Source organism: Polyodon spathula, chromosome 20 (assembly GCF_017654505.1).
Source record: "Polyodon spathula isolate WHYD16114869_AA chromosome 20, ASM1765450v1, whole genome shotgun sequence".
NCBI lineage: Eukaryota > Metazoa > Chordata > Actinopteri > Acipenseriformes > Polyodontidae > Polyodon > Polyodon spathula.
Genome location: NC_054553.1, coordinates 30,387,321 through 30,492,817, shown reverse-complemented (window position 1 = coordinate 30,492,817; position 105,497 = coordinate 30,387,321). Strand labels below are relative to the sequence as shown.

The following is a 105,497-nucleotide window of genomic DNA, read 5'->3' as shown; positions in this document are numbered from 1 at the left end:
TTTTAGAAGAAGATTAAACCCTGCATGGCTCTGTCCAGTGCAAAGTGTATAAAGTGTTCATAACAAGATGTCTGTGTTGTACCTCTTCCAATGAATTCATAAGTCATGCTTTTGTTCAGTTGGGGTTCCCTGTTATGGGCTGTGATAACATGCACTATAAACACAATGCTATGTACAGTACCCAACCGGGTGTGCTGCTATGAAGGAAACAAATCATACAGCCACCTTTATTAAATATTGAGCTGCTTTGTGAAATACAGAAAATCTTTCATGTGTTACTAAAACTAAGAGGTATACATGCAAATCGCAACCTCTGTGGCACTGTCATTTCCCATGAATGCACAATTTGTCAGACAGTGAGGCTTTTGTTATCTGGTAAAGCAGTCTGTAGGATTATTCAGTTATGCTTGTATTGTATGTGCACACTAGTACTTTCATTATTTCTGTGGATTTCTACCTGTAAAGAATTGTGGATATTTTTCAAAGCAGCAATGCAGTAAGGCTGAGACCTATTGCAATTACAGCTGTACGAGATTGCATTACATTGTGCATTCCCTGTATTGTTGCAACGGACTCAATTACTGAAGTGCTGCCTCTCTTTACAATTCAACCACAAGGGCTTTGTGGATACATAGCGGTAAGATACTGCATTTTTATACATCATGAATGGAAAATGCTACACTTTAAATGTAATATTCTAATTACCATTAATGTGCACATTTGCAAACGGCAGTGAAAAAAAAAAGATGTTTATAATATGAGTTACTTACATTAGTCTTAAAAAAAAAAAAAAAAAAAAAAAAAAAAACTATACCGTACTTTCTAACGCTCTTCATTGAACGAATGTTACTAAACAGTGGAGCATAACAAATGCACTGCGTGTCTTATTAATAGACGTGATGGTGCACATTTTAAAACATGTTTTGTATTGTTTTTCTGTTATTTGAAAACGAATACTATTAGCGTTCTGTTTCCATTTGAATTTCGCGAGGATGTAATTGCATGGAAGCTTAGTTAAAGGCGCATTTCGGTTTTTCCCGAGTCTTACTCCTGCTGCCCGTCGCCCTCACAGCAGCGTGCAGCTTCCAGGAAGCGGAGTGCACGGCTTTCTTCCCACAATGCTCCGGAGAGGCTGACAAATGGATCCAAGATGGCGTAGAAAGTAATGCTAGGTAAGTGCAGAGTGCCCATTTTCCAGCTGTGTTTGTGCAGCGCTTCGCCACCGGGAAAGCTAGCGGGAACCCGCTCCGTTTGGGAAGCCCGGGGAAAATAAAACACAAGTAAGCACGCTGCGCAGTAGGGCGCCCGAGAGATCCCGCTGCAGCCGGTAACGTTGCAGATAAATGAAGTCCGTGTGAAGCGGAGGCCTGTCCCGGCGCTCGCCTGAGACTGGGATACTCGGGAGGCCCCTGCTTTTGGCTGAAGAGCGGTCGGGGCTGCAAACCCCAAGCGCTCAGTTTGCAAATAACACGCTAGTTTTAAACACCGGATAGCGGTGGTATGATATGTTTTGCATCGCTTATGAATGTACGCTTTGATCTGGATAAACTCCTCACAGTCGTAAATACTAGCGGGATTGGTTGGGTTTTTTTTTTTTTGTCGCTCCAAGAGTTAGTTTGCAAAAGAAATCGCATGCAGTTTAGATAAGTTATATATCTAGATATACAAGCACACGTATCTATAATTAACTGACTCTGATTCCAAAGATAGTCGCTGTTGATGATGGTGTTTTTACTCTGCAGATGTCCCTTTTAGGTACGCACGCATTCAGTTCTTTAATGGTGAAAATAAATAATTAAAGCATACATTGGCATCGAAACGGTTAACCTACAAAAAAAAAAAAAAAAGAAAAGTAAACGCATTTCGGATTGGGCCAGTACCTCTACAAAGCCATCGTTCCCGGTAATGCATTTTGCAATCATACGCATCAATTCTTTGTTAAAGTTGCAAAAGGATACACTACACATCACCTCCAAGTAGAGTAGCTTTGAGTGCTGTGGAACAATTAATAATACTGCTTCTGGTATAATCGTACTGTGTTTTAGTAGTGTTTGCAGTCAGTGCAACTTTGCCGCAATATGACTTTACGTAAATGATCCCTCTTGTGAAATTTATAATGTACTTTAAAAAAAAAAAAAGCAGTACAGCACTGACCACTGGGCCTTGTTTTTAAACAGTCCGCTGTTTACAAACCACATGTTGCAATGCAAAAACAACCCGCTCTGTGGGGGAGGGGTGCATTCTGTGGATGTTGAAAGATATTTTACTTTTATTGTGCAAATGATTTGGTTTTGTGAAGGTCAGGTTAGTGTGTAAACTACAAGCTTGATTAGCCACAGTGTGTATAGGTAACAAGCTGAGATATGTTTTATTAAACTTATAGTAGAACAAGGAATGGATCAAACTGCTGTACAGTGAGTTGTTTCCAACCCTACAGTGGCTTAAACTCTTAGATGCTAATTTTAATACTATGAAAATGATACCTTTCCTTGTGTTGGGTTTAAATTAAGAGAAATGAAGAAAGCTGTTGAAAGAGTTGGTATGGGTGTGACTTGACAAAAAAGTGAAAAGGCATTTTGGAAGAATGTAGTTGTAAAAAATATAAATAACAGTAATCACAATATTTAAAAAGGGTTTCCTGGTAAGTTTCTTCCTCGTTTAGCTTATTATGACCCTTTTTTTGAATTGATAATTGAACTAATAATTTTCAAAGGAAAGTATGCAGACATTTTTTAGCTGAGCAAAGGTAAATGTATCCGACACATTTACAACTACTTTCCGAATTCGATATGAATGTAATTCAGAAAAGTATACAGGGAATAGTGCTTTGTTGTGAAATGTAATTATGGTGGGTGGGAATTATTCAAATTCAAACAAATGCAATGTAATCAGATTTTGTTATGCTTATTAGGGTTGAATTGTAAAGATTTCATGGATGTGAATTTAAGATTAATTCTGCTGCAGCGTGAATATGGATTTGAGGGATTCTGGAATGGATGGTTACTTCAGAGAGTTCCACTTTTCATTCTTTCCTCACGTGGAGTGGGTTGTGACTAGTGCCTACTGTACCCTGGTGGGTATTTTTATTAGGTTATATTCTTCGTACTGTACAGTCGAGCTAAATGTCCTATTGGAACCAAAACAATAATTTTCCAGTGTTGCTTTATGAAGTTTGGCTGTGTGTTGGAAGACCAGGATAGTTACACTAGCATGGCCCTTTTTCATGCAGCAGTGCTTCCAGAGCACTTAAATCTCTCTAAGACACTACGAGACTGATCATTACTGCCGGGTTCGGAACAGAAATACGAGGTTGCACGCTAGTTGCTGCTTTGTTTTTTGGATGACCTTATTTTCTTAATATTATTTTATAGTATTTACCCACCTGGTCTGGAGCTGAATGTTAACTAGAGAGGAAGCAGTCCTGTACAGTACTTCAGCCATAATCTGTTTAGAATCATGATGATTGTAAATATTGAAATGGAAAGCCTACCATGTCTGCTATGGAAATATCCTTCAGGCTGTTCTAGCCCACATGAAGAGAATAATTCTGCTGGCACCAGTTCTGTATTAAGACCCAACAGATAAAAGTGTTCCATTATAAAGTATAGAATTGTTTCTTTTCTCCACCCTCACACCCCTCCTAAGAATTTCTGTCCCTAAGTCATGGCAGACAGGAGGCCAGAGAAGTCATGTGAACAAGCATGTGAATCGTTGCGAAGGCAGGAGTACGAGGCGGTGGTGAAGCACTGCACGGAGGCACTGCTGTCCCTCAGCCACTGCCCCCCCAGCCCCAGCGCAGTGTCCCAGCAGGGCAGTGACTTCGTCAGGAACAGGGTCCTGCTCTACAGAATCGCAGCGCTTTTGCAACTTGTAAGTCTGGACTTATTTTTGTGATGCTTAAAAAAAAAAAAAAAAAAAAAAAAAGAAAGCCTAATTTTTTTCATCAAGTATATTTTGAGTAATTTCAAAAGCAAACTATAAAAAGCTAAGTCGTTTCAACAAAATGCCTTTTTGCATGGGTTATACTGCTGGATATGTACTGGTACCTTATTGTCTATGCTTCTTATAGCTCTATATCAGCCTTGAAGAGTAAATTACTTTGTGTTTTATGTTTGCAGCCATTCCCAGTGGTCCAGCTTGCAGTTGCTCAAATTTATTAATAGTACTTTATCACAGTAGATAACCGAAGTGTCTGTAGAGCGGTCAGAAAGCGTACGCCATCTAGTGCACAGCTGCAGGTGATCAGCTTTCTGACAGTGCAAGCTAGACAGCACCAGCTCTAACCACTCTGCAAACCCTTTGCTGAAAACATAGTCAAGTAATTTGAGTGTATGTACATATTTTATTTAACAGAAAAATTATGAACAGGCAGATGAAGATTGTAAGCATGGTAAGTCGATCTTTTCACTACTTCTAGATTTGACTGTTGCCATGGAATGAATTAATTACACTTGCTGCTAATGAAATAAGTACATAGGTCTTGGCTGTTCTGCACCTCCATTTTCATTTGAACTCTCATGCAGTTTTATGAAAGGGACACCAGGTTTAGCAAATGCAGCAGCTCTGAAGCGCATGCTTCCTAAATTGAGAGCACTGAGCATCAAACAGTATATTCTGTAGTTTTCATTTTCATTATGCTGGTCTGAAGTTGCTTTTTATTTTGTTACTGTCAATAAGTATCTGTTATCTGTTACCTTTATCCAACATGAAATTGCATCCGCCTCTGATTTTGCTAAAGCTGGAGTTTGTGTCTAATGTCCGCTCTGTGATTACCTGCCTTCCCAGTGTTGGCAGTGGAGCTGGCTAGGGGGGAAGGCTTGTTCCCTGCAGTGCTTCGCTGCATGCTCATGGAAGGAAGTCTCCAAGAAATATCCAGTATTTTATCCAGGTCGCTTCTGGGGGAACCTTTGGTAAGTTTTATTTGTGTAATATATATATAATTTTACTAGTAATATTTTTGGTGTTTTCCAACAGCATTGTAAGCATGACTGTGTATTCCACCCCCCCCCCCCCACCCCCGGGGGGGGGTTCAATATATTTAGTCATATGAATATGTGAAACTGAAGTTCAGATTCCTGGAGAAGGTCCTTTTGGTAGCAGATGGGGTTTTGCTTATTTTTGGGAGGCTTTGGAGGCCAGTAGAGGAAATCAAGCAAGAAGATAAGGACCTCAGAAGAACAGGAACAGTGAAGCGATGAGGGATCCTGACAGGAGACAGTTAGAGAGGGCGGAACATTACAACACGAATCCCTCGTCTGACGCAACCATGCCGTGACTTCAAAACCACAGTGAAATACACTGATATACATAATTTACATGAGCTTTCCATTCTCTCAAAAAAGCGGATAAACAGTCACTTTACAGATTGCATAGCAGTTTCACCCATCCAGGTTTTACTACGTGCTCGATTAGCCCCAGTGTGTAAAAGTAATGAGCTCTTGTGTATCTTGTTTAACTCCTAATAAAACCAGGAATGGATCAAACTATTGTGCAATGGGAGTCTTATTTTCATCCTTGCTTTAAGTCTGTGTGCATTGCCTTCTGACATATATAGAATACCTGTACTGTATATTTAAATGACTTGATCAACATTAAATGTCTACAAATCTTATGACTACTGTGTTATAAACTTTTATTTACTTGATAGTATTTGTAAACGGGGGTAGTTTACAGAAAATTGTTTAATAGAAAATCTAAAACCCAAAACAAAGAAGACTTTATAATTCTTTAGTTGACAGCTAACCACGTAGACACCAATCGATTGCCATCGGCTTTAACAGCTATTAAAAAACATTGCTGGGGATTAACAAAAGAAACATTTTGCCGAATAATTTTTAAAGAGAATATGAAGTGTCAAATTCAGGAGGTTTAAGAGAACATGCATCTGTAATGGGCATTGATAATGAAATAAGACGATTGATTTTAGATCCCGTGATTGCATTGTTGATCGCAGCTTCCCATTGCATTTCTGTAGTTTTGTAATTGGAAGCATTTGGTTTACGCTGCTTCTTGGTATGCTGGAAAGTTTGTGAGGCAACAACAAATCGCATCTGTGGACATCGCAGGGAATTCTCTGAATGTTTTGTTTTTATGAAAGAATTACTGAAAGTCTGATATTTTTTTCTTTCGGGAATTCTGGTTTCAAATGATCTGACACATTTGTTTTTAGAGTCGTTGTGTTTGAACTTGTGCCATTGCTATTAACATGCAGCGCTTCCCCATTTCTGTTCTGTGAATAACATTTTGATGAACTTGTTTTTGTCAATCCTTTTTCCTTCCCGATACATATATAGAAATATTAAAAGAAATCGAAGTTCAGTGACTGCATTTTATATATATGTATATATATATATATATATATGTATCAAATATATACACACATATACATACCCCGGTTTGTACAAATACAGGTGTATTTTTACAGGCAGAGGAGCATGCATTTTAACAAAATTAAAAGCTGATTTAAATGTAATTCAATTGACACACTTTCAACCTGTTATTTAAATATATTGAATACAAAATATAATTTGTTGGCCTCCACGTTTTTTATTTTTTAAATGTATATCGTCATGTTTCTTTTTCTCGGTTGCTATGCAGTTAATAGCAGCGAGCAGCCTCTCTTAACAGATTGTAACTTCTTCTAGAGTAGAGGCTTGCACAGCCTGTCTTCCGGGGCTGCTTGTAAGCGTTCTGAGCGGAATGTGTTTGTGTCTTTTCAGAATGGGATGGTGACGAATGATCTGACCAGGCTCAGAATGCTGCTGTCTGAAATAGAAGTAAGTATATACAGGGTTAGTATGTTTGTTTGTACCAGCGTTACATTCAGTGCCATCTGTTACCCAGAGGGAGTAGATGTCCAGCTAAATCCCTTGCTGTGGGTCATTTAATACCACTTTATTTCTCTGGAAATTGGGGCAGGATGTCCATGAGAAATGAGGTGTAATCTGTTGTTGTCTTCAGCAGAGATCAGTTGAAAGCGGAGCAGGATGTAGGAAGTCCAGCATTTTACATGTAGGAGTCGTGTCCGTGCTGTGTCTTAGTGCTGGTGTTTGTTTGTGTTTATGACCCTGGATTCAGTAATGTTAATTAGCTTGTTTCATTATTAAAGCATGTTTTGTTCTTGCAGATGGCAACCAGCACAATGGGCTCGGGATATGTGGAGGATAATGAGGAAGGTATGTTGATCGCCAGATGTTTTCGTTCTCCTCTCCGAACAAATAAGCTGCTAAATGTCACGCTAACAGGTTTGTGAAACGTACCTCAGTGATTCCGTGGTATCTGTAACACAGTGTAGCTTCCTGTGAGACTTAGTATTGTCTTCATTTTAAAAGGCACAGCTGTACACTTGCCGACAGACCAATACCATTTAGTGACCAAAATAAATAAATAAAAAATAAAGGGCTCAATACAATGCAACACCGGGTAACTGGACTAATAGTGGGTGTAAGCAGTCTGGGTAATTGAGCCTCGTCCTAAAAGTAATTGATACGGATTATAAGGTGTGAAATCTATTAAACACTCAATAGTAGTCAATTGAGAAATACCCAGAGAAACTCAGATTCAATGACAGACGTTTGGTCTGGAAGTCTGAATGTCAAGTTTCTTTTACTATTTAAGATTTGATAACTACTGCAAGTGTGCTGCTTTGCGTGCTTTCAAAGCACAACACTGTGTGCAAAACTTGCATTATTATGCACTGCATTTATTTATTAATTTTTTCCTGAAAGATGTCCAGGAGGGCTGGCAGTTTCGCCCTCCTCCGCGGGGAGTCACCAGCAGCGAGGAGTACACAATCTGTAAAAGGTAATGAGGACGCAACGAAATCTAGATTTAGATAGTCTTGTCAGAACACACTTTTACTACTCTCTTGTTGTTTGACTTTGTGAAAGGTCCTTTATTCAGTATAGCATAGCACAAATGTACGGTTATATACAGTACTAACCAGACTTGAGTCATGAAATAGGAAGACACATTGTATGTGTTTGCTGTGCAAGAGCAGCATGGTTCACTGTTGCCCTGAGATGCATTTGGCCTTCATTTTATTTTTCTTTTGTTTTGTTTTCGTGTTGGTTGAGCGATTCAGACTGCACTTGCAGATGTGTGGTTTTGCTTTTCCTCTGTTGCATTGTTTTTCATGCACTTCACTGTTGCTGTCTGCCTTGGCCTCAGGTATTTGGAACAGGGCATTTGCAGATATGGGGCTCAGTGTACGTCTGCACATTCTCAGGAAGAGCTCACAGAATGGCAGAAGAGGTATGCCTCCCGCCTCATCAGCTTGAAACAGCAGCAAGAGAGCGCGCAGTCCGCTGGGAGCTACATGGAAGCCCTCATTGAGAAATGGATGAACTCCTTATCGCCAGAGAAAGTGGTATGCAAATTTAATTGAAAACTAAATGAAATGCATATAATTAATGAAGCTGCACCAATCTAGAGCCTTTAATTTCAAAAGCATTCTCTGGTAACGGCGGTAGCGATTAAAACAGTAAGACTGTACATTGATGAAAATGAGACTTCTATTGCATCGGAGTTTCAAACATGCCAAGTTTTACTAGGCACCTTGATTAGCCACAGTCTTATTTCTGTCCCTGCTCAAGATGATGGCCCAGGCAAATGAAAGTTATTCATAACTGTACCCTGCATAAGTTAGTGGTTGCATTTAAAAGGTGCAGTGCTATGATTAAATGTCATTACAGTCCAGTGGTAATAGGTTCCAAAGTAAAGATTTGTCGTCTAGAACCAGACTTTGTTTTTAGTGACTTAAGGTAGTAGGTGCTTTTCTGAATTCTTACTAGATGTGCATTTTTGACTGTCCCCCTTAAAGCTTAGTGATTATTTGGAAGGGGTGAGTGTGGAGCACAGTCCTGATCTCTTGGTCACAGTCACCACCAAGAAATCGTCCCAGTCCTGGACCTTCTCACTCTTCTGTAAGGTAGGAACATGCTTTTTAACATTCTCATGAACTTTTAATGGTGTTGCTGTACACAGCTACCTATGTGGTCTGTACTTTAATGGTGTCGCTGTACACAGCTACCCATGTGGTCTGTACTTTAATGTAAATTCAGATACAAGTACTAGATGCACATGTAGCTTTATTTTTCCAATATGGGTTGTCATACATTTTTAAAGGAGAGAACCTAGAAATTTAAATTTGCTAGACTGGTTTTCTATTGCAGGGTTCTGAAACTACTTGAGCTGCACATTAGTGTGTAACAGTTACATAGATAAACATGCTTCTCTACCAGGTCTAAAGTGATTCATTGATAAATAAAATCTATTGAAACATTCCCCCAAGCAGTGGTTTAAGTGTTTTGGAGGCTTATGTCATTCATAACTTCTAAGTACTCAAACATTTAAGGTAAAAACTTAAGTAGACTAGCGTTTTTGGCTTGTGCCTTCATCAGCACACTGAGATTAGAAGTTTATCTGCTTTCGTCTGAAGTTGACGATATGAGAACACTTCACTGTGGAATATAATTAATAAAGTGAGTATATAAATCTCCACTTGTGTTCTGTTTAAGCCTGCAAGAATGCTGTACAGAATGGCTCTCCTGTATGATGCCCACCGGCCCCACTTTTCCATCGGTGCTGTTTCTGCTGGAGACGGTGCTAACCAGATTGTGCAGGAAGTGCCAGACAACTGCCAGGAGTGGGTTGGAGGCAGCATCGCGCAGAATGGACTGGACCATTGTGTTTATGAAGTAGTCGTCCGGTTTAGCACAGAGATCTTCGGGACCTTCCGGCAAACTATAGTCTTTGACTTTGGCTTCGAGCCTGTGCTGATGCAGAGAGTTATGGTTGATGCTGCTTCAATAGAAGGTGAGATGGTTCATCAGAATGTACAATACCAGTGTTTATATAGCGCCCTGCCCTCATGCCATGCCATACCAGAGCGCTGTACCAAGTGAAAAATAAAACCAGCTATATAAAAGCACAGTAAAAGAAGTATGTTTTCAGTGTAGACTTAAAAGAATCCAGTGCTTCCGCCTGCCTAACGTCAAACGAAGAGCACGAGAGCAAAAAGCTGAGGCTCGTGCTGATTTTAAGATGATTTTTTTGGAACAACTTAAGAGTTCTGCATTTTCTGATCTCGAGCAAATAGGAATATAGAGGGCTAGCAATTCTTGGGGATGGGATGTCTCTAATCCAGGACGGATCTTATAAGTTCACCTTATTAATTATGAATACGTACATTGTCAGTCCCGCCTTCAAAATAAACGGAGCTGTGGAAAGTATAAATACAAGTTTGTATGTAATTTGTTTCCAAGCTGGCTTTTCAGTCGTACACATGATCCCCCCCCTCCCAGTGCCTGAAAGTGCTTAAGTGCAAATAGAAATGGGTGAAAGAGGAAGTGATGCAAAGCTAATGCAGATCTGCTGGTGCTCAGGGAGAGTGTTACAAATTCCCTCGCACTCCGTCTGGACAGACTGCAGTGATATTTTGGGAGGCAGGGGGGGTTATCTAACTGACAGCAGGATTAGTGACTAGAAAGGCTGTCAGACAGGTTAGATCTTATGCAGTTATGATCGGAAACAGCATGGGTTAAAAAAAGGGGGTCTTTCAGTTGCTTTTGTGACCACAGGGACACCATAAACACCTTGCCATTTCACTGTAAATTCAAAACATTTGCTTTTGTTCATTTGGTGACTGCTACCTAGTTGAACTTATGTTAACAAGAATTCAGGTGTGTATTGTGATCCTCAGCCAAAGCTGTGCACTAAAGCAACAAAGCAAATAGTTATATTGACATCCTTTTTTTTTTTTTTTTTTTTTGTATTTATTTTAGATCTTGAACATTTGATGCAAGCAAGGCAGCAGCTGCTCATCACTGCGAAACGCTGGGATTCTTCCTGCAAGACGATCGTGGAGTTTGAGCCGAATGAAACCGCTGACCTGGAGCGCAGCCTCCTGAGCCGATATCAGATCCCACTGTCTGCTGACCAGCTCTTCACCCAGTCTGTGCTGGACAAGAGCCTGACCAAGGAGAACTACCAAGCACGCCTGCACGACCTGCTGTACATCGAGGAGATCGCTCAGTACAAGGAAGTCAGCAAGTAAGCTGCTGTTCTGCGCGGCACACTGAACCAGGGCTGCCTAGCGGGAGCTTCGTGAGCCATGTCTAGCTCTCTGGGCTCCAAACTATGTCTCTTGATTTAGAGGTTAAAATATCCTCTTTTAATGTGTTTGAAAACACTGCCGGAACAGAGGTGGTCAGAGGTCCATAATATAGTTTTAGGGAATTAATTTAGACCCCTGTAATTGCTGGGAAAAATTTTGATCTGGGTGTTTTATATTACCGTTGTATTGTCTGTATGAGGTGATTACAGAGATCTGGGGTCAATGGTTATGTTGTAACATTTCCTTTGAATGAGCAGTTTCTTGGTTTGCCACTAGATGGCACATTTGGTTCTTCGTCTTTATCTGTGTGTGTTATGTTTCATGGATTGGCTTTTTAAAGATTTCAATAATGCGTGTCTTAATGGGGCGACAGAGTTGGGACGGCTTGAAATTTTACATTAGGAATATTTATTTTTGCAGTTACTCTACTAATTCAGCATTTGAGGCAGACTCAGACTTGTTATACAAGTCTGATTTAGTCATACCAAAAAAGAAACTTTAATGTTTAAATGTAGTGTCTATGTTTAAATATATAATAACTCTTGGATATCATGATTTTTATTATGATTCATTATTAATGTGGTGTTCAATATGTTTGCTTTAGTACAGTCCACTCCTTTTGGAGCTGTACCTGTTTTGAATCTGAACTGTCTGGCCCCTTTATAGTGCAGAAGGTGTGGTTGCTTTCTATTATGTGCTTCTCGATTCTTTATGAAAACACTAACCGATCTGTTTTTTTCCTGCAGGTTCAACATCAAGGTGAATTTGCAGCTTGTGGCAAGCTTCATGCTGACGGGTGTCTCTGGAGGAGCCAAGTACGCCCAGAATGGACAGCTGTTTGGTCGCTTCAAGCTCACTGAGACACTTTCTGAAGACACTTTGGCTGGCCGATTGGTGATGACCAAAGTCAACTCTGTTTTGTTACTGCCGCTCACTAAAGAAAAATTGGCACAGGCGCCAGGAACCAAAGAGAAGGTTTATGAAGCTGCGATTGAGGACAAAACGAAGGACTTCATCTTCCTCCGAGTGTGTAAGGACTGCTGTGAGGAGCTGAAGCTGCGGCCAGACCGGGAGCTGCAGGTAACGAGATGACTCTGAAGAGCTGTGCTCGGGGTCCTTGTCTTTGCAGTCTGTTTATTCAGCGCCTGTCATGCACGTCGGGTCCAACTTATTTTCACACGCGCTGTTTATTTTACACGCACCGTTTAAGTGTTTTTTTTCACAATACAACAGGTTTAAAAGGCACTGCATATCAACAGGAAACTCATCAATCATCTCCAAACTTTCACCAAAATCAATAATGCGATCCAGGCCATTATTTTATTATTGTAACATGTCAGAAAGCTCTGTAAATGCCTGTGATATTTTTTGAGTGTTGGATGTGGAAGCAGCTCTCTTCTTTGTTAATGTCCGTGGTGGTGCAGGGGCTATCAGTATTGCTCAGATCTGTCCTTTTTTTTTCCGGCTCCTATCTGTCTCACTTGGCCATTGAAAGGTTTTTTCTCGGCTTTTTCCAGAGAAAAAACGACTAGAGACCTGTGCTTGAGGTCGTTTTGATGATGTCCGACCGGAAAGGGAAAATTGTAATGTCGGACCAGGTCCGACATGGGACCGCAGAGAGTTAAAACACTCGCCTGTGTCTGTGTGGAGCGTTCAGTAGGCAGTACCTGCTTGGAACCACCTTGTCCAGGGATAGAAGTAAGACTCCCATTGCACAGAAGTTTGATCCATGCCAGGGTTTACTATGAGTTTAGTAAACGCACTTGAGCTTGTTGGCTATACCCTGTCGTTAATCAAGCTCGTAGTAAAACCTGGAATGGGTGAAACTGCTGTGCAATAGGAGCCTTATTTCCATCTCTTGTCTCATCATCTACTGAAGTGTATTTAGACAGCCCTTTTCATGGGATGAATACATGAAAAGGATGTGCTTAAAATAACGTAGCATCTTGTGGATCGTATCTGAGTAATTCATTTTTAAATTTACTTTTAATAACAATTTCAGAGTCATTTGAGGTTAATATGAAGCTTCCTTAATGTAGAAAAACTAAATAACAATAACGAATTGCTGATATAAAATATTAAAATTTGATGAACACAAAGCGCCAAAGGTAGAAAAAGATACAAAAGCTCTCATTTTTACACTTAATGGCCTTACAGTAATTGCTAGATAACTGCTGAAACGCAAATTAGAAGTTGGTGAGGGATTTCTAATTTCCTGCGTAAAATGCATCTTCTAAGTTGTTTCTGCCGGCAGTGCAAATTGAGCAGATATCTAAATAAAGCTGTTTTGTGTATATATATATATATATATATATATATATATATATATATATATATATATATATATATATATATATATATATATATATATGTACTGCAATATACAAGAGAAGGTAATAACTTGTGGCTTTCAGTATAGCATTTCAGCTTCTCATAAAAAGAGATTTGAGCTGAAGGAACCTTCCAGTTTCCTAAGTGTCCTTGTAGCTGTGTAGAAACTCAAGCACTGTGCACTCCATCACCAGCTGGATCTGCGCTGTAGTGTGTGATAAGCAAACGCAGACTTTACTGAATTTCGTATTTTAACAATCACATCGTGGCTAACGATGGAGGGGGGGGGACACCTTAAAGAACTGTGTTTTGAAGGCTGTGGTATTGATATTGAAGGTTGCAAGCTTGCAGAAGACTCGTGGATAAAAATGATTGAGTAAAATCTGAGCTCGGTGTGGTTACTCTGGCTCGGTCGCTGTTTCTTTGCACTTGAATGGCAGAAGTGACCTCTTCCAATTATCAAGCACTACAGCTGCTGTTCTGGACTCCTCGCGCCAGGCTCTGCTGTTCAGTAGAGGCAGCAGTGCGTTAGCTGCATGATGGGTTCTTTTATTAAGAGATTTTAATTGAATTGAGGATTTGGTTTTCCCAAGCCGTTCTATAACATTGAGGAACAGTCTGCACAGCACAGGAGCATGATGGCCTATAAAATGAAATTGCATGCTTGCAGGCAAATGGGATGACCCAAAATTCAAAGTATGTTTAAACAATAAATACAAGAGATCCCTTTATTTGAACTACACTTGTTTTTCTTTGTTTATGTTTTTTTTTTTTTTTTTGGTGATGACAAAGTACCTTTTTAATGATTTAAGTATTTTGCTTGGAGGCAAAATATTGAAGAACAAAACCCTCTGGTAAATAAATAATTAGCCCTCGCTTATTTATTTAAGCCATGTCCACAATAACCAGCTTTATTATTTTAGAGATCCTGTATGTAACTTTTTATGTAATCTCAAGGGTGTACATCATTTGTGTGTGTGTGTATTAAAAAAGAAATTCAGTAGTAACTGAAGTCAGATTAGACTTCTTTGCCAGAGTGTACAAGCTAAACGTGACTGAGAAGAGGCGCTGTGTTTAGCGTGCTTCCTCTGCTCTGTCCTGCAGGTGGAGCTTCAGTTCCAGCTGAACCGCGCTCCTCTCTGTGAAATGCATTATGCGCTGGACAGGATCAAGGACAACAGCATCATGTTTCCAAATGCAAGCTTGACGCCCACCATCCCCTGGAGCCCCAACAGGTATGGCAGACGCCGATTCAAAACCACGCTGTCTGCAGCATTTTGTATCCAAGGCTGGTTGCAGTGTCAGATTCTGCTCTGTGCCTGTGCTCCACAGTGCTTTTATTTCATGATCATTGCAAATATAGTCAAATAAATATTATGTATAATATGTTGAAGTTTATTCATTTATTTGTAAATGGGTGTTTTCTTCAGTTTTTTGTGTGCTCTTTCCCTAAAACGTGCCATTATCATGCCCCAGCAATCACAAGTATTCTTGGTTATGAAACATCCCTGAGTGAATGCATTCGATGGTAGGAGCTGTTAGCCATCGCCTTGAGGGGCACAGATGTTGCCTGTAGGTTATTTCAGTAGCAAGGGCAGTTTTGCACACTTGAGGGAGCTAATGTAACCTAAGGGACAATTTACCAGATTTTCTGAAAACAAAACCAAGTCTTTGCTCTGTTTACATTCTGGTAAATTTGCTTTATCACTTATGGTATGCAAAAGATTATCTCTGCATTTTTGCAGGAGTGTCTATCGCATGCTCTTGGCCACATTGTTGAAACTACCATTATGTGTGGTTGCTAACTTAAGTGTTTACATTTTTTGGAATATTGAAGCATTATGTGTTCTGTGCAAGTGTTATGTCAGGGAAAAGCATTTAAAAAGTGCATTAACAACTGAGCCACCCAACATCTTTCTTAACAAACCTAACGTTTGTTTCTGGTTTTTTTTTTTTATTAATGTGGTTTGGCTGGTGATGATTTGTAGCTGTAGTGAGGGTTGGGGTGGGTGGTGCATGGTGCACTGCAGGCAGATGCTTACTTTGTTTCTCCTCTCTGTTGAGCAGGCAGTGGGATGAGCAGCTGGACCCCCGGCTCAATGCGAAGCAGAAGGAGGCCATCCTGGCCATCACCACCCCCCTGAACTTCCAGCTGCCCCCTGTGCTCATCATCGGGCCCTACGGGACGGGGAAGACGTTCGCTCTGGCCCAGGCAGTCAAGCATATTCTCAAGCAGCAGGACTCCAAGTGAGCTGCCTGGCCAGCTACAGCTGTGGCCAAAAGATTTGCATCACCTAGAACTTTAGGATTGAGAGAAAAAAACAAAACAAAACAGATGAACATAATTTAGATAATTTATCGTGTAATCAAAGTGATATTGCAAAGTTTACCGGAAGCCATTATAGTAGTACAATATTTCATGTTGGATATGGAAATGTCACGTTTTTCAGTCTGTCAGTGTTTTATTTAAGTATATGGAAAATTACAAAGCGGTATGTTATTCAATGTGTGAACAACATTATTCAGCAGGTTTCTTTCAACTTTTTTTATGGAACAAAATTAGTTAATTATATAGGGCGATGCAAAACTTTTGGCCGTAGCTGCATTTCTCTCTCGCTCGCTCTTTTTTAAATTTTTTTTTTATGATGTGTTTTGCAAATTGTGACCATACCAATAAGACTGACCATGGTTGTGCAGGGATAGAAATAAGACTCCCGTTGCATGACGTTTGATCCGTTCCTGGTTTTACTATGAGTTTAATAAGAAACACCGGCGCTTGTTACATATACACTGTGGCTAATCAAGCTGGTAGTAAAACCTAGAATGAGTGACGCTGCTGTGCAGTAGAAGTATTATTTCCATCCATGTAGAGTACATGGCAGTGCAGTTCTTTCTTTCCATAAGGTTAGTTGTAGTATGCCAATCTCACCTGTTGTCACAGCTAACCTATTCGCACTACATGATATGTTACTGTGGCAATGATTAGGAGTTGCAACAAACCGGGTAGACCCAACTCAAAGTGCCCTTACTGCGAAGATCGCATGAATCAAAGATTCATTGTGCGTGCAGAGTAATGTTGCAATGTGTGGGAGGCAGAGTGTGCGGATGACAGAATGCAATATGTGATGCATTCATTTTTTATATGTGCTGTTTCTTGGGAGTGTGACTGATTGAGTGGCATTTAGTTTTAAAAAGAAACCCTGTAATGCATAGTTGATGTACAGTGTTTGTTTTTTTATTGTTTTTTTAAACACTTGCACTTGTGTAATCAGATTTGATATCGGTTTGTTTTTCTCCAGAGTTCTTATTTGCACCCATTCAAACAGTGCTGCTGACCTGTACATAAAGGATTACCTTCACCCACATGTAGAAGCTGGCAATCCACACGCCAGACCTCTCAGGTATGGAGGTTTGAATTTCTTTGTCTTCAAAATCATGTGCAGAACTGCAAGGCTTTAAAAAGTGTCCCTGCTTGTGAGCAGACGATCGCTGTGTTTCAGGTCAGTCGGTGTTCCCTTCCTGCTGAAGGGAAGTGTCAGTGGGAGTGGACCCAGTTAAGTGTCCAGGGTATTTATACCCCTGCTGTGATTGATCTGTTCATAGCTGACTGAACACTGCGATTCTGGATGCCCTTTATTTATAACATGAATTGGCTAAATATCATTTGCGCTGAGAATCTTCCTGTTCCAGGGGAGAACGGTGGCAGCAATCATTTTGCAGCGCTCATAAAGGACAATATTGTTAATTTTGAATGATGATAACTATTCGTTTTTCCCCCACTAGGGAAAATGGGGAGCAGATGCCCCTATATAGGTATTTCAAGCTGAAACACAAGAGGACAGATTTATGCCTCCTTTTAAAAGTCGTTAAAAAATTAAATCGCAAGATATAAACATATTTACTACTTCTACTTTCAGCTGCATATTGAGAACCGCTTGTGGTTACACGTTGCATATGTGTTCCTCCGCACCAGCCTTTGACATTGTCATCATCGCTATTATTAACGGGCCGATTCCTGAACCTCTAGCATCCAAAACATTCTTTTTTTCTTTCTTTTTGTTTTCTCTCTCTAGGGTATATTTCAGAAACCGATGGGTTAAGACAGTCCACCCCATAGTCCAGCAGTACTGTTTAATATCAAGCACGCAATACGCTTTCCAGATGCCACAGAAAGAAGACATAGTAAAGCACCGGGTGGTTGTCGTCACTTTGAGCACTCTTGGAGAGTCTGACACAGCTTGACTTGAGAACTCGGTACACCACTCATGTTTGTCACTCGGTCATCGGGCGGGGGGGGGGGGGGGGGCGGGGGGGGTGGGGGGGGGGTGGGGGGGGGGGGGGGGGGGGGGGGGGGGGTGGGGGGGGGGGGGGGGGGGGGGGGGGGGGGGGGGGGGGGGGGGGGGGGTGGGTCGGGGGGGGGGGGGGGGGGGGGGGGGGGGGGGGGGGGGGAGATGGAGGTCAGCAGCAGCCCAGAAGGATTACTTGGTTTCAGTGTCCTGCACTGACAAATAAATAAAAATGGAAATACAAATTGGTATGTTAGATTAGTATACCTGTTTTTAAACAGACTTCACTCTTGCAAGGCTGCAGACCTGTCTAATGGATATTGTATCCTGTGCAGTTATAACATCACTGTTCGTTGTTTGTTTTCCTGCAGCAAAATATATATTATGTTCTTTTAATGCAGAGGCACTGACCGCTGTAAAATGGTGCGGGCTCTCCAGAGTTTTGCATGTGCTGCATATCAGACTGTTATTCACAGAACTTGAAACGCCAGGCAGCTCCTCATGGAGCTGTGAAGACGCCCTGCAGAGTTCCTTTCGGGTGTCATGGCTCCCTTCGTTATTAGCACTCGCGGGGCGAGAAGTGTGAGTGCTGCGAGGCAGGAAGCTTGTTAACCTTGTGTCTGCGAGAGACCCATTCTTAAGAACGTTCCCTGGCTAGCTAATTTCCATGCAAGCCGTTAGTTACTTGATGTCATGCTCTGAGGGCAATGCAAATGGAGCGCTTGAAGTATTTCCAAACAAATCTCCTGTGAGCCATAAACTTTTAAAGTGCCATCTGTCTGTCTGCTTTTGAAATGAAGTGCAGTTTCAGCTTAAAGAGATTGGAAGTGACTAATCAGCTTGTAATTATTCTAGTAAATCATTTTTATTACTGTGTTATTAGTCTGATTTAAACATGTTACAGGGCGCACTGTTTTATTCCCTGTTGGGATTTATTCTGCAGAGGGACCAGCAGCTTCAATTTAAAGTATTTACGGTAATTGTATAACCACAGGTGTTGAGGGCTTCATTACAAGCTTTTGAAATAGCTAATTGATTGACGAAGACATTGCCTCAATTCCTTTGTAGCTGTGTAATTATTTAGCTTCACATTTCTTTATTTTATTGCTGATGTTTTATAATTCTCATTATCCCATGGAACAGAGTACTCAGGAAATCTGGTTTGCAGTCTGTCCTACATCATTTTTAATTCTTTGTCAAATTGCTGTCTTTTGGTTGAAAAAAAAGTATTTGCAATGGAGAAGGTTCTCCATGGGGAACATGTGAAGACTGGCAATTATTTGAATGTTCTTAGAAATGAGACATGTATCGACAGACTCGTATGTAAGCAATCGGATGCTTGTTGTGGATTTCTTTTTAATTCTGTAGTAATGTTTTTGTCACAAACTCATTTTGTAGCTTTTTATTAACCAGCATAATCCTTCTACGTCTCAGATTACACTGGCCCTGTGAAGATGGTTAAATTACCAGCCGCAGAGTGTCAAATGCATTCTTTAGTTTGCATTATTTTGTAAAACACATTTGCTGGTTTTCACCAGGGTGTATTTGGAGGGGTTTTGGGCTACTGAAATCCTTCATTTCCAAATTGTTATTGCCCTCGCATGAGTGTGTTCAGAAAAGCAATTAGTGCTGCATTTTTAAAATCGGTTTCCATTTCCCACTTGTGGCAAATATGTGTAGGTCTAATTTATTTCTTCATACAAGTTGGTGGCTGCTGCTGCTGCTTTAACTGTTAATGACTGCAGCTCCGCTCTGGAGCTAAACCAATGAGCAACAGATATCCCGGAGACTCTAAATCCAATTCCTCAGGCCTACAGATGCTCACTGTCGTTCCTCTGCCAAGTTCTTCTCCTTCCAGCACGGCAGAGTCTCTCCTGGGGCAGCAAGCCCTTAACACTGCAACTATAAAACATTTTGTAGACAAATTCCAGCTGCCAAAACAATATAGACCCATGCTTTTCAGTAGCACGGGAAGCAAACACACCTAGGGGAACAAAAACCGAACTAGAATATGATGAAACTCAATCCAGGATAATGTAGCAACATTAACAATCTTGCTGTGTTCTGTCCGGAGATTCCTTTGCTATTTGCTGTTTGCCATTTCCAAAGCTATATGAGATCTATATCTCTGCAAACTTCACCCTGTAGCTTTGCTCCCACCTTCAAAACTCCCACCTAACTTCTGTCTTCCTATTGCTGTGACTTTAATTTATCTCCAAAAAACATGAATAGTGTTGACACGTTTATATGATCTTTATTCCTTTCTGTTCTGAGGCCCGAACTCATTTGACTGATTCTTGGTAATTGCTCTCAGAACAGCCCTGGGGGGATGTCCGCTCATCTGGGTGCAGAAAGCTGTCCTGTAACCGGACAGCCTCAGGCATGCTTGGACAAGCGTCTTCCAGCTGCTACCAGGACCCAGTGGTCAGACTAGTTTGGAAACGGAGCATTAATGCTCTGCCTTGCCCTGTGCTAGGAATATTCCATTCGTGCCTCTGGAATACCCAGGCCTTGATTTTAAATTTACTGATGGAGTCGACTTGTTTGTGGAGTCATAGACCGCTGTAAAGTTCTTTTGGTCATGTGATTTCCCTGAAGACAATTAAGCAGTTAGCAGTTTTTTTTTGTTAATTGTTTATACTGTTATAAAAACACAAAGCATGGGAGCCTTCTCTTCTGAAAAGAAATATCAATTAATGAGTGGCTGCACATGATTTTTAATATTCTCTTCTTTCTCAGGTATCTTTACACACATTCTGTTAGATGAAGCTGCTCAAGCCATGGAGTGCGAGACCATCATGCCATTTGCGCTTGCCAGTAACAGCACGAGAATCGTGTTGGCAGGAGACCACATGCAGGTAAGCAAAATTAATCCATAAAACTAATTGCATTTTAAGTTAAATATCTACAGAGAGCATATTTTCAGTAAAAGTGTTTGACTTTCCATATACTGACAGTTTGGATTAAAACAGCACTGTGGGAGCATGCTTTGCAAAAACCCTTCTACAAATTCTCTCAGTTTTATAAGGAGTGGTCCTCCAGAGCAATTCAGTCATCTTAAGCTGGGACTGTCCTAGGTGCCCTACACCCTATTGAAAGTGTTAGTCGAGGTGTTTCTAATATTGTGTCTGGTCCTGTATATGCACCGCTGCCCAGAGAGGGGTGGTTAGCCTGGAGGCAGTGAGAATCCTGCCAGGCTAGGAATAGTGCCACCTAGTACCAGAGCTTCTGCTTCAGAGCAGATGGGAGTCAAAGGAACCCGGGCAGCGTTGCTTCTCTCTTACATTACAAAGCAGCATGAAAACAAGAGCGCACTGTGTTAATGACGCTGCCAGTCGAAAGGAGCTCAGACTGGATCATTAGTAATGCCAGTGTGAAGCATTAGGTTGCTTGATGTCATTATTCTAGTTGCTGCACCAGATTCTGTTAAAGAAAGAAAAACAAAAAAGTATTTGCAGCAGTATTCAGGTTTTGAAGGCTTGCTTATTTTTTTGTATTGCATTTATTGAGCCCCGTTTTAAGCTTCATTTGGTCTGTCATCACATTGTTAGATTACAGCAGAGGTAATAAAGTCCTCGCCGCTGAAGTCTTTTTTTTTTTAAAGCATCATTCAGTGGTGGTATTGCAAATCCTTTTATTAGCAGTGCATAGAGAATTGTGTAGTTTTGTTCATAACCCTTTTTTTCTTTGCTCTCCCCAGCTTAGTCCCTTTGTGTACAGTGAATTCGCCAGAGAGAGGAACCTTCATGTGTCGTTGCTGGACCGGCTGTATGAGCATTACCCTGCCGAATACCCCTGCAGAATACTGCTGTGTGAGAATTATCGCTCCCATGAAGCTATCATCAAGTAGGTGTGAACTTTTTCACGTCACACTTCTGTTCAACTTATGCGAGAAACCCTGGGGGGTGGTTTGGGTATACAGAAGCGAGCCCCTAAGCATCTACCCCACGAAATACAACTGGATCGCTCTTAGCAGTGTGCAATGCTTGAATTTCCAAACTGTGCCGTTTGCGCAAGCGAGCTGCGGCTGGTCATTTATCTCTTAAAATGAGCCACTGATTAAAATAAATCTTATTTTAGAGGATGCGTTTTTGCACGATTTGTAATTCACAGCTCTAGTTTAGTTATAATAAAAGTCCTTGTTTTTCAGTACATTAGCCGTGAGACTGGCAGAAGCTTGTAATACAAGCCGTGCCGTGGCTGTTCCATGCCACAGTAATCTGGTCCTACTGTCTTAAAGGAGAACTTGACTGAGGTTTCAACTAATCTCTACCTCGATAACCCAGTATCACTCACCCCACCCCACTCAACTCAAGTCTGTGCATATTGAAGTTTGTATTTATTCTGCAATCAGAGATGATTTGGTTTTGGTTATGTGTACCGTTTTGTAGCTGTGTGCTGCATCAAAGCTGGTATTGGTGTGCCACATTATCTGCCACCAGAGGGGGCTGTGTTTGTTGTCAGCAGCCCAGCATATTGTATCCAGGCTACTCAACTTGCATCATTAAGTATCAACACTGTTCTGCCAAAGAGGCATAGGCTTCTCCACTAGGAATCCACTATTAGCAAAATGTAGCCTTTTAAATATAGCATGATTTTAACTTGTGCCTTAATTTTAACAACCTGCTTCTTTCTGTAGTTCTGTTCCATCATATGTATTCTGTAGGCATGTGGCTGCAGGGGACATACTGCATATAAGCAATATAATGTATGGACATGTTTTTTTTTGGGAGTGGATAGTGGGGGGGGGGCTATATCATACCATACCTTCAGATTGCTTAGTTTTTTACTTTACAGATGCTTTTTTGAGTTTGTTCAACATTTCTCCAACCTCAAGAGATTGGTCACTGTGAGTTCTTATTGCTGGTGATTTGGAATGTTGTTTTATTGTCCGCTAGACAGGACACCGGCCCTCAGGTTATATGGAAGGTTGCTGGCTTAACCTCCACTTCTACTGTTGGTAGCAAAGATTTAATTATGGATAGTGACTAATTGATTGTTTGGTTTACACTGGTTTCTAAGACCGATAAATGACAGCCTTCTTGTGTGTTATACCGAATTAACAGGTATACAGCTGTAGATGTACTCTACTGTAGATTTGTATTAGTTTTATTTTAAATATTGTGTAAAAGATTTGTGTAAAATTTGGGGTGCTAATAGGTAAAATAAAACCATCCCTTGACCAGAAACCATCTAATAAATGGGCAATATTGTCAGTCATGCTGACAATCATTTACGTAACCAACAAGTTCAATTCATTCTGGGGTTTAAGGCTTGGGGCACTGTTCAAACAACTGTATGCAGGAGTCATTAATTTGTGGGCCATGGGAAGTAATTGGGACAGACAGTTCTCGGTCAGACACTTGAAATCTCCACTGCATTGTGTGTTCCTGTTGTAGTTACACGTCTGAACTGTTCTACGATGGGAAGCTGATGGCCAGTGGTAAACAGCCTGCACATAAAGACTTCTACCCGCTAACGTTCTTCACAGCAAGAGGAGAGGACGTGCAGGAGAAGAACAGCACTGCCTACTACAACAACGCAGAGGTAACGCGAACGCCCCTGTGAACAGGAGCTGCAGGGTGACGTCAAGCCAGAAACGCACACACACACAGGCTGTACTGGCAGGTGAAACTGAGACGCTGCGGCGCTCAGTGCGTTTAATTGAATGAAACAAATAAAACATTTAAACAAAAATCTTTTGAGGCCAAAATAAACAAACAAAACAGACAGTGGACGAACACTAAACAAGAATTGTGCGATGAGTAGCAATTGTTATTTCTTACTTTATTTTCTCCTCTCTCTACACCTGTTCTCCGCTCTTCGAATGCACAACGCAGAGCGAGTGCCTCTGTGTATACAGCCGTGTAGATTTAATTACTAATTAATCATTCACTTTAATCCCAGCACGTGAACTAATTTGTGCAGCCCCGTGCTAACATACTTTTATCTGCTTGTGAAGTGATTATGCAATCCATGTGCCTAAATACAGCTGTATATTTTAAATTCACTCATGCTACACAGATCCGTTTATATCCTGTGCACCAGTACCTATACACCAACATCAACAAACTCCACGCAACACACCACAAAATCCACACATGGGTGCGGCTCACTGCCACAGCCCCCCACACGCTGTGTGCTCCTCCTTTTCTACCGGATCCTTTTGTTTTGCCCGGATACGGTTACTGGAACTAGTTCCTGCTTTCAAAAACGTGGCAAAAATGAGTGACGCTGCAATGTACAGCTCTCCTAAAAAATATTATACAACAAAATATACAAACTTACTGACTAGCAAATAGTTTTATTAATCTATATAACTCATGAACCCCATAAAAATCCCTTATTAATTACTCTGTTTTTTTGGTTTTGTTTTGTTTTTTTTAAACTGTCATGGTAACCTGGATCTTGTCATGCCTCTGGCTGTAGATGAGTGCAGAAGTAGGATGTGGGAGACAAAGTTGTTTGAGCACGTGCATTGCTATGTGACAGCATGGTATTCAGTGACTGAAGTTATCTTGCATGCCGGGATTCAGTGTTAAAAGACCCAGTTAAATTGCATATGAGCTCGCTCCTGGCACACACGCTTCTGTGCCTGTTTGTGCGATTGTACAGAAGTGAACTTGTTGAAGGGGCATTGCTTGTTCAATGACCTTGTTTGGAAGGCAAAAATACCTGCTGCTAGAATCGTTTGGATTGGTGGAGGCCTCCCAGATAGATAGACAGACTCTTTAGTTGATGAAGCGTGAAATGGGAGCCGATTTTAAACTTGTAATCCAATGAATGGCCGTTGCTATAGCAGCGAGGCGATGCTGAGAAAACCATTGGGTTTTTCATCAGTGTATCTGTGTCACTGTTTCATAAAGGCAAGGGGAGGTCAGGAAAGGTCCCACAATATTATCAGAGCAGACACCATTACAGTCATTACTGACTGAAAGGTGAGTTATTACCAGCCCCAGGCAAGCTGGAGGTACAGGAACGACTTAATGATGACAAGACATCCCCGAGCAGTGCTGGCTGATAGTATTCATCTAACTTGCCATTTACAATACAGCTTTAGAAGTTTCCTTATTAAAAACGTATAATATGCATTTCAATAGTGTGTAAAAACAAATAGGTTTGTTGTTGTGTCGCCTAGGCTCAATGTTACAGGTAAAAATACCCAAGTTTACGATCTAGTCTTGTACTTGATTATCCAGTCCCTTGGAGAGGGTTCTGTATTGGCCAGTCAGCATTTAGTTACAGTGAACAGTCTGGACCAGATTAACTGGGATATGATGTATTGACTCAAGGTAGAACAGTGACTGAGAGTACATTTTTTTTAGTGAGTAGCGATGTTATGTTTAATTATGTGAAATTACTGCTGTCTGTTTCTGGTCATTGCCAGGACACTGTTGTTCCACTGCAGAACTGAGTGCCCCTCCAGTGAATTAAGTTCAGAAATTAGCTTTGGTTGCGTAAATGTTAATAAGGGTACAGTGGCTGCCGGAGAAAAATGGGCCTTGATGCAACTTGTCACAAAGTGGGAAACTAAAGAAAATCATTCTTTTTTTTTTTTATTGTAGGTTAATAGCTGCACTAATCTGATTATTTAAGGTGAGGTGAAGATTGATTTAATGTGGCATCTGCCAATCAGAGCACTGGCAGTGGCAGGCACATCTGTTCCGTTGCTGATGTTTTGTTTGTTTGTTTGTTTATTTATTTCATTAGATCTTTTAGGGGTACTTTATTCATCTGTTCATTTATTAACCTAAATAAATAAACAATTATATTCTTGGTTCAGTGGTATTGTTATAAAAATATGTTTTTATTTAATTTTATTTTTGTTTTTACATATAAATGAGCTCTTGAGCTGTAGTTTGTCAAGAACTTTAATTTAGTGTATTTGATACCAACATTTCTCATTTCTGTTTTAATAGCTATGACTTTTCAGTAAAGACGGAAGAGTGAATTTTTTTCTTGATAGCTTTTTCGGGATTGTTTCTTGTTTTAGGTTTGCAGTGGTGACTGTAGATGGTGTGAATGTAAAGTTTCTTTGGGTCTTCTGAATACCTGTTGTATCACTGTGCGCTGTCTCTTCCATGCTGCAGGTGTTCGAGATAGTGGAGAGAGTGGAGGAGCTGCGGAAGAAGTGGCCGGTAGCCTGGGGTAAACTGGATGAGGGGAGCATCGGTGTGGTCACTCCATACGCAGACCAGGTGTTCCGGATTCGGGCAGAACTGCGCAAGAAGAGAATGTCCGACGTCAGCGTTGAACGAGTGTTGAATGTTCAGGGTGGGTGGCTTTGAAAGTACCAATTTGAGTACCTAGAACTTTTTTAAAGCCCTAAAAATATGTATGTCCTTTTCCTTTAAAAAAAAAAAAACATTTCTAGACTAATAATTTCACAATTTTGTATCCATCAAAAACGTGTTTGTTGATCATCCCGAATGCATGTCAGCTGCTTTGTTCTATACGATTCCTTATGTGCTATCAGAGACTTTTGAGCTCTTGAAATCCTAGCGTCAGTATGTCACAGTTACAGCGCCAGCTCTTCACGTCTGTTAGCACTGTTGCCTTGATTGACACGGGTGGTTTAATATATCTTTTTTCAGGAAAGCAATTCCGAGTGCTGTTCCTCAGCACGGTGAGGACGAGGCACACCTGCAAACACAAGCAGACGGCAATAAAGAGGAAAGAGCAGATGGTCGAGGACTCCACGGAGGACCTGGACTATGGCTTCCTGTCCAACTACAAGCTGTTGAACACTGCGATCACAAGGTCCCAGTCCCTGGTGGCTGTGGTGGGAGATCCCATTGCCCTCTGCTCTGTTGGGAGATGCAGGTATGTTTTATAAATTAGCCCTTTCAGTCCTGAATTGGATTAGATTCTACATGTAGTCAAGTTCATTGTGTCTTGGCTGGTTTTTAGCCACTCCGAGGATCGGATGTGCACTGACCTGTTAGGTGCCCTGAGTGTAAAATGGAGCTGCATGTTCTTATCTTCTTGAAAGCATCATTTACATCATGCAGTGAATTCTCCTAGCTGTGTGAACTGTACTCCTGTTTCAGTCCCTGCTACACACAGTCCCCACCCCCTCTAATCTAACCTTATCTATGCTGTTTTGTAATTGATAAGTCTATACTCTGTAATTAAAAGTTTTAATGTGCAGCATTATCGGAATCTCTTTCCCACCCTCCCCTGTGTGAAATGTAGAGCAGAAACACAGGGAATCAATGGGAGACAGATTGGAAAAAGAGGATTCTCAGATAGCTAGGCATCCATGTGATGGTGGAGAGAAAGTGTTTTGTGACTGGGCACAAGTTTTCAGTGGACCCAACATGATCTGTTAATTGTCAGCTGGTCTGTCAAGCTATTTTAAATCCTCTCCAGGGTAGCGTGGTATTGATTTGAAAAACTGGATGCATCGTATATTGGTGAAAAACTTCTGGCCTGACAGAGCTTTTAAAGAACAATAGGTTCTAAGAAATTGTAAGTTAGTTGAAACTTTTATTATTTGTACAACACCTTAGATTCTGTCTTTGTTCTGAAAACATGCAACAGAAGTATTAAGGAAAAACAGTATATAACCACCCGTTCACCCAGTGAAAATAATTATCTTTGTGGTAAAGGTTGAAAGATGATGTGGTTAGCTTGTGAAAATAAAAATCCTTTCCTTGTTCCTGAGGTGTCTGTGTTTTTATTCCCAGTCTTTCACACTCTAGTAAAATTGCTTTTTGCAGGGAAAGACAGATAGCGAGGAGAAGGGAGGGAGGGAGAGAGAAAGAGAGAGACCGCTTTGGAGCATTCAGAAGAACGTGTGCCGTTTCCTCAACAGAGATCTGGCATAACGTCACCCCCACTGAAATATCATGCGTTCTTTCTTGAGGTCTTTTCAGGATCCAGTTGCTTTCAGGTGTCCCAAACCATTCTCTTTAGCTTTACTACCAAATATTATTTGGATTTTAAATAGTGTGCAATTTATTTGATGAAGTATAAAGTAAATGACGTCTATGAGAGGTTCAGCTGTTCTAATTGAAATGATCAGTGTGTTGACAGTAGCTAGTTTAACTGCACCCATGTTCTGTTGAAATGGCTGTTGAAGCTCCCTGCTTCTATCTGTCAGTGCTCAGTTAAGTATGAAACTGCTTCTGGTTTATTTTGTTTCTGGAAGCTGATCAGCTGATTTTATATTCTTGGTAAATCATTTTTTATTGGCTATTTTGAGCTACTAGGTTTATAGGCACTAGAAGAGGCTTGTGTTTTAATATGGGTCTTTATTTATTTTTAAACTTGATCCAGTAGGTTTGCAGTCACCTGATACTTGCTTCTCCATGGACTTGACTACATGGCGTTTGTGTTTTTTTTTTTTTTTTTTTTTTTTAAATAGTGCTTCAGCAGTTGGTGTCTGCCACCTGGCCATGACAGCATCATGGTAAAGTCCAGTCTGGGTTTAAATTAATTACAACTGCTGTCTGGAGATTTATTTGTTCCAGATGTTAATTTCGTAAAGCTTTGCTAACAGCCACTGTGTGTTTTGTGTTGACCGCAGGGTTGGTCGCCCCTGTGCTTTGCTGTGGCACACTGCAGTATGGTTCCCGTGTCTAGGTTGGAAGAGCAGCTACAAGCTCATTGATTTAGTTTCTGTATAGGCAGTGTTTGCAAGCACATCTCTGTCTAGTGCCTTCAAAACTATGTACTGTACTGCGTTGTTAAGAGTTCTCTCTCTTTCTGCCGAAGCTAAGGTGTGTTCATATGGTATATTTCCTTTGATAAGTCAGCTTTGTTACTGCATTACTGGTCCGGTGTTGTTTTTTGTGATCTTTTCTTTTTAGAATTTGCAAACGCTTTAGATAAACTGCCGCTTCTTCCTAGTAACTTTGCTGTAAGTCACATGTGATCTTGCAGTGAGTTTGGACAGTAACACCAGCCTTTCACCTACAGCGTGGTCTGTGTTTTTGAAATTGAAGTTTAAAAGACAAACAAGCAAGCAGTGATGCAGCTACTGTTAAAAAGTAAGAAAATAGAATAAAAACATTCTGAACATTTGAAATGCTCTGATGGGATTGTGATTGAGGGGAGTACATTTTCACGTGACCGTTTTTTTTATTAAAGAGCTGTTGGTTCAGATGAGTTTGTTTTTCTAAATGTGCTAATGTATTTATTTATTTCCAGACCTCCGCTACTAAGAGATCATTTAAATTCTCCTAATGCTTAAGAAATCTAGACAGCCCTGTGCACCTTTTGCAGTAGTTTCACATGCTGTATCATTAATGTATTTTACTCTTGACCTTTTTAAAAATGAATATATGAATCCACACACCAGTAAAGCCTCATTAAGTTGGCACAGCCAGCTTGCTTTCAAGTGGGGCTTTCTTTTGTTTTAAAGCACAGTGTTTGCCTACAGTTAACAGAAACTGAAATCGCTCCGGCTTGACCACTTTATGCTTTTCATAAAGAAGCTAACATGCAGGAGGTTGTAGTCATTATTTTAAGAAATGAATAACACAGGCTTACAAGTACAAAGCTGCTTTCTTATGAAGGTGCACAGTGTATGTGTGTATATTGCCTAGATTGGCGTGTTCACTGCTATTGGTAACGTCATAAAGCACAGCACCTAATGGAACACGTGTACCCTAAACAAATTGTGACTAGAGACTGTCTTGGCTTCAATTTTTGTTCTTTTTTTTTTTTGGGGTCATTTGCCATTTACTGTTAACTTCAACAGCGTGAAAAGCACCATGCTGGCAGGAGCTCGGCTTGCTTTGCAGGTTTGTTTGCTTTTTGCCTGTCTGTTTTTCTCAGTGCAGTGTGGCAGTACTGTGTACTTGGTTGAACCTGAGCAGTCCCTGCCCCTCATCCTCTCGCCATCATAACAGTGAAGCTGGACGTCTAAAATTAGTTCTGATTCTTCCCTCTTCACAGCTGAGCCAGCCATGTAATTGCTTGCTCTTTGCAAGACCTGTGACCTGCTCGGATAGACCTGAAAGAGGGTGGCCTCTTATCCGGTCTGTTTAAGGGTTTGTCTGTCTCTCTCTGCAGACAGCTAAAGGGAAGGGAAATAGAAGGCTGCTGTTGCTGTGAACCGTTTGCGTGATGGTGGCTTGTTTTGATATTTTGGTGCCAAGTTGTTGCTTGGACAGTGGATTTATGTGCATGTGTGCCATTAACATTGAGAAGCTTTAACATTGCTAGTTGCTTAACAAGGGAGGGGGGCACTATCCAGGTGTGCACACCATTAATAATAATAATTGATTGACTAATGACAAGGGGGGTTCTCTTTTGTGATCCTGCCAGTTGTCTCGTTGTCCTGCCTAATTGCCAAGATGTTTAGGTTTGAGTTGTCTTTCCTTGCAAGTTGTTGAGTTGATTTTGTGAATAGTTGATTATCACCATTTCTACTACCACATTTAATTGAGCCTGTTCAGAAAATAATTGGCTTAACTGTTGCTGCTTTATATAATCACCAGCCAAGCACAAAGTGTTCTGTAATTAACTGTTTCCTATACAAAAACAAACACCAAAAAATGTACAGCCCATTTCATCTTTAGACCGGGTTTTAATAAAACCATTTTATTACACTTTCAGGATAAAATAAACTATGTACTGATGTATAGAAGCCCACACATTTTTGCTACATATTGTATGAGAAATGTATTGAAAAGGGCAGGTCATTACATGCAGTATATTGGAGAAAGATCTGGAGAGCGTTGAAGCTCTCACTGTAAGTGGCTCGCCCCAGCCCCCGAGGGTGAGCTGTGCACTCACTTTACTGGCTCTCCTCTGGATTAACCGCTTGCTATGAAAATGTAATTTGTGTCGGAGCTGTCAGGAATCTCTCGCTGACCTCGTTCTGTTGTTCCTTTCAGGAAGTTCTGGGAGCAGTTCATTGAGATCTGTCATGAGAACAACAGCCTCCACGGCATCACATTTGAGCAGATCAAGGCTCAGCTGGAGGCGCTGGAGCTGAAGAAGACCTACGTCCTCAACCCCCTGGCTCCGGAGTTCATCCCCAGGGCTCTGAGGCAGCAGCACCACCCTGCAACCTCCAACAAGCAGCAGCAGTCTCCACCAAAGGTAACACGAGATTGCAACGAGACATGGTTTTATATATACACTGGTGGATATATACGGGGTTTCGTCCCATCAAGCATAGCCTGAGCAAGCCGATGCTAGTTCAACGATTACCAGTAGTTACTTAAGGTATAACCCAGCTGTCATCAAGGTGTTGCTGCACCAATATGCATCTATGTGCTCAAGGGGGTGGGGGGGTAATGTCATTGACTGAAAATTAATTAGTACAGTGATTAGCAAACATGCACCACCTGGAAATGCCCCTACAGTCACATCCTTCCTATAGCCAATGTTGTTTTTTTTTATTTGAATTCCGTTGATATTAACCTCGCCCTTTCGTAGCTCCCCTTACTGTTTGTATTGTGGGAGTGCTTGACAGCATGCAGGAAAGTATCGACATTCTTTGTTGGCAACAGGAACACCAAAGATCGCTTTGATTCCAAGGCAGTAATAATATTGTGGGTTGGTGGGTTAGCTTGCCGTTTCACACGTTTAAGTGATTTATTTCTTTTATCCTCAATACACAAAATGCTGCCGCAGCATTAAGAGTTTCAAGTGTCAGCACTTTGCACTGCCATAACTGTTACAGAATGTTCGATTTCTTTTGAGCGGTATTCAGTGTTTCTCTGTGCAGGGGTGCAGTGGTGTGTTGTTAACAAGCAGAGTTGTGAAAGTGTACCAGTGATTTTAGCGGGTGGCTGGCACCCAGAGATGTTTATCAGTGTGTCTGTCTGGCTCTGCAATGTGTTTAATTAGGTTTAACACCTAACTGCTTAATGTTTACAGGTTTGAGGTGCGCATGTGTTTTTTTTTTTTTTTTTGTAAAGGCCTCTGGTGTGTGTAGACGTACAGACAGGGTACATACAGACATCGATAAACAGGAGATGCATGCAGGGATTTTTTTTTCTCCTCCACAAGGAGAAAGTGCAGTTGACTCCACACTTCTAATAAACAAAGGCTGCAAAAGGAAACTCCATTTTCTGAGCTCCTCTGCATCCAGACAGGTTGAACATGCTGAATTTTTAATGGCTGTCTTGGCATAGATGCAGCACAGTAAACCAGTAATCCGGTCATGTCTCAATGTTTGAGCTTGGTCTATATGTTTAAGCTGCTACTATTGTACTATTTCAATTAACAGTGTCACACTTGACTTCTGTTTCAGCTGCTGCACTCGAGTCATTTACAAAAATGCATATTTCCTGGGCTTGGTGTCTTTGACAAGCTTTAAAAGGGTAGCTAGCTTTATTTCATTTGTTAATATTTGGCCGATAGCACTACAGTCAAACAGCTGGATCCCAGTGTTGCCATAATCATATTTAAAAAAAAAAAAAAGAAAAATTCACCTCTTGGAATCAAGCAGCAATATTGCTCTTCTGAATGATTCTTTAAACCATCCTGCGTTGATCCAGTTTTTTAATCCCTGAAGGACGCTGGTAGGACATCAGATGGCGAGCTCTAGCTCGACTTGACAGCCATTCTGAAAAGCAATTTTACTTGATTTTCACACGAGTGTCTCTTGGAAACACACGTGATTTGCTAATGCCACACCTCGTTAACCTGTGACAGGGAACAGTGCCACACTGAATTTCAGGATCTGCCATCGTTTCCTGTCTGCTCTTACATGCACAGGTTTTTGAGCAGTATGAAGACAGGATTGAATAGCAATTTATTGGTGCATTTTCCTTCAGCTCCCCCCTCCCCAGGGAACCCTTATTCCTGTCAACTGGGGTATAGCGGAGCTGTCTGTACCTACATGTACATGTGTGTTTACAGCACCTTACCCAAATGTAATTAGAGCATAATTTGATAAACAAGCTATCAATTCCAGATCTGCTTCTAATATCTGAAGTCGAATGTTATACAATATGCAGTTAGTAATACAATATGCTGGTAAGATGGTACTGTTGGTTAAGAAAAGAAAGGGGTGTGTGTATGTATGTAGAATTACAGTAATCTGCACCATTTCAGTAAAAAATAAAAAGGCTTTAAACTCAGTTCTCCCTAACTGTGCTGTGAACATATGTGTCTGCTTGTCTGTAGCACTGGTAAATGTGTTCCTTTTTAAATATCCTCCCCAGTGATTTTTTTTTTTTTAAATATATTTAGTGGAGCAAGTAAATGGGACAAATACCACGATATTAATTGCTTGGTGATCAACACAAGCATTTAACAAAGTCATTGCTTGTAGATGACTCCATAAAATGGCACACCAGCCTTTGTATGTTCCGTCAGGGACATTCCTTCCAAGCCTCAGTGTGTAGTTATCTTTACAAAGCATGGAGTTGCATCAGATGGGGTTAAGGTGAATGGCTTTGTTGTCTTTAGAGAAAGGCAAAGCGGCATGGGGAAACGTGACCTCCTTTGGTGTTCTTTCAGTTTTCTATTTTTTCTCGACCCCAAGTGCCACTGATGAAAGCTGGGTGCAGTGGCCCCGTTTCACAATAGCGATAAGGATCCTTGCTTGTGCTGCTGGCGAGGTGAAGAGTGTGTCTGGAACGCAGACAGTTTTGTTGGGTAGAAAGAAAAAGGTCATCTCGAAGTCTGAGCAGACTGGGGCCTTTTATTACAAGATTGGCAGCCTTGTGGAAGACTGAAAAGGGAAGGTTTCAGTTGGCTTTTTATAAAGTAATGTCTGGGGTAAAAATAGAAATCACGATCACATCCAGTGTTTACTTAAGACAGTCACGTCCTGATCATAATTAGATCTTGAACTGGCACGGCCTGTTCTGCAGATGTAGGCCTACGCATTTCATTGGTACGTCTTTGCAGAAGTGTGTCAAAGAGCTAGTCTTTCATGTTTTTAACTAATAATCAATTAGTGCAGAAAAAGGGATTTGGTATTTTACACTGAAGTGATTTACAATAGACTTCTTGTTTTGGACGATTTAGTATTTTTTGGATACCTGTGTGCTGTTTGTAGATTTTAGTAGCTCAGTAGATTTTAGGATTGGATTGCAGTTTTAAATGTTGCGCGGTCAAACCCTGTAATGGACATTTCATTGTGGATACCTGTTGTAGTTTTAGGCGGGCAGTTATAATGCTAAAGGTTCCTTCACAAGTGTCCTGTTCAGTGTTACTGTCTGTTGCTTACCTTACTGTTAAATATTAACTTCAATATGCTGGAACAGACAATTTTGTGGAAGCAGTTTTTGATTCTGTGTACTGCTGTTTGCAGTAGTTCAGCTGAGTTTTTGTCCGGTAACTTCCTTGAATTAACAACTTGTGTGTTTCCTGTGATGCGGAGTGCTGCTTTTAAAGATGCAGTTGAGGGAACTACAAGGACAGTGGTACTTTTAACACATTTCTTCTTCCTGTGCAGGGTAAAGGCCAGCACCAGAATCCGAGTGAAACATTTCCAGCGGAAGGATTTGGTAAGTTGTCCATCTGACATTCGTGCTTGTTGTGTGTGTGGTGTTTTTTATTTTTTATTTTTTGTACCACTGAGTTGTAATCTCTTATTTAATTAATATTTATTCTAGTTCAGCCCAATCCATCTGTTTTGATTGGAAACCCAATCCGAGCATTCACCCCTCCCCTCGGGACTCACCCTACCCTGGGAAAATCACCCAGCCCAGTCCAGAGGATAGACCCCCACACTGGGGCGAGCATCCTCTACGTGCCAGCTGTCTATGGAGGAAACATGGTCATGTCGATGCCTTTGTCTGTAAGTAATAGTTATTATTTATTATTTGTTTATTGTTGTTTTGTGTATGTGTGTGTACGCCTTGGTTAACTTTTACACATCAGATCAACACAGTAATTCCTAGATATACCCAAACAACCCATTTTCATTTTTTGGACGATGCTCTTCTGTCTAGATGCCATAGAAAATGTGCTTGCTGTACGGCGGTGGGGGCCAGTAGTGAAAATGTCATCGTTTTTTGTTTTGTTTTGTTTTTTAATTTACTGTCAGGGGCGCAATTGTATTGTTGCACATTCCTTAGCTTTCCCCCTGTCTGCTGTTGCAAACAGTAGATTAACTTCTGTTGCTTTAAGACACTGTCTGGTTTGTTTTTCAGGTTTTTTTCCGCTGCAGTTGTTTTATTTTGTTTGCCAGTTTGGTCTGCTCTGAGCCGAATGTGTCGGCTCTAAAAACACCAGTTGATATCTGATGGTACTTGTTTCTGTACTGATAAAGCCTATACTGTACAGCTTATCATGAATAGTTATTTTCCAGCATAAAGCTAAATGGGTGGATAGTGACTAGTGTATTTACGGAGTGCAGCAAACAAACAAAACCCAACTCAATTTAAAAATGCTTAGTTCATCACGTTGTCCAGAGGTTGACGGTATCTGATGTAATCACTCTGATTGCACAAAATCAAATTGCAGTGCCAATAAACCACGAGCATCTAGTTCATGCCTCTCAAGATAAGAGACCGGAGCTGTAATCTGCTTCCGGGCCTCGGCTGTACTGTTTTACTAGACTGCACGTTGTGCTCCTGCAGAGCAACAGTGTATGCATGCTTATCGGGTGGATCAAGGAGCTTATTCAATATGGGGGTTGGTGCAGGCTGTTGCCCTGCCTTTGGGAAGATGTCTGTAATCTGTTGTGATCGGGCAAACAAGGAAGGGAACAGACAGCAGATGTTTGATTTAAAATGTAAATGCGTGGCTCTAAGGAACTCAAATATCTGAAAAAAGAAGATGAAAGTATGACTCATATTTGTTATGTTAATTTTATAATACACTCAAAACAATAACATTTAATTTGATAATGGCTATAACCTCCTCTTATTTTTATTGATTTATTTCTTGACCTAAATCTCTTTCTCATGATGATGTTTCTAAATTGGGTTCCGATGAGTTGTTGAACACAACAACGCTTGATCAAAACTTTAGAAAATCAAAACTTTGTTTTTTAATAATAAATGTTTTTGTTTATTTCTTAGACTCCCTTACCCCTCTATATCAACAGTTACAGTATAATTAAGAGTAAGATACAAAATACAGTGACTTCAGTCCTAATAAGAGCAAATACATAAAAAATCTAGTTCTGATTTAAGACTGTTGTCGTTAGGTTGTCATTCTTTTACATGAGCAATACTCCTAATGACCCTGTAGATGAAACGAAACAAAAGGAAGACGTTCTGCAAAGTGGAGGGGGGTTGAAAGCTCAAGTTTTCACATGCATGGTTGATATTTCAGTGTCAAGAGAGAGACAATATTGTGAATCGCCCCATTTGCTCTAGTGTTCCTATGAATTTGTTCAATTAGGAATTAACCTGTGCCGTTTTATCAGCTTAGCACAGGCATGTTGTCAGCAGAGTGGTGCTGCTGTTTGTGAGTTTTATTAAAAAAAAAAAAAAAAAAAAATAAAAAAAATAAAAAAGATGAATTTACTGTTGAGTTTTAAAGTGAAGCCACCATTAAATGAAATGTCAGCAGCCATTTACGAGAGGTTCAACTGATGCTGTGTATTTCTAAAGTGGCAGTGACAGGACGGATTGGGATTTGTCGACTTTCGTCAGCGGGAAATGCTCTTTGATAAATGCAAGAACTGAACTACGAAAAACCCACATCGAATAAAAAATTCAGTAATCTCTCTGGCACCTAGTGAGAGGATTGCAATAAAAATGAAAACTAGAGTGACTGCAGACACATTAAATGAATGGCTTGCCTTGCACTGGGGAGTGCTTCTCGGGCAGGCAGGCGATGCATTTGAACGGGTCTGAGATGGTCGGAGACCCATCTGTTTTTTACTGGGCTCGTTTTTAAAGTCGGTGGCGTCAGAGGGCCCAGGGCCACCTGTTTGTTTAAATCTCTCTTGAAATACATTTAAGCAGTTCTCTTCTAGATGTGGTGCGGTTTGTCATTCAGAATAAACAGTCTTGGTGCACGACTGCCCATAGCACACAGTGAGCAGTGATTTTATGGAAACAAAAGCTATTGAAATATTACAAAAAATAAAGCTTCTGCAAAACTCCTTGCTGTGACCTGCTTGTTGCACATTTTCATATCTGCGTTTTTAATTTATTTTTTAACCTGTAGGTAAAATCCCTATTGCTTTCGCTGGAGATTCAAACCGATTTGTGGCCGAGATGTTTGAAGTTGAACGATAAGTAGTATCAAAGTGTTAATCTTGTTTTGATGCTTTGTTGCGTCGAAAGGTTTTGTTTTTTGCAATGAACCCCATTGCACTTGCATTTTTTTGGAAGAAACTCTGATCTGCTGGTGGTCAGCATTATGAAGAAAACCCATGTTGGGGTTAGTGTCCTTTTATACAGGGAATGTCTTAAGATGTTTCGGAACTGCAAACCTTCTGGTTAGTTCTGCCTTTTAAAAAAGAAAAAAAATACAGTGCTCACCCGTTATAACGTGCCCCGTGTAGAATTGGTTTTAACACGGTAGGGTTGTGGCTCCCACTTGCTCCATAATGCCATTAGAGCAGCCCTTTTATACTCGTTATAAGGTGAAACATAAATAAAGGATGAGCAGTGTGTGTAAATATATAAATAAATAAAACTATATCATTTTTTATTTTTTAGATAAACACTTCATGCAGTTTCTTTCTTTGGTTGAATGAGCTGCTAACCATGGTTGAGTTGCTAGAGCTATTGGCACTTGCTAAACTAAGGACAGTCTCTCATGCAGCATATGTCCCCGTATATTTACTGCAGATACCCTAGAGGCTCCCCTGTGAATCGCTGGACTCAGTCGGGTGACACTTGTGTTTGTTCCAGGTTCCCTGGCCGGGGTACCAGGGCAGGTTTGCAGTGGACCCTCGTCTCATGACTCACCAGGCTGCCATGGCGTACAACATGAACCTGCTGCAAGCCCACAGCCGTGGATCCCCCATCCCCTTCGGAGGGAGCCACCCCTCCCCGATCGGGATGAGCCAGCAGGAGAAGGAGCAGGAAGAGCAGAGCAGGAACGGTACGTGGAGTTGCGGAGCTGTGCTGTGCTGCCGGGTCGATGGGGCTCTCTGGGGAAGCTCGTACTGTAAAGCTGGCATTTTTACATTTAGCAATAAAGTAATGCATGGGTAACCCTTCCCAATCATCGAACAAACCTCTTGGTTTGTGCATGACGAGGGAAAGCATACTGCTGTAACAGTCTGTTTTTTTTTCCTCTATTTGATTTCTCAATTTAAAAAAATAAATAAAACAGTTCCTGTTGTCTTGTAGGATCATAATAAATTCAAACCCACGCCTAATCTGAACAGTATAATTTTCAGTTTAATTAGCTGTCCAGGATTTAAAAATAGACCCATGTACAGTGCCATGCTGGTGTCCGTTTATAAACACTTCATATTTTAAAGGCATGACAGCGGATAACAGTAGAAGGTTGAGATGATTATTTAGATTCTATTAAATGTCGTCTACCGCGAAGGCTACTGTGTGGTTTTATAATGCAATGTACACCTTGCAGTGTATAGTTCTATATGTCTTGGAGGATAACTACTAAATCTTTTTGATCTTATGCAGGTAAAATGGATGGAAAACCTGAGCAAAACAGGCTGCACACCCCAGACAGGAAAGCCCCTGATTCCAAAGAAAAACAGGTAGCACTTTTATTTATTCTATGAGGTGAACTGAACGCAGTAATACCAGCTATGTGAAGCTTGTCAGGGAAAAGAGATTAAGAGCTTTTTAACAACTTGTATCTCGGAAAGCGTTTGAGAAGTATGCTTCCCGTTTTCAGAGTTTGCAAGTAGTTTGCAGTGCAGCTTTGTTTGAGAAGTATGCTTCCCGTTTTCAGAGTTTGCAAGTAGTTTGCAGTGCAGCTTTGTTTGAGAAGTATGCTTCCCGTTTTCAGAGTTTGCAAGTAGTTTGCAGTGCAGCTTTGTTTGAGAAGTATGCTTCCCGTTTTCAGAGTTTTAAAGTAGTTTGCAGTGCAGCTTTTTGCACAGCAGTTAGTGTTTCTACAGTACAGTAGCACTACTTTTATTTGTTGTGATGTCAGATGCCGTAATTTTAGAAAGCCAATTTGGGTGTCCAAGCTCTTATTCCTTTTTGGGCTGTTAAACAATATTTATTTTTGTCCAGGTGGAACCTGAGGCTGGACATAGCAGAAGCCCTGACCCCCAAGCAAGCCTAAATTTACCAAATGCCAGACTCCACAGGAAAGAAAACCCAGCCCAGAGGCCGCTTAACTTCCACCTGGCTCCCCCCAACCCCCCTTTCCCCCCTCACACCTCCAGTCGGCAGTTCCCACACCAGTACCCTGTCCCCCGGCCCCCGTTCAGAGTCCACCAGCAGCAGCAGCAGGCCCCTCAGAATCACTTGCCCCTGCAACCTGGCCAGGTGCACCAGCTGCCCCAGCAGCATTCATCCCAGCTCTCTCCAGCCTTCCAGGCCGGTCACAAACCCCCCTTCTTCAACCCCCTCCCTCACCGGGGCTTGCACTCCCCGAACCTTGAGGCCATGGCTCCGGAGCAGCCCGCCATGGTGCCGGAGGAGATGAATAATGCGGTGAGGCCCGTTCCACAGCTCAGCGCACCACAGCCGCCGCCAGCTCAGCCCAGCCGGCTCAACAGCTTCATGGAAGAAAACTCTGAGGCGGCAGCCCTGGGAGAAGCGCTAGGTATGTAGATGAAAATGCAGGTGCCAGTCATTTTAAATAAACCCTTTACAAACTTGCTTTATCTACTCTGCTCTGTGTTAGGCAGTGGGGTGTAAAGTAATAGTGGCGCGTGCTTAAATTAATAAGGTCTTTGACAAATTAGCTTGTTATCCAACCAAACGAGAATGGCACTTTCCGTTGTTAGTATTTTTAATTATAATCTTAATCGTGGTTTTTTAATGGTGAAGTTTTCTTCAGTGGAAATTACTTGCACTAAGTTTTGTCTTAATTTCCTTGTTTGTTTCATTTTTTTGCCGTACATGCATGGCTTGTGCAGCCCATTAAGCAAGCTTTAATGAATCCTTGCTGCTGTTTCTTCACAGACATGCAGGGGGTCGGCACGCTGGAAGCTCTGAGTCAGCAGACGAGACTGCACCAGTGGAATGAACACAATCACTTTCTGCAGAGCAACATGGCCTTCCCTCTGCATCAGCAGCTGGCTCATCCCCTAGCCCAGCAGGCCCTGCGCTTCCCCCAGCAGCTCATCAGAGGCAACTGGAGGCTGGGCAACAATGCAGAGGAGGAGCCTGGGCCAGGATACCCCAGGTACATTGGTGACAGAGCGTCTCTACGCTTTCCAAATGCTCCTCTGATAGCTGCCTGAGGAAACTAATCCCACCTCCTCCCCTCCCTCTGATCAGTTAAAAACAGTAGGGGTTTATGAAAACAGGTCAACTGTACTTGGCTTTCAAACTGTCCATAAAAAGGTAAGGTTTATCTCAACAGTATATCTACGTTCAGCTGTTTTCAGATGTGGTTACCAAAATAAACAGGACACTCTGTGACCATTTAAATGCTGTGCTCCCGTTCCCTTTGTTTTAATGTGAATCCAGGATACATTTTGTCAAGTTCAGATGTAAAGATTCTGAATCGCAAAGTCTGATCACAGATTGGATTTTATTTATTTATTTATTTTTTATTGGTGCTTGTAGGTACCCCGGTCTGCTCAGAGAGGTTCCTCCTTCGGAGCAGGGTGAGCCACGGGACCTGCCGGAGATGCCCCCTCCCCAGTCTCGCTTGCTGCAGTACAGGCAGGTCCAGCAGGTCCAGCCCCGCAACCCTGGAACCCTCCCCTCCCCTTCGTCCAACTCAAATCACACCGGCCACTTCCCAGGCCCCTACGGAGACACCAACCGGGAGCTTGAGATGATCAACAGCCAAGCTTTTCAGCAGCACCAAGCCCAGGTGTTCAACCCTGCCTTCCCCGTGGCGGCCGGACACACCACCCCTCCTCCAGTGAAGTACCTGCTCCCTGAGGCTCAGTGGCCGCACCCTGGCCTGCAGCAGAACCACATGCTGGGGCAGGGCTTCCACTACGGCATGCAGCAGTTAGCCCACAGACAGGAGCAGGTCCACCTGATGCAGATGCACCATCACCACCAGCAGCAGCAGCAGCACCATCAGCATACTCAGCATCACCAACAGCAGGCCAGCAATCGGGAATCATTTCACCTGCTCTCACCCCGAACAGCTTCTTCACTTCACAACATAGAAGAGGTACAGCGTTCATACTGGAAATCTAAATGAGGCTGACTTCACTTGTAAGAAGTCCTTTTTGAAAGTTGTGTGGCATTTTATTTTATACACGTTCCAGGTGATGATTGTACTCGGCTGGGGGTAGAAGTGTGTTGGTGTAGCTTTTGGGCGGGCTTTTGTACCAGAGGCTTGGAGCTGCTTGGTTAATTGGAATATGATTTATTACATTTTTTTAAAGATGATTTTAAATTAAACTCCACCCAAACACATGTGTTGTCCAAACAGTATCCTGCTCAATTATTTGGGTATTGCAGAAAAGACAGATTAGACCGATGTGTTAAAACAAGGTTTGAAACTGCATACATTCTCAGTTTGAAGTGTGGTTCTCTCATGCAGTTTATGCTAAATTGTGTGCACAGTTGCTGAGTATTCAGGACCTGGATTAAGGCTGGATCTTCTATGAACTGGAAGCAATTTAATCAAATATTTGGAACAGAGCCATAACAATATAATTCAGCAATGTGGTGCTAAATTTACAGGCAACATAACACACCAGTCCTGTGCAGATCTGCCTCTGAATGGCGCGTTTTAGTTTCTTCTTAAATAGTTCAGTGTTCTTGTTCTGATATAACTGCACTGTTTTCTGGGGTAGTTGCGAGGCACAGAACAAGTTTGATCCTTCAATACTTTCATTTGGAGATGTATTCCAGCAGCATCTACAGTGGGACAAGACCTTTTTTTTTTTTTTTTTTTTTTTTTGAGGATCAGATGTGGTTACCTGGTGCTCTGAATTAGTTGAAGGTTTCTAAAGCGATTTTTTTCAAGGACCCAGCAAGACATTCTTTCACTAAAATGCACAAAGTCCTGATTGAATGGAATGCTTGCCTCTTTGCAGCTGTCCAGGGAGCGTGTTGCAATGTTGAACCTGTTTCCATGTTCACAGCGTAGGAGAAAACCGATAGCGAGGCATGTGGATTTTCAGCTTGCTCAGCACAGGCTAGGTTCATGTTCACCCATTATTACATGCATGCTATATTTACCAGTCACAAGAAGGGTCTTGAATGGCAGACCTTGCTGGCAGGCTTGATTTTCCCAATGAAGTAATGGACTGGAAGGAAGGCGTGTGTAAGAATACATTTAATGGCTGGTCTTTCTTGGGCTGTGGAGTTATCCAGAACTCTTCCCCGAAGCCCATATTCATATACATAGCTCGGTTCCCCTTTACATAAAACATTTTATACAAAAGTTTTCTCGGTTTTGTTAAATTCAGACTGGAATGTCCCTGGGTTAGATCTTTTTAAATATGTACTTGTTTTATTATGAAATGTCTATGCTATAACTACAGCCTGATTCTGCTCCAGCCTGCTGTTTTTAAATTATGACTAATGTAAATCACTCGGTTATACAGCTCTGTGCATGCCCTGCTGATGCTTGGTTTGCATTTCAGATCCATGGTGAGGAGAATAGGTGAACCATGCAGAACTTCCTGTCAGTATTCCAGTTTCTCAACAAGGTTCTCCCCAGGAATTCTGTACAGCCGGGCGGCAGAACATTATAGACGGGAGCACTTTGAACAGAAAAATAAACTTGCCTTACCTTTTAAATATATAATACTACAGAGAAATTGAATAATGTGTTGCTTATTTAGCACTGTACGATTTGACTGGGGAAAGATAACATAGGTTTACTTGAATTCGCATAAAACATTTTTTTTTTAAAAAGGTGACCTTTTTATTTGTTAACGCATGCCTATTTTTGTTTGCTGTTCCATTTACTTAAATGCCTTTTTTTTCCTTCCTCAGTATGAACCTAGAGGACCAGGCAGGCCACTGTACCAAAGAAGGATCTCTTCTAGTTCTGTGCAGGCGTTCCCTGAAGATTCAGGCGCTGCTCCAGGTGGCCTCGGTCAGTGTAAGGAGCTTCTGGACCATCATAGCCATCTCTCATACAACTACCCATCCCCAGAGCTGTGGGCCAGCGCCAACTCCTCTGTGCCATTTCAGAACATTCCATGCAATGGAGCCAGCAGAGTAGTTCCGCACAGGGACCTTTTAGGTAGGTTCTGGGACAGGACTGCTTGAAAAAAAAGCCGGTTCTGTACGCCACTGAGCAGCAGTGGTGTTGGGTGGGTGCACTGAGTTCATCATTATGAACGTGGTTTCATATGCAGTGATGTCTAAGTCTGTCAGACGGAGGTACCAGAATCTCTCAGGACTGTTGCTTTTATAACCCCCCTTTTATATCATGCCAAGTGCTTGTTTAAATATTAAAATATATAAAATACTAAAATAGTCTCATTTACAGTACTGTCCCAGAAGATGCAGGCATGTACCATACCTGTTTCACTCCAGTCTACATCCTTCTGCTCTTCCATACAGCCAGTCCAGAGCTAGCCTACACACACACACACACACACACACACACACACACACACACACACACACACACACACACACACACACACACACACAGACAGACAGACAGACAGACCTACATACAGCTGAGGCAGTCTAGCTCTGAGAATATATGGGGCGGGTGGAAATGTTCTGCTACCGAGAGTGACCTTCTTTTGTGTGTGTTTTTTGTTTAATTTCCAGCTTCAAAGGTAGTCCGTTCTGCAGAGGAGCACATGAAGGCTGAAGGTGTGCAGCAGCTGTCGAGTTCGTTCAATTACACCACGCTGCAGCACCTCGGCCAGTTCCCCCCGCTCATGCCCAGCAAGCAGCCAAGTCCTGAACCGTGCAGCAGCGCCAGCGGGCTGCAGAACCCTGGCATGGGCAAACCCCCCACCATGTCGTATGCTAGCGCCCTGCGGGCACCCCCCAAACCAAGACCCCTGCCCGAGCAGACGAAAAAGAGCAGTGATCCCCTGGCCCTGTTACAGGAGCTCAGCATAGGCAGCTCAACAGGTAGCAATGGATATTATTCTTATTTCAAATAAATACAAATAAATATAAAAAAAAGAAAAAAAATCAAAATGTTTTTTAAGAAATGCTTTTTTTTTTTTTTTAAATTTTTTTTTTTTGGAGCTCGATCATAAACGCGAAAGTAATTTTTCATTTTTACAACTTGTATTAGATGTCATTTCTATTTTATGGTCGGGACATATCTCTTTTAAAAAAAAAAAAAAAAAAAAAAAAAAAAAAAAAAGAAAAAAAGCGGTGAATCGACGGCCACTTAGCTGCCGGACAATCTCTCCCCTCTTAGAATCAACGAAAAAAACTAAGTTTTTTGATTTTTATATATATATCATAGATATATCTATATAATATATATATATAGTATATATATATATATATATATATATATATATATATATATATATAATATATATATATATATATATATATATATATATATATGTGTGTGTGTGTATATATATATATATATATATATATATATATATATATATATATATATATATATATATATATATATATATATATGTGTGTGTGTGTGTATATATATATATATATAATGTGTGTGTATATATAGATAGAGAGAGAGAGAGCGCGCCTTTTTAGTAATTCACGTGTCTTGTGATGGGTTTCGGGAGCAGTCAAGTGGTTAACTAAACACAAAAACACAAAGTTGTATAGAATTAGCTTTCCTCTAACCTGTATATATAAAAAAAAAAACGAAACAAAGAAATTACTGGGATGGAAATAGGTCTCCTATTTCATAGTGACTTCATCCATTCCTGGTTTTACTAGGAATTTAATAAGATGCCTGATCTTGTTACCTATACAGTGGGGCTAATCAAGCTATTAGTTAAAATTATGAATGGGTGAAACTGCTATGTAATAGGAGTCTTTATTTTCATCCCTGAATTGTATGCGACATACTTATTTTGCTGTACCATGTTGGCATTATCATTAGCATGTTGCTGAGTTTCTGTAACAGAGTGATCCAGTGTTTTAAAGTATGACCCTGAAAGAGAATTGCAGCATCATCCTCCAGCTGAGTTCATTTAGAGGTGTACAGAATGCAATAAACAACAAGAAAACACAAGCCAAATCTCACAGCCAGCTCTGCAGTATCCACATGCACCAACGTCTTCAGTGCAGCGGGGGAACATTTACTTTTACATTGAAAATGGTCAGTTAGTCAGTTAGTAACCAGCCTCAGAAGTCAAGAGTGATGAGTAGCAGAACATGTTTTAAGCTAGTTTGAGTTAACCCTTTGTTGCGTATCTTCCCAATGTATTGATTTTAATTCAAGTTTTGTTTGTTCTTTTTCTTATTGTAATAAACGATGTGAGTTTTAAAAATTTTGCTTATGTTGACTGACTTAAAAAAAAAAAAAAGTAATGTAAGTTTCAACTCCTAAGTGGAAGCTTTCCACACATCACAGAACAGTCTTATTGTATGTGTCTAAGGGGTACAATAGCAGTTCTAAAATGTGTCAAGTCAGACCAAAAACAACTTGTGTTTCTCTGAACCAGTCTACACTTCTATTATCGTGGTAGGCATGTTTTTGCTTTATTAAGTGTTGTTAAGCTTGGATCGTTAGCTTTCTTGGAATCGAGGGAGAATTGTCTAATCACGTAACACAAAGGAGACCCAGCAGTTGGAAGTCGCAAAGGGTGCTGGGAGGTGGTGTTATTAAAACTATTTCCCTGCACCCTTTGCAAGCAGGAAGTGGTGCCCCGGTCTCTCTCCCATGTGAATGTGATTGTCACTTTGCTCCTAGCAACTTAAAATCACAGCTGCATATAATTTACGAGTAATTGCTTGCTATGCAGTGCGGTTCGTTCTTAGCCTCCTGTTTGAGACTTTCATGGCAGATAGCCTTGCATTTCGAGCTCATGTCTATTAAAATTATTTCACAAAAAAAAAAAAAAAAGATGAATGAGCTTTGGCTGTCGGGTGGTATTAACCTTTAATCCACAGTGCAGATCAGAACAAGTTTGAACTTGAGATTTTAAGAGCCTGACTGGGGCTCGGATGTGAGCACACTGTTCCCTGAGATTTCACACTGTGTTGGTTTGTATTGTATTTATTTATTTTCAAGACTGGTGAAGTGGTTTAAAGGTTTTAATCATCGGAAAAAAGACAGACCCCAATTAGCGTTTGTTGTGAAACTGGCTTGTGTTTCCTGTGAAAGGACAAGACGCTTGGTGTTCTGTTGCAAACCCTTCTTACTGTACAGTTTGTCAAATCTCTCCAGCGCTGGAGGGACCCAATTAAAAGCGAGGTTCAGTTTTTTGTCCACTCTTAAGATGCTCGTCAGTATCACTGTGTATTGATGTGCTGTTTTAGAAGTTGGTGTCTCTTGGACTTATGAACCACGAGTATCGTTCCGTCATGTTTTAAGGTACAGTTATTTTAATTGTAAAATCCTGCATGAGAAAAGCACGGTAAGTTACACCAGGGTTCAGTTTCACAAAGTGCTGCTAGCGCTTGGCAGGCTGCTAGCTAACAAGCTATCTTATTAAAAAAAACAAAACAAGAAAACCCTGATCTGTTAAGATAGAACAACAAAGCTCAGTAGAAATTCACCCAGCAAGTCTATATGATTTTAATGTGTTATTTTTTTCATGGAAGCGAATGGGATTTAGCAGACTGCTCCTTGGAGCTGCTTTGTGAAACTAACCCCAGGTTTCTATCCGTTACCTATGAAACCACAGGCAAGTGACACTAACTTTTTACATGGACTTGATCTTTGCTGCTTTTTCTCTTCCCCCACCAAAAAAATGTTTTAGATGATTTCCTACATTTCAATATATGTGTAGGGGAATTTTTTTGTTATTCTTGTATCTTGTAAACCGCTTTGTGATGGTGGTCCACTATGAAAGACGCCATATAAAAATAGATTATTATTATTATTATTATTATTATTATTATTATTATTATTTTTTGTGTTACACTTATTTGCTCATAGGTTTGCACCATAACAGTATATTTGTAAATGTGCATTTTTGTAGGTGTTTCTGTATACCCAAGATTACAGTACATTACTTTTATAGTTATTGTTTTAACAAGAGAAAAGATGTCCTTTTAAATAATGTTTAAAAAAAAAAAAAAAAAAAAGTCTTTTGTGACACTGACGAGTCTTTTGGAAGAATCTGGTTCACCTTTTGAACAAACGCACCTTTTGTAAATGGTCCATGTGAACCCAAACTCGAATAGTGCAGAGGCTCTGTTGTAATGCGAATCAGTCATGTACAACATTAGAGGGGGGTGTGTATCCCATGTCTCCATTTCTGAGGTACATGTGATTTTACAGGTTTTTAAAGAAGAAAACATGGGGAGAAATAGGTTTTAGGTTAATTGGTGCTTGGTAGTTTTAATAACAGTGTACAGTTGTGTGAATTACAGATTTTTTTTCACCATGCATGTGTAAATGTTTGTAATCTGCATTCTACAATCTACATATACATTACATATTGGTCCCTTTATTTGATGATTGCGTTCAAATGTGATATTATACAACAGGGGTCTAAAATGACTAACTTTTGTTTTTAAAAAATAATGCAAAAAGAGTTCTGTATGTTTCAATAATAATTTAAATAAATAAATAATGGCTGGGCAAAAATGCTTTGTTGACTTGCGCTCACTCAAGCCCATTGTAGGGACTGTGTTCTGGGATTCATACAATGTCTCCTTTGGAAATGTACAGATGTGATTCTGCAGGCAAGATTTTTAAACCCACTTTCTTATTAGCTGTAGCTATATTATCTCTGCCCCCCACCCCCCGTTCTTCTGTTGAAGATATTTTGATTCCAAGACACCCCCTCCCCCATGTACCTTTTAACAACATAATTTTATCAGTTGCATACACAAGCCCAAAGAAAGAGAAAAGCAGGGAAATCAAATAAATCACTTGCATTGTTCACAAGATTTGACTCTACAATGCAGTTCCTTTGCTCATGTCGGTCGGTAATATAAACATTTCGTGTTGCTCGACAAATTATTAATGCACTAGGGAATATTGAAACAAAAACTGTTCAGCAACTGCCCTGTTCAATCCCAGTGAAGTGCATGAGAGCCTCTGGCACAGGTACAGAAAGACGCGCCACTATACAACTACTTTATTCTTTTAAACACACAACACTGTCTTTGAGCCACTGTCCAAACTCTTAACACTAACCTTATTTAAGAGCAGGGCTAGGGTTGATGTAAATCTTGAGCCCCGTATTTGAGTGGTCTCAGCTGCCACATCTCTACACCTATGCTGAGCCTGGTAATTCCTGGGGAAGAAGCCTCCTTGGTCTTGACCAACTAACCCTTTCAAGGGACAAATTGTGAATTTGGTGTGCTTAAAATACTGCATAACATTTACTGCTAGGTTTTAAAGTACTGCAGGGAGTGTGAATCCCATCAACTATTTTGCTAGGCTCCCCTTGGCTCAAGGAACTGATTTTTGCCCAGTACTACTTTTATAGTCAGATTGTGGTGTTTTTGTTTTGTTTATATTGGGTTGTTTTTTGGAAATTGTTTACATTCTGCGTATGTCCCCATTCTTCATAGTGGAGATATGTATAAAACACTATGTGCTTCTGTTGGTGGTAGTTGTTTTTTGACATTAAGCTGTGGATAGCAGACATGTTTGACAGTATCTGCTTTATTTTTCTCCCTTTTTTGGTTCACTATTAAAAGTGTTTTTATTGCAAAATTTTGTAGTTGTATTTTTGAAGATCCTGTTGTCTGTGTGAAGTGATGGATGTGATTCATTTCTGACAATTCTACTTGACCCAAACTGCTCGCTTCTCTCTTCTTTCTCTCTCTGTCTCTCAGCTGCTTTGAAAGTACATTCATGCATGTTTTACAGTACCTCCTGGCTTAAAGTACAGTTAATAAATCTCCATGGTTTTACTGTAAGAAACTTCACAGAGTGTTTCTACTAGGTCTGTTTCAATGCCTTAGTGTAGTGGAGGCCGTGGCATCACGCTCGGACTATCACTGCAAGCTCTTGCAGGGTGCATTGTTAGTCACTTGTCAGGGAGCTGATATTTAGCAGCAGTGCTGCTGTATTGTGTGATCCATCATGGTGCAGTTCCATCGCTTAGTATAGCACTGGGAAACCTAAACAAATGCATCTCTTGGGACATTGCTGTTAGAGGGGATGGGATTCTGAGCCCAGTAGGGGTCCCGTTATCAAGATGCATCAAAAAGCAAAAGTACTGTTTTGTTTAGTGTTTTTGTTTGAGGGCTATTCAAAATCCTGTTTTACTTGCATAACTGACACTACTGATCAACTGTTCTGAGCAGCTCCCCTTCATCCAACACTGCCAGTGAGTTGTGGAATTTATGGAACTACATAAAAGAAAAAAAACATTTTCAGTCTGTTTATAAGAACAGGACACCAGAAACGCAATTTCGTCTTTTGCAGTCCCCTAGGAAAGAGCGAATGCACAGCTTGAACGTTCTGGTCAAACACTGCTTGCACTTGAAGGTATTGCAGATGTGTCGACATTTTGAAATGGACAGTGAATGACTGCTAGTATTACAGTGTTCCATGAGCATGTGCGCTCTCATTTCGTGCAGGGAAGTTCTGCGTTTTCCACTGCAGCAGACGCATTGGAGTGCACTGTGGCAGCTCCCATTGCACTGCAATTGAGGGCAGTCCTTTAAGCATGACTGAAATCGCCTCTCCCTGCCTGGTCCAGTAATGCGTCAAAAGAAGGGCTGATGTGAGGCTGGTTCTGATCCATGGCAGCTGCGCAGAACATGTACGGACAGTGCTGTGAAGATACAACAGGAATGCCAAGTATGCTAAAATGTGTTTATTTTAATTAAAAAGGCTTTTTAAAGCACAGATATATATGTTACACATACAGTATCAACAGGTTTTAAGTATCGTTTAACACAAATAAATAGGCCAGTGTTCAGTATACATGCCAATCAATTGCAGAAATGCAGCTGACAAACCATGCAGAGTACATGCTGTATATCTCTCAGTATATACAGTAACTTCTGATTTATTAAGTTGTTCAGCAACACGTCATTGTGTCTCCAATTACTGCATATTTACATAGTAACATAAATACATGTACTTGCACAGTTGCAATGTTACGCGCAGTCAGAATTTAATGTGTAAATCTTTTTGCACAATATAACCCAACCTCCCACCAGCCTAAAGCCTAAGGCTTTCTAGATAAATTTTGTGTACTTGCCTGTATCGTGCAAAAAGACTTGCATGAAGTACGTTGTACCTAAGTACACGTGTATTTGCTATGTAACTGCTATGTAAATACACAGCAATTCGTCGTTTCAGGCATAGTGGTTCCCTGTTCTGGTTACAGCCACTGAGAACTGCAGTGTTGAACCACAGACTGCTTCCTTTGCTGATCAGTGCTTTTCAATCAAGGCACTGGAAACAGTAGAGAAGCTGTTGGAAACGGTTGTCCTCACATTCACTTGGTTTTACAAAGTCAAGTGCAGCTACTGTACAGAACGTGTGCTTATCGTTGCTCGTAATCATACACTGTGCTTAATTACCTTTCAATAGTGGAAGAAAGGGAAACCAGATGGACGTAACAACATGTTATTATCGTGGCTTTGTGTTACGAAGAATTTCCTTAAAAAAAAAAAAAAAAAAGTGTTACACATTGAAAGCCTAAATTCAATAGCGTGAAAATGACTCCACATTAAGTAATGCCTTTGACAAGAAAGCAAGCGTATGCCTGCTAGTGTCCTGTACAAAGAGAGAATGACAGTTTAAAAAGAGATGAATTTGTATCCAAGTCGTCTGCTAACATCTGCACCTGCGGACTCTTCGCTCTACAGGCCCTCACTGTCTAAGAAAGACCTTCAACCTGTAACCTGGACCACAGTATTCCCAAAATACATGAATAGATGATGATGATAATAAAAAATGATATCTCCTGCAATACTTTAAAAAAATCCAGGGACTTGGGTATTACCCAATTTTTGGGGGGATAATAAATGAGTATATGCATATAGCACATACATGATTGACAAGGTTTTTGATTGGTTTAGGCTTGTTAATAGGGTGGGGTTGAAGGCACCAGACTTGTACCCTCATGGTATGGATGGCATTTCACTTCCTGACTGAGTGGAGCACATGGCCCGATGCTGGTCTTTGTTGTGTGTGGTTTTTTTTCCCCCTCTAATGCTGTTATAACCTTTTACTGCACCCCCTCCTATGCAAAACAGAGTATTCTGGTTTCTGGCACTTCAAAGGGTCCTGTCGCCTCTTGACTGTTACTATATATATATATATATATATATATATATATATATATATATATATATATATATATATATATAAAAATTATTATGTATATGTATATATCTAGACAAAGGTGATCTGAATTATAATAGCAACAGATACATTCTTGACAAGCAACTTGATGTTTTTACATGAATTTACATGTTTTCGTTACGACTCGTGTTGAAGTTTTGCTTGCTGTATTTAATTTCTTTATTGTTAAAGCTGTATTAATATTATTGTTGTATTATTTTAGGAAGACGCCGTGTCTTGTTGCCTCTTTTTTAAAGACCGCTGGTTGCAGGTTGTCTCGTCCCGCACCACTGTCACTCCTGTGTCTCGGGCTCGGCGTCCATGCACGTCTCCCAGGGGTTCTGAGGCATCTGGGGCATGGAGATGAGCAGCAGGGCGATCCCGCTGAGGAAGAGCAGGATGAAGGCAGCGCAGGCACAGGCGAATGACCACGAGTAATAGTACTCGATCCAGACGGTCTCGTCGCTGTCGATCATCCTCTTCACAGACTGACGTATCACCTCCACCGAGATGATGATGCACAGACCTGGGGAGACAAGGGACAGGCAGACGTGAGCTGGAGCCTGGAGGGGTACCTTCCTGCTACAGGTGAAGCAGTGCCCCCCTACCCAAACCTGGGAGCAGAACAAACAGGAGACCCTAAAAAAAAATTTTAAATCTGCGTTCCCGCCTAGTGGGGCACGTTAATGGTTGTTTTCTTACTTTTAACAAAGCGGTGCCAACGTTGCACGAGAGCAAAAACTCAAACTGTTCTGAGATAGTGGGGTCTATTTTAATGATCTAAACAGTTGGCACCTGACACCTGCTACACCTGCTACTCCTGCCCCATTGTGGCGCTCTTGCCATCATCCTGGTATAGAAGTCAGTGATGTTAATGAACACCCAGGCTGTGGGGAACACCACCGGGATTAATACAGAGTTCAGTGGGAGTATTCAGACCTGCTTCTGTTCAGAGCATTCATTTAGATCCTACTGATGGTACTGAGCCAGAGCAGCAGCCACTGTTTTGTTCTGTGGTTTCCGTGGCTACCCTGTATCTCGGCCAATCGCTGCTGTTGCTGCTTCTCTGTGGTTTCCCTGATTTATTCATCCTGGCAGGAAGTGGTTGAGCTGACTGGGGGGGGGGGGGGGGGGAGGTCTGGGTTTCAAAAGCATGGCTTTGAAGTGATGTTCTCATCAGTTATAATGGTCGACTGTTCTCCCGTCACTGGAGGAATCTGAAGGAGCCATTGCTTTGTTCCGTGGAGGCGGATGTTGGCAGGTGAAAATGGGAAAAAAATGCTCCTTGAGGAGTTCTTTTGGGCCTTCCTTCACTGCGGTTAAGTGTTTATCAAAGGGAGCGCAGAGCTACAGGACTGATGAGCGCATGATGGATAGGAAGAGTGGCTTTTAATATGGGAGAGCGTGCCAATAATCCTAATTTATTTATCTCTCTCTCTCTCTCTTTCTCTCTCTCTCTCTCTATAGAGAGAGAGAGAGAGAGAGAGGCACCCGCTTAGCAGCGTGGTGTAATCAGAAGACATGCTGTCCTGCTCCGGTCGTTCTGCTGTTGAATTTCAACGGACGCCAAATGGATTCAAAAACCAACAAAGTCATTGACTCTTTTAACACATGTTGTATGAAGTTCGAAATCCTTGGAATGGGCTTGTTGTTAAAACCGGTGGTTACAGAAAAGGGCTTGTAACCAGGAGGTCCCCGGTTCAAATCCCGGCTCACTCACTGTGTGAGACCCTGAGCAAGCCACTTAACCTCCTTATGCTCCGTCTTTCAGGTGAGACGTTGTTGTAAGTGACTGTGCAGCTGATGCATAGCTCACACACCCTAGCCTCTGTAAGTCGCCTTGGATAAAGGAGTGCTAAATAAACAAATAATGATAGAGCATGTAGATACAGTGCTATTAAATGACAGCTGTGCTGTACCTGCAAAGGTGAAGAACATGCCGGCTGGCTTCAGGAGGTAGTCTAGGCTCTTCTTGAAGGACACCAGTGTGCAGATGGTTCCCAGAATCATGAAGCCCACGCTGATGATGGCGATGGCCGCGGCTGAGATGTTGTACTCTGAAACAGAAGGGAAGGAAAATGAAGCCAGCATTCAGATAGACCCGTAAGGCAAATGGACCCGCTTCGTCCTGCCGCGGAGATGTCGGTCAGGGGATTGTGCACCGTACTCATTAAGTGTGTTTCTCTTGCACCCCGTTTTCAAGTCAAACTAGTAACTGTCACTGTATACCTAGCAAAAGCCTATCCATGCCTTAACATCTTCTGGCACTGCTTCAGTCAGCGAGATCTGTCAGAACTGAGTGAAATGACTGACAGTGAAACTACACTGATCACTGAGATGATTGGCATATACATTTATTTCAGTCAAACTCTAATTTTTTGGGAATTCAGTGTTTATTGAGCTTTACCGATTTAATATCGAAAGCTAGCAAGTCTATTTATAACACATGTATAAATGCATTATTGGTTGTTTATGACAGTTCCTTAAACTGTGTTGCCTAATAATATATATCATTAGACCAGGACACACCTAAACAAAATTGTTTTGCCATTGTGGTTTTAAAAGGGATGCATTGCATACATCTAATAATAAAGTCAGTGCTTGTGTTATGTTTTTCATGGCTTCTGAAGATCTCTGCTTACTCTGGGGGACGGATTTGAATTCTTCACCATTACATAGCATTCTCATAGCGCTTTGAAATGTGTCTGTGTGCTACAAGTACTGTACCCCCAAAACCCAGGTGTCGAGTTCTGCATGGGTGACCTAAAACCTAACCACAGAGGGATGAAGTCGTGCAGTACCCTCGTAGAAGAGTCACTGCTTCTAAATCACACATTTTGAACGTTTTTGTTAGTGTCTTTAAGAGAAGCAGTAAGACAGCCGCGATGAAGCAAAGCAGGAGTGCTTTTTACCTTTTTGGGTTTTAACTTGAAACATTTTTGCATCTTCTCCTGAGGTGAAGTGCTTGAAATAGGAGCAGTTTTGTTCTGTGGGGAAGAAAAAGAAAAATGTTAATAATAAATACATGTTAATGGTATTGAATAGTAATGCACTGGTAAACTGATATCATTCTTAGTGGCAGCTTACACTTGTAGTACTGGTTTTTAAAAAATGGTCCTTATTTTAACTCTAACTGCAGATTTGTGCGCAGGTCTAGAAAAGATAACTCCACTTAACTGCCCACTGCTCTAGAAGTCTAAGAAATATAACTACTCTGAACTACCAGTAACTGCTGAAGGTCAGCTGCTTGTACTGGTTCAACGAAGTGCCCAGTAACATTGAATTTGGCCCCGTGGTCTGTGTAAAAAATGTAGTGATAAATGAAAAGAGACAGCAGCTTGGCATGTCATCTCCAGTTTCAAGATGTGCATCGCTGAGCTACGAAGAGCGGTGAGAGAGTATGTTTATAAAGAAGACGTGCGGTTCTGCTGACTGGCGTGACCCGGGTCCAGCTGGCCTGTCCGCTTTGTCCTCCTTCACTTTTGAGGAGCTGGAGGAAGTTCTTCACGCTACTTTTTTCTACTGCCCTTCTCTGGGTGAGACGCTATGGGGAGCCAGGCTGGTTTGAACTGCTGCTCAGGCTGCCACAGCCCACTAGATAAAGGGTCTGGGAGCTGGATCTCTGAGCCACTCACTCCAGTGTGACAGCTGGGAGGGCTAGTGCCTGTGCTCGGAGGATATTATAGTATCCTGCATGGATGGCAGGGCAGCAGACCCCAAGGAGAACCAGATCACTCCCTCTGGAAGGATATCTATGTATTGAGTGAGGTTCCTCTTGAAGGGTCATAGCGAGAAATGCATTTGGTGTTGAATCCCACCCAGTACTCGTAGTTTCGATGGCTTAAAACCAGAGAAGTCTGTTTGTTTCACATTATTCTTGATATCTTTATTTGTGGAACGGCCTTGCATATTCTTAAAATCCACAATCATTAAAACAGTATGCATTAGCATAATGAGCACAAAAATGAACTCTGCATATTCCAGTGATGTAAATGATTTCCAGGCATATGCAAAACATGTGGATCAAACCAATGACTGTGTCTAAGCGACCTAATCACTAATTACCATCCCACTCCGGGGGTAATCCGATAAGGACCAGAAGTACAATTAAGATGAAGTTTAGTCAAAGATAACAGCGGCTATCTCTCTCTCTCGCTCTCTCTCTCTGTAGTTCGCAAGTGTCCTCAACTTGACCCTTGTCTGTCCGCAAGTAAACTAGAGAGAGCATTGCTTCTGCATTCACAGACTGAGCCTCACTTCTGCATTCACAGAGTGGAACGGATCCCTGAACTCCAGTACAGCGTCGGATCCTGATAGATCAGTTCAGTGAGGATTAGTGCTCGGGGTGTGTGTTGGCTTGCAATGGAAACTCTTTAATTAACAAAGCAAGTATAAGGAGGCTAGCCTATCCACTTATTAGGAATTTAACACAGAGGGAGGATATTATACTTACTTAGATGTGTAAGAAATCCTTCTATAGAAACCCACTCTCTGTATGTAGTGCGCTGGGATACAGATTCAGTCACAAAGAGGATGTCCTGAACTGTGCTATGCTTCCTCAGCACACCTTTGCAGACTCATTGCCTCAGTCAAGCATCTCAGCCTAAAGATACTCCTTCACAATCCCAGGGAAGCAGGTTAGTGCCTGTCTGCAAGGTGATGGGATTGGCGTGGGACACAGTGAGCCGCTGTCCAGGAAACGCAATTGGAAAGATCTGCCTGGTTGGTCTGCTGGAGCAGCATCCCTTACAGTAGTTTCCCATGGTAACTGCATGCTTTTACTGTGCGTTTACCACACTTTGCTCTGCTTTACCATATCATGAACATTCACAAGAGAGACAATAAAACAGTTGAGATATCATCAGGGAGCCGTTATGTGATTCTCCTGAATCTGATGCTGCATGGGGAGTGTCTTTGTTAGCATTGAATGCCAGCCCTGCTCCCTTACGCACACTGTGACTGTGCTACACCACAACTGGATACGGGCTCTTGGTGCGTGCAGTTTCACACGTCTGCCTTAGCTTGTGATTGGGGCAGCGTTGGTCTGCTGCTGATGAGGGTTGGAGTTGCTGATGTAATCTGATATGGAGCACATTAAGGGCTGTTATTCTTGGCTTCATTGTTGTTCTTTTAAGCCGTGCAGAAGGGTGTCAGGTGGCAGCAGTGGGTTCCATTGTGGAGCGAGCGAAAGAGTAAAGGCATCTGGAGTCTGTCTTGCACGGACTGCAACTCGCTTTCACTCAGGGATGCCGTTTGTTTACACACACCTCTGTTGTGTTACTGGTCCTGTCATTTTTATACTACGCAAAAAAATGGAAACAAAATCACGCTTTGTTTAAATGCCACTTACTTTGTTTACATTTATCAATAGGTAGCCTAACTATATTTCCTACCCATTAAGAAAATAAATAGTAAACAGGTAATAAACAAAAAATGCCTACACATACAAAACATATGTTGCTATTCTTAGAATACAATTTGAGAATCTGCACCAGATGAATGCCCTTCTTGGTTCATTATGGAGGACACTTAGATTCCTGCTGTGGCCGATTATCCTGCTGTAATGCCTGCCTCGTTGGGTCTCATTTCCTAATTAAAAATCTGCTTTCAAATCTTGAGCAGATGCTGTCAGTCAAGCTAATTTGCAGACAGCTCACGATCAAAGCGAGGCTGTGCTGAATACAGGGCTGTGTAGTGTAGGTATGATTGATCAAAGCGAGGCTGTGCTGAATACAGGGCTGTGTACTGTAGGTATGATTGATCAAAGCGAGGCTGTGCTGAATACAGGGCTGTGTACTGTAGGTATGATTGATCAAAGCGAGGCTGTGCTGAATACAGGGCTGTGTACTGTAGGTATGATTGATCAAAGCGAGGCTGTGCTGAATACAGGGCTGTGTAGTGTAGGTATGATTGATCAAAGCGAGGCTGTGCTGAATACAGGGCTGTGTAGTGTAGGTATGATTGATCAAAGCGAGGCTGTGCTGAATACAGGGCTGTGTACTGTAGGTATGATTGATCAAAGCGAGGCTGTGCTGAATACAGGGCTGTGTACTGTAGGTACAATTCTGCGATAATTCAATTTAGGATCAGCTCTTACCTTGATTAGATTTATTTGGCTATTCCCTTAAAAAGGTGTGCCATAGTTAATGGAGGAGGCCAATAAAGGACAGGGAAGCATTGTAAAGTCCACAGAAGTATGGTGAAGCATGGCACAAAATTATAAACTGCATAGTATAAACATAGTAAAAGCATGGGAAAACTGCAACCGTACCATGAAAATCCACTGTGGTAAACTTAAGGGTTTAAATAAAACACTGCAGTATATCTGCAGTAAATCTGATCCAAAGGTGTATTGTTACTGCATTATAACTCCTGTTTAACTGTAGTACTGTAGACTGTATCTGGGACTGCTGTTTCCAAATGCAGAGAGCTTTTAGTAACATGCCCAGATACTCCATTTGCCAATACCTAGGATTATCCTGTCATGCCCCTGGATCACGTCCAGCAGTGTTTGCCAAGAGGAACTCCAGAGGCAGCCTTGGGCAGCAGAGTCCTCCTGTGCTCAGCTCTGCCCCCTGAGCCCTGCCCTGTCTGCCCTGACTCAATCACCAATTAGAAGGAGCCATCTCATCAATCTGAACCTGTGGGCATTATTCACTGGACAGAATGTCAATTACTGACCAAAAATTGCAACGTGCCTGTCACTTAACACAGGGTTGGCATGCAGGTTTGCAAGCATTGTATATTTAGCGAGCAAAGCAATCTAAAGGCACACTCTACATTAGACTGAGATTCTGAGCAAAGCGGCAGAGTCTAGCCAGGGAACTCTTTGGGGTTAGTTTCAATGATCCGTTTATTAACATGACTGCATGCAGTAAAGACAGCGTGAAGAGGTCTGTGATCAAGCAGACTCGCCAGTAGAAGGTAGGGTTTAGACCTGCCACTGTTTAGCTCATTAAAACCTTAATGATATCATTACAGGGTCCCCTTCCTACCATTCATCACATATGAGAACTGAACAATTCACAACACCAAGATTTAAAAAGATGGCTTGGTAATTTTAATGACTAGGAGCGTGCTGGGCACGTGGCACTAAAAATATTTCTAGATGTTAAACTAGTATAAGGAGGAGGAGGTGCAGAATATAGAGCCTTGTCACAAGCGGACAGCTTCAAAGAACCGTTTGCCATTTGGCTTCGTTTTTTGATCTTCTGATAGCTCCATTAATTACTGATCCCTAGCAGGGCGCTTCCACATGGAAAGAGATGCAGACGCGGAGGCTCTGACCCTCCTACAACCTGGAATGAAAATCTGCAGCTACCAGTGAACTACATTGAAAGCTCAATGAATATAGTACTGTCCTGATCAGATGGAAACAGGGCTGAGAGTTTGTGGTGCCCAGGGGAGAATCACACACAAGCATGGGAATGTAATCCTTTTTAACATTGCCCACCAAGCTGGCAGGTCCGCAGGCTTTCATCTCATTGAGCAGAGGGATGCCGGATTCAGTAATTGCAGGCAGGTGTCCAATTACTGCTCTATATTGAGATTTTACAAGGCTTACGGGAGTAAAGTGTTATTTTCATTTAAAGCAGATGAACCCCTCTCTCTCCCTCTCTCTCTGTCTCTAAGTGCATAGTACAGAGCTGAGCCATTAACCTTAAGAACCAAGCAAACCTCCAGTGAATCAAAACCAAAAGTGCACCTGCCACTCTGAAACGGCATTCCTCTCCACAGAGCCCCAGCCTGGTAGCCAGGATCAGAAATGTCTTGTTCCCTCTGGAGAGGGTATCCGGGCTATGGAAGGGCTGCTCACGTCACTCACAGGGAGCTGGGACTTTTGTTGTGCAAGATTGGCTCTCTATAGACCTCCTTCTGTATAGGGACAGCTGGTTATTCTCCCAAACCTACATTTATCCAGTCAGCCGTATGCTGCTTTTATTTGTTTTTAAATCTATGAAAAAGGGATTTTTCTGCAGATGGCTGAACTGAATCGTCCGTCGTCTTTTATGAGCTTCTTGTACTGCAGCTCCGTCTGCACACTTTAGAAACGACAAGCTAATTAAATTCTGATGCGAGCACACTTCGCAGGCTCTGTTCATAAGCAGTGATGTAATTAGTTTTTCGATGGATTGATATGTCGCAGCTCAGGGAGTGCAGTCAGTTGCCAGCAGTGTGCAACGTATTGTATTAAGAATGTCTATATATAGTAAACACAAGAGTTAGTGAGAGCATTAGACTAATAATTGTGATTTCTATTATATTTGGAATCTTGGTGATGTTGTAGGTTCCAGCCTGTTGCTTTCAATATAATTGCCAGGGCTTTCCTTCATCAGACCACCCCTCATTCTTTCAGAGATGTCGGGAAATGGGCTTTGAGGCTGCCTTTCTCTACGACTCTCCGGTGCAGTACAGGGCTCTCACAAGCATTACAAGACATGTCACTTCAAGATGAAGAACTAATCCCTTCCCAGGGCTATCGCTGTATGCTTGAAGAACTCTGGTAAGTGCACAGACAGACACTGGGAGGGGTTCTCGTGGCTCTTCCTCCTTGGGGGACGTGCTTACTGTTTTTCACACTAAACGGACAAAGACAGTGAAAATAAATCCTGTGAAGCATTGATCATTTCTAGAAGTTGTTTCTTGACAGGGTTCTTTCTTTCATCTGAACTCTGAACTCTGGTTATGATTGGCCAACAGATCAAGGGTTATAATTGGTCCACTGTTGACTGTTGTCACTGAGAATGAGGTATACTTGGCAGCACCAGCCATGTGCTATCACAGTTTACCTGTAGTGTTCTAGTTCTTCTTTTTGTTTGCTGTTTTACAGCCCAGCCTCACCATTCTCATAATAAAATCCCCCTTTTTAATTTGGGGGTCCCTTTCCAGCCCGGCACCAAGCCCATTTCTTTGCCTGTCGTTTTTGGAATTTGACTGCTTCCTGTTTGCCATCACACGTGTTCCTAGAAATTAATCTTTAGGTGCTGATTTTAGCTTCGCGGGTCAACAGCTGCCATTCATAAAATATTTTGCTCTTGACTTACAGCGTCCTAAAATAAGGCAGGATATTTTACTATTGAACCCAGTCATTAAAACTCCATCCACAGTAGCAGACATGTTTTAGGAGGAGGAAGCCTGTCCCTATAACAAAAAAATATATAAATACCAGCAAACAAATCAGCAAACTGGTCAATGTGACCTGCTTTCGGGAAAGTGCTCAAGCGGTCTAAAACTATGGACTATAGTAAGAGGACACCAAGAAATTTGAGATTTTAGTGGAAAATTGAAGCATTGATGTTGGTATCAGTACCATTTCATTTTCAGGTATAAAATTCCTGCAATTCCTTCCTAAAAATGAGCTCATATGGCTTGCGTGCTCTGCTCTCTGCATGATTCACAGTACAGCATTATTAATAGTTCATGTGTTGCGTGGAACGTGGGAACACAACTGCCGATTAAGTGGGGAATCCTCCCCCCCGCTTCCACTCAGCGGTGGGTGTGTAACGTGAGCTAACCATGCACTATACATTGCAACATGGCATTCACTACATGCACTGCACATTGTAACATGGCATTCACTACATGCACTGCACATTGTAACATGGCATTCACTACATGCACTGCATATTGCAACATGGCATTCACTACATGCACTGCATATTGCAACATGGCATTCACTACATGCACTGCACATTGCAACATGGCATTCACTACATGCACTGCATATTGCAACATGGCATTCGCTACATGCACTGCACATTGCAACATGGCATTCGCTACATGCACTGCATATTGCAACATGGCATTCGCTACATGCACTGCACATTGCAACATGGCATTCACTACATGCACTGCATATTGCAACATGGCATTCACTACATGCACTGCACATTGCAACATGGCATTCGCTACATGCACTGCACATTGTAACATGGCATTCGCTACATGCACTGCACATTGTAACATGGCATTCGCTACATGCACTGCACATTGTAACATGGCATTCGCTACATGCACTGCACATTGTAACATGGCATTCGCTGCATGCACTGTATGTATTTTCAACATCATTATTAATGCATTAAGCATAATGGCAAAAAGAAGATTTTCTCTGGTCTCTGATCATAGAATATCCACTAATTTTTTTTTGTTGTGTTTCCATATATAGTCTTTCGTACAGCACAGCGAAAACACTGTAAAGCATAGGTAAGCGAACCCAATAACCAACCAACTTACTAGAACAGAGCTGGGGTTTTAAATTGTTGGAACACTGAGCCCCATTCGCTCTCTTTGGAGTTGCATTGCAGTTCATGTGTTAAGATTGTTGTCCGTTTGCTATGCTTATTAGTTTTGTGTCTTTCATCCATCACTGGGAGAAGTAGTTCAATCCAATATGAACACTTTGAATTTAAGGAATGTCCTATGAGTTTCTTAGTGTATTAACACCATCACCACACCCCCTCCCTCCCCCTGGTCTCTCCACATGCAAGAGTTTAGGTACCCCATCCTTACCTCCAGGAAGGCTTATAGGTCCACAGCCCTTTCCTTTGGGGTCTGGCTCCTGAATGTAGATACTTTTTAAACAAAGTCTCCAGAGTCCAAAATGCGCCGCCTGGCAGGTGGTGTTGAGCTGCTCCACCCGGGGGCTCAGGACGGCCCAGTGATCGGTCACCACGGCAGCGAACATGGTGGAGATCCCCACCAGGATGAAGAATAATGTTATGCGCACCTTCGTCTTCTTGTCCTCCATTGCTCCTGAGTGTTTGGACGCTCTCTCGTGGTAGGCTTGGTGGTCTTTCTGAATCCCAGCTTCCAGGCAGCTACTGCTTCCCCACCCTGGCCTTGTGTGTATGAATGCGCCCTGTGAGCACTGCCCTAGTTTTCAGTCTGGAGGAATCCTGTTTTGGTCCACAGCTGTTGGTGCATGTCAGGAAAGTTGATGAGCAGACTGGCTGCACAGGGAGGGCGGGGTGCTGGTGCTATTAATGTCCATGGTGAGTCAAATCTATGGGATGGACACTTCTCAGATTTCAGCAGAGTGCTTTCTGCACTTGCTTCTCGAGACCAAGCACTTCAAGAAGGGGCAGTCTTCAGAAAACATAGTGTGGAGTTGCTCGTATATTTGCAGAAATATATGAGCAACCTTGATTTTGTTGCAGATTGCTAAGGAAGTTGCTAAAATCATTTTGCAAGTCCAATTCCTTTCTAACTGCATTGGGCATATTGCTAAAACCTTTTTTAAGAGCATGTCAATAATTGGCTGACAGAGACAGTAGTTCCATGTACAGGTTTGTTCTGTACAGGCTGGGGAAACTCATTACGTTCCCTGCCTTCTTGTGTGGAAAACTCTATTAGTTACTGTATTTCAGAAAACTCAATTTTTGTAAAGCTGAGTAGAAGTACCAGAAAGCCCCTTTAAGTTAAATACCCCCTTTACTGATTCCCAGTCATAGATTACTCCCCTAGTTAAATGTACTGCATGATCAGCACGCATTGAAAACATTTGCTTGTGATTCATTAATGGAAATGCTGCATTTAGAAAAGCTACTCAAACTCTCAAGTAGAGCCTAGCCCCACCCATGCTATGGAGTTCTGTTGGCAGGTGAAATCCTGGCCCTGCATTCCAGCCATGCCAGCCCCAAGCTCTTCATGAGCCATGCATACTGTATGCCCCATCCCCCCCAGCACTCAGAGTGCTGGCAGCATCTTGCAAGCTAGGAATGAGAACGCACCCAGACAGTGCACACTGAGACACACTGAGCCGCGCTGCCAGGTGCTCATGTATGTCTCTATGTGGGAGCGGTAGTCTGGCTATATTCTTTCAGCCTGTCCAGACTCTGATGACAGAGGGATGACAGAGTCAGTGGTGGCAGCTGCTTAAGAATTATATGGCAGCTAGTTTTAGTGACAGCGTTTTCTTAGAAAAATGTGAAAGGATTTCTTCAAAAATTCAATCATTGGAAGTTGTCTTTTTTTTTTTTCTTGTTTTAATACATGTTTTATTATTATTAAAATATGAGTGTCACTTGACAGGTTTATTGGTTTTAGGTGATCTTGTTGATATGAATATTTCTTTTTGATCCACTCTTAATGGTAGTGAAATGGAAAAAGACATTAAACAGGGGAAATTAGAGTCTGGTTTTCAAGTTAAAAGGACAATTGTGCACACTGAGGTTGGGTCTGTAAGGACGCCTTTGAACTGAGTATTTGATTTGAGTGTGTGTGATCTGACATGGAGTTTAGCCTGGCTTAAACTAATTAGGAGACAATGTTCAGAAAACATACAGCAATATTATAGCTGAATGGAAAGCTGTGACTGTGCTGAGATTCATGGAGCTCAGAGCTGAAGACACTTGGAGCTGAGCTCTGGTGATGACAAGCTTGTGGTCCAGTGTTTCTGCATATCTCCACAGCCTCATGTAAATGCTGCATGATCTTACAATACTGTACCACACAAGGTAGTTGCCTGTCTTTACCTCTGAATTCAAAGACAGAGACGAGTCAGACCGTATGGATTAGAAAACTGTAAAAATACTGATAAGATATTTAGGAATATAATGTAACTTAAACATAAACCGTGTGCGTGACGTGCTTCAGTGCCAGGCTTGGGTTACATCTCTTATAATGCACGCCTCTTGTGATCATTGCTTCTGTGTACTGTGAAACAAGGTGAACCTCTATTTTCTTTTGAAATTCATGGTTAGTTGCATATTTGCAGCTGAGGCACATCATTGTAATAGACCAGCACCCCTCCCCATGTGTGTGAGTATGCTTTGATCCTCTGTTAAAGAACTGAATGGTTAGAGATAAGTGCAGAATGGAGCCCGGACACTTTGCACCTGCAGGCCCTGGATTCCATTCATTCCACCGGTGAGGCTCCCGCGATTCAAATGAGAAGCGCTTTCTTTATGAGAGACTGCGTGTGTTGAGGCTCCCTCAGTTCAAATGAGAAGCGCTTTCTTTATGAGAGTCTGCATGTGTTGAGGCTCCCTCAATTCAAATGAGAAGCGCTTTCTTTATGAGAGTCTGCATGTGTTGAGGCTCCCTCGATTCAAATGAGAAGCGCTTTCTTTATGAGAGTCTGCGTGTGTTGAGGCTCCCTCAGTTCAAATGAGAAGCGCTTTCTTTATGAGAGTCTGCATGTGTTGAGGCTCCCTCAATTCAAATGAGAAGCGCTTTCTTTATGAGAGTCTGCATGTGTTGAGGCTCCCTCAATTCAAATGAGAAGCGCTTTCTTTATGAGAGTCTGCATGTGTTGAGGCTCCCTCAATTCAAATGAGAAGCGCTTTCTTTATGAGAGACTGCGTGTGTTGAGGCTCCCTCAGTTCAAATGAGAAGCGCTTTCTTTATGAGAGACTGCGTGTGTTGAGGCTCCCTCAATTCAAATGAGAAGCGCTTTCTTTATGAGAGACTGCGTGTGTTGAGGCTCCCTCAATTCAAATGAGAAGCGCTTTCTTTATGAGAGTCTGCATGTGTTGAGGCTCCCTCAATTCAAATGAGAAGCGCTTTCTTTATGAGAGTCTGCATGTGTTGAGGCTCCCTCAATTCAAATGAGAAGCGCTTTCTTTATGAGAGTCTGCATGTGTTGAGGCTCCCTCAATTCAAATGAGAAGCGCTTTCTTTATGAGAGTCTGCATGTGTTGAGGCTCCCTCAATTCAAATGAGAAGCGCTTTCTTTATGAGAGTCTGCATGTGTTGAGGCTCCCTCAGTTCAAATGAGAAGCGCTTTCTTTATGAGAGTCTGCATGTGTTGAGGCTCCCTCAGTTCAAATGAGAAGCGCTTTCTTTATGAGAGTCTGCATGTGTTGAGGCTCCCTCAATTCAAATGAGAAGCGCTTTCTTTATGAGAGACTGCATGTGTTGAGGCTCCCTCAAACCAAATGAGAAGCGCTTTCTTTGTAAGAAATTGTATGTGTGTTCCACTGTGACCGCTTGTATGATAGATTTAGGATGACTGGTACTTCAGGGAAGACTGTACAGTGTGCCCTGAGACCTGAATTAAATCTTCTTTCTCCATGCTAGGGCACTGCCGTGACTTCACCAGCAACGCATGAACGATTTCATTTAGCTCTACAATGACAAAGTAAAAAAAAAAAAAAAAAGAGTTAATTGCAATCCAGAATCTGTGGAGGTTTGGCACAAAGCTGGGGTTACACAGTTCATTTCATCAGTTATTAGTCAAATCAGCATGTCGTAAATTAACTGTCTCGTCATTTTCAATATTATAAGATTGCAGAACAACTGGAGCTTTACAGAAGTTTTAATATTTCAAGCTGGTGTTGATTTGATTGAACGATACCGTACAGATGGGCATTATTGTTGCTGTTTGAATACCTGTACACTTAAAAATAATGCTAAGGGTTTAGAGTTATTTTTGTGTGTTTGGTTATTTAGTCCGGGACAATTTGAAGCTCAGGGAAGATATGCCAGAGCAGCCAAGAGATGCGTTAAACTGATGCTTCTTGCACACTTCCGAAAAACCCAGAGACTCTTCATTCAGACTTGAGAGTACAAAACCACCATCTCCCTCTCTCTAAAGAGGTGCATTAAACTGCTGCTTCATGCACACCCCAAGAAACCCAGAGACTCTTCATTCAGACTTGAGAGTACAAAACCATTATCTTCACTCTCACTCAAGAGGTGTGAGTGTTTCTTTGATGATTCAGTTTACTCATGAAAAGACAGGGAATTGGCTTTTTACTTAACACTTGGAAACAATAAACATGAATAAATTACACTGTAAAAAGATACAGGTACAATATAATAAGAAATACAGAATACAGAATGGCACGACACAGCAACAGAAAGAACACCCCCGATTTCATTTATACGAAGGTGTGTGATGGTCTTCTCTACCAGCTGACCAGTACATCACAGTGTGCAATAAATTACAGTAACAATTACAAAATAAAAAGAAGAAACCGAAGATGTTAACTTTGAACTTGAAGAAGTTAAATGTTATTTTTCTAAGACAGCTGTAGGATTAAAGAGATCAGGTGTGTTACTTGTAATTGTACAAGCATTCTCTACACGTCCTGCGTGGCACATTGCTCCTGGAATAACACTTCATATACATCGGTTAGTATTTCTTTTTAAAGTTAACCCTACAGTAAAACAGAATTGATAAAAATAATAATACAAAATAAAAGTTGGGATTTCTAATTCATTTTCTCTCTTCAAATGCAACCCTCTCTGTTTTTGACTGAGCTTTGTCTTCTTCTTGTAAGTACAAGTCTCATAAGTACAGTCAATTAAAACCACTGCCCTGCAATCTGTTTCAGTTCTGTGAACGATTCCAGTATTTGCAATTCAATATCTTCTTTATCCCTCATAAGAGACTGGTTACTCACTCCCAAGATGTTTTGTAATTAAATAACGAAAAGCAAGCATGCTCAGTGATCGTGTATCGGTGCGTGACAACCCTGATGCTGTGTGCTAGTTCTTAAGATAGTTCTTAACTGCGGACAGTTCTGTTAACTACTGCACGTCTTTCATTCTACTTCGCAGCCTATTAGCCTCTGATCAAACTTCCAGCCCCGTCTACATGTGCTCCTTCACTCTCGGGAGTTCTGTGCTCTTTATTGTCCTTCTCTGATCTTTGCCTACCACCCTAACTCAGGAAAGACGTTGAATTCAGCACACAATTGAAATTAACCAAACATGCTAAACTTGTCTTAGACGGCTGATCTTCGAGTTGAATTTATGAGAGGTTTGTGTCACAAAAAATAAAATGGAAATGGTAATTTTAGGCAGCGGTCCTAAAAACATAAATGCGCAACCTCTGCCTACTACAGGTAGCTCTCACATCATGAGTCATGTTACACGTGGGAGGATGATGTCATGCTGAAATGTAGCGCTGCACTGGTGCCACACAGGACAAACAAGCCCGGCGAGGATGTGATGCAGCGATCAGTGAGGGGGGAAAAGGTTAGTACAGTATGTTCCAGCTACATCTTCATTAGCCCCAGCTTATACTGTGCAACTTGTATACCTTCAGACAGTGTAGCGTTTGAAAGAGACATCCTAAAACAAACAGTAGAGATACAATAAAAAGGGGTGGGGGGGGGGGGTGCGGCGAAGAAGGGAAAGAAAATCACTGCTGCTGCCAGTTCTGAGATATATTGCTACAAAGTCTTGCTTTTGAAATCTTAAGCTTTCTTTCACTATTAAAGTGCTATTAAAAATGGCAGTGACAATGATTTCCTGTACTTTTACATTTGAACACCAGCGCACAGGCTCCTGGTCCCTTGTGAACCTCCCTTGTGTTCATTTATCAAGATTCTTTAATAAGATTTGTTGGATGCAGAAGCTCTGATCAGGCAATCCTACACTACAGTATCCACACCACAAACCTGCGAGTCTCCCTGTCCATCTGTTACAGAACCACACAGAAAACCAGGCTTATAATACAATCTGCTCATACAGGCGTGGTCCGTCTGTTGCCCCCGTCCTTGTGGTCCGGCTGGAAGCAGTTGTGAACCTGCAGGAAGTCCTGCTCCGGGTTGCACAAGGCTGCTGTAGAAGCCTTCAGGGGGTCCCTGGGAAGGGTATACATGGAGATCTCAGTCCTGGGCATCGAGCGAAGCATCTTCATCCCCGCGGGAGAGACCTCTCTGGAGGGGGAGGGCTCTGTGGACCGGGAACTGGAGCGCGAGCGTCTCCGGCGGTATCTGTAGCTCGGCATGTGGGAGTAGGGCGAGGAGGAGGAGCAGGTGGTCCTGATGAACTCGCGGCGCGCCTGGAAGCGGACCTCCTTGTTCTTTTCGATGTAGATGTTCACGGCCAGCACCCCAATGGTTTTGGCCACAATGAAGGACAGAGCCCCGAAGTAGAAGGACCAGCCATAGTTGTACTGGTTTTTCTTGTCCTGGTCCTTCTTGTCGCTGGGGTCCCCCGCGTTGCTGGAGATGTAGACGATGATCCCGATGATATTGCTGAGGCCTGCGGGGAAGAGAAGCATAGGGTTAGGGGCCCATTTTAATGCTCTTAGCAGTGTGGCTGCTACTCCATACCGCCCATGTTCAATTTAGAAGCCCTAAGACTTCTTACTGAACTAATTTCACTGAGTATTTCTATTAGGTACAGTGCCCTCTTCACAGAATTTAACTAGTGAGTCATTTAAAGAATAAAATGTGGCTTGACATTCACGGAATTGTTGCACGCTTACAAACAGCAGGGAAACTTTTCTGGAATACCAAATGTTATTTGCAAGGCTTTGTTTAAACTTCACAAAACCTGAAAATTGCCCAAATCCAATCATACATCTGACAGCCAGCTTCAGAACGAATTATGATTGGATCTGGGCAGTTTTCATTTTTGCGAAGTTTATCTAGAGTGAATGAAAATCTTGACTGGCTTTTGATACCTCTCCTCTTTTGGTGGCTATTCCATACATTTCTTTTCGTTCCCCACAGAGACCACAGCTGTCTGTTCAGTTCTTTAGCAGGCAGAATGCCTTCGTCTTAACTCAGTCAGAGCTGGGTGCTACCACTCCAGATCTTGTAGGAATTTAAAGTATCTTCAGCCTGGAGCTGGATCAAGTGTTTCCCTCTTGGCTACGCTTATTCATCCTTATTGTTCATTGGCCCGACATTCTGGTTTATTTCATCGGCTCAAATTACTTTGAAGTCTGGAGCTATCTTAAGTTACCTAATTTTGCTCTGCAAAAATTATTTGATGTTAAAAAACTAAATCAGCGTACTGCAAAGGATCAGGAGGCTTTTTGTGTTTGCCATTCTGTGCAGTGGACGTCTTTCATGATAGTATTCTGAACCAAGGCAGGGATACGGTGCATGATGTTTGAACAGTTTTAGCTATATAGTAATAGAAATAGCATGGACACTGTCTGAGCTTTGTAGCTTTAGTTTTATTTATATTGAGCTTGAGTTCTATTGATTTCTCACTGATGTTGGTGACGATGAAAGACTACTAGCACATCGTGTTAGAGGGTTTCTGCCAGTTTCATATGTTCTGACAGATCAGTCCTAGTGACTACAAATTTTGTAGAGGCTACAGATCCATAAATATACTCTTGATTCTATTTTCAGTTTTACCGAACTAAAGAATTTATTTTCGACAGCGTTTTCTTTCGACCTTTGATTAACCATTTTTTAAAAGGAGGAAAAGCAATCCCTCTATTTTACCAAAACTTGAACCAATAATTCAAGGATTCACTCTGAAGCTGTTTGCTTCATATCTTGTAACACTGACATTGACTTTTCCAGTTAATAAAAGATTGGACTCACTCTTGGCATGGTCGTATCTGCCCCGTCTCTCACCTGTGTCCATGGTGTGTGTCCTTGGTTCTCTGACCACAAACCCAGATAAATAGGCTGGCTTCGATAACATTAGAAAGCCAGAAAGTCTGGACACCGTGGCGTGAGAATGAACTACCTGAGTATGACCATGGTTTGACACTGATACTGGTGAAGGGGTTCCTGGAACAAAGCTCAGAATGGAACCATGCTGATCTGCTGCATCCAGCTCGTCTCCTACCTGCTGCTACAAACAGAATCCCGGCACTGAGGATGATGTTGTTTTTACTGCTGTAGATTCTCCCGGCCCCCACACAGAGACCCCCCAGCAGCAACAGGATGGTACTGAGGATGGGGAAGATACTGGAGGCTCGCACTATACCTGCAAAACATAAACACTGCCCTTCACCTGCGGCTTTGTGACCACACAGATGCTTAAGAAAAGTCTTTTTTTTTAATGTTCCCAGTGTTTTAGAAGCTACTATGTCACCTCGTAGGCCATTCCATGCATTTGTAATTCTCTGCATTAATAAATGCTTTCAACCTTCCGATCTGAACGTACTTTCTCATCTTCCATATATGCCCTCTTGTTCTACTCTCTGTGCTAAAAGCTGTGTCTTGGGTTAAATTTACCATTTATGATTCAATAGCTACCCCCTTGTGTAACCTGCCCATTTTCATTTGCAAACAGTTAAACAATGAGAAAGAATGAAGTAAAGGATAAGAAAAGTACGTACGTAGAAGATACTCTGAGCTGTCTGTATCATAGTCATCGTCATCTGGAAAGTGGTTGATTCTGTAACAGCTCCCTTTGTTAATACCTGGAATAGAACAGTGTCGTGAAGAGGAGAAAGTGCAGCCCTCTCTCACCGAGCTCGTGTTTAAGGGTCTGGTCTCTCCAGTAATACATTGCCACAGCACTCAGCAGGGTTCAGTTCTTCCTGTCACATGTCCTCGAGATGCCATTCCATCTCAAAAAAACACCTTGCAAACAGACAAGAGTTGCCATGGCAACCCTAAACCAGCCCAGAGACAGCGGAATACAATTTCTGCGAGTTAACATATGGGCTAAGTTACTAAGGAAAGGTGCAGACATCAGAGACCCTAGTATGGAAGCAAGTGCAAAGCCAAAGGCAAATTCTCTGGGGGGTTAAAAGACAATTGCATTTGTTAGAGCCAGGTTAGGTTTTGAGTTAGTTCTGTTGGTTGTTATACTGCTTCAGAATAGGAATATTAATGGCATGTAATTCAGTTTAGAATGAAAGAGCATGAGAGGAGACAGAGGGTGCATCAGGGGAGCCTGGCTGGGGGTCCTGTCACTGTTTCTTTGGTGTTGCTTCGATCTGGCTTATATTAACTGGGCAATAATTAACCGTCTCAATGATTGCTATGAAGTAATGAGTATCTTTAACATGACCCTAACCCTAATTAACCAGATTCCAGCGAAGCTGAGAGAATAACAGGGTATTACCATAATAATTGATCTGTAATTACTGTCTATCGCCTGGTGACTGAAAAACCACACAACAAGCAGGAGCTTACCATATTTACATCCATATTGTATGCTGGCTGCATTTAATATAAACATTAAAAAGGGAAACTAGTGAAATTATTTGATAAACCTTTCCACGAGAGGTCTTGGGCGATGTCTTTATTATTCCTGATGGAAACGTAGGGATGCTACTGCTGGTTATACATACGATTGTCGCTGAAAGGTTTTTGGCAGGGAATTAATTACTTTTTTTATTGTTTGTTTTTTTCTCAAGTGCCAAATCACTCTTCTGGCAGTAAGCAGTACCTGCTTGGGGCACCACAGCTCAACTCACTCCAGTCCCAAAGGAATGTCTTCCATAAAGGAGTGAGTTTGGAATTAGAATGTAAAATAAAGATAGAATCTTCAGGTGATCAGAAATGTTCTGCATTCTGGAACTGGTACCAAAATGGTTTCAAACCAGAAAATGATTCAGTATCAAATACAAAATGTTGACTATAACTTGTGTTTCTTTCAGAACTTCACATTTCAGACCAATATATAAGGAGTGGAAGTGAACAACGGGTAAGATTTATAAAAGGATTTTGTGAGGAACAATTGCTATTGGTATTCTAACTCTATTTCTGCTTTAATACCAACCTAGTTAAACAAGCAGAAGGGTGTATTGCTCTCTCCTTTCTTTCTTTCTTTTTCCAATTGAATCATGTACCAGTGCTTGCATGGCTGGTTCTGGTCCTGTTAGCTAAGCTGCCAGATCCCTAGACAGATGTTATGTGTGCTTTGCATGGGCAACTCATAGTTCACCAACAAAGCCTGCCTAGTGAGGAGGCAGAGCAGTGGAAGGGCTCAGACAAGGCCTGTCTGCCAGCAGAGTTCATTGCAGACTGCATCCTCTCCATGGCAACCCGGACTGTGTTCCAGGAATCACAGCTCCATAATGTCTCCAAGGATGCTTTGACATCTTCATTGTTGTTTGGCTCCCATACAGGCTCCCATCCCCCCACCCCATCTACCACCATGATAACAAGGTAGAAAATAGTCTTCAGTGAGGGGTTTATACAGAGCAGGAGAGGGTCAAGGAATGCTATGAACAGAGGATTAAAGCTTGATAAAAATGTCTATATTAAAAAATAATGACATCAGTCATTTGTGTAGGTTTGGATATGGAAGCACCTGCCAACCAGACACAATATCACTATAGCAACGATCTCTTGTCTTGACCATAGTAATTTGCAACAGGGAGATGTAGTTTTTATATATTACAGAACACCTGCCAGGGAATTCCATTTATAAAACAAATGAATCCAACAAACGAGTGATGGCCCATTTAAATGTTTGCAATGTATTTATTCTATATATATATATATATATATATATATATATATATATATATATATATATATATATATATATATATAATATATTATATTTATAAAGAAAACTAAAAAAAATGACCACGTTCATGCATTTGGTGTATTTTTTATATCTTGGGTTGGGGAAAAACGTAGACAGTCTACTGAAGTTGTGTTTCTGTCTGTGTTATGTAGCTGTGACCGAGATGTGTAGTTAATTTGTGCTAACTAAGGTTGGTCATCCTGTACTCTTTAAGTGCTTTATAGGCAACAAAACATTCTGTTGAAAAAAAAAAAAAAAAAAAAACGTTTCAACTTTGCATTTCACACATATTAGACTGGTGAAACTGTTACACTGTGAAGCCTCTATGAACCTGTAATGTTATTTAACTGTGTGCCTTTATCTCAGCCCAACTGTTTCCAAGTGTATCCCACTCTCCGGATATTAACGTTCAGCACCACGCTCTATGGACAGCGACCTGACCGGAATTCGGTTCTAACGCGGTCGTCCTGCTGTCAATAAAGTGTTGAAAAGGCACCTTTCAAACGGGAATCATCACGGGCACTGATCGAGTTCTCCTCACTGGAGCCAATATTCATTCCAGGGCATGTTCTGAACCTCCCGATCCACACCCAGCCCGTGTTTGTGTTCGGACTTTTCTCCGTGTCCCTTTCACAAGCGCTGTACACTCAAAACCATTGTGTGTGTGTGTGTTTTAAATGATTACAAACTTAATATTGGTGAGCGATTCGTTAAACCTCATTTATTTTAAATATGTTGCGCATCGCCTATCCAAGAATATATTTCGATGGTGTTTTCCATCTTAAAAGACTGTCTTACTTCAACAGGGACACTCCTTTGTTTATTAAGTTATTAACTGTGATTAAAGTCTGCCGGCTCCGGAGACGATCTTTAGATTAGGCTTCTGGTTTACTTCGCTGTAAAGTATCCAGCGGTACTATTTGAACTGCGTTGAGACTGTGCAGCTTTGAAATGTTAGGTTTTCATATATACTTATATGTGGCCAGTAAGTACGCGCCACTAAACACCAGCCAGACTCGTTATAGGTAGGGATTCCTGTGATTCACTGAAATAACGCCTTAGAAGGTATTACAAGAGGTATGAGATATTGTCTAACTGAACCACATCTTTGCTCTTGTTGCATCCTAATATAGTCTGAATGGAGGATAGGTCACAACAACAACCCCCCCCCCCCTTTTGATAACCCCTCCCATATATAATGTTGTTTCTAGACCTGTCTATATTTATACCTATTCATGGTTTCCATAGCAATTTCAGCGATGCAGTTGCCAAGCAACTGCATCAAATACAATAAAGACCCAAACGAGAGCTAGGATTTCGACTGTATATCTTCTGTCTTAAAATGTGTTCAAAATCACCCCCCATTTATGTTTGTGTCAGGATTTCACTCAACATGGTGCGATTTTTCCGTTTTTGCAATGTTTATACTATTTAATTTCTGCCTACATTTAAATAGCAAACACACTATTCAACCCCACGAATTAATCATTAATGCCAGTACAGTTCTAGCCCCTTTTTCTGAATCAACATTTTGCGTGTGTAGCTTCTCTACTACTTGTACATTAGCAAACTCTTTTAGAACATATTGAAAGGCTGATTTTCTTCTCAATCTCGTTTTTTTTTTGGTTTCGTTTCGCGCTACAGTGTCATTTCTGCTACCTGCCCGTCTCCCTGCTGGCGCTCATTCACAAACAAAACCCGTCTGTGTCGAACCAAGCGCTTTGTTTCTGCCATCCTTTATCAACTACTCCCTATAGCTACTAATTAACTTTACCCTAACCCTAAACATACTCCTAGTTAACTTCACCATCCACGGTCGTGTTCAATAATACACACAACTATCCACTTATTCTACCGAGTGCCTCTTTTGTCATGAAAAGCGGTTTTAAAGAATACCTTCTATGCAGCAGACTCTCCACAGCCCAGAGTGCGTTAGATCTCCTTTGGCTTTCTTGGGTTGAGTTTCATCCGTGGTGATGTTGGTAGCATTGCAGATATGCGCCCTTGAGTAGAGCCAGTAATCCGTGCCAATGGCGATGGTCATTAGGCTGAAAGCCGCGAAGGCCCCCACGGTGGTAAGCAAAATCTGAACTCCACGATCACACCACGCCATGGTACTTCATAATAATTCAAACCCCAACTACACACGAAACAGACCCGATTTATTATTATTATTATTATTATTATTATTATTATTATTATTATTATTACTGTCACTCTTGTTCAGGCATTCTTCCAAAGCGCACGACCCTGTGAAGTTCCATCACTGAACTATCCACCCCCCGCCCCCCTCCACCACTGCTAGCCAGACTCGGAAAAGAACTGTCCTGTTTGCGCTTTGTGAAAACTACCATCCAAATCGGTCTAGAAAGCAGCTTTCTTGAGTGAGGCTTTCTTCTGCTAGTTTCTTTTCTCCTCTTTTGAACCTCACTTCATTACTTCCAGTTGTTGATTTTCAGCTCCAAACTGTCTTCGCAAACTCAGAGGTGGGTTCGATTCGGAATGCGCTTCAGCTCCTCCCACGATAACTCCACCTTCCCAGCCAGTATCCAATGGGAAACAATCATGTAAATACTCGGGTCTATCTACGTGGAGCCGGAGAGGAGAATGCATTAGTAAGAAGTGTGCTAAGAAGCCGAGACGCTTTTCAGTGTCTGGAGAACCTGGAGAGGAACGGGAGATATGCGTGATTGATGCGCCAAGCTGCATGCACCGTGTTCACTAAAAACAGTTCTTGAACTCAGGCTACGCATTTGGGAGGAGTGGCGGTTAGCTGTTGCATACTAGCTGTGCAGGCTTACGCTAAGTGTTGCCCCTTGTTGACCGCTTCGCCGCTTTTCAGTGCTGGAAAAACAGCCACCGGGGGGATGTGAAGACGGAGCACTTTTGGAAACAGCACTCGACATTCGAGTTGCCCATAGAAATGCTTCAATACACCCTCAGAGACAAGGGAAGAATCCGTTTAATTCCAAAGCAATACCACACCATCAAATTCTATTTAAACTAATATATGAAGTACAAATGAAATGTATAGCCTACCTACACATATATAAAACTCACACTAAATTCCGTGGCTCTCAAATATGACCTGTCAATGCAATGCCTAACTTATATATATAGCTGCATATCTCTATTGCAAGTCTGTGCACAAAGATGAGGCAGATAGGACAGATTGATATGAATAATAGAAATAACCTTAATATTGACATGTTTTTGTTTCCATTTTTTTAAATCGATGTAAACGTTGTTGAATGTTATTGAAAAAATGATGTACCTTTTAATAATACTGAAATATACACTAGAATGAATCTACAAATGAAGTTTAAGTCAATTTTAGGTAAATATACCGTCCAGACATCACTATATTTGAAGCGCTCATTTGGTTCATTTAATGACAGGCTCTAGTCTTGACAATGTTATGACAATTGTTCTAAATTATATACACACACAGAGACATTGGGCCAGTTTACCCCTTCTCTTCCCTTAGCGGTTAGGTGCTAATTCTGGATTAGTCGTCCCTTAGGCGCTTCTGCTGATAGAGAGGCGTGAAAATTGAGATTCAGCCATTTCGGTGTAATTAGAACATGACCCAGAGCATGTATCTCTGTATTACTCGCAGATCCAATAAACATCACTGGCTTGTAAAACCACAGAACAGTGGAGTTAACCAATAGATAATCCACAGTAAAATCACGTCAAGTATGATAAAAACCAAATCATTTAACAAACAAACAAAACAAAACTGATCAACTTTAATACACCGTAAATCACATGTTTTAAAGAAACAGCCTTTGATCTTGTGCAACACATCTTCGTGTGGATTTTCTACACACCTGGATGTTTATTTTAATAACATGTCTAAGGTTCTTCTATTTTGTTTGAAATCTGTTGCATATGATTGTGTTAAATGTAGACATTCGGTTTTGCAGGGTAGCAACAAAAACACAACCCGCTTGATTTTAAAGGGATGAATATTAAACCCATTCATTATTCAGATAGTTCATGTTGATCAAAGGAATGTGGAATATAGGCAGACCGTAACTAGATTCATGCGGATTCCTAGCCTTATTAGTTTAACGAGTTCTCAGGAACCCTTTTTCATTTAATCAAAAAGAATGCTAAAAAAAGTAAATTAATAATTACATAAATAGTGGTCTACTTACACACTCTTGCAGGTAGAACTGTGGGATCAAAAGCGACCTACAACCAATACACCTAATAGGGTTTCAAAATCTCCACATGGTAGCTCGAGAAACTATTTAACATTGAAGCTCTTATTTTTCACTCAGGAGGACGTTGCAAGACAGACACGCCTTGGAGTCTGGCTGATCTTTTCCTTTCAAATTAAAGTTCTAAGCGGTGTTAATTCCGGACTGAACACTTTTTGGTAAATCCTATCGTAAGCAGAGGCATTTATGGGGGGTTGCATTTTGAGGACACCTGCCCGAGTTTTGGGTTGCTGCAGAGCATCGAGTGAAGATACTTGTGATTTATAATTGACTGGATTGCGCTTCTGGATGACTTTTGTATCGGCCTTATGTTAATTTAGAATCTTTCTTGAACATGAATAGGAAATGACTTGAAATGAAAGGGGACTGTGAGCAAACGAAGAGTTTTCGTCTATCGGTTTTGTTTGTTAGGGAATGCATGACTGTGGTTGATATTTTATTAATGTGGTTGCACAACATTTATGAATTGTAATTTTATTCTGGCTGTTTTGGTGCTGACTGTTTTTTTGAATAACGGTTTATCTGAAAAGCCACAATTTCTGTTTTTTTTTTTTCTGCAGCTCCCTATCTTGCATTCTTGGTCTGTAAAGCCCTAATTGTATTGTATTAGTTTCTGAGCCCATGCGATTCATCCTCAGTGATTTCTGTATTGCAGGCAGGCCAGACACAGCAGCTGATTAGATGTCCACTGGGGTTCTTCCAGCATTAGTTCACAGACCTCTGTTACAAGCAGGGCATGTTCTATATTTATTGAATGTTCTATATCTATTGAGAGGCTCTACTGGTTATTTCCTATGCCTAAAATATGTGTGGAGTGCATCCAATAGCTGCAGTGGATCAACGATTGCATTTGGGTCTCTGCTTGCTAACTACAGTAAAGACATCTACTGCTGCCCCCAATTGTGATTTATAGCAGCTTGCAGTTTCTCATTATAAAAGCATATCAGGCTTGTATATTGAAAGTGTGGACTGGAAATCACTAAACAGTCATCTGGAATGAAGAAGGCTCTCATTTTCTCATTCGATGGTAAATCATTTTCTTGAGCTGCCTTGATTGCTCTCGCATAATGAAAGCTGCGCACAGGCCCCTCGTCATCAAGTCACCAGCTTACAGTCAGCTGCTGAAAAATGTTAAGAGTGCACTTCCCTTGGTAACTAGCAGAAATTTACATAACCAAGATAATGATGCCTTGTAACCATTACTTACCTACAGTCTGAATTCTTTTTTTTAATGATTTTTTTTACCATAATCCACTCTGCAATCATGCATGTATACATTGGAAAGAAAGAAAGAAAGAAAGAAAGACAGAAAGAAGAGCATGCTCTTGGTTTGAACTTGTATAAAATGAGTAGCTCTTATGTACATGTCTTTCAACACCAACTCAGGGTGTGTCTGTTGTGATCTCTCTCTCTCTCTCTCTCTCTCTCTCTCCTCTCTCTCTCTCTCTCTCTCTCTCTCTCTCTCTCTCTCTCTCACACACACACACACACCTTAGTTGCAAAAGTAATCTCAGGGCTTAAAGGAAAGAGCTACAAAGATAGGCTGAAAGAATTGATCTATTTAACCTGGAACAAAGAATTTTGAGGGACATGATTGAAGTCTTTAAAATCTTAAAAGGAGTTCACATAGTAACACAAACCATTTCTTTAAGCACAGTGCAGAAAACAGGACCAGAGGACATACCATTGGGAATTAATCATGTTGCTGAAGGGGACTCTTCTTCACACAGAGTGGTGAGGGGATGGAATGGATTACCTAGTCATGTTGCCGAAGGAGAATCTTCTTCACACAGTGGTGAGGGGATGGAATGGGCTATCTAGTCATGTCATTGAAGGAGACTCTTCTTCTCATAGAGTGGTGAGGGGATGGAATGGGTTACCTAGTCATGTTATTGAACTAGGTAACCTCTGTGACATGCGTGACCCACCCGCTTGATTATCATGCCATTCATTTAAGGAAAGTCACTTTGATTCAATCGCTAATGTAACTTTGTGACCTGCAAACTGCGTGTCCTTCATTGCTACTGCTAATGACATGTCATTTTGAGTTTCTTGATAAGAGGCTGTAGCTATACAAGGCTATTGCGCTGTGTGAGGAGAGAAACAGACCCGCTGTCCATCAGCTCCCTGTTCAAAGATACTTGTTTATTGTATTAACTGTGACAGCTCTCTAATGTGAGGTTAATTATGGCTGACTGGTAACTGTTGCATAGCAACCCTGGTTGACATCAATTAATAATGGAGGATCTCACTCTATAAGCAGGTACAAAGGATTGAAATGAACAGATGTCTTATTTAGCAAACCCAGATGTAACATCATGAGGTTCTTATATAAATGACCTCAGACAGCTGGTGGTTTTGTAAGTGCAGTTCCTGATGCAATAGTGTTTATTTTGTTTTATTTTTTTATTGCAGACCAAACGTCTGCTTATTGTTTGATGTGTGTTTTTATTTATTTAAAAGCCTGCGCTCAAGATCATTTTTATTTCTGTATTCAAACTGGATGCCAAATTGAATCTAAAAAGATGATTTTGATATTCAAAAGAACAGTATTACTTTACTCATGTAAAATAATGTGCTAATGATATAAAATAAATAATACAATAGCTTCTTGCAAAATAACTGACAAAGACTGCAAAAAGAATGCATTACAAACACACACAACAGGATCACTACTTGGCATTGATACACCAAATGCAAGGATCACTCTGCCCCCGGCGCCCTGCCCCCTGCGCCCTGCGGGCCCCCTGCCCCCGGGCCCTGCGCCCTGCGGCCCTGGCCCCGGGGGCCTGCCCCCGGCCCCCGGCCCCCGGCGCCCTGCCCCCTGCGACGGGCCCCCTGCCCCCTGCCCCCTGCGCACTGCGCCCTGCCCCCTGACGGGGCCCCTGCCCCCGGCGCCCTGCCCCAACTACTGATCCATTCTCTAAAGACAACGGGGGTGTTCAGCTCTATTATGAGTAGCATGTTATCTTCCTGTTGTGATGCATGCTGTAAGACTCTACTCCATGAACCTCTTTGGCTGGCAGGAGATTCATTTTTTAAAAGAACAAGATAAGATTACTTGGGAGGCATGGCTGTGATGGTATTTTAATTAGTTTGGGGGAATTCGGCATGATCTTCTGCACTTCTAGTGGAAGCAGACCCATGAACATCATTAAATACTGTGTCGTTAAAAAGAACAAATGTTGATGGTGTTGTGTGTCTCTTATTGCCTTATTGGAATAAGACACAGCCAGCATTATCTATCATTATTATGACGTTATCTTATTACACAATAGCTTTATGCACTGCTAACCTGTTAGCTTTGTAAGCATTATCGGTTGTAATTACTATGTATTTACATAGTAGTTCCTTAGTAAGTGCATGTGTAATGACAATGTTCTTATGCACAATTACAATGCACTTAATGTGTACATTTTTTTGCATGATAACATTGTAATTAGGTGCTATGACGCTATCGCTGTGAACCTGGAATAAGAAACACAGCAATACAAACAAACAATGCTTTTTATTTTTTTTCAGTGTTGGCTTTCCGTCTGTGTGTGCAGGGTATATGGAACAATATTGCACTAATAACGTCGTCACATATGGGGGGGAGAGAGGTGGTGTTTTTCTCCTTTTAAATAATGCAGTTGATGGGCTCAGGCACTATAGTGATGCAGGAGTGCTTTAATGCAATGCTCAGGGTACCACTGCTTCTGATCCTGAGTGGAAAGCCTGGCGTGAGGGATTGGAATTTAGAAAAGGTTATTTCCCCAGGGACTGTCTCACACAGGGGATTATTATTGATTTTTTAAATTGGTAATTTCTGATCAATTGACAGCACCCTCTCGTATAATAAATGCCTCTGAAATGATAATTTGATGGTGTTAGAAAGCTACAGGTCTAACAGGTACCAACAGCACACTTTTATTAGGAGCAGGATATACTGTACAGATATGCTAAGACTCGCTCCTTCTAAGATACACTGTACAGACCTGCGAAGCCTCGCTCCTTCTAAGTTACTCTGTACAGACATGCCAAGACTCGTTCCTTCTAAGATACCCCGTACAGACATGCCAAGACTCGCTCCTTCTAAGATACCCTGTGCAGACATGCCAAGACTCGCTCCTTCTAAGATACCCTGTACAGACATGAGAAGACTTGCTCCTTCTAAGATACACTGTACAGACATGCCAAGACTCACTCCTTCTAAGATACCCTGTACAGACATGCCAAGATTCACTCCTTCTAACATACTCTGTACAGACATGCCAAGACTCGCTCCTTCTAAGATACACTGTACAGACATGTCAAGACTCGCTCCTTCTAACATACTCTGTACAGACATGTCAAGACTCGCTCCTTCTAACATACTCTGTACAGACATGTCAAGACTCGCTCCTTCTAACATACTCTGTACAGACATGTCAAGACTCGCTCCTTCTAACATACTCTGTACAGACATGTCAAGACTCGCTCCTTCTAACATACTCTGTACAGACATGCCAAGACTCGCTCCTTCTAACATACTCTGTACAGACATGACAAGACTCGCTCCTTCTAACATACTCTGTACAGACATGCCAAGACTCGCTCCTTCTAACATACCCTGTACAGACATGCCAAGACTCGCTCCTTCTAAGATACCCTGTACAGACATGCCAAGACTCGCTCCTTCTAAGATACTCTGTACAGACATGCCAAGACTCGCTCCTTCTAACATACTCTGTACAGACATGCCAAGACTCGCTCCTTCTAACATACTCTGTACAGACATGCCAAGACTCGCTCCTTCTAAGATACCCTGTACAGACATGCCAAGACTCGCTCCTTCTAACATACTCTGTACAGACATGTCAAGACTCGCTCCTTCTAACATACTCTGTACAGACATGTCAAGACTCGCTCCTTCTAACATACTCTGTACAGACATGTCAAGACTCGCTCCTTCTAACATACTCTGTACAGACATGTCGAGACTCGCTCCTTCTAACATACCCTGTACAGACATGCCAAGACTCGCTCCTTCTAAGATACCCCGTACAGACATGCCAAGACTCGCTCCTTCTAAGATACACCGTACAGACATGAGAAGACTCGCTCCTTCTAACATACTCTGTACAGACATGCCAAGACTCGCTCCTTCTAAGATACCCCGTACAGACATGCCAAGACTCGCTCCTTCTAAGATACCCTGTACAGACATGAGAAGACTCGCTCCTTCTAAGATACACTGTACAGACATGCCAAGACTCGCTCCTTCTAAGATACCCTGTACAGACATGCCAAGACTCGCTCCTTCTAACATACTCTGTACAGACATGCCAAGACTCGCTCCTTCTAACATACTCTGTACAGACATGTCGAGACTCGCTCCTTCTAACATACTCTGTACAGACATGCCAAGACTCGCTCCTTCTAAGATACACTGTACAGACATGTCAAGACTCGCTCCTTCTAACATACTCTGTACAGACATGTCAAGACTCGCTCCTTCTAACATACTCTGTACAGACATGTCGAGACTCGCTCCTTCTAACATACCCTGTACAGACATGCCAAGACTCGCTCCTTCTAAGATACCCCGTACAGACATGCCAAGACTCGCTCCTTCTAACATACTAAGATCTGTACAGACATGCCAAGACTCGCTCCTTCTAACATACTCTGTACAGACATGCCAAGACTCGCTCCTTCTAACATACTGTACAGACATGCCAAGACTCGCTACTTCTAACATACCCTGTACAGACATGAGAAGACTCGCTCCTTCTAACATACTCTGTACAGACATGTCGAGACTCGCTCCTTCTAACATACCCTGTACAGACATGCCAAGACTCGCTCCTTCTAACATACTCTGTACAGACATGCCAAGACTCGCTCCTTCTAAGATACTCTGTACAGACATGTCAGATTCCAGATATGATTACTGATGGTATTTCTGATGGTGACAGGACTCTACTGTATCTCATCTTGTTCTTATTGATCAGAATGGCATGCCTTCAACACCGGTTTACCTTTGAAACACCAAGAGCAGTGTGAACGTGCTTAGGCTCCAGCCCAGTCCGCGGTCACAGGGGAACAGTCTGTGCGCCGCATTTCGCAGGCCGGCCTGAGCTCCAACATTCTCACTGTGTTGAGTGGCTGCCTCAAAAGACGCTTTTTAGAAAAGACTGAATAGACTTTTACCTCGACTTTGCAATTAGATCAAAAGTTTGAAGAACAAGAGCAAATGCATTAGAGAGAGACAAAGGACAAAGAACAAGACAGGTCCAGCCCCCCCATGGGGGGGGGGGGGGGGGGGCTGTCAGCTGTGTAAATGAACACGAATGAGTCTGTATTTTATTCATTTAATAACAGCGACATCCAGAGACAAAGATTGCTCTTTCTATTTATTTAAGAATAAATTACACTGACCAGAGAGACATGTTATCCCGATACAAGAAGAGAGCATCAAATAAAAACCATTCCGCTTCTTTGATGTCAGTGATGATAGGGAGTCTAGACGAGGCATGCAAAGGGAACTGCAGACGTGTGATAACAGAATACAAAAAAACAGGCCTTGGTTGAGGAAAGTGTGCCCTTGGAGTCTTGAACTTTCATTTTAATAAGTTCACAAGCAGGAAACTACCACTGGGATGGTGAGATGAAACCCAGTCCTGCCATCAAAAAATCCATGCAGCTCTGCTTAGGAGAGGTGAGGGAAAGTCTGGTGCACCTTTAAGTGAGCGTCCTCGCTCCAGAAATCCAAATGCCTCATTCGTGGAGCATTAATCGTTCCAGCACATGAAATATTTATAGTATTCCCACTGGAAGTGATTTCATATTCTGTTTACTCACCTTTTTATTATTTCAAAATTTGGAAAATGCAAATGTAGATTTTGATGTTTGACAGATTGTCCCATTCCATGCTGTTAGGCCTTCTTTGTATGTAAATAGAAAGCTATTTGCCAGTGGTTAACACCCTCCACAGGGGTCCCTGTAGTGCTATTATTTGAAAAGTGCCCCTGTTTTAATGGGAATTGCATTTAAAGTATTCTTCTACAGTGTGTCTTCAATATTGGAGGCAATTAGATTCTCACTGTGTGCCTTATGATTTCAACAGTTTGGCTTGCCTTATACTAATAGAAAGGTTTCAATTAGATGTTGCTTTTAGTTTTACTGCCAGGATCAAGTACACTGAAATGGTTCTGTTTTTTTTTCAGATTTTATTTTGTTTTAAATGTGCTTGCCCTGCTTGAATGGTTTATCTGCTTTTGCTTTGATTTTAAAATGTTTTTTCTTGCTGCCTTCAGGACGCCCTTGATGTGTATCTATCATGGTTCTATCCTGGTTAAAGAAATACATTTGGAATTTGAATTTGAATATACTACCTATGAGTATTTTATTGTAATGTCTAAAGATGATTCACCACACCTCTGAGAGAAGCAATTATAAATGATGACATGTGTTTGTGTCCATGGTCTTGTCCTGTTACTCACTGAGAAAGATTTAACCTTTCAACTAATGATGACGTTTTAAAAATACTGACACAGCTGCTGGTATGTGAAACCATGAGCTGTCCAAACCTTCATTCCTCTATTCTAAGGTAACAAAGGCGACCCAGCAGCATACCAGCCAATCAAAATGCCTGTTAATCTCCAGGAGTTCTGCGGGCTAATGAAGCAGACTGGATAAGAGACTTCAGAATCGCAGCAAATCGGCCAATCAACTCAAGACTGTTTCTGAATTTAACGCCAGGACTCGAGGGCTTATGAACTACAGTATACGTTTAGCTTTTAATTACAAGCTTGTTATGGCAACGCTGTTTAAAAACTCAATGCACCAAAAAACAAACCGGTGCAAAACCAAGCAGCCTATGAGATCCCTGTGCGGGCAGGGCAGGCTTCATAAAGCAGGCATTTACTTCTCTCAACTGTGATAGCCTGCTGTTTGTTAGATGTTTAATACCAGTTTTTAAATCTTACACCTCATTCATTCGTTCCTTTAAAGTTTTTCTGTTGATTGTTTTGTTTTCTTGGGTAACGCTCCTTTCTCTTCCTGTGTGTCAAGTATTAGGACCCCCCTTGCTGTCGAGGTAAGAGCATGTTTTATTTTTTAAACATTGAATTTTTGTTTCACATTTTCAGACGGCCCCTTCACATTTTACATGCACAAAGGTTGGTTTAACTCGTCTCAGCTGACATGAGAAATGGTGTTTGCATCACTAGCTTCACCACAATACAATGTGTTGCTGAATCCTGCTGAAAAATAATACATCAAACAGGCTCCTTGCGATTAGAACACATCTTCCAAATATCAAAGAACCCAGTGCTGGAGTTTATTTTCCATGCAAATGTTCTAGGGACTTGAGTGTTTAATAAATGAATCAAGAGTCTACAGAAATATTGATGAGTGTGCTCTATTGAATAATAAAGGGCTGAATGGCCTCCTCTCGATCGTAGCAGTTCTTATGCATGTTCTTAAGAAACTGAAGCAACAGCGCTGTAGTAAACAAGATGCATGCTAGACCAGGAGGCAGAGAAGCGCTAGCAACCCAGTGAGCTGGAAATTGGAAAACATTCAACACAAGTGCTTAAGAAACTCATTAGATGACCAACTATTCCTTCCTAATGAAGCAGGGCGACAGAGACGGACTTGCCAAACAGAAATTTCAATGATACATCCTGCACAAACAGGCCCCATTCTATTGTTTCAGATATCAAAGAGGTTTTATGCAGAAACGGCTTTTCAAAAAACACCAATTTAAGTGTAAATGTAAATATAAATGGGGCCTGTGGGAAAGAAAACTTTTTCAAAGGTACTGCAATTTAAAAGAAACTCCAGCTCAGGCTCCCTGGGGTTTAATCAGTTGTTCAATCCTGAAGATTAAAAGGAAGAAGGTTTCAATATTTTGATTACAAATCAGCACAGACTTTGCCAGTGCAGAAAAGAGCAGTCATTGTGAGTGCAGGGTAGCCAGACATTAGAGTTGCACACCATACTGTCATTAAAACTGACACACACACACACACACACACACACACACACACACACACACACACACACACACACACACACACACACACACACACACACACACACACACACACACACACACACACACACACACACACACACACACACACACACTCCCAACTGCAGCACTGACCCACAGATATTAAAATGCAAGTGTAGACACAGGATTACAAGTGTTGCTTTCGCTTGTTGTGCCTGGATGATATCAAACTGCTGGTGATCCGCCAGTGGCATGAAACTCTGCAATAAGATCCACGATTCTCAACTTGGTGTGTGTGTGCAAGCTCTGAAAAGGGAAGTGAATCTCATACACAAGGTTAGACTACTAGACTGTTTCAAGGAGCCAGGTGGAGCAGTGGGCTAATTCACTAGTGTACTGTTTTCTTCATCTTGGGAGACTGGGTTCACATCCCCAGGACTGCCTTCCTTTTGTTTTTAAATCACTAAGACGCTTTGATATTCTCCTTGGCGACTGGATTTAAATCCTTCAGACTTGGTTAATTTCCTATATAGACAATGAAAAAGCAAGCTCTTCCATGAAAGAGAGATGGCACAGTGGGCTAATTCACAACTATGCTGTGTCCCTCCTCTTTGAGGGACTGGGTTCAAATCCAACTGGTTCTTTGCTTTATTTTCAAAGACTTGGTTAATTTAGCTTCTATTCATTGTGAAGCAGAGCTTTCCTGTGGGAGCTGGTGGTGCAGTGGGCTAATCCCATGGTTTCCTCTTCCTGAAGACAGTGGTTCAAATCCAGGTCCTGGAGGTGAGTTCCTGAAGGTAAGTAATGATGTTGGTCCTGTTTCCAGAGGAGGAGAAGACCTGCCCTGTGGAGGGAGGAGGATGAAGAGGTGGTAGGAGAGGATAGAGATGATGGGGGGGGGGTCTGGCCCCCCCCCCAACTGTGAGGAAGGCAGAAGGTGGGGTTGTTGCTGGATTTTAAGAGAATATGATTGTATGCATACAATTTTGTGAAAAATTTATAAATAAGATTAAAAGTTTTAAAGAGCCTTATTGAATGCATTCAATCATATTCTCTTAAAATCCAGCAACAACCCCACCTTCTGCCTTCCTCACAGTTGGGGGGGGCCAGACCCCCCCCCCATCATCTCTATCCTCTCCTACCACCTCTTCATCCTCCTCCCTCCACAGGGCAGGTCTTCTCCTCCTCTGGAAACAGGACCAACATCATTACTTACCTTCAGGAACTCACCTCCAGGACCTGGATTTGAACCACTGTCTTCAGGAAGAGGAAACCATGGGATTAGCCCACTGCACCACCAGCTCCCACAGGAAAGCTCTGCTTCACCATGAATAGAAGCTAAATTAACCAAGTCTTTGAAAATAAAGCAAAGAACCAGTTGGATTTGAACCCAGTCCCTCAAAGAGGAGGGACACAGCATAGTTGTGAATTAGTCCACCATGCCATCTCACTTGCATGGGGAAAAAAAGATGAACTCCTTTTTCATTGTCTATATAAGAAATGATCCACTTCATTGAAAATAAAGGACAGAATCAGCAGCCTGAACCCAGACCTGAGGAAAACAGTATGAATATTGTTTAATTCCAGGACATACCCACTGCCCCTCAAAATGTGTTATTAAGCTATCATGAATAAAGTGTCAGGAAGGGAGGTTTACAAGGGGAGATCAATACAATATAAATGATGGATCTCTTAAAGTGATGTCATAATTCATTGTCTAAACAGAAGCTTATGGAATGTAAATGAACTTTGTTAATCTATGCAGATTTGGACACTGTATTCACAAACGCTTTCGCCCCCTTGAGGCCATACTGAGAATACACCTTTACTTAACAGTAGATGATGACGCAAGCATTGGAACACAACCTGGGTAGAGCAGGAAAGATATGAACCCCATTTAGCATGGATTAGGTTCTCTATCTAGCTTGTAAAAATGCCAGCTGTCCTTAAATGGCCACTGGGGCAAGTAATTATTACAGACCGATTCTGTGTGTTTATGTAGCTATAAAGTTACTGTGTGTACTAAACCTTTATTTAATAGGATACATGGCACATACTAGCATACAACCTTGAAATGGTTGAAACGTGCTCAGTGTGTGAAAAGAAAAACCCTTCACACACTCTACAGTTGAGTTTTGACCCAGAGGTAGCCTCTCTTGTTGCTTTGTTAAAGGGTTCAGTACATTGTGCTGAAAATGCCCCTACCTTCAAATGAGAGAAAATGGGTGTAATTACAGAAAGTTTTTTTTTTTTTTACCTTACTAAATTCACTAAGTCGTGCATTATCATCACATCACACTGGAAAAAGGGCCTGTGCTTTGTGGAGATTTTAGTAAGATTAATTTTAAATATGATATCTTTTGTCATTTTATGCAATTCACTGTATTTCCAGAAGGGGGAGCTCTGTAACTGCTAGGCTTGAATTAATAGTTTAAGAGCAGCTGAATTGTGTAGCAATAATATCTGTGCCCACCAGAAACATTTAGACCACAGGTATCTCTGACATATGATTTAATGCCAGGTTAGAGACAGGAAATATCTCTACTGAAGCAGATACAGTTGTCTATGTCTCTCTGTGTCCTCACAATGGGTGTGTGCTGTATAATTAAAGCATGCACTGTTTGATCAGATAATCCACACATCTAGATACAATGCAACAAGACCTAAGCAAATTATTACTTAACACTAATTCAAAAAGCGTTGTATCTAAGAATAAATGCATTTCTAGTGAAACATAGGATTGAAGAGAAATAAACAAAACAAGCCCGGCTGCACTGGGGACCTATAGGGCGCTGTGCATCCCCAAACAGGAGCCCCCATTGGAACCCTATAGGGGGCTGAGGATCCCCAAACAGGAGCCCCCATTGGAACCCTACAGGGGGCTGAGGATCCCCAAACAGGAGCCCCATTGGAACCCTATAGGGGGCTGAGGATCCCCAAACAGGAGCCCCCATTGGAACCCTATAGGGGGCTGAGGATCCCCAAACAGGAGCCCCCATTGGAACCCTATAGGGGGCTGTGCATCCCCAAACAGGAGCCCCATTGGAACCCTATAGGGGGCTGAGGATCCCCAAACAGGAGCCCCATTGGAACCCTATAGGGGGCTGAGGATCCCCAAACAGGAGCCCCCATTGGAACCCTATAGGGGGCTGTGCATCCCCAAACAGGAGCCCCCATTAGAACCCTATAGGGCGCTGTGCATCCCCAAACAGGAGCCCCCATTGGAACCCTACAGGGGGCTGAGGATCCCCAAACAGGAGCCCCCATTGGAACCCTATAGGGGGCTGAGGATCCCCAAACAGGAGCCCCCATTGGAACCCTACAGGGGGCTGCATATCCCCAAACAGGAGCCCCATTGGAACCCTATAGGGGGCTGTGCATCCCCAAACAGGAGCCCCCATTGGAACCCTATAGGGGGCTGAGGATCTCCAAACAGGAGCTCCCATTGGAACAGACATGATTGTTATTATGGAGGGATTTGATCAGACAGCTTTTGTTTATAATGAAAGAGAATTTATGATTGAAATAGTTGGTTTAAGGGTATGTAATAATGTTACTAAGGTTTTATACAGTGTAAGTAGTTGTGTTTACTTTAAGTGATAAATGCATAATAAACATGTTGCATGTACCACTTCATTCATAAATAAAATAAAGAGATGCCATTGCTTCGGATTCAGCTTGACATTGAGCTTGACCTTTCCTCCATGGCTGTGAAAACTGAGGGCAGGAGCAAATGCTGTGTAATGCAATCCATTGTGATTCAGCCTCAACACTATTCAACCTTAATTAACTTACAGCAAAACCTGAAGCACGGGATCCCTTTTCAAAGAATCCCATTATTTCCCTTCCTCAGTTTCAGCGATTGAGATCTGACGGAGATAACTGCCTCTTTGTTTAGTTTTTTTATTCTTGCTCTTGCAGTGACAGAGTAACACTGGCTTACATTAACGAGGCCTGAGCAGAATGCCATGCAGAGCTGGTTGATGATCTCATTGCCTGGAGTGTGCAAGCTATCTCTGCAAGCTTTACCATGGTTATTACCATGTTTTACTACACTTTAATGCCTCATGTGATCACAGTTTTCATTTTATTTGATCTGATTATGTATTTATTTCTCCCTCCACGCACACACGCACACTCTCAGGAAACTGCATTAAAGATGCAATCAGAAGCATAACTGCTGCATTGAATGATTATTCTACAGAGTGGAATACTCTGGCACTAATTATACTAAAAACAGAATGACACGCGCATTACAGTCAGACGTCAGCGAATTAGAGACCCTGGCGATCAATATATCGAAATGATCTCTTCTCTTTTGTGTTGTTCTGCCATCAAAGCAACGAGGCGAATGACACATCAGTCTCTGCCTGCGTCACCTACCTGTCAAGCAACAGCATGCTCTGAAACACCGCCATGATGTAGCACACACTTGAGCTTCAGTCTCTTGCAAAGGGGCCTCACTGACTTGTACTTTTCAGGAGTAAACATGTTTAAAAAAACAGCAAGCGATGCGGCACTAGACACACGAAACACGTCATCGTTGCTTTAATTCTTATTAACAGAAATACACACCAACAAAATGCTTGCTCGTAAAAACACACACAATTAAAAGATCAACATTGTTTCCAAAAAAGACTTACAATGTCATTATCTACAATAGTGACTATATGTTTCATTTCAATATATGCAAGAACAAGCCTGCATTCTGCAGAAGGCAAAGCATCAATCACAAGCATACTGAAACAACACACTGCAGCTCAGCCTCTCACACCGGTTACTAAATAAGATTCTCTAACAGTTGAAAGCCTCTTTAAAAAGTAGTATTAAGCTTGACATATTTACAGGAGTGCCTATGGGCAAATCACAGGCCCTCTCCATAATAAATACATTACACGGGAGAATAGGGCCCCCTTATCTTTTAAGAAAGTAACATTGAAAAAAAAAAGTGATACACCAGTGGCTAGGTAGTATTTAACAAGAAAACATCCTTCTGCAGCTGGATAATAACATGTTTGATTGAACTCTTTAAAGTGGAGATTCAGCTGAGCCGAAAGCTGGTCTGTGTTCATCTACACGCTACAGCCTGCAGCCAGCTGAAGAAAAAGGCTGCACCCCAGTTTCAGTTTCAAACTGATAGCATCACAATAAGCAATGAAATGCAGTCGTTCACATTCTAGAATGGAATGACCTCATTTTAAAAAAGGTAAAAAGAGATATGTGTATGGGTTCCACAGCAAATCGCTATAAAGAAGCACCCTAACCTTCCACAGCAGTTCAAATGCTGATTTGCTAACAGCCTATGCTTTCTGTCAACTGTTTCATTCTAGCACACTCCCCTGATTAAAGTTCAAGAAAAATCAATATATAAAGCCAAACTTTATTCTAAATACATTAGCAATACAAATTATTATTATAATTATTATTATTATTATTATTATTATTATTATTATTATTATTATTATTATTAATAATAATTAGCTGGTGCCGGTGTCCCACACCTTCTATCAGCACTAAGATCTCTAGATCTACACTGTATATATATATATATAAAGAATGATACTTAAGTAATTAGTAGAATTTGTTTGAAATGATAAAGTTGATCCTTTGAGGAATTCACTCCAGTGAAATGTGTGTTCCAGATAATGTTACAGAACTATTAAAAAAAAAGCAATTACTGTACTGTAAAGGTTTGCAGGATTGACATTCTGCTTATCCCTGTGCTTACTGTGAAACCATGGATCAATAATAATAATAATAATGATAATAATATTACAGCTACACTAAAAGTTTATTTTGGATTTAAAAAAAAAAAACAACAAAAACCTCTTTGCACTAGAGCAAAAAAAGGTTTATATTTGTATGTGCTTTAATAATTTATCTACAAACATTTTCGAAAGAAAAGTAATAAAGCATGTAATAATAAATAAAGCATGGGCAATGTTAACCCTTCTTCACTGACACACCAAGCCCTGCCATTGTGTGATGCAGTTCCAGCAATAATAAACCACTTAAAAAAAAAAATCGATACATTCAGCCCTTGCGACAGGACCACTGCAGAAAACATCTCTTCAGTGTGCTATTTACATATTCATCTAGTGAACAGCATCCAAACTAAACCCTTCTCTGCCTTTCCCTCCCTCTTCAGCTTGCTTTCTTCTGCGTGGCCGTACAGTATATTGACTTTGTGTTTAAGAATCTTGAAAAGAGAGAGAGAGAGAGAGAAAGGAAAAAGATGTGTATATTGAATAACCAGGTTTCAGCTCTGCGGCTGCACCTTTTTGCGTCGCTTGTAAAACGTGTTACGCTGAGACCCTCTGAATATGGGAGGCAGGTGCTGTTGTTCCAGATCCTCAGCAAGGAGAGGACAACATGTGGTCATACTCGGGACACTTGAGCAGGGCAGGGTAGTTGGACGAGTTCATCTGGAGAGAAGCATCGCTGGAAATGTCCGAGGGGCTGCGGCCTCGTACCCAGGAGTCCGGGTGCAGGAACTGACCGGAGTAATCAGAGCAGTTGCTAAGCCGTGGCCGGTAGAATCCAGGCTGAGGCCTACAGATCTCCTCCGCAGTGTATCTCTTCATGAACAGGTACACAGACATCACCCCCGCGCTCTGCAGAAAAACAAAGTAACGCTGTCCACAGCTACACTGCTGAATATGCAATGTGCATTATCTGTAGTAACACAGCTAGACTGCTGGTCCGCTGAATTGCATATGTAATGTGCAACATCTGTAGTAACACAGCTAGACTGCTGCATATGTAATGTGCATTATCTGTAGTAACACAGCTAGACTGCTGGTCAACTGAATTGCATATGTAATGTGCAATACCTGTGGTAACACAGCTAGACTGCTGGCCAGCTGAACTGCATGTGCAATGTAATGTGCAATATATAGATAGGCTTTTGCCTTTATAGGCTGGTAATGCTCCTCGTTATTCAACTGTCACGTACACAAAGTTGTTTTTTTCTCAAGCAGTGAATTGCTGAACAAATTTGTTAACTAAAATTGCTATACAGGAAGAAGAAAACATGGATTGGACTAGATTGGTACTGTTTATTCCACATGGGGGTGGATGCAGTCCTTAGCAACTGCCCGTGGTTACTATGGCTACCGCTGAAATAATATCACTGTTTTTTTTCTACAGTACTGTGAAGGTCAGCACATAACAGGCAAGAATATTAGCAAACTGGTCTCTTAAAGATTTTTAGTTGTGCCGCAAGCAATGACCTACATGTTGCAATATACCACAGGACAAAAACAATACAGTGAAGTGCACTAAAACAGGATCAAGGCATGATAAATCACAGGATGAAACAGAAAACACGACACATGGTACGGGGAACGTCTGCTGAAGAATGGGAAGATTGGGTAAAAGATTGCTGAGAGAATGGGAAGATTGGGTAAAAGATTGCTGGGAGAATGGTAAAGTGAGCAAAGGAACAGCGGTGCTCATACAGCCCTTCAGGCATCATCGCAGGCAGAGCTGTTAATATCCGTCGTCTCTCCGTTTCTTTCAGGTGTGAAATGACTATAAGCAGAGAGGAATGAATCCTGACCTTTTTGATCTGTGGTGCAGATAGTCAACGGAGTGTGGATTTAACAGAGAACATCCTCGTCATAACAGCATTATTATGCTGGACACCATGTGATTCAATGTTTCTTATGTGAAAACTGCACTGCTTTATTCTTTGACCTCCTTACCTCAGTCAACAAGAAAGATATGGCAGCGAAGGCGAAAGACCAGCCATACTTATAGCTGAAGTAGGCTTCGTTGTCCTTCGTCCTGTTCAACACCTCATCATTGATGGTGGATATATACAACACCAGCCCAACAACTAAGGACAGACCTGCACAGAAACCAGAAGTCAGGAGGAGCACGCCACCCACACACAGCATTACCTTCTTTAAATGAACAGCTTTTGCATATTGATCAGTGGCTGCTTAAGACAGGTTATGTGCTAATTGAAAGTGCCTTCTTCAATTAATCCTGTCCGGTAAGAGCAGGAGAGCTCTGAGTTCAGGGTGCCTGTGCTTCTCTCTGCTGAGCGAACCTGGTGCAGCTCACCTGAGAGGATGAAGAAGATTCCAGACACAAAGGCCAGGATAGTCCTGTGAGGACGGATGTGCCCAAAGCTGTTCAGAATGAACCCGATGAACATGAAGAAGAGGCTGACCAGAGGGAAGGGGGTAGCCAAGCGGATCATTTCTGGTACGGAAAGAACAAACAAAAGCAAAGTTTATTGACCTGTTTATCCAAATCAGGGCTATTGCACTGATAAAGGCACAGGAGGAAAGTGATGTCTGCTTGACTTTTTTATAAGTTCTACATTCTTCCTTCTGAGTGCGAATGAATTACCTAGAGCTTCAGCATAACTCTGACCTTTCAAATGTATTACTACTTTCAAAAGTAGGAATACAATTGAAATAACACTTTATGGATGATATAATCTATATAATATATATATATATATATATATATATATATATATATATATATATAGAATCTGACAGCTATAACAATCCTTCAGAAGTTTCTTGAAAGATTTGTGCTAAGCTGCTCCCTGAGGTGAGCTCTGGATGGTATTTTGATGTGGAAGGGTAGGTGTGAGTATGGACTGTATATATCCGTGGGAACAGAGATTCTTGCACCCAATAAATGAGGCAAGATTGATTCCTCCTTCTCCTGCCTTAATGGAAAAAAGCCCAATAATGCCTCTTTCAATATGAACATTGTGCACACCATTTAGTAGTTGTGTGGATATTTCAAATTATGACTGAGACCATTTACTTCCAAAATGTGAACTGCATAAAAGTTGCTGAAACAGGACAAATATGTGCGATCGATGAATACTAAATAAAACTTAGCTGCTTCTCTTTTTAAAAGCATGGGTATATTTATTATAAAGAGCTGATATCTCAAAAGAACTGAACCTCACTAGCTCCCACGAGAAGACAAGGCTGAATCCAATACCTCGGCACTGATTTTAAAGGAAGCTGTTTTCATGTTTCTGCTGCAGTCTTGAGGATCTGCCTGTTCTGGTCTACTGTGGACAGTCCTTGAGAGGAGAGTCACAGTCCCTGGAAGTTGCTACAACACTACTGCTGTCAGCGGACTCAGTACAAAGTGTACAATCCTATCTCTCAGAGCCAGACTGACACATACATAAGGCCATGTCATATGCTGTTTTATCCCTAGAGGGCAGTGTTTCAGTATTGTTGCAAAAGTACAGTGGGGGAAGCATGTGACACAAAAAAGTCAATTAAAAAGCTTCACTTACTTAGCACACTGACTGTAGATTCGGACGTCATCTGTATATTCATCGGCATGACATATTCTATTGTGAAACAGCGGGCTCTTTCCTCACCTGCAGGGGAAAAGAACCATCGACATTCAATGCCATATGCACTGACTCAAACATTAGCCATTCATAGGTTTTAAACACATTTTACTGAATTTTGTGTGTGAGAATCTAAATTGAACGACAAATCTTGGCACTCAAGGACTAGCGGTAGTGCTGCGCAATACAGTACATCGTGCAATTAGAAGCTATTCAGTGAGCTGAGACTGCTGGGCTATCTAGAATTAAATCATTTGAGGCAGGATTTAACTGTGAGTAACTGAAGTGGAATTAAGTTTTTGTTGCTCGGGACTTTGAGCAATCCCACTTACTCAGTGTGGAGCACAGTGAGGAAGCTGGAATAGACATCTATCTCTGGTGTAAAATAAGATGGCAGAATTAGCCCCTGAAGTTAAACTAATGAAATGAATGCATTTTTTCTATTGGAAACCCCATTGATCAGTACTGTTTTTTATGGGCAGGCTTTGTTTTATTGTGTCCTCATTTTCATTTATTGGAGAAATACATTGAAAACAAAGTCGTTAAGCAAACCTTGAGCAAATAAACAGCAGCAGGATATGTGTTTGTTTTAAACACCAGAGCGATTCAACGGGATAATAAAAGACATTAAGAGCGATAAACTGGAAGGCGCAAGTTATTCTCATCATAAGCGGCTCTCCTGCAGCGCTCAGCCTCAAGAACATTATTGGCTCATAACCCACGCTCGCTCCTGATTACCCCTTAAAACCAAACCCACAACTCATAAGCAGTCATCAAAACATAGTCTGGAAACTCTGGTAACTGCATAGTTAGTGCCTCATAGATCAATGCCTCTAGCTGTGCTAATGAAGCATTAGTGAGCTGCTGTGTGAACGCAGCCCAAGGCAATCCCTGATGTGCTGAAGGCTTTGTGAATAGAAGTCCCCTAACACGCCATCAGTAAACAGGATCAGTCTGGCCTGCTACTGCAAAAAACAGGATGTGTGCGCTAGGTGTCTTGTCATTGAAATCATTCTAAACGAATCACTCATATAGTGTGCAGTGATACGTTGCAGTGTTTTGTAGATGCAACTGTTTTTTTTTTTTTTCTTGTATTGTATGTGTTCATATTTTTCTCACTTTTGAGAATGTATTCCCTCAGGTTTTTTTCTGGGGATAGATACACTCATGACACCTGCTGGACACCTAACACATTACATCTCACTACAATAAATTGTAAATCTGATCAAAATTCATCTTTTATTTTTCTGATTACAGTTTGTTTAGGTGGAGTCACTTTTCCATATAAGTGAATTTCTGTAAGCAGTATTCAATAACGCAGTGAAATTGAAAACACCCACATGTTCAGATAGAAGGTCATCACTATTATTCCTCATCAAACTCCAATCACTATATAAGAGTTTGTGTATTTGCGAAAGCATTCTGAGATGACTCAGCCCTGCTGCGCTCAAGTCTGCTTGGGGTGTGTGTGTGTGTGTGTGTGTGTGTGTGTGTGTGTGTATGTGTGACCTGAGTGTAAATGTTGTAATGACATTATGCAGTATTTTAATAACATACATCTTGCCTGCGCCTGCGGAACACATGCATGCATAAATAGATAATCAGTGAGATGCTAGGTGGTTCAGTGTGGGTTTGAATCTGGATCAAACACAACTACCAAAATTAAGACCACCATAATGTTTTGTGAGCCGACTAAAATCCAGGCCTCCAAAAGAGATCACCAATATCAGGCCTTTTTCTGCTAAATAGTTTTTGGACCGCATGGTACTTCAGTGGGACTGACCACAAGACAATTCAGCATAAAGGGAGTCTTGCAGGGTGGTGGGAGGCTACTCCGGAGGTGTAAAAGCACGGGAAGTCACGGAAACAGAATGGTGTGGAGCGCGAGCGTACCTGTGAGGAAGCAGACCCTCCAGAGTCCAGAGTGAAGGGACATCTTGATCTCGATGCTCTGGTTCTGCGGCAGGATGATGCCCTCCTCCAGGTAGAGCCAGTAGTCGGTGCTGACCGCGATGCCCAGGAGCCCCAGGCTGCACACAGCGAACACGCTGCTCAGCAAGGTCAGAGCCTTTCTGCCACATACTCTCATTCCACTGAGCACCGGGGGTTAGGGTTAGCCTGAAAGAAGAGCTGCGGGAGGAGGGAGGAGAGCGGGTTGTGATCAGCTGTCTTGAAAAGGCTTCTGATGAAATTATAAAAGCTTGCAACAGCAGAGAGATAGTTTAAAACCATCATTCAAATGCTTTAAAGACCAGTGGTCAGTGGCATAAACACCTTAAGTTAAATGTCTCCTTAGTATTCCCCTTAAGTGTAACTTGAGTTTAAGGGTGTTGCAGAAAACAGATTAACACATGTAAGAGTCAATACCCTAGTTAAGGGAAAATGCATCCTTAAGTATTATACTTGCTTAAACTGAATACTTAAGGTGTTTTAAGCAACCAGCCCATAGCTGCTGCTTTATTTTATTTGAAATATATTGCGTCTGGTTCTTTGTGTGAATCATTCGAATCGGATCACGCTAACAATAAGCCCATCCCGATGCTCTTAGCTGCAGTGCAGCTATGTGTTTGTACCAATCATTTATGGGAAGAATTGGTCTCAACAAACAGTAATTGGTCTAGAATAAACAGCACTGTATGTTTGTTTTTTTGTCATTAGTCTAGACCGTGTCCAAAAATGTTATGAGAAACCAGTAAACAATATGGGCACTTGGAAGTTTCTTATTCTGGTTCTGGGTGTAAAATAAATCACCACTGTAGAATTGTCTTCTAGCGTATGAGTCACCTTTTGGAGGGGGTGTTTTATAAAGAGATCCTGGTGCAGAAGATAAAGAGCTTTCCCAATTCCTTTCATTATCATTGAGACACGTTTCCCTGAAGCCCCACAAAGCTGGGGTACCTTGCTATTTCACGGTTTGATCACTCACAGCCAGGCTATGCTGAGAGTACTGTCATTTGTACATACTTCACTGTGCAAGGACCCTCCACAACATCCATGGTCAGGAAAGCAGAACAAGAAGGGAGCACGGTTCAGATTATTCTGGCATCCCTGAACAGGCTTAAAATGGCAATTAGATTTGAATTTACAATAGCTTGAACCGTATTAAATCCCATTCATTCATCACTGTCTGTTTATTTGCCTCCCTGTGGAAGGTACTCTCTGCTTATCTCTCTCTCTCCCCGAGTTCCCTGCGTGCACAAGGCCAGTGTTTATTAAAGTATGCTAAAAGGTGTCACAAAGCGAGTTACCTAGATGACTGAAATTCAGACTCCTGCCAATCTCCTGGGACAAACATTTGGTCTCGTCACAGGCAAAGGGTTCTTGACAAGGCCTCCTCACAAACACACACTCACACAGACAGACACACACACACACACACACCTGTCGCAGCATTCTCAAATGCCAGGCAGATGCTTCCAGTTGTACCCCAGAGAGCCGCAGTGGAAATGTGTGGGAAAGCCAGGGCTGATTTCACCTACAAGCCTGGTTTTCACAGCCTGGCATTAACTCTGATTACATTCACTTGTTTCAACATCTCCAACCTCTTTATAGTCGACCACAAATATATGCTTGTGAGCATTTCCACACACCTGGATTTTGATCTTGTCCTAGCAAGTTCCTAGTAGCTGCTTGATCTCAGAACTTTGTCAAGTTGGGTCTTAGGATCCAAGTGATTCTGCCTCAACACCGTGACTAGGTAGCACATTCCATATCCTCACCACTCTGTCTGAGAATATGTCTCCTGCCCTCTGTCCTAAGTCTATCTCCACTTAATTTCCAACTGTGTCCTCTGGTCCTGGTTTCTCTACTGTGCTTAAAGGATTGGTTTGACTTGACTATGTCAGATCTTAAAGACTTCAGTCATGTCTTTCCTCATTCAAAATAGATTCAGTTCTTTCAGCCTGCCGTCTTAGCTTTTATAATGGGTAGAAAAACCGGCATTGAAATACGATGCAGTAAAAATAAAAGGAGAATAAAAGTATGCTAACTATAGATACAGATATGGATTTGAACCCTGCTACTCTTAATTTAAACCTCCAGTCACATTCTGGTGCTCACCTTGAATTCAAACTAAATCAGTGACCAAATCTGTCCATCTGCAAGGGCTGCAGGGTGGAGGAACTTGAATGAGAAGTGAATGAAGCGTAAAACATCGAGCAATATGCCAATTACTGTACTGAATTTCCACTTGGCGATGACTCAGGTGCTACAACCGGGGCAGATAAACCAGATTGCTCAGGCTGCATAACTACCAGCTTCGGACTGAATGGTGAGCTCCATAACTGTGAACAGTGCTGGGAACCAAAAAACAAACAGGGCTTTTATTGGTGAAATACCATGGCCCTTTCTCTTTCCTATCTAAAGACTCGTTTTCACAGATCTAGCCATTCCAGGGCTTCAAATTAGGATCTGCCCTCCCTTTAATGAGTCCTTCAACCTTCACTTGTCAGTTTTAACATAATTCAATGCAGGCTATGACTGCCGTAAGGCATTCTTTTGATTAAAGAGAATTCAAGAGAATCATTTTGAGGCAAGCCTTACTTTAAATAAAGCTAAATGTTCACCTTTAAGAAAAGGGAGGCGGACAGCTGACTGGAAATAAACACTTCAGAGACCTCAAACTGAAACCGAGAATAAATTCAAGTAATTACCATGTTTTTGATTAGACAGTTATTCATCTATATGTTCTGTCTTCAAGGCTGACTGTCTCAAAGAGGCTTTGGGAAAATCTGATGAGAGATTGACACTGTGTGCACTGTGTTGTTTAAACCTGAACTAAATATCTCAGATGTGCACATTTAATAAGAAACTTGACTTGAAAGTCAATGGGATTTTTTCCCCTGCAGTAGCTGTTCAGTAGAGCATGAAATCACTTCCAATATTTTAATTATTCATAAACAAAACTTCTGTCAATTTACAAAATAAGAACTTTGCAGTACAGTGGAAAGGTATTGCACTTATATTAGGGTGAACTATTTAATAGTATTTCTGGAGCTCAACTACATACAAAAACAACTTGAACCCACGAGTATCACAAGAAAACCAACAATGTGGATGACCAGATCCAACTCGTCAGTACATTTGAAAGCCTTTTTCATGCCCCTCATTGCAGAAATAAGCCCAAAATGCCAGCCCATTTAATGAATGATGTATATATATATATATATATATATATATATATATATATATATATAACCACATATATAATATTATATATATATATATATAAGATGACACTTCTTGTGTGTTCTGTTTCAGAAAGGATGGCTCCCATTGCAAAGACATTTCTAGTATTGTTTTTTAAATGAGCCCAAATGACTAGCAGTTCACCAACCATGGAAATAAGCTGTACAGAATGGCATTACATACCGTATAACAGACACTGCGCAGTATTACTTTACATATGATGATACAGCGAGGTATGTGCACTGTATATATGTAGTATACATGTGGAGGCATATACATGTGAGGCAGAGATGTGTTTTTTTTTTTTTGTTTGTTCTGTTGCCGCGAGCCGTCTATGGCAGAACACTTCTGGTAGATCGTGTGGGATCATTGACTTCGCAGGGAAGACACTGCCACTATTTGCTCTTCTCAGTTTGTTCTTGCACAGGGAAGACACTGCCACTATTTGCTCTTCTCAGTTTGTTCTTGCACAGGGAAGACACTGCCACTATTTGCTCTTCTCAGTTTGTTCTTGCACAGGGAAGACACTGCCACTATTTGCTCTTCTCAGTTTGTTCTTGCACAGGGAAGACACTGCCACTATTTGCTCTTCTCAGTTTGTTCTTGCACAGGGAAGACACTGCCACTATTTGCTCTTCTCAGTTTGTTCTTGCACAGGGAAGACACTGCCACTATTTGCTCTTCTCAGTTTGTTCTTGCACAGGGAAGACACTGCCACTATTTGCTCTTCTCAGTTTGTTCTTGCACAGGGAAGACACTGCCACTATTTGCTCTTCTCAGTTTGTTCTTGCACGTTCATTATTGCCTCTTTTATACTGCCTACTCAGCCAAATGGCAATCAAAATGGCAATCGCATGAATATGGAGGAGAAACAAATAGAATTTAAAAAAACGTCAGTGTCCATGCATGAAATAAATGGGTACAGCTCATATTTAGTTATAATCCCTTTGCAACAAAATATGATGGCCAAACATAGGACTTGTAAGTTTTTTTTTTTTTTTAATCAGAATTACATACCAGTATTTTATTTATGGAAAACTGATTTAATAAGACTGTTTAACTAACACAGTGAATGCAGTAAATATTGGGCACGTTAGAAAAGTTTCTTTCTGTGATAAACTTGTATCAGTATCTTCACAATTAAACAATTTGAAACAAAAAAATGCCAGTAAGGGAAAGGAAATGTCAACACACACACACACATAGAGAAATGTATTTTACCTTCTAAAGCGAAGACTCTGTTTTTCCAAGGTACACTTGTCTTGCTTGATGCTGTCTCTTACTCCTGTCTTTCAGCTGCTGTGCAGAAAAACGCTGTGCCCAAATTCAGGATAGTGGGAAACACTGTAGCTGCAAACCAAAGAGTTAAAAAAAAAAAAAAAAAAAAGTGATCTTTGTAAATCTTTGCCTTATTGCGCGTTTGTTTCTCGGTGTCTGGTACTCTGACTGGAATGCTCCCGTGTGCGATGTGAGTTTTTTGCCCAGCTATGCCTGCTTGCTTTCCGCCCTATTCGAGTTATCACTTCTGATCTGAAGATAGATGAAGATACCGCGGCTGACAAGCAGCCGTGCAGGCAGCGGGAGGGGGGAGGGGGGACACGTGATGTGACACACATATTAAGTTAGAAATGCTGTTCCTGAAAGCTCATAATGAGGTTCAATCGTCATGCTAGGATTCTGTGGGTTTTTTTTTTTTTTTTTTTTTTTTTTTAAAGAACAGTATTATCTAATCTTGCAACGCGAAACGCTTTGATATACTGCACTTGATATATATATATATATATATATATATATATATATATATATATATATATATATATATATATATATATATATATATATATAATAATAATAATCCATTCTCCATTGAGGTGTACGACTTGCATTAGGTCTATAATTATTAAATTACAAAGGGTGTATCTGAATTATTCAGCTGGAGCCCAACTCAAGTCAAGGGAACGTCATGATGTTTTGTATTTTTAGTTCGGACTTAATACTAAGTAGTGCACCAGTCCTACAGTCTTGTAAACCTACCTTAAAACTGGTGGAAATATCGTCACCAGTCTGATAGAAACGGCACTTGTACACAGACGCAACGATTTAAACACTTCTTAACTGTGAACTAAATTAACAATCTATTCAAGATTAAATGGACAGACACACACACAAAGTTACTACAAGTTATAACAGGACTTGGACAGCTCCTGTGATGTCATTACTTGTTCCGGGCACCGCCTCGTCTCTTTTACTGATACTGACTCCAGAAAGAAATGCTGTAGCCGCGGCGAGGCCAGAATCATTGGAGCCCTTTAATCATGTCTCTGTACTGCATCCTCCTTTTCTCTTTCTCTCTCTCTCTCTATATATATATATATATATATATATATATATATATATATATATATATATATATATATATATATATATATATATATATATATATATATATATATATATATATATATATATATAGATAGATATATAGAGAGAGAGAGAGAGAGAGAGAGAGAGAGAGAGAGAGAGAGAGAGAGAGAGAGAGAGAGAGAGAGTGTGTAATTACTGGGATCAGTCTGAGAAGATATTCTACACCTGATGTAAAAAGTCTGCACAATGCCAGAGGAGATAAGAAAATGAAAATGGATTTCAATTAGCATGACTGTATGTCAGCTCAGCAGAGGTAATGATCAGACATTGAGTGGTTGCCTTGCTTATCTTTAATGAGATTTCAGCTCTTTAAAATAAATATACCCGTGCAATAATTGACTGACTTTCTGATTCAATTTGCGAAAACTAATTGTAACCAAATAAGACAATAATCCTTTCAGAAGTATCAGTTTGATTGTGTGTGTGAGTGTGTTCAAGAAAACGCCAGCAGTTCAACAATAGTATTGTGGCATTTGTGGAACTTTGCCCTCACCACTGGATCAGCTGCAGAAGTGTTAACATGTGTATATCTATCTATTTATATAAATATAGATATAGAGAGATAAGTACACACTCCGAAATGCTGCCAGTCATCCAATTTCTCACACAGTATGCGTCTTGCAGAAACAGGTTCAGATTGTACAAAACTGATTGCTTTCACACTACGAAAGCAATTATTATCCACGGAGACGGTCAAGTGTCAGAATACAAGCTGTGAAATTCCACAGAAACAAACTTCTTGAATAAACTACTCTCTGACTTGTGTTAACTGTTTGTGTTGGGTAAACATGTCTAGCTTTATCCAATGAGAGCTAAGAGCCGGTAATAAACACAATGACAACCATGGCCACAATGCACTATACCACCTATATAAAATCATTTTAAATCTGTAATTGCATGGCTCATTAAACTCACTAACTAACTAACTATATATATATATATATATATATATATATATATATATATATATATATATATATATATATATATATTTACCCAATATATAAATGTCAAACCTTTTAAAGGTAACATGAAGGGAATCAGTAAGAGGAATCACAATGCAAACCCACAACACTATAACAGCAATGAACAGGGCTGAGTGAAAGCAGGTAGTAGTCACTCTTACCAATGCCATTGAAAGCATCATTGAAGAACTGTACTGGATACCTGCAGGACTGAAGAGCCTTTCCATGAAAATGTAATGCTTGTAAAACTGGAGTCCTTGGTATCAGACTAGTACCAAGCTCAAGACCTGCTGGTGATTACACATGTGTGTGTTTGATGACCGACCATCACAACATCGCTCTTGGGCTCGCCATTGTGCTGATATTGATGACTTGACATCACTGTAGCCTGAAACTCAGACAGACTGAGTGGGATGGCATGCATGCTTTCTGAACCGCACCTGATCTAAGCAGCCTGATTACTGGAAGGTGTGGTTACAGATACTTTAAGATATCCATCTAGCTTTCTTTATCAGCACAGCTCTAATAATAGATGCAAATCTTCAGAAGGGTTTTGGAGTTCTGAGAGGAGTCCTGTAATGTGCCTGTGAAGTCACTAGGGATCTTCCCAACGTATTTGAATCATGACTTATTCATGGACTTGCCCTATTGTACATGGGTCTGTTTAATCATTGGTCTTTGAGATTAATTAAGGAGAGGCTCGGTGGTGGCACCTGCTCAACTCTGATATCCTTGCGTCATCTCTTTTCAGAGAGCTTCCTCAGCAGGGCTGAATCCAGGGTCTCCCTTCATCCTTTTATCTGGAGAAAGATCAGTGCTCATCTGCTGGAGCGGTGCTCTCCGTGCCAGTCCTTCAGGGCTATCCATAGAAACATCTATTTATACTGAGCCTCCCACACATCCCAATTAGGAAAAGAACCTCACCAGCTCTCTGCTTGAAAGACTAAATGAAAGGAAATGTCATTGGAACCCTGCCTGACTCGCTCACTTAGTCCCGCTCCCCCTCCCTCGCTGTCTCATAGTGCATCCTGTCATACTAAACAATGGGGCTTATTCAACATGTTTGAAGCGATTTCAGATACTCAGTGCATGTACACTGCTGTGGAAAAGTCTTAGACATGTTTTTTCTCCCAATTTGGAATAGCCAGTTATTTTTAGGCTCAGTTCACCATACAACCATTGCTTCTTTTTCACTGAAAAGTTGTAGGTGACATCACATTACATGTACTATTATATATATATATATATATATATATATATATATATATATATATATATATATATATATATATATATATATATATAAACACAAAGCAAGTAAGTGGCTTGTGAAACAGCTGCTGTGGCTAGTAGGAAATGTAGAGAAAAACATATTTTAAAAGCGTACTTACCTGTTCTAACCCTTTTTAAAAAGCTTTAAATTAAACATCACTTTGTGTGGAGAGGGAATGTGGAGGCTGGTGCAGTCTGTTGAAAAGGTAACAGCTGTTCTGTCTGAATGTAATACAAACCAGGACCTGGCACAACCCTGTAGAGAAGGAAAGTAATTACAAGATGAGAAACCGCTAAACCAGTAAAGCACGCTTAACCTCTGAATAGCTCATTTGTAATTGCAGTTTCTGAAGCAAAATCTGGTTTCATTCTAGTACCTGTATCGTTGTTTTTAATCTATTAATGAAACTCACTGACTCCTACACAGTCCCAGCACCCCCAAGACTCACTGACTCCTACACAGTCCCAACACCCCCAAGACTGACTCCTACACAGTCCCAACACCCCCAAGACTGACTCCTACACAGTCCCAGCACCCCCAAGACTGACTCCTACACAGTCCCAACACCCCCAAGACAGTCCCAACACCCCCAAGACCGACTCCTACACAGTCCCAACACCCCCCAGACCGACTCCTACACAGTCCCAGCACCCCCAAGACCGACTCCTACACAGTCCCAGCACCCCCAAGACCGACTCCTACACAGTCCCAACACCCCCAAGACTGACTCCTACACAGTCCCAACACCCCCAAGACTGACTCCTACACAGTCCCAACACCCCCAAGACTGACTCCTACACAGTCCCAACACCCCCAAGACTGACTCCTACACAGTCCCAGCACCCCCAAGACTGACTCCTACACAGTCCCAGCACCCCCAAGACCGACTCCTACACAGTCCCAGCACCCCCAAGAC

General features: G+C 41.5%; 4 protein-coding genes across 6 annotated transcripts; 1 reads left to right on the top strand and 3 right to left on the bottom strand.

Moving 5' to 3' along the window:
* The first annotated feature begins 1,086 nt into the window (after nucleotides 1-1,086).
* Nucleotides 1,087-43,799, top strand: LOC121295557 (probable helicase with zinc finger domain). The gene is made up of 32 exons (XM_041220337.1): nucleotides 1,087-1,172; nucleotides 3,662-3,870; nucleotides 4,354-4,390; nucleotides 4,786-4,910; nucleotides 6,720-6,776; nucleotides 7,127-7,175; nucleotides 7,728-7,803; nucleotides 8,170-8,368; nucleotides 8,822-8,929; nucleotides 9,519-9,816; nucleotides 10,785-11,052; nucleotides 11,863-12,196; nucleotides 14,552-14,682; nucleotides 15,515-15,694; nucleotides 16,747-16,848; nucleotides 17,521-17,673; nucleotides 18,196-18,224; nucleotides 20,473-20,591; nucleotides 21,434-21,579; nucleotides 23,133-23,280; nucleotides 25,824-26,007; nucleotides 26,328-26,556; nucleotides 30,582-30,789; nucleotides 34,106-34,157; nucleotides 34,266-34,450; nucleotides 37,470-37,662; nucleotides 38,214-38,290; nucleotides 38,775-39,312; nucleotides 39,675-39,897; nucleotides 40,284-40,848; nucleotides 42,630-42,882; nucleotides 43,425-43,799. The coding sequence occupies exons 1-32, from the start codon at nucleotides 1,166-1,168 to the stop codon at nucleotides 43,766-43,768; spliced, it is 5,826 nt and encodes a 1,941-aa protein (XP_041076271.1). The 5' UTR covers nucleotides 1,087-1,165; the 3' UTR covers nucleotides 43,769-43,799.
* Nucleotides 43,800-47,161: 3,362 nt separating this feature from the next.
* Nucleotides 47,162-61,931, bottom strand: LOC121295556 (voltage-dependent calcium channel gamma-1 subunit-like). The gene is made up of 4 exons (XM_041220336.1): nucleotides 61,549-61,931; nucleotides 53,949-54,023; nucleotides 52,956-53,093; nucleotides 47,162-51,562 (listed from the first exon to the last, which is right to left on the bottom strand). Exons 1-4 carry the CDS (start codon nucleotides 61,784-61,786, stop codon nucleotides 51,330-51,332), a joined length of 684 nt encoding a protein of 227 aa, XP_041076270.1. The 5' UTR covers nucleotides 61,787-61,931; the 3' UTR covers nucleotides 47,162-51,329.
* Nucleotides 61,932-65,725: 3,794 nt separating this feature from the next.
* LOC121295554 (voltage-dependent calcium channel gamma-4 subunit-like) lies at nucleotides 65,726-74,629 on the bottom strand. Its single transcript, XM_041220331.1, has 4 exons — nucleotides 74,074-74,629; nucleotides 70,028-70,111; nucleotides 69,532-69,672; nucleotides 65,726-67,977 (listed from the first exon to the last, which is right to left on the bottom strand). The coding sequence occupies exons 1-4, from the start codon at nucleotides 74,288-74,290 to the stop codon at nucleotides 67,454-67,456; spliced, it is 966 nt and encodes a 321-aa protein (XP_041076265.1). The 5' UTR covers nucleotides 74,291-74,629; the 3' UTR covers nucleotides 65,726-67,453.
* A 16,218-nt stretch (nucleotides 74,630-90,847) lies between these two features.
* Nucleotides 90,848-104,429, bottom strand: cacng5b (calcium channel, voltage-dependent, gamma subunit 5b). Of its 3 annotated transcripts, XM_041220333.1 has the most exons (7): nucleotides 104,022-104,429; nucleotides 101,141-101,269; nucleotides 96,626-96,862; nucleotides 94,673-94,759; nucleotides 93,460-93,600; nucleotides 93,096-93,241; nucleotides 90,848-92,003 (listed from the first exon to the last, which is right to left on the bottom strand). In XM_041220333.1, exons 3-7 carry the CDS (start codon nucleotides 96,819-96,821, stop codon nucleotides 91,743-91,745), a joined length of 831 nt encoding a protein of 276 aa, XP_041076267.1. In that variant the 5' UTR covers nucleotides 96,822-96,862; nucleotides 101,141-101,269; nucleotides 104,022-104,429; the 3' UTR covers nucleotides 90,848-91,742. The 3 variants fall into 3 exon arrangements, with proteins under 3 accessions (XP_041076267.1, XP_041076266.1, XP_041076268.1); XM_041220332.1 differs by lacking the exon at nucleotides 104,022-104,429 and having other exon boundaries at nucleotides 101,141-101,611; XM_041220334.1 differs by lacking the exons at nucleotides 101,141-101,269; nucleotides 104,022-104,429 and adding an exon at nucleotides 100,103-100,191.
* Nucleotides 104,430-105,497: the final 1,068 nt, after the last annotated feature.

What these genes read in the sequence shown, in the direction of transcription:
- LOC121295556 (XM_041220336.1), bottom strand. Translation starts at nt 61,786, where the DNA reads ATGGAGGACAAGAAGACGAAGGTGCGCATAACATTATTCTTCATCCTG. An exon ending in ACCTATAAGCCTTCCTGGAG is followed by an intron (nt 54,024 to 61,548) that starts GTAAGGATGGGG and finishes TCTTCCCCACAG; the next exon opens with AACAAAACTGCTCCTATTTC. An exon ending in CATGTTCTTCACCTTTGCAG is followed by an intron (nt 51,563 to 52,955) that starts GTACAGCACAGC and finishes TTGTCTCCCCAG; the next exon opens with GTCTGTGCATCATCATCTCG.
- LOC121295554 (XM_041220331.1), bottom strand. Translation starts at nt 74,290, where the DNA reads ATGGCGTGGTGTGATCGTGGAGTTCAGATTTTGCTTACCACCGTGGGG. An exon ending in CAGCTCAGAGTATCTTCTAC is followed by an intron (nt 69,673 to 70,027) that starts GTACGTACTTTT and finishes TATGTTTTGCAG; the next exon opens with GTATAGTGCGAGCCTCCAGT. An exon ending in GATTCTGTTTGTAGCAGCAG is followed by an intron (nt 67,978 to 69,531) that starts GTAGGAGACGAG and finishes TCTTCCCCGCAG; the next exon opens with GCCTCAGCAATATCATCGGG.
- LOC121295557 (XM_041220337.1), top strand. An exon ending in GGCCAGACCGGGAGCTGCAG is followed by an intron (nt 12,197 to 14,551) that starts GTAACGAGATGA and finishes TCTGTCCTGCAG; the next exon opens with GTGGAGCTTCAGTTCCAGCT. An exon ending in CCTACTACAACAACGCAGAG is followed by an intron (nt 23,281 to 25,823) that starts GTAACGCGAACG and finishes TCCATGCTGCAG; the next exon opens with GTGTTCGAGATAGTGGAGAG.
- cacng5b (XM_041220333.1), bottom strand. Translation starts at nt 96,821, where the DNA reads ATGAGAGTATGTGGCAGAAAGGCTCTGACCTTGCTGAGCAGCGTGTTC. An exon ending in ATCTACAGTCAGTGTGCTAA is followed by an intron (nt 93,601 to 94,672) that starts GTAAGTGAAGCT and finishes TTTCCGTACCAG; the next exon opens with AAATGATCCGCTTGGCTACC. An exon ending in TATCTTTCTTGTTGACTGAG is followed by an intron (nt 92,004 to 93,095) that starts GTAAGGAGGTCA and finishes GTTTTTCTGCAG; the next exon opens with AGCGCGGGGGTGATGTCTGT.